Source organism: Plecotus auritus (genome assembly GCF_963455305.1).
Source record: "Plecotus auritus genome assembly, chromosome: 6".
Lineage (NCBI taxonomy): Eukaryota > Metazoa > Chordata > Mammalia > Chiroptera > Vespertilionidae > Plecotus > Plecotus auritus.
Window position 1 is genome coordinate 22,369,044 of NC_137773.1, and position 144,179 is coordinate 22,513,222.

The 144,179-nt window shown below is 48.7% G+C and overlaps 1 protein-coding gene across 1 annotated transcript; it reads right to left on the reverse strand.

Moving 5' to 3' along the window:
- Window positions 1-7,186: 7,186 nt before the first annotated feature.
- Window positions 7,187-107,869, reverse strand: PPARGC1B (PPARG coactivator 1 beta). Its single transcript, XM_080672137.1, has 12 exons — window positions 107,726-107,869; window positions 35,765-35,941; window positions 28,972-29,187; window positions 23,426-23,542; window positions 20,637-21,774; window positions 19,700-19,736; window positions 19,036-19,100; window positions 17,218-18,004; window positions 14,358-14,433; window positions 12,417-12,538; window positions 9,712-9,866; window positions 7,187-8,795 (listed from the first exon to the last, which is right to left on the reverse strand). Exons 1-12 carry the CDS (start codon window positions 107,801-107,803, stop codon window positions 8,695-8,697), a joined length of 3,069 nt encoding a protein of 1,022 aa, XP_080528263.1. The 5' UTR covers window positions 107,804-107,869; the 3' UTR covers window positions 7,187-8,694.
- Between the last annotated feature and the right edge of the window lie 36,310 nt (window positions 107,870-144,179).

The following is a 144,179-nucleotide window of genomic DNA, read 5'->3' on the forward strand; positions in this document are numbered from 1 at the left end:
CATGTTGACAAAGTGCCTCTAATGTCCTAGGTCCTGTGCATGGTCTAAATTCATCCTCACAAACAACCCGATAGGGTGGGAACGATTACCAGCCCCATTTATCACAGGACGAGGAAGAGACTCAGAGAGGTTAAGAAACCTGCCCAAGGACACCCAGCTGACAAGTGGTGAAGTCAGGACTCAAAGCCAAGCAGCCTGACACTCGATCCTGGCTTATCATCATTTTGCCTGCAACATGCTGCTTCTGAGAATCAGCCTGATTTAGGAGCGGATCATCTTGCTTCATATTTGGGGATGCCAGGGGCCTAAGAGGTGCCTTGTCTAAGTTTGCACAATACTGAGGTGGCAGAGCCAGGTCTCAAGCACAGGCTCCCATCCTATTTCTTGCACCACCGACTGCACCTGAGACTTTGTGCTTGGTTGCCTCCCTGGCTCTGCACAGTCATCAGGCCATGATAGGCACCTCTCACTCGCCCATTCATGAGTTCCTGACTAGTGGGGCTGGGCACCCTGCCATGAATGGAGAAGCACCCCGTTCTCCTGGAGGTGAGCATCTAGTAATGGGGTGACAGATAACGAGTAATTAATCTCCTCTAAGGACACAACCTCTCTAAGGACTCTCATTCCTGCCAGAGACCCGGCCGCTAGGTGTAGGCACCCTGCTCATTTTTAAAGGGAAAAATTACAACGCGTTCCCTTCCCACCAAAAAAATTCAGACAAATCCCCCAACAATGACAAACTATTTCTGTAGGCAAAAAACCCCCCACATCAATCTGAGAATCGTTTGCACATAAGATGGAATGGCTTACTGTACCTGTTATTTGTATGTGATCTTCTTCACCAGCGTTTCAACCCTCTGGGGGCACATGGGTATCATGCTCTCAGATTGCACTTAAAAATACTAATGTTAAAAAACAAAACATTAACGTAGCTTTAGGGCAAAATAAAGACTAGACACAAGAGTGCTTTGAGACTGAGGACATATACACACACCCAAGGCTCAGTCTTGGAAAATGGCACTTCGGCGCTCCGGCCGGGGGTAAGTGAGCAAAGGGAAACGTTTCTAGCTCCCCTAAAACTACGGCGCACAATTCAAACCTGTTCTCCGCCGCCTCTGACCAAAAGCCGCGTTAGAGCCGTCAGTTGGTGAGTGTTTCTGCCTGAAACCACAATGTCGAAATATCGCATCCAGCACACTCATTTAGGGTGCCTGTGTGAAAAAGTCGCCACACCCAAACAAGGGAGTCCTTGTGCAGAAAGTGGTCGAGCTTTCTAAAAGTCACGGCCAAAGCCGGTCCTGGGACATCTGGTACGCGAGGCGAGTCTGAGTCACTCATTATGATCCATGAAAAGCGCTGTGAAGGAAAGAGAAGTGAGCTCGGAAAATTCCGGACGGGGTGCAGGACACACCTTGACCAGGGTCCTTGCTGAGAAGGTGACACCAAGACCAGAATCCTTTCCCCAGCCCCTCAATGAGTACGCAGGACCAACAAAGAAAGACACACCTGGGCAGGGCGGTGGGTGGTATTTCCTTTTTAATCTCCATAGTGTATTTGTTAAGTTTATTTATAAGCAGATCACTTCACTATTTACAGTACATGAGCATAGAGATTCTACAGTTTCTGTGATGTAAACAATAACTCCACAGTGGGAGTCAGAAAAGAAGCCAGTTCTGAAGTATTTACAGACGTTAAAATAGAACTTTATACTCACAGAATAATAATACATAGAGCAATCTGGTTAAATTATCTATGAAACTATAGAATCTGACAATGTACAAAGACAGGGAAACATTTTCTCATTTAGAAGGTAAGACGGATGAATCACACCAGAAATAAAATAGGGATGGTGACGACCACGAAAATTCAAAGCAAAGAAGGTTTCTTCCTTGCCTCTTACGGACAAAGTATTTATATAAATAAGGACACAACCCAACAAAATGGAAAAAAATATATAAAAATCCTCTACCAATTAAAAAAAATAGCAAAACTAAAAACTCGAGATTCCCAATCATTAGCAGTGTCCTTTAAAAAATTAAAATTTAGCTTTCTATTATAAATAACAAAGCGATGTGTCCCTCTGTGTAGGTGAAATTCTTGCACCTTTCTCAAGAAATGCATCAATGTAATTCCACACATACATGTACACACAGACAGGCATGCGGGTGCACGCACACACAGACACACACACACGCACACACACACACACAGCCTTGCTCTCACGCACCCCAGGCCGTAGTTACCTTGTTGAGCTTCCGAATAAATAATGCCCCCTACGAAGTACCCCTGGGGATACCCAAACCTCACAAGGTTAGCCATTCCCTGGTTTGACCCTGTCACAGAGCCGGGGAAAGCCCTGGCTTTCTATTGCTCAGAATTCTCTAGGGCAGGCTGCATAGTCACACCAAGAGAAAAGGATTTGAGTCCAAGATTTGGAAATGCTTGGAACATGGGGACCACCTTGCCCAGTAGATTAAGGCTAGCTACAAATACTGTCTCTTTAGAAACCTGGGGTTGGGGAGAGAGATCTGATGTTGGTTTCCACATTAGCAGCTGCCCCTGGAAGAAGCAGATGCTCAAAGCCAATGCTAAGACCGTGGCACAAGGAGGTGAAGGGGGTGGGTGTGAAGTTCCGGAGCAGATTGCACTGAGCCGGACTTCTGGATGGTCACTGTCCCCAGAAACCACCTGGAGAGCAAAGTGGTCCACCTCCCTGTCCCACGGACCAGCCTGACCACACGCCCCTGGAGATTTCCAACCCGTTTCCCTCGGAATCAGAGCATCCCTCAAGAAACGAAGTTGGGAATAATTTATGACTTTATTCCTAACACAAAAACACTTGACAAGATTTTTAAATACAAAATACAGAAACAAAAACGAACTAACAACAAAAGTATATAAACTGTTTGGCTATTCGGTGGACCCTATCAAAGGCCATGGCAGCCCCACACAGAATCCTGACACCCAGTCTCGTTGCTTGTCCCGAGGGGACAGTGAGGGCCACCCAGCAGAGGCTCACTTAAGGTCAGCAGCTGGGCGGCCACTATTGCAGTTACAGTAAACCCCTCCCGGGCACCTGGACACGGGGCCCACTCCTCTGCCCACAGGAGAGTTAGTGTGCTGCTCAGTCGGTGTGCATCTAGGTGGTTGCTGAATTCTCCTGAGCAGCGTTCACTGGGCTCTAAATATTATAGGCAGTTCACTCATGACATTACATTTCATTCCCAAATTGGGTGTTGGACAGCAAAGTGGCAGAAAGGATTTATTTGCCTTCCATCTGGGTAGCTGGTGGATACAGTCTTTGGCCACTAGATGGCGACTAGACGTTGATAAGGCAAAGTGCTGAAGTGGAAGCGAACCAATCCTTTCAAAAATCACCCAGAGCAAGGCCAGCGAAGTGGAAAAGGTTTTATTAGGCTTCCCTGAAGGATCCTTTGACAAGAAAAACACAGCACAGAGGGGCTTCTGGCTACATAAACACCTTTTTGAGGCGCTGCTGCCCAGCCCGGGGACTGACCACCTACAAAACTCTTTTTCCAAGCTCTCGATTCAGGCAGTTGGGTCTCTGAGCTGCTTCCAGATGTGCAAAGTGTTCTGATGAGACAGAATATCTGATAATCTGTCCCTCCAAACCACGAAGCTCCAGTCACCGCCGCAATACCATTAAAGAAACGAAAACAAAGGCTGCCTGAAACATACGCAGCGCGATTGAGGCCTCCTGTTGCCCCGTATGTTTTACAATCATTTGAAAAAAAAAGAAAAAAACACGTGTGAAAAGTGCCTAAGTTAAGCTGTTTTGAAAAAAAAAAAAGTGTATTGCTAGTATTGTCTGAGAGCAAGAGAGAAACAGCCACGTGGTCAGGACATTCAGGGTAAGAGCGGCTTGGTGGGGATGATGACAAGGCGAATGTGAGACTGCACATCGCCACCTGGCCACGCTGGGGTGGAACGTCCCACCCTCCCCACCAGAAACTATGGCTTAGATCTGTCCTGGGGAGCTGGCCTCCGGGGATACGGTAGCTCTGCCAGGACCATGTGTGTTTGAAACTGCTGCTGGTTAGTTCCCTTGCAGAGAACTTCACCCTGAACGTGAACTGGGCACAGCCAGAGAAGGGAATCAGAGCCTATTGGACGAACTTAAGTGTTCGTCCAATATTCTCCTATGTTGGATGAGGAAACAGAGGCCCAGGGTCACAGCAGGGAAGAAACATTGACTTTATCAGTCTGAGATGGCTTATAGTTAAATGACTGGGTCTGCAAATCCATTTCAATCAGCTGGGCTGTTGTAATTTAAAGGACAAAAAGGTACCGAGATCTAAACTCACCGTTCCCCGTTTCTAGGGCCTCCAACAAAGAGGCCAGCGAAGGGCCAGCCCTAGGATTGGCTCTCCTGCTGCTGACGGCTCAGAAGGTATCTCCGCTCTCTCCTCCCTCACACCAGCCCCCTTCCCAAGGCCCTGCCCACTCCCGAGGAGAGCACCTCACCCAGCCAGAGGCGACCCATATTTGCCAGTGTGGACACCTGCAGCCAGGCTGACGTGCTGCGGTTTTCTCAAAGTGCTTTTATTGGTTCAATGCAAAGTCAGCCTCTGCCTACTTCCTGGGCATCGTGCAGCAGGCTCCCATGGGCTCTCCTCCCCTCCCTTGTTTCGGGCCAAGGGCATCTCTGTGCCAGTGGGTTTCCCAGCTCCCAAGCCCTCCCTCCATTTACCCTGTGCCTCCAGCATTGGCAAAGAGCCCTGGAGCCCATCTGTGTGTGCAAATGCCTCGGGGACTTGGGACCAACTTGAACATATTGCACGCAAGTACTAAGCGGTTTCCTTTTGCCCCAATGGGAAAGGATGAGGGGGTCCCTCTTCTTTGGCCTATGAAACCATTAGGTTCACTTTATTTGCTACTGTACATCCAATTTCCTGCCTTGATCATGTCTGAAGGTGACTGCTAAGTCGCAAGTGCTAAGAAAATTACCGCAGTTTTGACATGAAGTGAGTCAGTCAGATCGACAAATCCTCTGGGGTGGCTTCTGCTTCACAGTGGGAATGACCCATCTCTTGAGCTGCAGGCTCAGCTGTGAATTCAACTGAACTTGAGCCCAGGGGTGGGGTTCTGACCTGTCCAGGCATAAGAATCTTGCTGCTAATGTCCTCCCTGCTCCCTCCACTCCCCACCAGCACAGCGGCCTGGGCATGAGTATTGCACGTGCCTAGAAGAAATCGCTGTCAGAACATCTAGGCGCATAGGCTGTGGGCGATGAAAGCTTCTTATTGCATCATCTCTTCCCACATCAGGACTTGGGTGTTGCGTCTTTGAGCTCAGAGCATTCCTCCCTCCTCCTCCCACCCCCAAAGCCCTGCCTCTCTCCCGAGCGCCTTCCACAGGCAACGCTGCCAGATCTCACGGTAGATGCAGACACCCAAATGGTGCTTTTTGACTCCAAGCAGTTTTCTGATTAGGGGGACAAGGTGTGAAGGGGCCAGGGGGTGGGGGCCTTAGCTACACTCCATCCACTCATATTCTTTACCTCTTTGATGCATTTTCCTTCGGTAACCAGAGCCCCCGAGAGCGAGGATTCTGATTCAGCCTTGTACCGACTGAGGAAGGAGATGGAAGAATTCCACTTAGCGGTTGGATCGGATATTTTTGGAAAACATCAGCACAGCACAGAGATGGACAGTACAGCCTGCCCTGCATGGGCGGCGACCGACAAGGTCTACAGGAAGCTTTATGGCAATCACATGTAAACATCATCGAGAGCAAACACTAGGACAGCGCGACAACAAGATGGTTGCCAATGGCAGCTGCTCCCTCTGGGCGACTCCTTAAGTTGGTGGGAAAGAGCCCAAGGTTGACTAGTTTTTCTGAAGAGACCTTGGGGTCTCCTTGGTGATACGCAGCACCGAATGGGTCTTCTGGAGAGCGGAGGTCTGCAGGGCCAGTCAGCTTTAGAACCTGTGGCCTTTTATGGAGAGGACGGTGAGCAGAAACTGCTGGATGTCCTTGGCAGGCTTCCTCTCCCCTTGGCAGGCGGCCCCCCAGCCCTGACCTCAGGCACATCGCGCCCCCTGCCATGCTCAGATCTCTGCTCTGCTCAAGGGCCAAGTTTAAGTAACTTCAAGAGCCCTGTGTTCATCTGAAGTGAGCATCAGCTGGCCTGGCAGAGGGGAGAGGCCTGTCTTTCACTAAATCTGCATTTCTTTACCCTAAAGTACCACCTGCCCACGCTAGAACCTCTGGCCTACTGCAATCGCAGAAGAAGCCCATCAGAAGGGCTTAGAGATGGCCTAGTCCAACTCTGAATCTAGATTTCTTTCCTACTGGCTACCACAGGGTGAAATTTCAAGGCCCTCCTTGGTGCAAAAGAGGACTCGGGAGGCAGCAGACGGCTTTAAATTCCATTCCCTAGCCATTTATTTTGTGCCTACTGTGTGCTAGGCAGTGAATAGCTATAAAAGGAATTTAGAATGTTCAGGTCTGTGCTGCGGGAAGTCCCTTTATTTGGTCCATCCTCATAAGCCCTGCCTCCCCCAAACAGGTTCACGCCTGCTTGTTCCAGTCTCCACCCCCACCCCAAATTATGTGTCACAGTAATATTGGGAGTCCTGTGCCAAGTAATGACTTTAGGGAAATTTTCTCTCATAGGTCAGGACATGATTGACAGGAATGGGCCAGCATGAAACCCAGCCACCATAACTTTTAAGACGATTAGACCAAGGTGTCAAATAGGTTAAACTCTGATCAATTAGTAATGTCTGCCCAGAGCACTGTGATGAAGATTCTAATAGCACAATCAGGTTCAAAGAACTTCAGTGCTGTGGTCAATTAGTTATGTCTGCCACTGGCCCAGGATGTGGCTGCAGTGGCACACATCTTGAGCTAGATACTGCAGAAGCTAAGACTGTAGAGCTGGCAGGGACCTTGGAGATCACCTTGCCTTTCTCCCCCAGTCTGTTTCACAGAAAAGGAAATTGGGGCCCAGAGAGATCAAGTGACTTGTCACACAGGAGCTCAAATTCCCTCTTCCTTCTAAAGCCTGCCTCCTCCAGCCTTCCCTGTGGGCCTGGAGTACGCTCACCACCCAGGACAAGCTCCTCGGCTCAGTTCACCTACTGAGGTATTTGAAAACCTTAAAAAAACAACCACCAACTATCAATTCTGAAAGGACGAGGCCTGTCGTTAGCAATAGATTAACTTAGCTTGTTTAGTTTAATGACTCAATTTCAAACTTTGTTAAAGCAGCAGGACCTGTTTTCGTTTCTTTTTCAATGTAAAAATTTACCAAGGAACACTGGTGTCTGAAAGGGATCCAGCGGGAGCTGCTCTTTCTGAAGCAGAAGCCACATGCTCATCCCCTGCCCAGCCATGCTCTCCCTCACGAATGGCCCCCAAGGCACCTGCGGAACTTCCAACCCCGACATGGCTTTGACATCACTCGAGAACACAAAATTTAAAGTAAAGCCCAATTAGCACGTTTTCTAAGTTGAAAAGGAGCTTGGAGATTGTTTTATCCGTCCCCAACCCTCTTCCTGCTTCCCTGTCCCATGCCACCCAAACAACTTTACAGCTGAGGCCAAGGAAAGACCAGCCGGAGGGAGTAAGATGGGGTGGCGACTGGTCCAGGAAGGATGACTGCTCCCAGACTACCTGTCCATGACGCTCCAGGTGTGTCACGGAAGCTCGGATGGCATGTCCACGGGAACAGGCAAACCGCAGGACCCATGGATCAAAATGCACGCCACAGCTTGGACTCAACCAACGAGCCTGTAGGTTTCTAGTTTGTTGCCCAATGTAGCTGACCTCACCTCTAGCAGCCCTGGAACGTTGCATTTTTACCCCAGCTATGGTGGCAGCATGGGACCAGGAATCAGGAGGCCTGGGCTGGTCCCTGCTCTGCCTGTGGGACCTCGCAGGTCATTTCACCTCTTGGGGAACTGCCTTCCTCCTGCGGATCTGAGGACTCATGGCCAGGCAGAAACTCTAAGTGTGAGCTGGGCACCAGATGAGGGCTCTGATTGTAATCGGACCCAAACCCGCTCCATGAGAGACAGGGTAGGGCTTGCAGGTCAGGCCCTGAAACCTCTCTTTGGGACTACAGGCCGCACTTCCCCAGCCCCCCCGCACCCGTGGGGCATCCTCGCAAAGGGAGCAGAGCAGCTCAGTGGCAAACACCTCACGACAGTGCATAGTTAAAAAATCAAGGAAGCGATACAATAACCCCAGGCACAGTACATCTGAGCCATAAATACATTGTTTTAAGGATATACTTTTTCTTCAATTAAAAATGAGTTTATAATCCTGATTCTATTCACAAGTAACAATTTCATCATCACACGCTACAGACAAGAAATGCTATGGTGAATACGGCTGCACGTCTACGAGGGGAAGTCAGTCGGGGAGGGAGGGGAGGTGGGTGACTGACCCAGCACTTGGAGACGCACCCGGGACAACCCGTCGGAAGCGAGGACACTAATGTGGCAGTGGAACGTCAACACCATGGAAACTCACAGACAGAAGCAGCTTTGTTCAATGTAAACATTGATTTTTTTTTTTAAAAGGACAGCAGTTTCAAGTCTCTCTCTCTCTCTCTCATGCGCTCGCTCTCTCTCCTTCTCATATACTTATTTTCTTTGAAAGCGTAAACATATTGAAGGGCCTTGTCTGAGGTATTGAGGTATTCCTCGAAGGTTAAGGCTGTGATCAATGCAGGCTCTGCTGGGCCTCTTTCAGTAAGCTGTCAAAATCCATGGCTTCGTACTTGCTTTTCACTGACGCACGAAGGGCCTCTTCGGAATTGGAATCTGGGCAGGGGGTGGAGGAGTCGGTGAGTGGGGAAGGCGGTGAGCAACTCAGGAAGGACGTGCGATTGGAAAATCTGCCACCACGGAGTGCACGGGGCCCAAGGCCTCGGAGAGCCCTGGACAGCGGGCACCAGCTCTGCCACTCCGCTGTCACACGTCTGCTGTGTCGCCAGCGTCTCAGGGCCTTGGCTGCCACTGGTAGGATGGGGGGGGCTGGCCTAGAGCACCCCAGGGTTCTTTTATTCTATAATTCTACTTCCCTCAAGAGCTTCCTGCCCATTAGCAAGCCGTTGTGCATGTCGGCTAAGGCAGCCTACAGAACTAGGATGCCCTCCCTGTCTGGCGATGAACCCGGGTCCCAGAAATGGGCATGCGCCAGGTGGAGCGCTGCCCAGTCCGGAACCCTCCCAGCCCCCTGACACTCAGCCCTGTGCTAAGGAGGCTGCAGCGGACTCTCCCTGCAAATAATTCTCTCCTAGACTGTACTTCTTTGTCTTTCTTCACTAACTTGTCCCCACGTGGGGAGGGCATGGCCACAGTATTGTTAATGGACAAGGCTGCTGCCTGTGGGGGCCACCACGGAAAGCCCCTCCAGGGCGGCAAGGCAGTCAGTGGTGCTGTGAGGTCATGGTGCTGCCACGTGGCTGTGGGCACAAGATTGGACCTTCCAAGAGGCCCCGGGAGACCTCAGTCTCTTTTTGGTGCCAGTCCTAGGATAGGACAAGACGGACCAGAGACCAGAGGAAAGCAAGGCGGCAGCCACGAGGGAAGTGGCTGCAGAGCTGTCCGAATTGGCCCGGGGAGCCGGGGTTGGGAGCTGTGTCCAGATGGGCCCTCCTTGGGTCTGGGTTTCATGAAGGGAGGTCTCGCCCTTTGTGCTCTGGGTCTCAGGGAGCACGGGGGCCTGCGGACTTACCGTAGTCAGTGTACCTGGGCCAGCAGAAGTCCCGGAGCCCGCCGCAGCTCAGCCGGAACGAGGGCTCATTGTGCTTCCGCAGGGCGGCGCCGTTCCTCAGAGAGAGGGCGGCGTGCTCTGAACACCGGTAGGTGATGAAGCCGTACTTCTCGCCTCTGCGCGACAGGACAGGACAAGGGACTGTGTCACTGGGCCAGCTTGGTTGACCCTGTCAGACCACCCATGACTGGATGAGGGGTAGAAAGCCAGTGACCCAGCACCCATGTCGCATGACCCCCCAAACAGAGACGAGGGCAATGGCTAAGCTGACCTCTGCGATGTAACAACAGCCAGAGCAGGTGCTTTACGGAATGTCTGCCAGTGCTGGCCGCCACACGTCACCCACACCCTCTCAGCGGGGGCTGCTGCCAGCTCAGCTCAGGGAGGAGGGAACAGGTCAGTGGGCTCAGGGGGTCCTCACTCAGGCCTCCCGCCATGAAGGCTGCTGCTCTTCACACTCCCCTTTCCCCCATGACTCCCGTTTGCTGGGGTTTGCCATGCCTACACCCCCATCCCACCACTTCCTTGGCTGCTAACTTGGCCTCACCCTCCCTAATATTGCTGGTACGCATCTCATCCTTCATGGGAGACATCTGTGACAGTTGCCAAGGCTCGGGGAGCCCAAAGTCAGTCCTACCCCACACCCAGCTCTTCGGTTCCATGAACCAGAAAAAGAATCCCGACTGATAAATCCGCTGCTGTGCAGACTCAGGGCAGAGACAATGTGGAGGTTCCCCTCGCCATGCGACAGGCTTACCAACAGAAGGTGCCTAATAAACACTCCACTGAGTCCCGTGTCCTCACACTTGTCTGAGCCAGGCCAACGTCGAACCCCTTCTGCCTCTTTAAATATGTCTGAGACTCGTGTGTGCCTTAAAAATATTAACAAATTGACCCTCCTCTTTAAAAATTAATTTGCTTTTTGCTTTGGCATGTGATCTACATAGGGTATCCTAAAGACTGCACCGAACTTTAAACAGTTCCATGTGTATGATGGCTCTTTTAAAAAATCGTGGTAAAAACACATCACATAAAATGTACCATCTCTACTATTGTTTTAAAATATTTTTCTTAATTTTTAGAGAGGGAGGGAGAGAGAGAAACACTGATGTGAGAGGGGAAACATTGATCAGCTGCCTCCTGCATGGTCCCAGCAGGGGTGGAGCCTGCAATCCGGGAGTGTGCCCTGAGCAGGAATCAAACTGGCAACCTTTCGGTGCATGAGATGATGCCCAACCCACCGAGCCTCGCCAGCCAGGGCCATCTTTACTATTTTTAAGTGTCTAGTTCAGTCGTGTTAAGTATATTCACATGGTTGTGCAACAGATCCCCAGAACTTCTTCATCTTGCAAAACTGAAGCTCTATACCCATTGAACAACTCTCCCTCACCCCCTCTCTCCAGCCCCTGGCAACCACTATTCTACTTTCTGTTTCTATGACTTTAACTGGTCTAAGGACCTCCGACAAGCGGGATCATACAGTATGTCTTTGTGACTGGATTTATTTCACTTAGCAGAATGTCCTCAAGATCCATTCATGCTTATAGCATATAACAGGATTTCCTTTCTTTTTAAGATTGAATAATATTCCATCATATGCATATACTATTATTTTCTTCATCCATTCACCTGTGGATGGACACCTGGGTGCTTTCCACCTGTTGGCTATGGTGAATCATGGTGCTATGAACATGGTTGTACAAATATCTCTGTGAGATCTTGCTTTCAATTCTTTTGAGTATATACCCAGAAGTGGGATTGCTGGATCCTATGGTAATTCTATGTCTAGTTTTTTAGGCAATTTCATACTGTTTTCCACAGTGGCTGCACCATTTTATATTCCCACCAAGAGTGCAGAAAGGTTCCCTGTCCTCCACATCCTTGCCAACACCTGTTATTTTCTGTGGCCATCCGAATGGATGTGAGGTATACAATGATTTTTATGTAGACACTATTTTCTCATTGAAGCTTTAAAAATTATTATCAAATTAGGATTTAAAAACTTTAATAACGTAGCTTGCAAGTATAATAGGAGATACTTTAGAATTATTTCAAAACTGAACACGTTTTTGACATCTAAGTTGTACCTTTATATATAACCTAGTTTTGCAGACCCCTGACAGAAGCAACACTGCTTCCCCAGGTGAGTGAGGAAAAACCAGGCTGCCCAGGAGAACGGACGGTCTGTGCATGGCTGCTGCAGAGAAATGGGGAGGGGTGAGCCGCGTGGAGCTTGCAGAGCAGCGAGGTCCCAACGCATCGATGCCGTTCCCCGCCCCCCCACGGGCTGTTGGCTGCCCTGTCTCAGTTCTAGGGCGGAGAACCTGAAGCAGACACGTGGGCTGTAGATCTGGCTCTGCCATGAACCAGCTGCTCAGGGACCTTGTCTGCGCTCCCCAATAAAAGGTCAGCCATAGAAAGAATGGGGTATATGTCACAGGCACAGTGTTGGGAAGTTTAGAGAATGCATGGAAGCAAACCCTCAGCATGTGTCCCCTGCTGTTACTGGGCTACACGATCCTTACTGGTCCTTCTCCCGGTCCAGGCTGTGGATTTCCTCAAATTTGTTCCACAAACCTTCCAGGGCATCTTCTGTGTGGCCAGCCTGGATGGGGACCTCTGCCCCTCCGCACCCCCCTCCTCTGCCAGAGCTTGATTCCACCCACCTCTTGCTTCTCGTCAGCACCTGGCACTCCACAATCTCACCAAACACTTCGAAGCGCCTCTTCAGCTCGTGGGAGCTCATGTCGCTGGAGAGATTTCGAACATACACCACTCGGCCTTCGCCCTGCTCGAGAAGGGGGACACAGAGGGACCCCGTCATTGTCTGGCTTCCCGGGGCCCCCCGGTGGCAGGCTCCCCGGGATTCCTGGTGCCCAGGCCATGACGCCTGGATGAGCGAGTGGCACCAGCGGGGGCTGGAGTCAGAGAGGGCACTGATGGTCGCTCTCCCAGAGGACTGTCCTGCTGGAGAAGGGGGCTTCGGGGGTAGGAAAGTGACCCCCAAGGGAAGCAATTGCTTCCCTGAAGAACATGAGCAGAGACTGAGCAGAGAAAACAGAGGGGCTCATCACTGTTAATATAACTTCGTACTCAGGAGCTTCCATATTTGTTTTGAGTCTGAGACTTTTTTGGGAAGTGGGGGAGGTGTGGGGGCAGGGAGGCAAGGTGGTAGCGGGCAGCCCTTGGAAGCCAGGTCGTCCGGGGAGTCAGGTGGGCTGGGAGGAAAGTGGTGGGATAGGAGACACAGGGCTTCTGGAGCCAACATTATCCTTGGTTCTGCCAGGCCCTGTAGACACCCTGACGGAGGCCACCTTCAGGTGAGCTCGGGACCATGCCCAGGGGCCCCTAGAACAGCCCAGCAGAGGGCAGGGGTGGGGAAGCCCAGCCTCTCCTCTTCGACCTGTGGCTGCGCCCAGCTAAAGCCACTGCCAATGGACGAGTCGCTTTGACCTGCTTTGACTCCAGCCATGTCCCTGGGGACCTGGGAGCCGGTGCCTCCAGGGGCAACAGAAACAGGTTCTGGCTGGGACAGGCTTTCTCCAGGAGCAGGTCAAGGCCAGCGACTCTGGAGCCCTCCCAGGCTCTGCCGTCAACACTCATGGGACCTGTGCACCCCACACCAGGACATAATGGGTCTCAGTTAAGCTCAGTGAGTAAGCCCCTCTTTCCTGCCGCTGCCCCGTGTTCTAAGTCTTTGCTTGGTTGGTACCTTTCATCCCTCAGGGCTCAGCTCCTAGAAGAGGCCCCGCCTCCAGACCACCATATAAATACATCCTCCCCAACAGTCAAAACAGTCAGACAGTCTCATTGTGACGTGATCACCCTCACGGCGCTTCTCCCAACCTGTAATTACAGTGCTTATTTCTTGTTTATGAGCCTGTTCTCACTCTCTCTTCTGCCCTCATCTGTCTTGCTCATTGTGGTCGTCCAGGGCCTAGGACTGTGCCACACATGTTACAACTCCTGCATGGTCACACCTGGATTCTAAGACGACGCTCCACACACAGCCTGTGGTGTTAAGAACCTGCTTGCAGACAGCTCTGTACCTCTGTGGCAGGGATACCCTGTGTGTGCCCCTGCCTCCTCCCCAAAGCACCCGTCATGGGGAAAGCAATCGAGCGAGAGTCCGTTTGTCTTTCTGTGCTTGTCTTACTACCCCTTCCCTCCTTTCCAGTGACATGGAGGGGCTGGCTCACCCTCAAGCCCCACCCCCAGCATCCCAATTAATGTTGTGGGGCGGGTGCTTTGCAGTAGGCTCACCAGGCGGGCTGGATCTGTGCAATTTCTCTGGGGGAGGGTTAGAGAGGTGAGTGGGGAACAAGGGACAGGTTCTCTTGGTCCCTTAGACCTGATCAAGCTGGGGGACCCTTAGGAAGCATAAGGCCCAACTCTCTTGCGTACACATGAGTAAACTGAGGCTCAGGGAAGCAGGGGTACCTGCCCAAGGTCACACAGAAGGTGGAGGCGGGATTAGCGTGTGGCCTGGCTCTGTTCCCCCAACCACACCTGCCCTGAAAGAGCTTCAGGCCTACAAAGTCCCGGTCCTTCCTGACACCCCTGCTGGTTCCCATTTGCTCTGGGCTCCGGGGCCCCAGGTCACTTACAATAGCCTTTTCCCGCCGCTTCCTGGCATGCCGGACGCTTGGCGTTCCGTCTGAACACGGCCCTCTGCTCTCACATCTGTCAGTGAACAAGCAAAGCAGAGGCACTCACTCTCTGAAGGGACCATGTGGGGTGGGCAGCAGGACTATGAGGACCCGCCTGGGCAAGGACAGCCAGTGCCTCATGTGGGGCTGAACACTGACTCAGGCCTCCTGCCACCTTCTGGGTCCAGATCGCTGGGAACCACCACCTTGCTGCCAGGCCCTTATGGATAAAAAGGCCCTTTCACTTCATCCTGGTATTTGACCGGAGGAAGAAACCAGTGCAGTCTTATGTTTCCCCATTTTCTAGGTGAAAACCCTGAGGCTCAGGTGCAGGATGGGATTTGCCGAAACTAGAACGTGCAGAAGCCAGAGGAAGAGGGAGGTCTGCTGAATCAGACCCACTGCTCTCTGGTGGTTGGTGCCGGGGTTGCCATCACAGCCCCATCTAGTGGTCACTCAGGCTATTCAACCCAGAGGCACAGCCCGAGGAAGCCCCTGGGTGCCGCCTGCTCGCCTGGCCTTCCTGCCTGTCTGCACGCTGCCCTCTCCTCTGGAGGGAGCATGGCACGTGAGGAGTGGCTGGGTCTGGCTCTGCCACTTGCTGTCTGCACCCTTGGGAATGTGATACAGCACAGAGGATAAGAGCAGGGCTCTGGAGTCAGACAGCCTGTGCTGGAAGCCTGGCTCTACCGCCTCCCTGCTGGGTGACATTGGGCCAGGTACGTAAGCCCTCTCAGCTTCAGTTCATCCGCAAAACAGGGAGATGGATGGTATCCACCTCCGCAGCCTTTTGTGAGGGTCAAATCAGAAATGCACGTAAATGCCGTGCCCAGGATCTACGTGCATAATAACTGCTTGCCCTGTATTTCTGCTGAACCTCTTTGAGCCTCAGCTTCCTTGTCTATAAAACGAGGATAGGAAGCAGCTGCACTCCCCAAAGGCATCAAATAGGGTAAGAGAAGGGGACGTGATCTGCGAACTTTAAAGTGCTCTACAATAATAGTATCATCATCCATTTGCAATGGAATTGGCAGTGTCCCCTGAAGAGCTGAGGGTGACTGGAAGATGCTGCGGGGTTTGGGGTTTGTATTGTTAAGCCAGCTCAAAACGCTTCCTGTCGAGCAATGTTTGATGGCGGAAGAACAGGGAAAGAACTGTGGGTCTGGAGAAGGCTGACGACTAGTTTACCAGGCTTACCAGGTGCTGAGCTCTGCCAGGCAGCCAAGCAGGAAGTCAGTCAACTTTCTCCAGTGAGCAGAAAAGCCAGGCTGGACTTGGCCAAAAGCGAGCGGAGAAGAGAAGTCATGGGGGTTTCTAGAAAGGCTCCCAACTCTTTGCCAGCAAGGCCTGAATGCGGGCCCTGCCTAAATACCCCAGAACCTGTCAGCAGGGAGGACCCTGGGCAGCTCCAGCTCCAGTGTTGGGGGATGGGTTTGACCGGAATAGAACCTCAGTAGCTTTGGAATAAGGAACAAATGTGGCAGAGAAACTGCCTAATGTAAACATGGAGTCATTTAGCTCACAGCAGCCCCAGGGGGAAGGAGAACGAAGCGGGAAAGAGAGCGGAGAGAGGTCTGAGGGAGCCGGTCCTGACTGATCATCCTGGCTTATTCTAGAGAAGGGCTTTTAGAGAAGTCGCTGGGGAGCTCATTTTGAGTAACATAGTCCAGGGCTTCTAAACATTAGTGCCTGGGGAGTCCCATAAAAATTGAATGACCAGTTATATGTATAAGCACATTTTTTAATGGGGGAGGAGCCTTTGCATTAATCAGATTTTCAAACAGTGAAGAGCTGCTGGTGTAGATATGTAAATAGGAAGCTGAAATTTTCTAAGAAAAGGTATCTTTCTATTCCTGAATTCTGGTTCTCAGAGTCATACTCTGGGGACTCTGGGCATCCTCACCAGGGAACTTGTTAGAAATGCAAATTATCTACCCCCAGACCTACAGAATCAAGAACTCAGGGGGTGGGGCCCAGCCATCTGCTGTGAACAAGCCCTCCAGGTGACTCAGCGGCACCGCTTGAGACCCAATAGCACCATCTAGTGGTCACTCAAGTGCATCTCAGACAGAGGGTTTGGGGCCTGCACCAACCCACCTCAAGGTCCCCCTCCCCCAGGAAGATCCTGCTGGGATCAGGGAGAGAAGCAACCTGCCTGCACCAAAATATGCCAGACCTCCATTCTTTCTGCCCAGCAATCCACTGACTTTTGGACCGGCTCCCTCTGTGGGCCGGTTCAGTGAGCAAAGACGGGATGAGCAAACAGGCTCATGACGCACCATCGCATCATGCCTGAGCAAAGGTAAAAGGGGGGTTGACTGGAAAGTCACAGAGCAACTCAGCAGCACCGGAAAAGGGGATGAAACCTCATCACTGCTTTAAACCCAGGCATGTTTCAGAACACAGAGTAGAATTATGCTAATTTTCCTTTGACATGTAAGTGTCACGTAGGTATGAAACTGTGTGGGTATGTATATGTTTCCATAAAAACCTACCCATTTTACAAGTATATAAGCAGAAAACAGATGAATAAGAAGTAAGTTCATTTAGACATAAGGCTCCAAATGGTAGAAAGTAGAGGTTCTTCCCCTCCTGAAGCCAGGAGATTGGGGCCACTCCTGACTGGCACTCAGCAGGCTCTGCTTGCCTCCAGGACTAGCCCACAGCTCCCCTGAGGAGACCACCCTTAGACCTCTAATCAGGTCATGGACCACACAGGGAAACGCAGACCCAGTTTCAAGGCTCCTCCCTCCCCTGGTGCCCTGGGAACTGGGGTCTTCAGCTGCCCATCGTCCCTCCTGAGGTCACCCACCCATACCTGAAGGTCCTGCGGATGGCTGGTGACCGGGAGCGGCAGGATGAGGAGCCAGAGCTGGAGCGGCTGCGGGAACAGAGCTGCCGACTGGCCTTGCTCGGTGGGCTCTGGTAGGGGCAGTAGTCAGAGCGAGGGGGGCTGACCCCTGAGTCTTCATCATTGTCCTCCTCCTCCTCCTCCAGGAGGAAGCTGCTCTCGCCACTGCTGCTGCTGCTGTCCTCAAAAACTGTGTCGTATTCGGGGCTCTTGCACAGGGCCAGGTCCTCGTCCTCCAGGGCGGTCTCCAGGAGCCCAAAGTGCTTGGTGAGGCTGGCGCGGATCTCATGGTCTCTCAGCAGCAGACCGTCCTTGGGGGGTGCGCCTGCGTCACAGCTTCTGTGTTCCTCCCAGCCAGAGGCCTGCGCCTCAGCCTGCAGGGCACCTTGCTGGGGCCAATCCTCCAGGTGGACCCCAGATGGCTCCCAGGACCTCAGCACCTTCCTCTGCAGGGCACCCTCGGGCTTGAGCACCTGGCAGTAGTCATGGTCTCCAAAGGAACAGGAGAAGGGGCGCTTCTGGCCGGCATGGGAGGCGGGCTGGGCTGTGGCGTGCCGCAGGTGCAACAGGAGCTCACTCCGCTCGGGGTGCGGCTTTGGCAGCTTGTGGGCCACCCCTGTGGCAGCCCTGAGCTGGAGGCCCTCCGGGGTGGGGCGGCTGGGAGCGATGTCTTGGCCTGGGCTGTGCTTGATGTCCGGCTTGAAGGGGTCCTCCTCTGTGGGCTTGTATGGAGGGGTGGTGGGTGGGGTGAGTCCTATCCATGCAAGAGGAGAGACATGTGAGGTGGAGACAGATCACTTCTCCAAGAGACACTGAAACCCTAGTTTGGGATGGCAGAGTGGGACCCCACTTCCCAAACGCTATGGGATGGCAGGCATCATTAATTGGTTACTGCACTTCTGGCTGAGCCTGGGCATGGCCTGGGACTCTGCAAAGTCCACCATCCATTTTTCGGAGCTGATGTGATGAAACCCATTTGCCATCCCTTCTGTAGCCTGACAATGGCAGCCGAAGCCCCTTGACCATCTAGGATAACTTCCTGCTCCCCATCCAGTCATTCAACAGGACCTCCCAGATGCCTCCCACCTGGATTTGAGGATACTTGGTAAAACACCACAAGAGGATACTTGGTAAAACACCACAGATCGCTTCCTCTCGGGCTCCCGAAGTCTACAGGACCACACCAAACCCCTCAGCCTGGCATTCCTCTCAGCCTCTTGTGGTTGCTCTTTCTTGACCCCCTAGTTCTGCCATGTCACAACGCCAGGGGACCGGCCTCCTCCGGGGCCTCTGTACTTTCCCTCCTCTTGCCTTTGCTCGTGCTGATTCTGCTGCCAGAGATACCCTTCCCCTTCTTTGTCTCCCCAACTCCCACTCATCCTGCAAGGACAGCTCAAATGCCCCCTGCAAATCTGCCCAGGCCCCACTTCCGCCCCTCTGCACCGCCCCTCTGTGCACCCAGAGCTCTGCACATACTTTGGAATTAGTGGGAACGAAACAGTACTCATCATGGTGTGAGTCTGTCTCCCACATAGGACTGCAGACTCCTTTGGGGGAAGACTGTGGTTCTGCCTTTGCTGACCCCGACATCAGCTCACAGGCCAGTTGGCCCCTGAGTCTGCTCCTTATAACACCCTCAGTATGCATCTCAAGATCTGGCACAGCCTGGGCCACAGTGGCAGGGAGAGCTCAAGGGGGCACCCCTCACCGCCCGAGGGGCTGCTCAGTGTGGGGGACTCGTTGCTAGGCATTGTGCCAGCTCCCCCAAGGGCAGCCCCGGCTCACCTGCCGTGCCACAGAGTTCCACTGTCAAGGTCTGCTCAAAACTCTTCTTGCCAAAAGGAGGGTCACTGGTGGGCGGGGAGGACAGAAAGGAAAGAGGCCAGTCAGCAGCAGGCCTCACCTCCCCGAGCATGGGAGAGGGCAAGGGGACACTGATAGACCCTGGCTCTGCTGCCCATGGAAGTGAGGCCTGGGGAGAATTTGCTGGGGACCCCTCCCCCGACCCTCCTGGCTTTTAGAGGAAATTCAAAGCTGCAAGAGAGATCTACTGGAGAGTGGAGAGAGGGCAAGGATCATCAGCCTCCTTATTTTATAGATTGAGCACCTGAGGCCCAGAGAGGGAGACAGACTTGCCCAAAGCCACACAGCATTTCCAGCTTTCCCCCATCGAGAAAAGAACTCCTTCCCTGGTCCTGGGGAGGACAGCTTACAAAATGGTGGAGGCCTTGATTTCCCACCCTTCCCTGCAGAGACTAGTGCCTAATAGCAAACCCCCTTCTAAGGGAGCCCAGCTCCGAGGGCCCGGGGGCAATGAGGGCACGGGCATGGGGGCAGGGCCAGGCTCAGGGCTGATGGACCACCCAGCCCCGCCCCCCGCCCCCCCAACGTACACCCCCAAAAGGACAAAGTCTCACGGAATAATAAACCGATAATTTCCCAAACCTACCTTTGTGACAAGGTCAGCATGAGGCACCTGGAAGAGTCTGAAATGCAGACAAAAGAAAAAAAAAATTAAGATCCTTCAACATGGCACCATTAGCAAAGGCTTCCCTCAGGAGGAGACCCCAATTGGTACCAAGCACGCGACCCAAAAGCCTCTGCCATTTTTAGGGGACAACCCAAAGCCTCCTTCATCCCAGGGTCTCAGCAACATTAGCTCCTGGCAGATTTACTCCATTTCCCAGAAAGAGCAGGTGAGTGCAAAGGGCGACCCCTCCTGGCCACACAGTGTATCACAGGGGGAAGAGCTGGGAGCCCAAGGCCAGCAGCTAGGAGCTCTGGCACTCATGGATGGGGGACTAACTAGCTGAAGGCATCACTAGATATCTCTGTGCCTCCATTTCTGTGTCTTAAAACGGGGATTATAACAGAGTAATTATAACCTTGCGAGGGGTCAATGGGGATCATCTGTGTTAGACCAGTGCCTGGCACAGTAAGCGCACAGTACACAGAAGAACAGATAACTCTTAATATTATCACCGCTACTGTTACCATTTAAAATTCACCTTCATTGTGGAGCTGAATTTATAGACACACCTTCTGTCACATCATCACCCACGAAGTCTTCTTTAGAGCACTTATCACAATATGTAATGATCTTCCTTTTGTGCTTACTTTTTGGTCACCTGTCTCCCCCACTGAAACACAAGCCCCATCAAGGCAGGCATCTCACTCCTTGTTCCTTAAGTGGCGTCTGGCCCATGCATGGTGTATGGGTAATTCCTGAAGATCTGCCCAGCTAGCCCATTGTACAGAAAGGAAAGTTGAGATCCAGAGAGGAGAAGGGACTTGACCAATGCAGGGCTCCCGGCTCCCGGCTCCCAGCACAGGGGGGTTCACCACATCCCACCCCTTTCCCTCTCCTGCAGACGGACTCCGACTACCTCTGGAAGGGAGCCGCGGGCAGCTGGGGTCCTCATCCGTGTCCCCACACCCACTCTCACAGGGGCTCTCCAGAGCCGGGATCTGGGGTCCCCGGGGTTGCTGCTGGTCTTGGCCACTGTCCTCGTCCGTGGGGCTGCCCTGCTCCCCCTCCGTGTCATAGGCCTCAGGAGCCAGGCTCAGCGAGGGCAGAGATCCTTCTCCTTGGGGCTCCGAGGGGCCCAGCGACTCATCGGTGAACGTCAGCCAGGGGCCAAGCTCCGGGTTCAGTCTCCTGGAACGACGCACGGGGCACACCGAGCTCTCCAGCTTCCTCCCCAGCTTGGTCCACGGCAAGCCTCTGCCCGGCCTTTTCCAGCCCCACTCTTCCTCCTCCTCCTCTTCTTTTTCTTCTTCTTCCTCCTCCTCCTCCTCCTCATCTTTCTCCTCCTGCTGCAGCCTAGCCAACCGGCTGACATGGCCTTTCACCTCCAGCCGCAGTGGGCGCAGGCTGCGACTGGGCCGGGTGCTCTTGGGTGAAGCTGCGACCCTCACCTCCTCCACGGGACATGGGCGGCCAGGGGAGGCCTGACCGTCTTTGGGCCTGTGCTGGGGCCTGAGGGAGGCGTAGACAGGTGTGGCCAGGCGGTAGGGTTTGCTGACATCACAGAGGACATCTTGAGCCAGAAGTTCCCTCAGGATGGAAAACTCAGCCCACGTGGCTTTGGAAGGGTGCGGGGACCGGGCCCAGGGTCTGACCTGCTTGGAGGGGTTGGTGCAGGGCTGAGGGGCTGGCTCTGAGGCCGGCGTGGGCAGCTTCCTCTGGGGGAGGCAGTAGGTGTGCATGTAGCGAATAAGCTGCAGCACGGCCTGCATGTCCTCCGGGGAAACCTGGGCGCCAGGGCCTGCCCTGCCCCGCGCCGGGGAGTCCCAGGGAGAGGCTGGAGCTGGCTGGGGGCTCAGGCAGTCCTTGCCCGGCTCCTCATCCTCCTTGGCGGAGAGCCGGGGAGGCAGGGGGGCTGGTGGCTGCAGGCCCCTCTCTGGGGAGTGGCCTTTCGCCTGGAGGCAGGATGGCACCGAGGTGAGGTGCTTATGCAGTTCTGAACAACTCCGGCTCTGAGGCTGCGTCGTGGGGGCCTTCTTCTCTTGGGTGCTGTCCACCTAGGAAGGAAAACAGACCAGAGTGAGGAGGGAGGCCCACCCTGCTCCTCCCCTCAGCCCCACCCCTGCAGCCACTGGCCGGGCTCAGGAAGGATCATCCAACACTGCCAGGTTTCACTCATTGTATTCCCAGCACAGAGCCCGGCACCTGGCTGTGCTCAGGCGATGAGGGACGAAGGAGCGACCGGCCTCCTAGCCTGGATTTCACCCCTTCCAGACCCACAGCAGAGCCTGCCCTGCCGTCCCACAGCCCTGCTCGCTGCCTCAGTAACAGCGCCAGGAAGACATTGTTGGTTGCCCGGGGCAGGCGTGGGAACAGGGATTAACTATAAATGGGGGCACGGGATCTTTCTGGGATGGAGGAAATGTTCTAAAACTGGTTGTGGTGATGACTATGGGACCCTGCAAATTTACTAAAAATCATTGAGTTGTGTTTTCAAAACAGGTGCCTTTTATATGTAAGTGGCACCTCCATAAAGCTGTTAAAAAAATACAAAAGAGCCCAGCCGGCGAGGCTCAGTGATTGAGCATCGACCTATGAACCAAGAGGTCACGGTTCAATTCCCAGTCAGGGCACATGCCCAGGTTGCAGGCTCGATCCCCAGTGTGGGGTGTGCAGGAACATCTCATCATTGATGTTTCTCTCTCTCTCTCTCTCTCTCTCTCTCTCTCTCTTTCTAATCAATAAAAATATATATTAAAAAACAGAAGAAGAAAAACTCAATAGCTTCCCAGTGCCCATCAGATAAAGGGAAGACCCCTTGGCCAGGTACTGGGGGGCCCTCTGAAATGTGGCCCCAGAGACTCTGACTAGCCTCCCTGTCCCCACGTGTCTATCCAGGGCTTTCCTCCAGGGCACCTGTGTCTTTGCTGGGGCCAGATGGCTGTCAGGTGTGTCTCACATCTCCAGGGCACTTCCTAGCCTCCCTCAGGAGAAAGAGCTTGCTCATTAAGGAGCTGAGCGGCTGCCCGCTCCACAGAACAGAACATAAGGGGCAGACCTCTGTTTTGGAACTCAGCCAGGGAGAGGGCTGGGGACAGGTTCCTACACAGAGCCAGGGTCCGAGAGAGGCCACCCCACTCTGCCGTGAGGTGGGACTGCAGGCCAGTCCCTGCAGCAGTGTCCCTTGGCAAGAGGGGGAGGGCTCCGTGCAGGCCGTGAGTAACAGGGGCGCTGGGAAATCGCCCCCGAAACCTCTCCTTGGAAGTCTTAGAAGACGGAGCCCAAGGGGGGAAAAGGTCTGGCTTAGCTCCTGGGTGTTCATAATACAGCTGCCAACTCCCCACTGGCTCCCCCCAAAGAAACCCAGCTCCTTACTGTGGCCTCCAAACCACGCGATCTGTTTCACGCTGTCACCACATAGAAAAAGCCCCCGAGGACAGGCCACGTCTCCCTTGTCCCTACTCTAGCCCAGTGTCTGACACTGCTGGAACATGGGTGTGTGTGAGAATGTGCGGGGATCTTTCTGGAACCCCAACCTGGCCTGGGTCTCATGAAGTGCCCAGCACACCAGGTACAAGGACTGCATGAGGAGCAAGGGGGGAAGCTGGAAGTCGACTGAACTTGAAACCCCTAACAAGAGCTGAAGGTTGCACCCCCAGCCCCAGCCACCTGGGGGCCAGATAGGTTTTAGGGCACGTGCAGAAATACCTTGACACAAGACCGCTGACTTTTGGACCTGAGGCTGGTCCGGCGCCAGGCGGCCCCTTCCTTCTGGGAATCGGAGCCGGACGCTGGGTAGGATGTGGCAAGCAGGAGCTTCTGCAGCTGTGGGAGAAGCAGAGAGAAGAGAAGCTGGCTGAGCCACAGCTAGAGGCCATGGAGGATGGAAAGGCCCAAGCCCCAGCTAGCCCCTTGGACTGATCACGCCCTGACCCGGTCATCACAGGACCTGGAAGAACATAGGACAGGCAATCAATGACCTAGACCAGTGGTCGGCAAACTCATTAGTCAACAGAGCCAAATATCAACAGTACGATTGAAATTTCTTTTGAGAGCCGAAAACCGACTTCTGCGCATGGACCACGAAGTTTCAATTGCACTGTACGTGCACGCCCGCACATGGTATTTTGTGAAAGAGCCACACTCAAGGGGCCAAAGAGCCGCATGTGGCTCGCAAGCCACGGTTTGCCGACCACTGACCTAGACTATGTTCCCAATATACAGAGTGGGGCAAAAGTAGGTTTAAAGTTGTTTGTATGGAAAGTAACACAATAATGAATACATAATAATAATAATAATACAAGAATAAACTCTGTGTTTCGTGTACTCACAACTGGAAACCTGCTTTTGCCCCACTCTGCACATCGTACTTTAACAGAATGGGCAGACATGACCCAAGATCTGGTTGGGTTTCTCAAAGTCACAGATAGTCTTCTTAGGTAATTAATTTTGAAAAGGATTTACATTTTATTGGGATGCTTGTGTGTGTTTGGGGCTGTTAGACAATCAGCTCTCTGTACTTAATACTATACTCATAGCGCCCCTGGCCACCCAATGTTTCTACACAAGAAGAAGCATGTGACACTTGAGCTTGTCTGGCTTTTCTAGTTTTTCTGTAAAAACTGCTGAGACACTTACACGTCTGCATCCAGAGGGCAGCACACAACGTATCACAGCCGAGATAGCAGGAAGCTGAGTGCAACTGGAGTCCCACCAGGGATCCGATCTCGGCCCCGGCTGTGAGCAAGCCAGGAAGTATGGCAGGTTTTTGCTAAAGCACCGAGCACTTCCTTGGGGGTCATATCCCCCAGGTTGTCCCAACAAGGAGTGCCAAAGGCCCAGGAAGCAGAGAAAAGGCCATTCCACACTCCTGTAGGAGCTGGAGCATCCCCATCTGGACCCCAAACCAACACACACACATCTGTAATTCTCTGACATGGACAGGAAACGTTCTGTGGACTGAAGGGAAGGGACCTGGTTCTGGCCCATCTCAGCCCAACTCAGCATGAGACCTTGGGCAAGTCCTTTCCCTCGCTGGGCCTTGGTTTCTCCATTGGAGTAACGGGCAGGTAGATTAAATAACTATACCTGAACCTTTCTTTTTTTATACTCCGGAGTCCCTCTAAGAATATGCTGGAAGCTGCTGTCCTCAGAAAAACACACAGGTTTGTAGAGGCCCATGGGTCTTTGTCAAGCCAATGGTGGGCTCTCTGGCATCCACGACTCCAGGTTAAGAACTGAGTGTGTGGACATCTCAGGGTCTTTCTAACCCTGACAGTATACTAGGAGTCTGTTTCCCACGTGCCTAGCACAGTGCCCGAAACACTGCTCAAAAACTTGTGGAATGAAGGCAGTCAAGGCACAGGAGAGAACAGTCTGTGACCAGCAGGGGTTGCTCTCTGCCTCGCAGAGGTTTGGTCCTGCTCCAGAGCCCCACACAGAAATGGTACTGAGAATTCCTCTTGTTACGACTAGTAATGGTCGTGCCAGGATCATTACTTAGAGAGCATTTATTGAGCAATTTCTGTGTGCCAGACCCTGTTCTAACTGGTTTACATGTATTACCTACTGCCTTTGAGATAGGCACTGTTTTTGACCTCACCTTATAAACCAGGAAGCTGAGTCAGAGAGGTTAAGGACACACTGGTGTTAAACAGTGGGGCAGGGATTCAAACCCAGGAGGTCTGATTCTAATCTTGCAGGAAGCAGGGCCCTCTCGCAGGAGCCACAATGTGGGACTGAACATACTCATATGTCCAGCACATCCAAGGTGCTTACTAAATGGTTCACACTCCTTTGGGGAACTTAAAAGAAGCAGGAAAGAAGGAAAGGCGTCCTGGGTTCTTGTGTTCGCTGGCACACTGACTTGCTGTACCACAGAAGGGGCCCTCCCCACTCTGGGTCTGCGTTCCCCCTGGTCAAAGGCCTTTCCAGCTCAAAACTCCCCATGACCCAAGACCTCCCCAATTCCAACAGGCTGATTTTCTGGGTCTCACCAGCCTCCAGGAGCCATAGCACCAAGGTAAGGAGCCAAACACAGGTGAGTGTAGCTGGACTTCACACCCCAGAACATCTTGACATTTGTATCCTCAGCCTGAATCAAGGGCAAATGCTATGAGCAACTCGAGGTCCAGACCCCTTTGAGAATCTCATAAAAGCTGAGACCTTCTCCCCAGAAAGCTGTGACCCCATGTGCACATTCCCACATTCCGCATATACTCACACAGAGAGCATTTAACTTTTGCTGACGGAAGTATAAACCAGTCCAACCTGTTTGGAGGGCAATCTGGAAGTATCTGTCTAAACTGGGGGGAAAAAAACCACATATCTGTAGACCCGAGAATTCCATTTCTAGGAAATTTATCCACTCTTATGTGGCAAAGGCCACTGAGCCAGGGCAGTGACTACAGCACTGTAGCAATAAAGGAGTTGGAACAACATAAATATCCATCAACAAGGGGACTGGAGAGAAACTAAGATGGCAGCATAGGTAAACACCTAAACTGCTGCCTTGCACAACAATTTCAAAACTACAACTAAAAGACAAAACGGACATCATCCAGAACCACAGGAAGGCTGGCTGAGTTGAAATTCTACAACTAGAAGGAAAGAGAAAAGCACACTGAGACTCAGAGGAGCTGCAGGAGGCAGAGGTACTGAGACGCACGTGCAGAGAGGACTGGCAACTGAGTGCGCGGCTGGCTTTCTCAAGCAGGAGGGAGACAAAAGCTCCCGACTGTGCTGAACTCCACTCAGGTGAGACTCTGGGGACCCAGACTCATACGGGGTGAAACTGGACTGTCAGGAAAGAGAAAAGCACACTGAGACTCAGAGAAACTGAGGAAGGCAGAGGTACCGAGGCGCGCGCATGGAGAGGGTGGGCAACTGAGTGCGCAGCTGGCTTTCTCAAGCAGGAGGGAGACAAAAGCTCCTGACTGCACTGAACTCCAGTTCTGGGCGAGACTCTGGGGACCCAGACTCATTTGGGAAGAAACTGGACTGTCTAGCAGCGGGCGGAACTTGAGGGCGGCTTTCTCTCAGAGGTGCTTGCAGTGATTACCACGGGACACTGAGACACAGGGGCATATTAGGGCAGGGCTGACGGGAAACCAATGCTGTCTGCTCCGCCCTGAGACTCTGCCCCATCCAAGCTGAGCACAGAGGCTTTTTGCAAGTGTTGTCTCATAAGGGTGTCTCCAGCACAGAAGTTCTCCCAGCATAGACACAGCTGATCCTCACAGCCAATTGGCCTGGAGGTCAATTCCTCCCAGTGATACCAACAACAATCAAGGCTTAACTACAACAAGAATGTGAACACAGCCCACAAAGGGGTGCACCAAGAGTGTCCACCTCAGCTAACTGGGGAGGCTGAGCCACTGGGCCCTATAGGACACCTAGCACACAAAGCCACTCTATCAACTCAGGGAAGCAGCCAAAATGCAGAGACAATGAAACAGATCACAAATGAAAGAAATGGAGGAAAGCAAATGACTGGATATAGAGTTCAAAACCACGGTTATAAAGTTTTTCAGGAATTTTCTAGAAAAGGCTGATAAATTTAGCGAGATCCTCAAGGATATGAAAAAGGACCAACTAGAAATTAAGCATACACTGACTGAAATAAAAATTATTATACAGAGATCTAACAGCAGACTAGAGGATCGCAAGAATCAAGTCAAAGATTTGAAATACAAAGAAGCAAAAAACACTCAACCGGAAAAGCAAAAAGAAAAAAGAATCCAAAAATATGAAGATAGTGTAAGGAGCCTCTGGGAAAACTTCAAGCGTACCAACATCACAATTATGGGGGTGCCAGAAGAAGAGAGAGAGCAAGATACTGAAAACCTACTTGAAGAAATAATGACTGAAAACTTCCTCCACCTGGTGAAAGAAATAGATTTACAAGTCCAGTAAGCGCAGAGAACCCCAAACAAAAGGAATCCAAAGAGGACCACACCAAGACACATCATAATTAAAATGCCAAGAGCAAAAGACAAAGAGAGAATATTAAAAGCAGCAAGAGAAAAACAGTTAGTTACCTACAAGGGAGCACCCATACAACTGTCAACTGATTTCTCAACAGAAACTATGTAGGCCAGACGGGAGTGGCAAGACATATTCAAAGTGATGAATAGCAAGAACCTACAACCAAGATTACTCTACCCAGCAAAGCTATCATTCAGAATTGAAGGGCAGATAAAGAGCTTCACAGATAAGAAAAAGCTAAAGGAGTTCATCACCACCAAACCAGTATTATATGAAATGCTGAAAGGTATTCTTTAAGAAGAGGAAGAAGAAGAAAAAGGTAAAGATAAAAATTATGAACAACAAATACATATCTATCAACAAGTGAATCTAAAAATCAAGTGAATAAAAAAAATCTGATGAACAGAATAAACTAGTGAATATAATAGAATCAGGGGCATAGAAAGGGAGTGGACTGACAATTCTCAGAGGGAAAGGGGAGTGGGGGTGCGGGAAGAGACTGGACAAAAATCGTACACCTACAGATGAGGACAGTGTGGGGGGCGGGTAAGAGCAGAGGGTGGGGTGGGAACCGGGTGGAGGGGAGCTATGGGGGAAAAAAGAGGAACAATTGTAATAATCTGAACAATAAAGATTTATTAAATTAAAAACAAAAACAAAAAACAAGGGGACTGGTTACATAAGCCATGGTATGTCCTTCAAAGGAACACTATGCAGCCAAGAAAAAGGATGGAACAGAGCTACCTGTACTCATTTGAAAGCACTGCAAAGACACACAGTTACACTGTGAAAAGCAAGGTGCAGAGCAGAATATAATGTAGGAAGTAGTAAAGTGGAAGAGGAGTGTCATATAACAGATCAGTAACCACAGTACACTCTGGGGAAGGAAAAAGCCATCGTGAGATAAGTAAGAAGTTTTGCTTCTCACTGTCACATCTGCTTGATTTTCACTGTGTGTGTATGTATAATACTTAAGAAAATGCTTGCATGTAATTTCAAGGTTTTGCAACACAATCAAGGTCAATCCATGAAATCTCCAAGGGCCTACAGATGTGTGTGAAGACTCTGTGGCCAGCCCAGCTGTACGGGTGGTAAAGGTGAGGCCCAGGGAGGCCTCCCATCCAGGCTGTCTTCTGTGAACCCCATTGCCCCTGATGCACAGAGACCTCTATAGGGGCTGCAGCCAGTTTCCCAAAACCCACCAGCCCTACAACCAAACACCACATCCCAGGCCACCACCATCTTTTTGATTGGAAATAGGTTCTCACCAGTGAGAGCTCATCCACCTCAGGGGCCCTGGCCTGGGGGCTCTCCAGGGAGGGGCTGGGGGGCGCAGATGAGGGGGCAGGCGAAACTGAAGTGCAGGATGGTGTGTCTCCACCGTCCAGGGCCGAGAAGGCAGCCAGGCCCACGTCATCTTCAGGGATGTCATCCAGGGTCTTGGTGAGCGCTGCCAGGAGGGCCTCATTCTCACTGTCAATTATCTGAAGTAGGGAGCAGGGGTGGAGCAGAGAGGGAACACGGTTAGTCATACCTCGGCTCAGCGGTTTTCACGGCAGAAGCCTGCTGTGCACATGCAGCTGCACCATCATCACCCTCCTGCCAGACCCTCTAGGATGCTTCCCCATCAGATTCTCACAGAATGCTGCTGTACCAGATGCCCAGGAAATGTGTTATCAACTCCAAGAATCTCAGACGTTTAGGAGCAGGCAGCAGGAGAGAGGAAAATGGTCTTGCCCTGGGAGTCCCAGTCTGGGCTGTGCTCCACCAAGACCTGTCCCCTCTACCAAGGACAGCAGCTCTGGACCACAGCCTCCCGCATTCAACCCTTGGGACATAGCCCCGAGGCCGGTCTACGCCCCTGGTAGCAGCACCCCATTGCGGGTCCCAGCGGCTCTTACCCTTGGGCCCAGGCAGGCAGTGGAAAGGCTAGAAGCTTCAGGGTTCAACCACGACAAGGACAACCACAGCTACCATCTCCCTGCAGGTTCCCAGGGCCTGCTTGCCTCACTCACTCACAGAGAGGTAGGTAGTGGGGTGGTTAGGAGTTGGGGCTCTGGAGCCGAGGTTGAATCCCAGAGCCCATACTTTTCAACTATGTGTCCTTAGGCAAGTTCCTTAGTTTTTTCATCTGTCAAATGGTAATATCCACTTCATAAGGTTATTGTTGAGGACTAAATAAGTTAACATATAAGTACTTATTACTACTACTACTACTTACTACTTACGACTATAATTCAAATGATAATGGTGGTGATGATGATGACATGGTGGTGATGATGATGGTGATGATGACACAGATAGTGCTGATGATAATAAAGATGATGATGGTGGTAGTGGTGGTGGTGGTAGCTACCATTCTTCCCCCATCTCTTTCCTCCCTCCCTTCCCCTAACACATACGGAATGAATGGCTACTCTGTGCCTGGCGTTGTCTGGGCACTGGTGACACAACATGCCAAGACCAGTACAGCCCCTCATGGAGCTTACACTCCAGTGGAGAAAAGAGTTAAACAAGAAAACAAACAAGATCATTTCAGGGAACGCGAAAGGCTGGGAAGAAGATAAAAGGAAGCTGTGATGCAGAATAAGAACATGGTGAAGATTTACAGGTTATTTTGGGGGTCAGAGAAGGCTGCGCTGAGCAGCTGAAACTTACACTAGGAGCCCTGAAAGATGAGAAGGCACCAGCTAGGCAAAAGGGGGAGGAACGAAGGTTTGAGGCAGAGGGAGAAGCAAGTACAAAAGGCCTGGGACAAAGAATTTGGCTTTGTAAATACTGCCTCACAACAACCTGTTATGGCGGGGTGCCATTCCAATCTCTGTCTCACAGCTGGGGAAACTGAGGCTCGTAGAGTTTGAGTGAGGTGTCCAGGGTCACACAGCAAATCCAGGACAGAGGCAGGGCACTGAGCACTCCACGCACAGATGAACCAGACCCTTCGTTCTCTGATGTCTAAGATCCACAGCAAGGAGGGTCGGTGAGCGCACCCCCAGCCCACCAGCCCACGCCGAGGGGCCTGGACTGCGGACCTCACCCTGCTTCTCGGTGAGGCAGCGAGGACCTCATTTAGTAATCCCTGGTTGCTGGGCCTGTTCTGGCAGCACATGCTGTCACATGATGCCTCCCCCAGCACTCTTTCCCATCCCAGGTCAGGCTGTTTATCCTTTCTTCAGGAAGTTCATCTGAAATACGCATCTCGTGACAGCCTTTTGGCCCCACTAAATCTGTTCCAGGCCTTGTAGCCGTAGCAGCAGCTGAGTGATTCGAAGGGGGGCATGGGGAGAAGAGAACAAACGCGTTTGTCATTTTTGGAATACAGCTAAGAATAAAAGAAAGGTCAAAAGAAGGTTTTGCTTGGGCCTGACCCAAGCTCTGGGGATGGGGAGGACCAAGGGTAGATCTGGACCCATGGACTCTGGCTCAAGAATGCAATGGAGCTCATTTGACTCCCCTCCCCCCACCCCCAACCCAAAGTCCAGAGCCCCCGTGTTCTCAGAGCAATCTTGTCTAGCCTGATGGGGAGTTAAAGTCTTGGAACCTGGGGCTCAATGACCACTCTTGGGGCTGACTGCTCGGGGCTCTGATCTAAGCCTCACTGCTTTGCTGTAAAATGGGAAGCCATGATCCCTGGCCAGCCTCCCTCCAGTTCTACTAGGAAGGCAAGTCTGGAGGTCATGATGAAAGCGCTTCCATGCCCAGACAGTGCCTGAAGCATGGGAGGCACCCATTTTTTGAGTGGAAGAATGAATGACCCACACGATGCATTCTGGCCACGAGGAGAGACTGAGATTCAGGTTTCAAAGAATAGAGTCGCAGGGGTGGGCAAACTTTTTGACTCGAGGGCCACAATGGGTTCTTAAACTGGACCGGAGGGCTGGAACAAAAGCATGGATGGAGTGTTTGTGTGAACTAATATAAATTCAAAGTAAAGGAGCAGAGGGGCGAGCAAGAGAACCCTCCGCTCTTTCGGCTCCGCGGGCTGGATAGAACAGCCGAACGGGCCGGATCCGGCCCGTGGGCCATAGTTTGCCCACGGCTGGAGGAATGTTACTCAGAAATGATGTCATCAAGCACTGGATGGAATGAGAATTCCCTTTCACAGAGGTGGCCGATGGCCCAGAGATACTATGAATTACCACGAATATCAGCTGATCCCTCTCGGATTGCACAGAGACCAGGGATGTCAACCACGTGACCTAAGTGCTACCATCCCCTTACTGCTAAGCAGATGTGGTTGTTCCTTCCTCTCCAGCATCTCTCTTTGCACAGCCCTCCAGGCAACAATGGCCAGTGCCGCACAGGTGGCGCTCACAGGGAAACTTACTTGCTGTTCTTTTTAGGGTGGGGGAATGAAGGTCCAGGAAAGACACTTGTCAAGGTCACACAAGACAGCAAGTCAGAGGAGGGGGTCAAGGACTTGCTGTGTGCCAGGCGCTGTGCTCAGATGGACACAAAAAGGCAGAGACCTCAAGAAACCCCCAACAGGTTGGCATCAACAAAATAACTAACAAAAGGCCTCCACAATCTCCTCAGCCCTCCCTGGGAAGAAAGGCTATTCCTGCCCACAGCATCATCCCATCAGCACTGTAGGATAATACAGTACAGGGGGCTGTGCCACCCCGCTCCCCTTCCTGGCCCATTAGCTCGACTCCCCCAGCTCTGCTTGGAAACGGAGTGTAAATTAATGGAGAGTTAATCAGCGGAGGAAGGGATATTAATAGACTCAGCCCCACCCCCAACCTTCCTGAGCTGAGTTTAAGCTAGAGGAAAGACGTCTGTACGAAATCTGGGGGAAATGCTTCATTTTGGGCCTAGAGTGCTTGAAGGAATGTCACAGAACAGAATTTAGGCATCAGGGTCGGAAGGACACTCTGAAATCCTCTATTGTCCTGCCAGGGGAAAAGGGGGGAGGGCCTTAACTGGAGCCTGGGAAACCCAGGAAATTCGTTTCCCCCTTTTTTACTGGGAGTTGGTCCATAGATTTCATCCGAATCTAAAGGACCCTGCAACTCTCCCCCAACAGATTAAGAACAACTGATTGAATCCATGTTCCCTCTTCATTGCTCACGTGGGGAAACTGAGGCCCAACCGAAGGAAGCTAGCTACTTGTCCAGGGCCACACGGCACAGCGTGACAGAACAACCAAACGCCCGCTTCCTCCAAAAATGCTTACAAAGTGCCTGTGTGGCCCCAACCCTAGGCCTCGGGGCAGACAGAGACATGGTAGGCACGGTCCCTGCCCCCGAGGCGTTGTCAAACCTGTCCCAGTAGCTTGTTCTTCACTCTCCCAGTCTGTTTCCATAGCAATGGTGTCATTTGACTGTTAGTTCACACCTGTGACACAAGGCTCTGAGTCCCACTGGTACGGAAGCTGCCCCAGCTGGTGGCAGAAGGGGGAAGAACCTATGGCCCCCGAGTCCCAGCTCAAGGTTGTGGACGGGCTCACACCTGGCCCTTGGCAGGAAAGAAACATTACAATCGGTGCCTTCATACGACTGAGTCCTGACAATGGGTGAGGGCCCACGCAGACGAATAAAATGCTGTTTGTCCTCCAAGGAGCTTGAAGTCTAAAGGACACATATAAACACACATGTGTGCACACATATGCACATACACACACACAAGATGGGAACCCACAAGAGGAAGTAACTGACCAACTTCCTTGGAAGGAGCCAACATGAGAGCTGGGCACAGAAGGATGTAGTCATTTGGTAAATATGTATTAAGCCTGAGAAAGTGCCAGGTTCTGTGCAGAGCGCTGGGACTGTAACAATGCACAATGCCATCAGGTCCCATGCTCATGGAGCTACGAGGGGGCAGGGCGGGAATCAGGCTCCGATCACATAATCACAGGCACAGAGGTGCATCAGTGTATAATGGGTGGATCTGGCCTAGTCTTGGGAGCAGGTGGGGAGCACAGGCCAACAAGGGGAGAGGGGCTGGGTGGGCAGAGTTTTGCATAGTCCTAAGCATCTGTGAGGATTCTGCCTTCCTTGCCAGCTGGGAGCCCGGCAGGCCACACCAAGCTGACTTGTGTCTGAGACCATGTCATGCACATAGTAGGACCTTGGCAGGATCTTGCTAGTGGGACCAGCCAATCTCTGAGTAAGCAGGGGATGGTCTCCTTGCAGCATCTAAATCCCTCTCACTCATCAGTCTCCACACATAAAAGCATTTTCTGGAAGTTGGCACCCTCTGAAGGAGGGAGCAGCATAGCATAGGTCTCATTCCCTTTGTTCACGTAAAGAATGAAGGTAACCAGGTGGAGCCAGACCTGGAGTCCAGCCCTGCTGATCCTCATGGGGTTGGCAGAGAGGCTGTGTAGCAGTGAGGGGTATGGGTTTCTAGGTTAGTCTACACCTTGACCCTTCCTAGCTGTGGGACCTTGGGCAAGTTACTTAACCTCTCTGAGCTTCACTGTCCTCACCTGTAAAATGGGCTATTAATAGTCCTTTACTTATATATCAGAATAGCCTGGGGGGAAAATCAAACTCCTTACGTTAGCCCACAGACCCTGCATGATCTGGCCCTCCTACCTCTCTGACTATCTCCTGGTCTCCCCTTAGCTTCTACCCCCCAGCCCTTCTGCTCCTGCTCCCCACCTCTGCACTTACTGTTTCCTCTGTCCCTGCTCTTTGGTCTCCACGAGGCTACTCCTTCTCACCGTTCAGCTGAAGCATCTCCACCCTGAGGCCTTCCCTGACACCCAATCTTTAGAACCTCTTCTCATCTCAGTTCATTTCCTTTTGTGCCCCCAGTGCAATGACCATAATCTATTTACGTGTCAACTGATCTAGGGTCCCTCTCCCCTCTAGGCTGCTCTGTGCACTGATGAACACAGTGCCTGACACACAGAGTGAGCTCGTAAACGTGTCTAGAGGCAACGATATCATCTTCCGGACCATCCGATGTGACGCTATGGCGCACCTGCATGGCAAGTGGCACATAGGACACTGCTGTTGTTATTACTACAGTGCCAGACAGGCGCAGGGAGCTAGGTCTTCTCTCCCTCCTCGTCATGGGGGAGCATACTTCAAGGAAAGAATAATGAACTTGAATGTACCCATCACCCAGACTCAACAACATGGCCAATCTCCTTTCATCTGTTACCCTCCAGGTCACCAACATACCCACACACGCAAATGCACGCAGAGCTTGCCTTATTCTTTTTTGTGTGGGAGTTCATTTGAGCCAAACTGATGACCTATGCCAGGAAGCAAGATCTCAAATGCTCCTGAGCTTGCTTTATTCTGAAGCAAACCTCAGACATCCTAGTATTCCACGTTAGAGGGCTTCTTAAAGGAAACATCACCCAGTACGTGCCCCCGGGAGCTCGCAGGATGAGAGGCATATGTATACACAGCGGTTCTCAGCACTGCCTCTTTTAAAGACCCTCTAGGCTCCAATTGAAAAATGGAAATAATTGTACTTATGTCTGAGAGTTGTTCAGAGAATTAAGTGAATTAATATACGCAAGCAGGGCAGTCCTGCCACAGAGCAGCTGCTCAGTAAATGTGAGGCATTCCCCTTATGGCATCATCGTGGCTATAAAGCCCTGGCTTGGGAGGCAGGCAGACTGGGTTTGAATCCAGCTCGTTACTGATTAGGTAAATGGCCCTGGCAACATGCCTTCAACCCTCCGAGCCTCAGTTTCCTCATTTGCAAAATGGGGAAATAATCATGCCTGCCTCACAGGATAGAGAAGAGAATTGAGTGAGATGCCACAGGGAAGGGAGGACTTGGAACCTGCCCTGACTCGCAGAAGGACTGGGTTCTGATCGGGACTGGTGTGTGTATGTGTGATTGGGGGGGGGGGGGGGGCGGATAGAGAGAGCAGCTCTTCCCAGCCCTCACTTTCCAGAGGCCTGGCAAGGATGAGAACTGCCGAAGACCAAGTGCAGATCCAGGGCAAAAGACACAATCATAAGAGCTTTGGTAGTCCTAAGAGGAGACCTCTTTGCGTGAGCAAGTGCAGAAGAAGGTGGTGCGAGCGGAGCCAGGCTTTCAGGGGCAGAGAGGGCCACGGCGGGGCAGGGACAGCTGCTCGGGAGGTCATACCTGGAAAAGCTCCTGGTCGTCGTCGGGGCTGTACTGGCTGGGCTCAGTATCGGAGCTCTCGGGGCACCACTGCAGCTCCCCGAAGCAGGTGGCTGAGTCGAAGTCGCTTACATCCAGCTGGGAGAGGTCAAGCTCTGGAAAGTCAGCACAGAGTTGCTCCTCCTCAGACCCCACACCCTAAGGAGACAGGAAGGAGGGAGGCTGGTCAGAGCTGAGCTTGGCTAAACCCAAGCAGGGACCATCCTACTCATGATGCTGCCAGTCCGGACCTTCAGCCGCCCTTGGCCAAGGCCATTTTGCCAATTGATCAAGAAATGTCAAGTTCTGCCCTGCTCTCTTGCATCTTTTGAATGTACAGGAGCTGAGCCAGGCCCTGGCAGTATAATCCTGCCCGCTGTTCTCTCCCCTTCTCCTCTGCACTCCTCTATATCCCTCAAGGCCCTGCCCACGTAGCACTTCTTTTCTCTTGGCCGCAATGTTTTGTTGAAAACTTTATGAGGACCTGTAAATAGAGACCTACTCCTTTCCATGCCTGCCCCCAGCTGAAAGGAGATTTCTGGAAGACAACAATCCCTCCATATTAATAATGAAGCAACAAACATCGCAGTAATAATAATGGCGGATGTTATCGAGTGAGTACTATGTTGTGGACAAACACTCACCCGTGTTCCCAGGGACTTTACAGGAATATCTGTAAAGTCTAAAAGGTGGACGACCACCCATCATTAGACAACTAGTATCACCTGTATCATGGAATCTTAGGGTGCTGTTGAAGAGAATGAGGTAGCTGTATATACTCTTTAAGACATGTTAGACAAGAAACGAAACTGCAAAATACCCATAGGCATTCCACATGTGTAAGGAGAAAACCAGGCTACACGTTTCTCTGGGTACCGTAACACGTACCCCACCCCGACTCCGAAGGCGACTGCTTTCTCACCCCCATCTCCCAAGTTTAACAGTTACCAATAGGAGGGCTCCTGCCAATTTGACACTGAAATGGAATACCGTAGGCCCAGGGGTCTGGCGGACCTGAATCATGACCCCTGGTCAGCCGCTGTGAAACCCTGGGCCAGTCCCTTCACCTCCAAATCTCAGCTGCCTCATCTGTGAAATGGGAAACCCCGGCCTGCCTCATAAGGTTAAGATGAAAGAACGGTATAGCCTGGCTTGGCAAGTGCTCAAGCAATGGTAACTCACAGCAATAGTAACAATTTTTTTTTTTTAAATAATAAAAACAACAGCATTTCATGGCAGGCAGAGGGGGCAGAACTGCATTCGAGAACAAAAAAAGAGCTTATGTGACAGGAGAAATAGGTTTGGCGAGGCCTTTTCCTTAATTGTTCCCACTTACTAGGCCTCATAAATTATGAATAAATGTATATTATTAGCTCAACTTGACACAGGAAAAAGGCTTTTATCTGAATTTAGGTCAAATGTCTTAATTGGCATTTTGCAAGAATCCGGCATGCATGGGTAGCACCAGAGCAAGCTTCTCTCGAGTGGCCGTCCCCTGCTCAGGCCAGGGAGCACGGTGCTCGGGCAGCCTCTGCCTCCAGGGACACCCCCAAACACCTGAGCCCTCCACCTGCCCAGCCTTTCTCCAGCCCACATGCATTCAACAACCACAAATACTGAGCACCGTGTCACTCCAGGCCCTGCCAACACCCTGACCACCACTCAACTGCCTCGGCCGCAGAGACACTCTGGTGGATTCTCAGCCCCCTCTTGGGGACTTCCTTAGATGGACGACTGGTTTGGTTTTAGTTTTTGGCTATTATGAAGTCTACAATATTTGTAAGCCTTTGTGTGGGCATATGATTTTCTTTCTCTTGGGTAAATACCTAGGAGTGGACTTGCTGGGTTCTATGGTAAGTGCGTGGGTGACTTACAAAAGCTACAACTTGTTTTCCAAAGAGGTTGTACCACTGGACATCTATCACGGGTGAGAGAGTTCCAGTTGCTCTACACCCTCACCAGCACTGAGCACTGTCACTCATTTTAATTGTAGCCATGCTAGTGGGTGCACTTAGTAAATGCTACGAGCCAGGCACAGTGACATCGAAGACTCAGTTCATTCCTTCACGAGTGGACATCTTTGTGGGGGAAGAAAACACATAAATATTTCATTATAGATCATGGTAGTGTTGCTGAAACAAACCAGGTGCGCTGATGGAGGCTTAACGGGGCAGGTATCTATCTTACTCTGGGTGGGGAGGGGGGTCAGGAAAGGCTTCCCGGAGGAGCCGATATCTGAGTTGACACTGGAAGGAGGAGCCAGGTGGTAGAAGAGGTGGGAAGAACGTTCCAGGCAGAGGGCCCAGCAAAGGCAGAGGCCCAAGTGGGGACCAAGCCCAGAGCATGAGGCACTGACCAGATGCCTTCAGAGAGGCTGGTGGAGGCGGATCAGGTAGGGATTGTAAGAGATTTGGGGTTTGCTCCAAGTACGATGGGGGCGCTTAGAAGCAGGCAGATGGGTTCAGCTGGTATAGCATCCAAAAGAAGGGCAGGAGGGACACAGGAGGGCCTGTGGAGCAGGCGGAGGGCCCACTGCAGAGACACAAGGGTGCTGGGCAGCTGGAGCGTCCCTGGCCAGCAAAACCCCCAGCAATAACCTCTGTGGGGAGCTATTCCTTTATGCTCAGGTCCCCTTCATCCCAGTAACAGAGCACCTGGCTCTGTAGGACTTGCTTCCTGAGGCTGAGAAATAACTTTATCATCAGAATCCCAGACAGGCCAGGAATCAGCAGCCCTGAGAGGCTGTCCAGGCGAGTTATTGTGGACAATTTGGGCTTCAGAGGCCCCTTCAAGAACCAAACAAAAGCGATGGAGAGTTTTGACGCTCTCCATAAAATACGTGTGTGCGATGCACATGTGTGCAAGGCATTGGTACTTAACTTGTAGGCCTTCAGAGATGCTGCCTAAGAACTCCTGTCTCCTTCCTTCACTCTACAGACATGGAAACTGAGGCCCACGGAGGATAATGGATTCACTCAGAGTCACCCAGTGAGTATCCTTCCCATCAAAACCATGTCACCGCCTTTACAAACACCCATAAAATGCATGACTACTGCCCTTATTGATTACCCATAGCAGCTCGACACACTCCAAGTGTGTCCAGGACATAAAAATTCAGAAACCTCAGCTCTGCGGCCTTGTCAATTAGGGCTGAGGCCACTCTGGCGAAAAACCTTTAAGCACTGCATGAGCAGTGATCTCCCGGCCTTCTCCATATTTGGAGAGGCTTCTGAAGGGGCGCCGGGATGACCCAGTTCTCTCGGAAAGGTCTGACTTGAGGCCTTCTTGCTCTGTACCGGCCGCCTGCTGGGGGCCCCGCAGTGGAACTGGGAGGTCACAGCAAGGACCAGGCCACTGCTATTATTGAGCGCTCACTACCTGCCAAGGGCCATGCTGAGGGCAGTGCAGGCATCTTCCCATCAGATTCTTAAAACAACCCTTCAGGGCAGGTGTCACAGTCCCCACGTGACTAATCAGGAAACTCGGAGATGGAGTCACTTGAAGGAGTTTGCCGGGGCTTGAACAACAGAAATGGATGGCCTCACCGTCCCGAGGCCAGAGGTCGGAGATCACGGTGTTGGCAGGGTTGGCTCCTTCTGAGGCCTGTCTCATTGGCTCGAGGACAGCTGTCTTACCCCTCTATCTCTTCACATGTTTTTCTTCTATGTCTGTCTGTCCCGGTGTCAAATGTCCCCTTTTAATAAGGACACCAGTCATACAGGATTAGGTGCCACCTAGTGACCTCGTTCTAACTCGATTACCTCTGTAGAGACCCTAACTCCAAGTTAGGTCACATTCTGAGGTCCTGAGGTCTTTTTTTGGAGGGCACAATTCAACCCATAGCACCCAGCATCCCAGAAAGGTGAAGTTGAGGTTCAAATCCAACTCTCTTTGCTTCCTACAAAGCCTGCTATCATCCGACATCCTGCTTCTGAACATGAGAAGGAACATTCAAGACCATTTATTCCCATTCAGAGATGGGGAGATAGAGCTTCAGATGAGGGCTGAGAAAGACCCAAGTCACACCGCAGGTTCAGGGCTGAGCAGGACAGGTGTGGGGCTAGATATGCTGTACTGTGCACCGGCCTCAGCTGGATGGCCCCTCAGTCCCTCAGCCCCTCCCCCACATAGGTCTGCTCACACCCCTGCCATGGGACCCATCTGGTTGCTGGGTCTTCCGCACCCATTTTTCCAGCAACACCACACCCTGCTCAGATAAGGACCGTGGCTGCCCCAAGCCAGGGAGATAAATGCCCCTGGCAGTGAATTAATGGTGCTTCATCCAGATTCACGTAAGTGGCTTCATTGGAAGCTTGTGTATCTTGGTGGAAATCGATTCCCTGCTTAAGAAAGAATGCATCTTCCAGAGAAATTGGTGGCTCCACTTTCGTGACTGCAATCAGCAGATGGCCTCGCTGAGTGCCTGGCCCAGAGAGCATTTTCTGAGTTACTGAGTGGAAGGAAGCAGGAGGGGGAAGGGTGGCTACAGTGACAGAGCTTGGCTTCTGGGTCTGTCCCTACTCACGATGCATCCTTCAATGAGTCACCCCCTCAGTTGGGTTCTCACTGCCCCTTCTGGAAAAGAGCACGTCAAACAGACAGACCATATGGACCTCTCTTGCTCAAGCATTTGATACAATTCTGAACGTGTCTAATTTCTGAGATCCACACAGGCTTAGAGGAAATGTTTAGGTAAAACAGCATTTAATGAACAAATAATTTACAGAGGGAAGTCAATGGTGCAGAGAGAAGGACTGTCTTGGAACGGAAAGAGGCCTAGACAAGGACAAAGAACTAGCCCCTGGCTTTGCACTAACACTAGTCCTTTGAGATCAGGACATACCTTTCGCCGCCTCAGTTTCTACTGACAAAATGGGGAGGAAAACAGTCTCCTACCTCACAGGGTCTTTACAAAGATAAAGTAACACGGGTGGGAGCCTCGCATGTGTCAGACACCCCAGCAATGATGGTCAGATACAGCACTTGCAGTTGACATTCAAAGCCATGGTCTCACTGGTACCTTCCCAAGATGCAGGAAGCAGTCAATGGTTGACATCCTCATTTGACTGATGGGAAAACTGGGGCTCTCAGAGGGTCATTGCTTCTTGAATTTGTCTTCTGACCCTTCCCCTTAGTCTTAAACCTACTGGTTCTTTTATCCTGTGTCCCTTCAACCTCCACCAACCCCCGACCCCAGTGTCATCAGTGCTCACAGTATCTGTCGAGTGATCATGACTCTATTTCTTGCTGAGCCTGAGCCTGCCCAACATGGAGCCTTAGCAGCCACTACTCATCGATTAGACCTGGCCTGGTCTGGCCCTGTGGCCCTGTGACTTGCCTTCTAGGAAGGAAGTGAGGTGTATTCATGAAGTCCCCACAAAGCCATTTCATTATACAATCTTCTCCTTCCACCTCTGCTACTTGGCTGGCCCCCCACTTATCGCCCTTCCCAGTGGTGGCAGCCCAAGCCACCCTATCCCTCTACCCAGGAGGTCCATGTATGCACAATCTGGCTAATTTATGTACTTCATCCAAGAACCACAACTGGTTTGATTGGTTCAGAGGTGATGGGAAAGAACACCAGGAATTTGCTGGAGCATTTGGACAAGGGGGCTGGAGAGGCGGGCAGTCATCTTTGTCACCACCCACGAAGAGCCTGACTAAGAACGAAGCCGGCACAGGGAATGCAGAACCACGACGCAGAGAGAGGTGGATTCCCCACATTAAACAAATAACTTAAACACCTGGATCCAGCTGTGCCCGAGCCAGGCTAGTGCCCGTGCTCTGCAGTTTTTGAGTAAATTTCCTTTCTAGATTACATGCCAGTTGGAGTTTCTGTCACCTATCAGTGAAAAAAGTTGTGACTAATTCATCTCTCTGACATTAAAAAAAAAATCTAATCTTTCCAATCTATTAACTTAGTTGAAAACTTCTAAAGAGGCTTTTAGGAGAACAGTAGGAAAAGTAATTGGTCTTAGTTCCCACAGAAATACTTACAGCATCCTCTGAAATAAGACTCGGGAATCCTCAACACAAGGTTCGCTCCAGAAAAATTAAGTAGAAAACAGGGGGGCCCTGAGCCCAGCTTAAAAGAGCAAGAGCCTGAACTTAGAGATGAACCAGACCGTTGAAAGGCTCTCCCACAAAAACACTCACACTGCAGCCTGACATTCAAGACCTTTCCCATGTGGAAGCATCTGGCCCCACACCTGCCGGCACAAGCTCGTGATGCTCAGCCCTTTACAGTGGGCCCCAAGCCCCAGCCATGCAGCTGTAAGGTGACCCAACAGAGGGTCAGCAGATCTGGCAAGAGTGGGTTCTCCAGCCCAGAGGGCAAAACGGGGTGCAGTGTTCAGAACTGAGCTACAAGGCAAGGCCGGACCCAGCCAACCAGAGAGGATGGCTAGTTACCAGTGACCTGGGGAGGGCAGCTCTGCATGGTAGGCAGGGCAACAGGATGGAGAAAGTTGGGGTCCCAGTGCTGTGACATGCCAAACTGGCCCCGGGACATCCACCTCTGATGTGACAGAAGAACTACTTGGAGCTTGCTGAACCTTTTGGTCAATTGGGGGGCGGGGAGGGGAGTGTTCTGTTATTTGCAGCCAATGCTAATCCTAACCAGGCCCCCTCTCAGGCCTTTGGTACAGCGGAAGCTCCCCTGACCAGCCTCCACCGAATCAACCAGCCAGGTTAAGCAACCTCCTCCATCTCCTCCAGTAAAAGCGTCCAAGGTGACCTGGAGCCACAGGAGATGCTCTAGGTCACCCACACGTCTGCTCCCACCACTGGGTTGTTTGTTTACTGGGAATCAGTTGTGTTTCTTCCCAAACCCATTGATTACTGTAATTACAAAAATATAATTAAATGGTTCACACACAGAAAATGCGAGTGCAAAAGAAGCGATTTCAAGGGAAACTACGTTGAAGGCTGTGGAAGGATTCAATAAAGTTGAGATGTTTAAAAAAAAAAAAAAAAAGTGCTGTGCCCAGCTGGTGTGGCTCAGAGGTTGAGCATCGACCTATGAACCAGGAGGTCACGGTTCGAATCCAGGTCAGGGCACATGTCCGAGTTGCGGGCTCAGTTCCCAATGTGGGGAGGTGCAGAAGGCAGCCAGTCAATGATTCTTTCTCACCATTGATGTTTCTATCTCTCTCTCTCCCTCTCCCTTCCTCTCTGAAATCAATGAAAATGTATTTTAAAAAATAAATAAAATATGCCCTAACCGGTTTGGCTCCGTGGATAGAGCGTCGGCCTCTGGACAGAAGAGTCCCAGGTTCGATTTCAGTCAAGGGCATGTACCTTGGTTGCGGGCACATCCCCAGTAGGGGGTGTGCAGGAGGCAGCTGATTGATGTTTCTAACTCTATCCCTCTCTCTTCTTCTCTGTAAAAAATCAATAAAATATATTAAAAAAATAATAAAATAAAATAAAATTTAAAAGTGCTTTAAAAGTATGTGTTGGTGAGATAATAGTAAAAGATTAGGAGAAATTGGCAAGAATCTGGAAGGACTCCGCACTCAGATTTGTTTGACAAGATCCTAAATTCTTGATCCCACTGACTGAATCCCCACTCTGGAACTGGGAGCCCTGGCATTGGGGGTGTAGTCTATGCAGAGATGTCCTGGATTTTCAGTGCCAGCACCAGTCAACGAAAGACTGGCAAAATGAATGGATGTGACATACGGCTTCATTAAAAGATATTAGGTATTACGTTTTATGATTTTGTGTTTTCACTGACACTTCCCTTGGAATTCCCCTCTCTATACCTCCGCCTCCAGCCACAGTTCCCACTCTCACCAGATAAGGTGACTATTGTATAGGTTTCCCACCTCCACAGCACAGGAAATAAATCCCCACAATGGACTGCCAAGCCGCAGAGCCAGGGGGTGGGGCCCTGGAGGAGCCTGCATTCTAGAGACTAATGCCTTATTTTGCAGGTGGAAAGAGCGAACGGGGAGTCACCCAAGATCCGCTTAGCCATCTTCTTCCTGGCAGGGCCAGGACACGAACTGGGGTCTCCAGGGTCCCCATCCAAAGCTCTTTCCAAAATGACAGGCCACTTCCTCAACAGCTGAGGCCTGAACACCAAAATGTTTTCTGTTAGATCTTTCCCCTTTTAAAGGCAAGGGAAAGTAAGACCCGAGAGTCTCCTGGGACCGGTGTTCTCTTACTCAGGCATCTCCTTTCCCACTCCCTGTTGCCTGCAAGCAGCCCTTTAGCCAATGTGTAAAGCCTCTTGTAGTGGTGCCCAGGTGAGGTTACCCAGGGTGGAACAGCTCCTGGGTATCCTGGCAGGTGGCTGTGCAGAACCCAGACTCCTCTCCCAGGGCACTGATGTCTCAGAAGTTGCCATCAGCTATGCCTCCCCTTGCCCCTCCCCCGCCCCACTGCAGTTCCTGGTACTTGTTGGGGGCTGTCTTTTAAGGGGTAATGGCTGCCTCAGGCCTGGGAAGGTCGTGTGAGTTTCATTTTTTTTTTTTTTAAACAACAAAAGCTTGAAATATACTCTGTGACACAAACAAGCCAGAGAGCTAAGGTGTTTTGGGCCAGCGTAATACACACAATTGTATTCACCTGTGATTGCAGTCAATTTTATGCACTTGAATTCAAGAGCCTCTTGAATTCAAAAGAGAGTGGCAGGAGAAGTGCTTGGTAACCTGCAAAGCCTGTGAGGTATCCATTGTTAAGCTCTGCTGAGGCAGGGCTGCCCTTGGCTCATCACTTGCTGGTTATGGGGCATCTCCTGAGACCAGCTCCCTCAGAACTGTTGGAAAACTTGAGTTTCTACCCCGGGGCCTCTGCGCTGGCAGCTCCCTGGGCCTGCGCCGCCTCCTCTGTCTTCCATCTTTGCGCGGCTGGTCCCTCCTTATCTTCCCCGGCCCAGATTAAGTGTCCTTCCCAGATGGGCCTTGCTGACCACCGTATGCTCAAGTGGCTACCCCATCTCCCTGACCCATCCCCCTGCTGTCATTCCCTCAATTAGTGCTTCTAATTCTCTGATATCTACCCCTATTTCCCAGTATTTTAAAAAAATGATGGCAAAGTCTACATGACAGAAAAGTTACCGTTTTAACCATTTTAAGTGTGTGACTCAGTGGTATTAAGTATATTCACATTGTTGTGCCACCGTCGCCACCGCCCCTCTCCAGAACTTTCTTCACTTTTCTTATCTACTTGGGTGTCGTTGCCTTCCCTAGAGAGTAGCTGCATGTGAGCAGGGGCCATGTCTGTCTGGTTCCCTGTTGTTTCCCCAGTGCCTAGCATGATGCCCAGCACATGATAGGTGCTCAATCATCCAAGTGAAATAAACGTGGCGGCACCTGGTAAAGGGCAGTGCACAAAAGCAAGAGAACGCAACACAGACGTTTTGTCTGTAACAGCCCCAAGATGAGGCCAAGTGGCCTGGCAGCCTGTTACCAGACAACGCTTTGAGTTCTGTCCAGCTCCGGGGGAGCAAAACCAACGAGAGCTACTTTCCTGGTTCCAGGCCCCTTTGCGAGGTCAAGAATGAAGATATCCGATCACACAAACCACCTGACATCGACACTCACCATTTCAGCACATCAGCTCTACCGAGAGCAACATTTTATCAGTTGCTGAAGGGCAGGCACAAAAATAGACTGCCAGGATCAAATGCCACCCTCAGCTGCTCTCTTGACACTCAGGGGTGGCTGCAAAGGCCTTAGCATATGAGGACCTGAGGCTGGGGACCCGGAGGGGGCCCCTCTGTCACAGAAGGGCACAAAGATTGGAAGTGGAATCAGAGCCAGGATTAGGAGAGAAAGGCACCTGACTTGGGCACCAAAAAAACTCAGTAATCAAGACAGATCATATTTAATGCAATATTGTAAAAAATCAAAATCAAAATTAATGCCAAAAAAGAACCATGCTGAGCAAAATATCAAAATTCTCAATAAAGATGGGGTCAGTGGCACTGATTTGTCCTGTGGCTTTAGGCGCCTCTATACCCCTGCATGGCACTCTTATTGTTCCTGTCCTTTTTTTTTTTTTTAATTTGGTATTTTGTTCAGCATGGATATTTTGGCACCCATTGTTATTATTTTAAAACGCTGCATTAAAATGGGATTTATCTTGATTACTGATGTTTTGGCATCTCTGTAAATTTTATGCCTGAGCCAAGGCATCTTCTTGACCTTACCCTAATCCTGGCCTGGGTGGAATGAGACAGTGAGAGTTACTGTAGATGCAAGTGACTAAAATGAGATTAGATCACATCCTAGATCAGTGGTCGGCAAACTCATTAGTCAACAGAGCCAAATATCAACAGTACAACGATTGAAATTTCTTTTGAGAGCCAAATTTTTTTAACTGAAACTTCTTCTAACGCCACTTCTTCAAAATAGACTCGCCCAGGCCATGGTATTTTGTGGAAGAGCCACACTCAAGGGGCCAAAGAGCCGCACGTGGCTCGCGAGCCGCAGTTTGCCGACCACTGTCCTAGATCACTCCGTGCCTCAGTTTCTGTATCTCTACAATGGGGTCCATAATTCTCTGGTTGTTGGGGAATGAACTGTCCCAGCCTGGTCCAATGAGGTATTTTGGATGGGAGAGTGTTTGGAAAAACTCTTAACATGCTGTAAGGAACTATCATTACACTTTTATCAAAGGTATAATCAATGATCCAACAGAGTGGTAAGCAGCATTCAGTTTTGCAAAATACTTGCCCTATTTATAAGGAAAAAAATGAAGTTTGATAAAGGAATAGATTTTGCTAAAGAAGAGAGAGATTAAGAGCAGATTCAAGGTTCTCCCTGCACCCAGGACATCCTACCCCCCCACCTCCCATTGCACTCACTCGGGTTCTGATCCCCTTCCTGAAGTGAAGGAAGGCAGAGGATACCACTAGCCCTGGGAAACCTGCCCATCCCACACTGGCTGAAAGGGGCAGCCACCGACGTTCTAATGGAACGGTGGCAATCATCAACAGGCAGGTGCCTTCCTTTAGTGGAGTTTCCTCAAAATCTGAATATGCCCGAGGGCAGGGGAACTGGCACATGGCAGCCATCCTCATGTGTCAGGTGGACGAGAAAAGACTTGCCTTTGGATAATGAAAAATTCCTGGGAATGGAGAGTGATGACTTTGAACAACATTGTGGGTGGACTTACTGCCACTGAATTGCCCACTTTTAAAAATGGTCCAAATGGTAAATTTTATGTTGTGTATGTTTTACCACAATAAAATAAAAATAAATCTAAAAAAAAGTGCCAGAGACCTAAAAAAGAGAAAGAAAGAAAGAAAGAAAGAAAGAAAGAAAGAAAGAAAGAAAGAAAGAAAGAAAGAAATAGTACCCAGCACACTCCGTCAACAGGTGTTCTCTGGGGTCCTATAGTGTCCATGTTCTTGGGTTCCATTTATGTGTCTCTTGCCCTGGCTGGCAGGGGAGGCTGAGGGAGTGGGGCCAGGACTCGGCTGGGAAGCCTTTTTTTTTTTTTTTTTAAACCTGTTAACACTGTTATAAATAACCCAGAAAGAGACAGAAAGGGGGTCCTGGCAGGAGAGTGAAGGTCAGGCAGCCCCTTCATGGCATTTGAGGAAATGTCATGCTCAACAGGCCAGCATGGTGCCAGCTCACATCTTCAGCCCAGAGCTGACTGTAGCCTTGCCATTGTGCCAGGAGCCCATGGGGTGGCCCTGCCACCCAGGAAGGGCAGCTCCAAGGTGGCTGGCTCCTGCGGGATCTGAGCAGAGAAGGGACTGTCACATGGGTGAAGAGGCAGTAGAGAGCTAAGGATTCCCCCAGCCCAGTGGACGGGGACTGAAGTCAGCGCCCCAAGAATCTAAGACCAGGGTTCTGCCACTGATACACCAGTCTCGGCTCGTCAGCCAACACACAACCTGACCTGCAGAGAGATGACTCAGCAATACTCAACCCACAACTGCCCCTGCTGAGGCTGCTGCACAGTGTGGGAGCCAGGAGGGGCCTCACAGCCCATCTGGCCCTGTGGTTCCCACGCTGGGCTCCCAGGGGAACCCCCTGCAGAATCTCCACCCCCACAGCCCACCAGGACGTTGGGCTTTGAAGTGGGAGGGATTATGAGGAAGCTGATGATTAGGTTTTCCATTTTTATGAACTAAAAACCATACAGGGCAACCCATCATACTCTTATTTAGCCTGAGTGAATTGAACATTATGAACTTGGCAAAAAACAAATACATATAAAACCAAATTTCTATTTCTTTCTTACATATTAGAAATATGGTGACATTATATTTTGCACATGAATTCTATATCCTCCCATGCCCATGTACTCATAGCTATTATTCATACACACTATTTCATGGGCAATTTAAGGGCTTTAGCAGGCTAATTTGAATCCTCAGACTAAGAAGCCATTCCCTCAGGAGCAGTATCCACCCACTCAAAGCGCCTGAGTGGCACATGGGAGCCCAGCAAAGTGGATATTTAAAATCCAGCCATTCTGCCCTGGCCAGGGGGCTCAGCTGGCTGGAGCATTGTTCTGCACACCAAAAACGTTTCTGGGCACATACCTAGGTTGCAGGTTTGATCCCCAGTCAGGGCAAATACAGAAGGCAACCAACTCATGTTTCTCTCTCACACTTCCTCTCTCTCTAAAATCAACTTTTAAAAAAGAAAGACAATATATCCTCAGGTGAGAATTAAAAAAATTTTCTTTAATTCACCTATTTTAGCCCTGGCTAAGTGTGACTCAATTGGTTGGGCACTGTCCCTTGCACCAAAAGGTTGCTAGTTCGATTACGGGTCAGGGCACATGTCTGGGTTGTGGGCTCAAGCCCCAGGAAGGGGTGTGCAGGAGGCAGCTGATCAATGTTTTACTCTCACATTAATGTCTCTCTCTAAATAAATTATTATTGTTTTAAATTCACCTGTTTTACAGAAGAAGCTAAGGCTCAGGAAAGTAGCATGACTTTGCTAAGCAAAATGTGAATCCAGACTCAACCCCCAAATTCTTTGCTGCCACAACCTCCAGCCGTCTATTCAGGTTGACCACAGCTGATAATAACACAGTGGCGCAGGGGAAGAGAGCTCTTTCCCTTGCTCTGAGCAGGTTTATCTACTGAACTTTGAAATTGGGCGGGGGGCGGGGGTGTGGGGGGGAGGTGGGGGGGGGGGTCTCAAAGCCCTGCTAGTACTTTGCAAGTCTTTATGAGTTTAGGAAGCCCAGAAAGCCCAGGTAGCAAGTGGCTGGTTTGGACCATGGGAGAAAGAGCCAAGGCAGGGGACACACCCACCATCGGCAGGGAGCTCGAGGTAGAGCTGAGACTAGAGATTGTTGCTCACTCTCCGCATAAAAGCCTTCCCTGACTTCTCACTGACAAAAAACCAAAGTCCTCACTTGCCTGCAAGGCCTGGCGCAGCCTGGGCCTGCCTCCTCTCCCACCATCTTCTGGATTCTCCTGCCCTCCCCGAGCGGCAGACAAAGCGGTCTTCTTCTCCCCTTGGGCCCCACCTGGGACACCTAGGCCACATACCCAGTATTCAGTCTCTGTGACAGAGTCCTTCCCCAACGTACCCCACCGGGTCACTGTAGATTGCATGGCCATGTGTTAGCCACAGCATGAACCCAGGGACTGTCTGTGTCCACTTAGAATGTAAGCTACGCGAAGGCAGGGTCCCGGGCTTGTCCTCTGTTGACTCCCAGCACCTGGAGTAGTGCCTGGCACAGAGTCGGTGCTCACTAAATCTTTGTGGGGTAGGTGGGGGCAGGTGGTGGGTGAGTAGAGCTCCCATTTCCCAGGTCGGTTTGGGCAACTTTGCTTCACATTATTGTGATGCCTGCAAGGTCTCCCTCTCATGCACTCCCCTTTACTGGGGGGGGGGGGGGGGGTGTTAGTGGTGGTGGTGGAATTGGTTTCCTTCCCCATCCATTTATTCCCTTATGGAAATTTCTGCCTTTCCTTTTCCAGTAGTCAGATGATGAGAATCCCAGATCTGTGAGCTCCCAGATAAAGCTGGTGGGAAACAGATTCTCTTGGGCCCCAGCAGGCCCTCCCTGGTCATGTGGTCAGTTAGGGCCAGAGAAGGGAGGCCAAGGAGGCCTGCTTAGCAGACCCCCACTGACTCATGTCCCATGTAGCCACAGGTGAGTCTGCCTTATGTAAAAAAGCATGTTCACTGAGCACATAGAGTAAATTTATGTCAAACAAATAACACGTCTTCATTCCCTTTCATGTACCAGTGATGTGTCCCGTGGGGTGGTATTACCACAGCTTCCCCCCGCCCCTCCCCCGTCTCAGGGCCAGGTCCTCTGTATTATGCACTAGCGATGGAATTACAGGCACTGAACTGAAGAAGGGGAACCATCTGACAATGCTTATCATCAAAGCCTGATGGAAAGCAGGCAGGAAGTGTGGCGCTCTCAAATAGAGAACAGCGAGACCTTTCAGGGAGTGAGGTTCCCGCCACCCCAGCACCTAAGTGCCACCTGAACCTGCTTCTCTGCCCTAATAGGTTTCTCCCACCTACTGAGATTGGGGGTCTTGGGGCTCATAAAAAAACCCTTTATACTGTAAACTAGACATTCTACCATTTGATCCTCAGAACAGGGCAGAGGTAAAGGCATTTTTCCGATGGGGAAGCTGAAGTTCAGAGAGGGGAAGTAACTTGCCTAAAGTCACACAGCAAGTTAAAGAGGGGCAATACTAGAACCCCGAGACCCCTGACTCCTAAATGGAGCAATAATGGAGAGCACTGATTGGGAGTCACAAGCCTGAATTTTCTGCACTATTGGCATGGGGCCTCCATTCCCCACATTCCAACAATGGTCAGCCTTGGAGACCGTGGTCTGTCCGCATGGAGTCTGGGACATACAGTCAGCCTGGGATGTCTAAGCATGGTGGAAAGCCTGTGGAGGTGGCAGGCACTGAGGGATGGAGCGTCATGGTGGTGCGCGTCTGCACCAATGTTGTTGGGGAAGCAGTGGGGGGCGGGGGGTTGCGGGGGGGGGGGGGGATCTGCCAGCTCCTTGTGATGCTACTCAAAGCGTGGTCCCCGAATCAGCAGCATCAGCCTCCCTGGAGCCTGTTAAGTTCCGCAGAATCTCACGCTGAGTCCCTGAACTTCTGAATCAGAATCTGCATTTTAACAAGATCCCCAGGTGACTCACATGCACAGTTTGGGAAGCAAAATATTTTAAATCAGGAGTCAGATCGTAGCATGTGACCTTGGGTCTGACGCCTAAATCCTTGAGCCCCAGTGTCCCCATCTGTATCGTAGAGATGATGTGTACACCTCACGGGACTGCTGTGAGGGTTATGTAAGATCACGCATGCCCACAGCTTAGCCCAGTGCCTGGCAGGTAACAGCTGCCCGAATTGCCAGTTTCTTTCCTTCCTGAAAGACCAGAAGGAAGGAGGCCTCTGCTTCCATCCTACATCCTGCCTGTACATCTGGGAGGTGAGGAAAGACCCCCATGGGGCAGCAACAGATGGGGACAGGGTGGGAGCAGAGGGAAAGGAGAGGAAAGGAAATAAAGAAGCAAAATAAAAACAAGCAGCAGAGACTGTGTGAATCCCCAGGGGGGGCAGGCGACATGTGAAACCCAGAGATGTGGCCACTTCAGCTCATGTCTTAAAACAGGGCTATCAAGCACTGCCAGAAACCAGTGGCTGGGAGGGATGGATGAGCGAGGAAGGGCCATGGGGCTGTATCCCTTCAGGTCACACATGACAATGTCTTTCCAGCCCAGCTCTGAACCAGTTCTCTGTATGGCCAGGGCAGACCCGATGCTGAGGGTCACTACAGCAACAGACAGAAGCCGAGGGCTTGGGCCCTGAGGACATCAATCCAGGGGACTGTCAACCCAGAGGAGCTGGACAGTGAGGGCTGAGTGATTTAACCTCTCTGGGCCTCGGTAAAAGGGGATAAAAATAGCCCCAGCCACTGCCTTCGGGTTCTAATGAGCATTTAATGAGAAGGGCTTTGCATAGTGTCTGGTGCAAAGCAAGTGCTCAAAAGACAACGGCCATTAGGGAGATTACCACATGGGAGTCTTGAAGCAACTGCTGGAACAGCTGCAGCTTCTCTGGGCAGCTGGAGCGTCCTCGACACCTAATCCGGGGGTAAACTCTTCAGGCTCTGATGGACTCAGTGCACCACAATCAACTCGCCCCTTAATGGCAGCCACAGACTCTGCTTCCACTCCAGCCCTGTCCAGGTTGCTGGACACAGAGCAGCCACATCCATCTTCCCAAAATGCAGATAAGCCTGCTTGGGATTTCTCCCAGATAAAGATCAAAACCCTCCCTCAAGCCCGTGATCTCCGTGATCTGACTCCTGCCTACCTGTCCTGTATCATTTCCCAGAATTAACACACCACCCTCTATCCCAACTTTTGGTCCCACTGGCTTCTTTCCACCCTGGCATGTGCCAGAATGTCCCCCCACAGGGCCTTTGCATGTGCTGTTCCCTCTGCCTGGAACATTATCCCCACACGTGGATCCGCTTTGCCTAGTTATCTCCTATCTATTCTTTACACCTTGGGGGAAGCTTGCATTGAGCCCCAAAGACCAGATAAGGAGCCCTACTTCACCTGGTCTCAGCTTTCTGGAGGTCCTGAGCCTTCTAGAGCCTATCACAATTGGTAAACATTTATTTGCATGGGCATTTGATTAATGCTCACCACTGTATTCTCAGCACCTGATGCATAATAAGTGCTTAATAAATACTTGGGGAGTGAATGAATAACCCCATTCTCTGGCCACCACCTCACCCCCACCTCCTAGGAGGTCCCACCTTCCCTCTCACTTGATATCCTAGGCCTTAACTCTCCACACACACATGGGACAGTCCCCCATGCTGCCTGATCCTCAACTTACATCCATGACTGGCAGGCCCAGCACCAAAGATCCAAATGTTTCTAGATCTGATTTTCTTGAAAGCAGCGTTGGGCCATGGCCAGGGGAGATGTGTGCTGCCAGCCTCAGCAGTAAACGCTGATGAAGCTGTCTGGACCAGCTAAGCTGAGATGAGAAAATGCCAAGATTTAAAAGCACCGGAACCCATTTATTTATTGTTGTTCTTGTGCTTCCAGGCTATTTTAAGCTTCAGATCGATCTGTTGGCCTTCCTCTCTCTAAATATCATTCCAGAAACACCGAACATGCACCTGGCCTTACCTGTCAGCCTCAGCTGCCCCCTGCCCCATTAGACACACAACAGCGACACCAGCAAAAACGGGGGCCTGTTTGCATGTGCTACCTGCCTCTGTGAGGGGTAAGTGCTTTCACTGAAAGTCCCCAACAGTCCTAATGGGAGGTATTATTAGCTGCTTTTGAAAGGTGGGGAAATTGAAACTCAGAGAGGTGAAGAAACTTGCCCAGGGTCACACAGCTGTAAAGTGCTAGGATTGGGATTCAACCCCAAATCTTTCTAATTCAAAGATCAGGCTCGGTTCCTAACCACTCGGCAGAACTGCTTCCCTCATTCCCTGCCAAAGCTCCTCTTGCATACTGTGGGTTTTCTCATCTGGTCCATGCCCTTCCAGCTACCTGCAAGGACCACACCACGGTCAAAGCCACCTTCCCCATGTGCATTTCCATGGGAAGATCACCAAGCGGGGGCTGTTAAGAAAAAAGGGGAAGTTAAGGTTATAAGGTCCTGTTTGTACTTAAAAAACACACACACACATGGATGGAAGGACAGATGGATGGTTTAGATGTTCAGAGATTATTGCTAAAAGACTACACAAGAAAATATTAAGAGTTCGGCCATAGGAATAAGGAATTGGTTGGAGACAGTGGGAGGTCAAACAATTATTACTTTCCATTTTATGTGTTTCTTTCCTCTTTGAAGGTTTTATTTTTATTTAGTTATACACATGCTTCTGCCCATCCTGCAAAGCCCAATTCATATACCACCTTCGTGTGGATCCTGCTCCGATTGTCCCAGCTTTTCCTTCTATCAATTCCTACCGTATTCTGCCTGCATCTCTCTGGGCTCACAGGCCACTGAACCTGTGTCCTCAACATGCATATTAACATGGGAGCCCCCAGCCAGGCAGGAGCCCCAGGGCCGGGGTCAGTGTCTCAGGCCTCTGGGGTCTCCCCCGACACTGAACCTGAGCCTCTGATGAGGTGGGGGCATGGACGGCGCTAGTGAATGAATAGCTGTTTTGCTTTCTATCTTGGTCTTTGGCCTTCTGAACACAATGAAGTTGGAGATTCTATAATGGAGCTTGGGGGTGGGGAGGAGAAGAGGAAAGCAGAGAATTGGAGGGTAAATTCAGCTCCTGGAAGCCTGCCCAGCGCTCGTTCCTGGGAAATGACTCAAGCACCACTTATGCCAGCAGACAGTCCATTTGGGCCCTGAGGTCACCAAACCTTGTCATGGTCCTGCTTATTAAATATAGAGGCGCGTGAAATGAAGCTGCCACTCTGGTGCTGGGCTCTGAGGAAGGGACAAAGAGTCAGGGATAAGAGGCTGAGTCTGTCCCCTCTTCCCCGGACCTGACTGCTCACCTAGGAAGCATGGGGCTATGGCTACACCCCAGGTTGGACTTGGCTCTTGGACTTGGTGACCGTCCCATCTCTCCTCCCAGGCAGCAAGGCGGTCCCTGCCCTCCTCAGCACCCAGCCCCTGCCTGAGAACCTCTGAAATTTTGGCAATACTTGGCCCATGATAATCACTATCCTTTGTTGAGCCTCTCTTTTGTGCCACGCATTTTACTGTCATCTCATTCATACTGTGTAACAACCAAGTAAAGACAGGCAGACACACTGGCCAGTCCATTACACAGATGGGGAAACTGAGGGCCAGGGATGGTAAGTAATGTGCTTGAGATCCCGCAGCTAAATTTGTGACATTGGAACTGGACCAAAGCGGCAGCCAGGGAAGAGCTTCAACTAGAATTGCACTGGCTGAAGCTACATGGCTGCAGGCAAGCCACCTGATAGCCCAAAGCCTCAGTTTTCTCATATGCTCAAGGGCTGCCTACAAGGAAGCATGAGAATTAACTGAGCTGAATCACGATTCTCTGTCTCTGGTCACATACCCACTGGGGACACAGGGGTGGGCTGAGAAACACTCAAGGACACAGGATGGGCATGGTACCTCTTCTCAGATTTCCATTTCCCTCCCACAATTCCGCATCATAGAAAATTAAACATTTTCACTAGTAAGGAAAACTATCTTCTATTATTAAAAACACAAGTATATTCTAGGAACTAGAATGCAAAAGCTGTGTTATTTTTTTCAGATAAAATATGAATGGTTTTTGTGCTGTAGGTTCTGCTTAAATTGGTTGTGGATTTCACTGATGGGGCCACTGAGGAGGCAGTGACAGGACTGTTTGAACATCAAATTTGGAATCAGAAAGATCTGCATTAATGTGGGCTCAGTCACTCACCAGCTGTGTGACCCCGGCCATGATACTCAACCTCTTGGAGCCTTAGCATCTTTATCTGTAAAATGGGAATAAGATCATGCTTTAAAGCAGGAATCCTTAACTTTTTGGTCCCACTGGCAATCTGGGAAGCCTAAAATAAAACAGGATTATAAAGGAAACCAATAATATTTAAAAAACATTCATAAACTATTAAAAAGAGTATATTTATGTTACAGTAATAAAACAGGGTTCCTTATTGCTGTAATATCTAGTAGCAAGTGCAAAGATGACCGGTAATTTCAAAGTAGCGATGAACATAAATAGTTCTAGATGTCTGAAATAACTGTAATGCGATATGAAAATATCTGATTTCCATTAGTGACAAAAATCACAGGTACCACTCATACTTTTATGGTTTGTCACCTACATTCACAATGAAAGAAAACACTAAATTTCACTTAGAGGTTAGCGAAAATAAAGATGTAATATTTTTTTCCATCCAAGTTCACAGACCCCCTAAATTCTATCCGCTGGGATTGGTTGATGGACATGAGGTTAAGAAGTTCCGTTGTAAAGCGTGTTACACGTGCCTGGCATGCTCTGTAAAGGTTCTTCAGGGCTAGCTGCTTCAAGCTATGCCAGTGTCTGCCCCCAGACACAATAGGGCCCAAGGTTCCACCTGCATGCCTTTAGGAGTCCTCCAGGGGAGTGGTTTGAGCAGCCTTGAGCCCTTCGGGAGCTCAGGGAGGGATGTGGGTCATGCTGGGCTGTTGGGTGAGTCGGGGAGGCCCTTAAAGCTAATCCAGAAGCTTAGGGCTGGAAGAGGGTTAAGCCCCAGTTAGATATGCACATAGGCTGTCTCAGCTCAAAACAGGCTGTGTCCTGCCTGTGTCCTCAGCTGCTCCTGCAAAAAAAGCCCTTTCAAATCTGCCTCTTTGACACCTCCACTTGGGTGGTCTATATAAGCATCTCAAGCTTATATCCAAATGGAATTCTATTTCCACCCAAGGCAACGTCTCCTTCAGTCCCCGCCCTGTCAAGTAAATAGCACAACCTTCATCAGGCTGCTCAGAAGCAAAACTTAGGATTCCTTTCTCCCTCACCTTCACATTCAATCTATCAGCCAGTCCTGTCCACGTCCTCTCCAAAGTACTCTTTTCTCCATCGCTGCTGTCACCACACTATAGCTCATGCTGTCACCATCTCTTGCTTAGACTCTTACAATGCTGCCTAATGGGTCTCCTACTTCCATACCTGCCCATCTCATCCCAAGCTGGTCTCTCCTAAAGTAGCCAAAACCACCTTTAAAAAATGGCAATCAGACCATGTCACCCCACTGTCTATTCAAAACTCTTCAAAGACTCTCCAGTTGCATGTAGAATAAAATCCAAACATCTGGGGCTTACAAGGCCCTTGCCTATCTTGCCAGCATCATCTCTAGCCACTTTCTGCCTCACTCACGATGCCCCCAGCATCTTGGCATTCTTTACTTCAGAGCCTAAAAGCTGGTCACTGCCCCAGGGCCTTTGCACAAGCCATTTTTGCATGGCTGGCTTCTTCCAACACTTTGACCAAAATGTCACGTCTTCAAAGAGGCCACCCCTGACCACTCACTATAAAGTGGCCATCCCTCCCTACTCTGGTACACTCTCCAGCACATGGCCATGTCTTATTTCTTCACTACCCACATCACTGAAATGATCTTGTCCATCTTTTCATGTTTGTTATCTGTCCACCCCCACTGGCATGGACACTCCTGATACCAGGAACTAGTCTGTCTTGCTTCCTACTCTATGTTGGCACATATTAGACACTCTTCAGATTTTATTGAAGGAGCTTATTTTGCGTGGGAAACGGGCTGGGCTCTTGACATGCACTGTCGTTTAATCTTCACAGCTGCTATTATTTCCATTTTACAGAGAGAGGAAGAAACTGAGGAGGCCCACTGAGGTTCCTCAGCTGGTTGAGGTCCGTCTGAGGCCGAAGCCAGGTTCTTAATCACTGCATTATACTGCTTTAAAAACAACCTTCCAAAAATCATCCCTCCACAGAAGACAAGGGAAGGATGATTCTACAGAAAGAGGCAGAGGAGCAGGGCTGAAGCGATGGTATCCCAGGGCTCACGATGCTGTGGCCTCATCCTATTCAGCAGCCATTCCCTCCGGGACCGCTCTGCCTAGAGGAGCAGCTGGAGGGGATGTGGCACCCACACCTGGGCTCCCTCTGCCTGCAGTGCCCTGGAAAGTCCCCACTCTCCTTTCTCCTCACCTGCCTCTTCCGGGACTCTAATCTGCACATCAGGTTTCCAGAGCTGTGGAGTGTCCTCTTAGGAAATTCCCTAGTCACACTGGGGCCCAGGAGGCCGCAGATGGAATCCTAGAACCGAATGTAGGAAAAGACCTTGACAACCACATAGTCCCACCTCCTCCTTATGCTTTAACCAAACAATAGCTGCAGGTACTTCCTGGGGTAGGTTACCTCTGTATCTCCATTTTACAGATGCAGAAACGTGAGGCTGAGAGGTATGCTAACTTCCCTGGCAGACACCCAGGTAAATAAGTCTTTGAGCTTGGATGTAACCCAGGAAATCTGACTCCCTAAGCTGTGACATTTAACCCTCATGCTAGAATAAAAACAAAACCCTTTTTGCCTTAGCCAGTTAGGCTCAGTGGATAGAGCATCAGCCCACAGAGCGAAGGGTCCTTGGTTCAATTCCACGCAAGGGCATGTACCTTGGTTGCAGGCTCAATCCTGGGCCCTGGTCAGGGAGCATGTGGAGGCAACCAACTGATGTGTCTTACATCAATGTTTCTCTCTCTATCCCTCCCTCTCCCTTCCACTCTCTCAAAAAATCGGTGGGAAAATATCCTCAGGTGAGGATTAACAACTACAACAAAAACCCCTTTTTGATTCAGAGCCTCTTCAAAGGAGGCACAAGTGCCAGAATTAGAGAACAACAGAATGAAAGGGGCCCTTAGAACTGGTTCTAACGCTCCAATTTACCACGGGAGGAAACTGAGGCTCACGCCTGCTTGACGCTGCTTCTGGTGAATGCCCTGAGGCCCTGGACACAAGGCAGGGCGTAGAGGTGGCACGCTGGGGAGTGGGAGGCACTGAACCCCCCCCCACCTCCAACGACCCACTCCAGGACTGTGCACCCCTGGTGCCTGCATTCCAATCTGGTTACGGCAGGAAGGGCAGGTGCTCAGCAGACAATGCTGCATCCACAGCAGGCGGGAGGCAGCTGTCCTGCAGGAGCTGGTCTTCAACAGAACTCCCTGTTTCCATTTTAGCCCTGTTGCTATGGGATGGGCCAGGAGGGGACAGCGGCCTCCTTATGTAGGGCAAAGCAGGAACCCTTGCCCCCCTTCTCCTAATGCAAAGGCAACGGACACAGAAAAGACAAAATAAGCAACTGCCCTTTAGAGGCAAACACGTCTCTGCCATTTTTCTGCTTTCAGAAATGTGTGTGTGTGTGTGTGTGTGCGCGCGCAGGCGTGTGCCATAAAACAGTAAATCAGAACAGAGTGCTCTGGCCTGGGTGTGAGACTGAGAGCTGCCACCTATGCTCCCAAGCCAAGTCCTCTTGCCTCCCCAGACCTCAGTTTCCCCGTATGGATATGCAAGAGTCCAACTAGACACTGTCTGATGTCCTTCTTGGGCTTAACATTTGATAATTCTATGAAATCCAGACAATCCGAAACCTTTCCCACTCAATTAAAGCCCCAACACATGAGTGACAAGCCATTAGCCAGTCTTTCTGCAAGTCCTTCCCCAAGAGACTTCACACCTCCTGGTCTTGCTCTAACTCGGGCTGAATTTTAACCCTTCCTTCATAACTCACATCATCAGGGGCTGGCAAATGTTTTCTGTAAGGAGCTGGGTAGTAAATATTTTAGGCTTTTAAGCCATAAATAGCAAGCTGCTCAGCTCTGTGGCAGCAATGTAAACGCAGCCACAGGCAACACAGAAACAAACAGGTGTGACTGGGTTCCAATAAAACTTTATTTACAAAAACAGGTAGCGGATTGAATTTGGCCCTCGGGGCCTTAGTTGTGAATCCCCAGAACCATTGTCTTAACCACCACCCCCTCAAGGTGGTCCTTTGCCCTGACACAGCACTGCTCCTCCCCTTGGGGCCCTGGGGTCTTCAGAGCTGCTTGTCTCTGCCCTTTAGTCATCACCTCTGGCCTCTGGGTTCTTGGTTTGCACGTCTTCCTGCTGTGGGCCTGCTGTCTTCGAGCTCCACTTCTCTCTGCTTGGGCGCCGTTTCTCATCTGCAGTGGACTGGTCAACCAGATCTCCAAGCTGAGGCTCTGTCTACACTAAGAACCAGTGGCCGCTGAAGGAAAGCCCTTAGGAACAACAGTACCTGGTCTCCACCGCAGTGGTTTTGGCTACCACAGGCTCTTCGCTAGAATCCGAAGGCAGAGGCTGCAGGATGAGATGTGTCTGAAGGCATGAGGAAGCCGGGCTGTGAGCTGTCCTCCCCACAAACATCTGTTGCATGGATGCCAAGTGCAGCAGTGCAAGGGCATTCTTTTCAACAAGGGGCTACTTATGCTATTACTAATGGAGCCCTGGGATTTTCAGAAGACAGAGGATGCTCTGATGAACCAACTTCCTTCAGTCATTCCCCTGGGACTTGTCACTATAACCACTTCTCCCTTCTGACAGGAAAACGCCTCCTATGAGTCAGGGGCTTCTCCTGGCAGGCAGAAACCACTCTCCTGCCCAAGAAGACCCCTCCCTACTGCCTCCACCCAGTTCTCAGGAAGACGATGAGGAAAGAGCAGGCAACAGCAGCTGCCCCCGCAGGCTGTCCTGGGGGAGATCCAGCAGACCAGCAACCCCGAGCGAGGGAGGGCACACGCACCACCAAACCCAGTGGCTTGGGCTCCACCTTGCCTCTGACTGCATGAAACTGAGGATGCCCGGTCCCAGCGCTGTGGTCATTGTCCTTTTATCTGCACATCTCTGAAGGTCTTCAAAGAAAAGGCACATTAACTTTTTCCACGGAGCCCTAGGGGCAGATCCAAGATACCAATGGGTGGAAGTCATATTTTTCCCGTATGAGAAAGAATGCTTCAATGAAGGCGGTGATGTCCTCCGCTTTGCTGTGATTTATAGAGGCCGGCAGAGGGAATTGCAAAGGGTGCACATGCACCCAAAACACACACTGCTTTAATTAATACAACTGTATATCAAGTCTGTGCTCTTCCATTTCTTATCCTTCATCAGTATATTCTTTAAGGCTCACAACAATCCTCAAGGCAGAAATTAATAGTCCCACTTTGCAGATGGGAAAAGTCAGGCTCAGTGATGAGAGGGGAAAAGTAGGGTAGGAAGCCAGGATAAGCTGCAACTTCCCAGCATCAGGGTCTGCACAAAACCATGCTCCCTAAATGACACTAGAATCCGAACCCCATCCCCCACCATCCCGAGTACAATGAATTCACTGGGGAGGTGGTCTGGGTCTTTCTTTTACCCTTCCTGTGTCTGGGGCAAGCTGCTGACGTGAGGAATGATGGGATGGGGACTCCACATCTTAGATGCCCCAAGAGGAAAGACTTCTGCACACACACCCCCCACCCCACCAAGATCAGAAGTCTCCACCGGAGACCAGGAAAAGCCCTGCTGGCTCCAGGACTTTCCATGCTAATTCCCATTTTACAGCTTCCTGCCCTGCCCCTCCCCACCCTTTAAACACCCTGAATGTTCCCACTTTATCTTCCACCACTCAGCCCATTCCGCCTTCCCTGCTAAGGTGACTTGGTTCTCTGCACCACGTCTTCAAAGCCCTGCCCTTCCAAGTATTGCCCAAGGACACCCTCTGCCCTGTTTCCACCCCTCCAAGGCTTTCGCATCATTTCCCAGTGGGAGAATTGGTACCCAAGGCCAGGGGATTATGGCATGTGTCTTGGGGTCAGCTGCAGGGGCGGAGGGGGGCGTCCTGGGACCAGCAGGTACTCATTCATCCCATGTTTATTGAATAAGTGAAACTTTATAGATGTATCCTTTTATATTTGAACAGAAAAACCACCAGGCACTGGGATATGGGCTGGCACTCGTTATCTTAATCTGTAAAAGACTGTAAAAAGGGGGGAAAGGGACTGAGTAGCTCTCCTTGTGTCTTTAACTCATTGGGTCTTCAGGGAAGATTCTGTCCACAGAGGAAAGAAGAGCATTCCTGCAGTGAAAAAAAAAAACAAAACAAAACAAAACAAAAAAACACCAAAAACTCCCTTCTCGCTCCAATATCCTCTAATCACCACCCATTCTGCAGATACTGACTTTTGCTCTAAAAGACTAGCCTCTCCAGGCAATGAAATCACAGAATTGCAGCACCAAAGGAGACCTTGCACTTGGGTGGCGCCCTCGCCCCAATCCGGAGCAGGAACACTCTGCAGGTCCTTGCAGACTTTCTGGGATGGGGAGCTCATGAAGAAGCTGGGGGTCATCTTTAAAAACTCGTAAGAGGGAGCTCCGGGCATCTTGCAGGGTCTTTGGCTGCCCCAAGGGTTGAGGGTAGGTGGCTCCGGGAAGGGAGCCGAGGAGAAACCTCATAGAATCAAAGGACAACCTGTTGTTTTTATTGAGCAATTATATTGGTTTCAGGTACACAACATAATGATTCAATATTTGTACACATTGTGAAATGATTACCTCAGTAAGTCTAGTTAACATCCATCACCACAGTTATACATTTTTTTTCTTGTGATGAGAACTCTTTAGATCTACTCTCTTAGCAACTTTCACATATGCAAAACAGTACTGTTAACTATAGTCGTATGGCACAATTCATACAGTATTTACTTATTTTATAACTGGAAGTTTGTACCTTTTGAAGTTAGAGACTCAGCATTTCCCAAGGTTTGGTGCCTGACCACCTGCTGCAGAATCTCCTGTGGAAGTCCTAAATCCATCTCTGGAGGAGACCGGGAATCTGCTTTTGAAGCAAGCTCCCAAGTGATGAAACAACCATTACTGCCCACTGTCCAGACTCCTGCCCCAGCCCAGGAACCTGTATATGTCACATATTTCTTTTGGATCCCCAGGTTCCATTTCACAGTGGAGTCACTGAGATCCACTCCCAACAGAAGGAATGCACCCGGGGTGATTGACAGGAAAGCAAATCACCAATAAGCTTTGCCATTCATGTCTTTGCTTATTTCATCCGGTCCGAAAACAAGAGCACTTGTACACTCTCAGGATGCCTCATCGTAGCATCAGACTCTCTTCCGATTGTGCTCCTTTTATTACAATTTTTAAGCCTCAAAGGCCCCCAGGAAGCACAGGCTACAGAGCAGCTCACTCTGGATTTGGATGGTTCGGGCTGTTGCCGCTTAGGCAGGGAGTGTGGCTGCCTGTTGAGCTGTCTGTGGACAGAAGGTGGTCACAACAGCATCCATCCAAGGAACCCCCTCAAAGGAAGCACAGTTGAGAGATGGCGCTTCTGGACCCAATAAGTTCCCTTTCTTGGGGTGGGGTTGTCGGGGGATGACTCTGAGACAGCTCTCTTTCACTTATAACCAAAACAATCCTGGCAGTTACATACTCGCATTCTGATGTGGGTGGAAAAACATCCAGCAGGCATGTGGCCCCGCAGCTTCCTCTTATCCATAGCTGCTAACGACACTCATGTTGGGGTAGAATTTAAAAGGTTTAAAAATCATTGAGTATAACCCCGTGGGTTTTTTCTGATGTCTTTTTTCTTTTCTAGGCACCTAATAATATTGATAAGCCGAGGGGGCTCGTGCTCTGCCTCTGAGGCCTGGGAGAGGATTCTGTTTCTGTTGGCCAGAGAAGACCTTTATTCATTCATTCATCTGTTCATTCATTGCTTTATTCATTTTCCTGACATTTACTAGTACTGCTGCTGGATGGTCTTCACTCCAACCCTCTGATTTCTTCTCCACCTTTTCTACCACCTAGACATTCCTCCTGACCATCTCAATTTCTGGTTTCTGCAGTGTCAGTAGCATGCAGGCAGCTAGGGTATGATGTGAGGCCATGCCTGTGACAGGGTGTCTGGGAAAGCATCTGCACAGATACACCTGCCTCTGATTTCTGGCTCCTGTCCCTAGAGTGTCTTCCCACAAAGAATGGGTGTCAGGCTCAGACCTCAGTTTGCCTTTGCTCTGAGCCAAGCCTGACCTAGACCCTTGGGCAGCTAGCCTCGTAAATGTGGGGGAAGGGCAAGTGAAGGATTCTATTCTCTGGCCTCTTTTAGCGTCAACCTGGGTTGGAGTTGCCACCAGCTCCCAACAGTCACAACTGTAAGCCAACAGTAGGCTCCAGAGACACACCTGGACCACCCACGTGGCACCACCAAGCAGAAGGCAAGACCAAATGCAGAGCAGGCCCTTTGTAAATACTTGGCACTAAAACATATGGGGAGGAAATAATTTCTGGATGATAAAGATTTATGAGTCACTTGAACTGCCACGTTCCATCATCAGACTGTAAACTATGAAGCCGGGAGCCCCTGTTTATTGGGTGCTTACTAAGTGTCAGGCCCTGTGCTGTATCATTTGAGACAGTAGAAATGATCATTCCACCTTCTCCTTCACAGAGGAAGAAACCAAGGTTCAGAGAGGCCCAAGATCACCTGGCCAACAAAAGATGAAAGCCAAGATTCAAACCTGGGTCTGTCTGGCTACCAAGTGCATGCCTTTAGCCTCTGCCTTTTTCCTGTCCTACATTTAGAACTAAAAGGGCCCTCGGACAAGGCCAGACTGAGGCCTCAAAGGAAAAGGCCTGCCTGGGACCGGTGTTCCTGCAGCCCTGGGTGAGGCCTCTCTCCAGACCTCCTGAACCCTGACTATCAGTATGGAGAACTCTCTGTCACTGAAAGTATCTATACTAATAGAAGAGTAAGATGCAAATTGACCATACCTTCGCGACATCCACCAGCCAATCGGGAGTGAGTATGCAAATTAACCCAACAAAGATGGTGGGTTAATTTGCATACGTAGGCCCCACCCCAGCCGTTCCAGGCCTCTGAGCAGTGTGGGAAGGTGGAAAGGCGGCTCTGGGCCAGAGCAAAAAGGTGGCTCCAGCAAAGGCAGTGCTGGCAGCCAGTGGAAGGAAGGCCCATTCTTGCCCGAATCTTCGTGCATTGGGCCTCTAGTTATATATAAACATCTTCCTCTTTCACAAACAGCTATTTCAGTGCTGACCTATGCCAAGCAACTACCTAGCACTGGGACTATAGCGGTGATAGAAAGATGGGGTCCCCCACCATTCAGTCAGGTCAGGGAGCCCAGGTGATCAGAACACGAGAAGGAACTGAGAGTTCAGTTGGCTGGAGTGGGGGTGAGGAAACCTGGGAGGGATGAGGGGAAGTATGTGGGGCCAGAGCCTGAAGGACTTCGAGGTCATAGGGCGGCGGGGGGGTACAGTTCACCTTTGCCCTAATATCATGGGGCTCCACTGAGGGGGTTTCTGCAGGACAGTGACATGACAAACCTGGACTCCGGCTGCCATGGGGAGATGGGGACATGTTGGCAGCAGCAGCTCCAATTAGGTGGCTGTCTCATGGGCAGTGTGACAGAGTGGCCTCTGAGGAAAAAGGAAGTAAAATGAAGAGAAGCAGGTAGATTGGATGGATTGTGATCTGTATTCTGGGGTGGGAGTGAAAGACTTGGTGAGGCCAGGCTGTAGGCAGTAAAGAAGGAGGAGGAATTAAAGAGGGCTCTCTGGTTCAGTGCTGCAGCAACCTGGGTGGAAGAGGCAGGGGGAATGGGGCTGGGGTGGGGGTGAAACACAATAAGGAGCTCCACCCTGGACCTGCTGGGTTTGGGGCACCTGAAAATAGGTGAGCAGTGCAGTCAGCCTTGGCAGGCAGTCTCCTGCGCCCCCTGCTCGGGCTGGGCCGAGCACCTGTGTGTGTGCATGTACACGGTGGGGGTGTGAATAAGGCTGTTGCATTGTTCCTATTTATATAATGCTATAGAGCACATTCAGACCCTCTCTAATCCTCTCATCTGGTCCTCAAAGCATCCAGGTCAGTTCTCCCCATTTTACAGAGGAAAAACCTAAAACCCAAGAGATTAGATGAGTTCCCCAAGGTCACAACTCCAGCCCACGTCTGCTGTCTTCCAGGCCCCATGCAGTCACCATGAAGGTCACTGATCCCCTTCCCTACTCTCTTTATGAAAAACTCCGCACAGCTTTAACTGAGTTGCCAGTCAAGCAAAATGGGGCAGGTGTGCTGATTGGTCAAGACAAGTTCCCTAATGCTGTTGGTGGCTGTGAGTCTCAGTGAAAATTAACTAACTGGCTCCTGGGGTGTTCAGTGTGGCAGGAGGGAGAGGCGTGTCCCCAGGGTGAGGAAGGCCTGAGTGGGCCAACGTTCTCTTTGCTCTGTCCTCTTCCAGGACCCAAGAGTTCTGGTGCCCATTCCAAACCTCTGCCCTAAGCACCCTGACCTTCCGTCCACCCTGTGAGCTCAGAACCAGTGGCCTTCACACAAGCCCTTTCTTCTCTTCCTCTTCTCTGCCCCCTCCCCACCTCTGTCCCAGCAGGCACTTGGCGGCACCCCAGAGGCCTGCTGGGAGTCAGGAGGGAATGTTGAGCATCTGGCCAGAGCCCAGGCCAGCCCTGTGGGTTCATGTTAGGGCACCTGCTAATGTGCAGGACCCTGGGGCCAGCCATCCTATGATTGGCTGGAAAGATCTGGCATCTGGCCATCCTAGCACCCAGGGCTCCATGACCCCAAATCCCAGCTATAAATAGATGAGAACCTGTCAGCCCCCTTGCCCATACCCAGCCTCCCCATACTCTTGGCCAAGAATGAAAGGGCGCCTTGAAAGGGTGCAGAGCCCAGACAACTAGCTCAGCTGCTCTGGATCCAAACCTTCTGCCGACCTAAGGGAAAATGCTCCATCCTCCAGAAATTCAGGGATCTGTCAAAGCCCAGGTCCACTCAGCCCACATCTTGCTTCTTTACCCAATAACTATCCTGGTATAGCTACTGCTTCCAGCCTCCAGATTTCTGAGTCATTTGAATCACACTTTAATATGCTGCCACCAACAAGGTATTCATTAGGGACCCACTGGCCACTCTTAGGGGAGTGTGTGTGTGTGTGTGTGTGTGTGTGTGTGTGTGTGTATTGGGGATGCTGGTCATTGCAGAAAAAATTTTAGAGCGTCTTTACAGCTTTGAGGATATTAGACCAACTATTGCCCCTTACCTTACACAAAGGGACTAAGCTTTATTCAAGGTTACACAGTAAATGACTTGCAGAGCAGGAACCCAACTCGCAGGTCAGCACTCACGCAGCCTCAAGCTGATCACGAGCCCTACTCCCAGCACCACTGGGGTTTTTGCTTATGCCGTGCCAATGGCCCGGAGTGCCCTTCTTGCTTCTCTCTCCTTCTCTTAATCTCACCCCTTCTTGGGTTTAGCCCAATACCACCTCCACCAAGAAGCCATCACAGCTGTCCTGACCCCCTCTCCCCACCAACACATACACTCCCCTTAATACTGCATTTACTGAGTCATTTGCTTGGCACTGACCAAAAATGTCATTAATAATTATTTTCCTTTATTTAGGAGTGGTGAATAGAGTCTATTTCTTAGGCCAAATCCTAACAATTAATAATAGCTGAGTAGGGATTGTGAGGCTATATCCAAAATCAGCGGGAATGAGTGCAGTAATTGATTAGTGATGTCTGCCCTGGCCATAGAATATGCCAACCCTCATGCCAGTTTTGCTATCCCTGCTTTAGTACTCACTCTTCACTCTGTTGCCCCTAAAGACTAAATTCCTTAAGGCAGAAGTCCAGCTGTATAGATCAGTCAGCTTCAGCTGTCAGAATAGGGATTCTCCACTCCCTGACCACCACCCAGTGTCAGCAAGGGGGCAAGCAGACGATGCAGCGGGGAGGGGGGAATGATAATTATCCCTGCTCACATCTGGATGCATCATGCAAAGAACTCTATAGCCACCACCTCAACTAATCTGGAAAAGGAGCCTGAGAGGCAGGCAGATATCCCCTTTCCTTTTCACATGAGGAAACTGAGGCACACAGAGGTTAAGTGACTGCCCCACGTCATGCTACAGGAGTTGGCAAGTTCAGACCTCCCCCCAGGTCACAGAATGGCAGCCATCCAGAATTGGCAGGAATCATCCAGTCCAGTGCCCCAAAGGACATAGGACAGCCAACCTGTCAGGTGACCGCCCACCGGCCCTCTCCTACCTCTCATGACAGGAAACTCCCTAACATCCAATGCAGGCCAGCCCATTCCATCTGAGGGCAGTTCTGACTGTTTGGCAAGCTCCTTCTTAGCCTGAGCTGGAACCTCTCCTCATGACCTCCATTGGCCAGTACCATCCCTCACCCATGTCAAATATTTGCAGGTAGCTCTCATGCCCTCCCAGAACCTTGTTTCCTCTAAGTAACACACTTCTACAGCAGCTGCCATTGGGGAGAGCAGCTGCTTTAGTCATCTTGCTCTCCAATGCTTTCTCTGAGAGCACATCTGTTTGCCTACTTTGGTGACCGAATCATCTCCTCCCTCATTCTAGATCTGAGACTTCTATGAATACAGCCAAATGCTTGAAACCATCAATAATTTTTTGAGTTCACCATGCTTCACACTGTACATCTCTTTCCCAAAATACGCCTTCTCCACAAAACTAGAAGAAACTAGAATAACACTGTCAGAGCAAGAAGGGCCTTAGAGACCCCTAGTTCAAACTCCTCAGATGAGTGAGAAGGGCCCTGTCTCAGGTTCGATGCTGAGATGATGAAGAGCCAGACTAGAACCTACACATCCTCCTCCCAGTCTTGGCTTCTGCCCACCAAACACTAGGTAATGTTTGACTTGAAATCCTGCACCCAATTCAAGGTCAGGCGAGCTGACCTGGGTCATACAGAGGACTGCTGACAGATCAGGATGAGAATCTGAACTCTGCAGGCCTGGGGCCAGGCCTTGGGCTCCCACTGGTCTCCACACAGGGCTCATCCTGTGTTAGCACTCATGCTTTGCGCTTTGCCCTCCTGGGTGGGCTGAGGATGCCCCAGCCTCACGTGGCTCTGTTCCTCCTTTCCTGTGTGCCTTCAAACAGGAGGTCTCAAAAGTCATTCCTGGAACAAGTCTTCCCTGAAGGCCCTGCCCCTCATTCTTTCCTCTTTCTGCATCTCCTCATTGTCCCAGAGCTTGTCACCATTTTGTCTCTGTGTCTCTAGAGAGCATCATCGATGCAGCGGTCTATCCGTCTTTTCATGGAGTTGTATCTTCAGAGTCCAGAATAATTAGATGTTCAATAAAAACCCAAAGTCATGAATGTTCCATGGTTACTGAGGAGGTCCAATGATACTTTTGGGAAAGGGGATACCAAAACTTGACCTTGAGGACGGAAGACATGTCCCCTCCCCCAGACTCAGGAGTGCCTGTTGTTTTCCAGTTACTGAGCACTTATGATGCACTGGGCACTTGCACTCATCACACAGATTCCTAACCACCCTCATCGCCATCTAAATAATGGGGAGACTCAAGCTCACAGAGGATTAGTGACGTACACCCAAGATGTGGCAGAGACAAAAAAAATTCAAAATTCAGGCCCCCACTGTATGACATTTGAATTGTCATATAGATTTTGGAATCGGCTTGAAAATTACTATCAACTTAAAAAATGCCTGCTAAAATTTTTATTGGAATAGCTTTGAATCTATATATATTAGTTCAGAAAAAATTAACCTCTTAAAAATATTTAGTCTTCCTACCCATGTATGTGGTATATCCCATTTCTTTGAGTGTCCTTCCTTATCTCTCATTAATGTTTTGTAGTTTTCAGTGTATAAGCTTTGCACATCTTTTGTTAAATTTATCACTAATTATTTTATATTTTAATATTATAACTTATTGTTTTTAATTTTATTTTTTATTGATAGTATACAATTGTTTTTATTGCCTATAATTAATTTTTATGTATTCAACATATATTCTGAAAACTTGATAAACTCATCCATTAGTGTTTGTACCTGTTTTGATTATTTAGTATTTCCTACAAATACACTATGCCATCTTCGATAATGACAATTTTATTTATTTTTTCCCAATTTATATGGAAATTTTTATTGCAGTGGCTAGGACTTTTAGTACAATGCTGAAAAAAAGGCATTGAGAGCAGGTGTTCTTAACTTCCGCCACCCCCCCAAACATAGGGGGAAAGCATTAGAACTTCACTATTAAGTATGTTGTTAACTGTTAAGTTTCTTAATAGAAGCTCCTTTTCAGGTTGAACAAGTTCCTTCTATTTCTAGGTTACTGGGAGTTTTTAATCATGAATAGACAATGAATTCTGTCAATTTTTTTTATTTTTTAGTCTACTAAAATGGTAAGTTCCACTGATTGACTTTCAAATGCTAAAGGAACCTTATATTTCTGTGATTAATCTCACTTAATTATGCATAATGTATTAACCTCTTTCTATAAATAAAATTTGCTAAAATTTTGTTAAGAAAAAAATAAAAACATAAAAAAATTCAGACCTCTTCCATGAGCTGCACTCAGATTTGGAGCCTGGCCCTTATCTGGACTTTACCTAGTAGTTAATGGAAATCAAGGAAAGACCCTACCGAGGAGGGGCTGAAGTGAACCCTTAAATTTGTGATATTCAAAAAATAGACTGATTGGGGGTAACTGCTTTCTAGGACACCTACTCCATAGAAGACTGATCTGTGAATAAACTCCCTGTCAGACACTAGGCACAGGTCATCTCTCTCCTGTGAGATGTTTCTAGAACCTCTGGATACGATTTATATATATAAAAGGCTAAGTGTCTGCCTGACCGGTAGCTATGATGCACACTGACCACTAGGGGGCAGATGCTCAATGCAGGAGCTGCCATAAAGTGCACTGGCCATTTAAAAATAAACGGCACCACTGACCTGGTGCCAACAAACCAGCACTTGGCTTCCCTCAAGTGGGACACAGGCCCCGCCACCACCCCGGAGCGACACCCCACCAAATCGCAGCCAACACTGCCAAGACCACATGGTGCAAAATGCAGCCCACAGCCCAGCCCAGCCCAGAAATGGTGGCTGTGTGTGCTAGGTAATGACATCATGTAGCAACGCCTGGCTTCCTCTCTGTAGCAACTAGCCTCCTTGGAATTTCTTCAGCCCAGGAACACGACTTGCTTTATAGCTGGGTGCAAACACTTTACAGTTTAACCAAATGTTTGTCTAGTTTTTCTCGTGCCGCATCTCATTTGATCCTCACAGAAGACTTGGAGTAGGTAGATAGGAGACTCGGTAGAATCCTATTTTCATTAGCAAGACGTCAATAGCGATATTAAAATATTTCTTCTAGTTAATTTCCTTTCAATGTGCACAAATCTGTGCACCAGGACACTAGTCTTTCCATAAAATCCTGGAAACTGAGGGATGGTTCTAAACTGACAGAATCAGTCACACTCCCCTTTTTTTATTATTTAAATTTTTATTGTTTAAAGTATTACATAAGTCTCCTTTTTCCCCCAATGACCTATCCCCAGCCGCCCCTACCCCCCAGCACATGCCCTCACTTCCCTCCTCCCCTCATCTGTGTCCATTGGTTATGCTTATTTGCATGCATACAAGTCCTTTGGTTGATCTCTAGCCCCCTCACCCCCCCCCTTTCCCTCATAGGTTGGACAGTCTGTTCAATGCTTCTATGACTCTGGTTCCATTTTTGTTCATCAGTTTGTGTTGTTCATTATATTCCACAAATGAGTGAGATCGTGTGATATTTATCTTTCTCTGACTGGCTTATTTTGCTTAGCATAATGCTCTCCAGTTCCATCCATGGTAAGAGTCCCTTCTTTTTTACCGCAGCATAGTATTCCATTGTGTAGATGTACCACAGTTTTCTAATCCATTCATCTGCTGATGGGCACTTAGGCTGTTTCCAAATCTTAGCTATTGTAGTTTGTGCTGCTATGAACATAGGGGTGCATATATCCTTTCTGATTGGTGTTTCTGATTTGTTCCTAGAAGTGGTATTACTGAGACAAATGGGAGTTCCATTTTTAATTTTTTGAGGAAAACTTCATACTGTTTTCCACAGTGGCTGCACCAGTCTGCATTCCCACCAGCAGTGCACGAGGGTTCCTTTTTCTCCGCATCCTTGCCAGCACTTGTCGTTGGTTGATTTGTTGATGATAGCCATTCTGAAGGGTGTGAGGAGGTACCTCGTTGTTGTTTTGATTTGCATCTCTCGGATGATTAGTGACTTTGACCATGTTTTCATATGTCTCTTGGCCTTCTGTATGTCTTCTTTCGAAAGTGTCTATTTAGGTCCTTTGCCCATTTTTTGATTGGATTGTTTATCTTCCTTTTGTTAAGTTGTAGGAGTTCACTCCCTTTTTTAAAACAAGGAAACAGAGGGCATGAGTGCCAGGTCTTGCCTAAGATCCTAAGCCACCTCTGGACAGTTATAGATACAAAATGTCTGGAGGAAGAGGGTGTTGGTGGGGAACCTGGGTGAGAAGGGCAGGAAGAGTTGTGACTTGTAGGAGGGGGGAGCTTCACTCTGAGGTCCCACGAGGCTGAGCCAGGGCCAAGGGAGGGAGCTGAGACTGCAGCTCATGTATCCTAAGGAAGCACCTGTGACAGTCAGTCTGCCCAAAGATGGCCACAGGCAGCCCTGGGAGGCACTGAGGGCACTGGGCCTGGGCGTGCACAAACACAAGCTGCTTGGTGGGATGGGAGGGGCTGCAAGCACTAGATGGTGGGCAGTCTCCATGAGAAGGCCTTGAAAGTCCCCTTGACCAGAGAGCCCTGCTCTGAGCCTCTCCTCACTCACTGCTTCTGGGGTCCCTCTTGCTGCCAGAGGTCTAGGAAGCCTCACAGAGCCCTCCCCCTCCTGCCTGCCAAGGTCTAGGCTGAGGGTAAGAGACTAAAGTTTTCCTGCCAGGAGTGTGGGCCTCCCTACCACCTTAGTTCGGGGGCATGTGCTGAGACCCAGCTGATGCTGGTCCATAGATGTAAGCATCTGGATGCCGTGTGTGTGTTTGTGTGTGTGTGTGTGTGTGTGTGTGTGTGTGTGTGTGTGTTAAGAGAGTTTTAAATCCCTATATCCAAGTGTCCTCCTCATGGGAAGCGGGAGCTCTGGGAGGAGGATGGGGCGGTGCAGCCCTCATGGGGAGAGAGGACCAAAGAAGGCAAGAAGTTAGGACAGAGGGGGCGGGGGAGGCCACGAGCAGTCTCCTGAGGAGACCCAGGCTGTAAAAGGAGTGAAGAGGCCTCTGTGATCCATGAGGGACGAAACAGACACTTAACTCTTCCCTGCCAGCATGGGACAGTAACAGAATTTCCCAACACATTCCGGGCACAGAGCCAGCGAACCCCCTCCCTCTCCCGGCTGTCAGTATCACTCCAGCCAGGCCTTACACAGAGCAGGGCTGGCAATGGCCCAGGGTGGGAGGCTTTGGGAAGAAGGTGGAAGAGTATGGGGATGAGGGAAACGAGCTCTAAAGACAGTGAGAACGGATCCTGACTATGCCAACCTGGGCAACCTTGGCATGTGCTTGGGGACTTCTCTCAGAAGTTTCTCCATCTGTAAAGTGAGCAGACTGTGTGTGTGTGTGTGTGTGTGTGTGTGTGTGTGCGCGTGTGCGTGTGTATGCGTGTGTGTGTGTTTCAGATGATTGAGAAAGTTACTCTAAAGCCCTGGCGCATATGAAGAGCTCCATAAAAAGTAGATAAAACAAACCACAGAACTTCCTGGGCAATAATGACAACAACAAAAATGGATGCCGACTGAGTTCTAGCCCTGGCCTCGCTGCTTAATTAAGACAAGTCCCATCACCTTTCTCAGGCCCTGCATCTGCAAAATGGAGATAATAACCTCCCTCTTGTGAGCCCAGTGCAACAGACCAGGAAGTGGTTGTATCTGTTGTCGAAGAGCTGGGCAGAGGGTGAGGTTAGCACTCAGGGCAGGAGCTAGGCAGGAACGTGAGGGTGTGTGCATGTGTGTGTGTCTATGCACATGCAGAATACAAACAGCCCAGAGAGCCTCACCCTGTCTGCTGCCAAAGGGAAAAGGTTACTAGGCTATTCCCATCCTCAGCTGAGAACCACACACAGCCCTGGTTCAAACCTGCCTGAAGCCTCAGAGCTGGGGGCAGAGCAGGGATAGAAACTCGGGTCTAACTGCTCAGGTCTCTGTTACTCTACAGCGCTGGCCTCTGGATGGGTCAGTCCCAGGGCTCCTGGATGAATTCACTGCAGCCTAGCTGTAGCTGGCACCAATACCCACCTCACACATGATTTCAAGATCCCCTGGTCTACAAGTGCCAGCCATGGATGGTACCACTGCCCTTGGGGTGGGGGGAGAGAGGGGACATTTGGGAGTCCAGGTTGGTGCAATGATTTGATTTGGGAGCCTGGAATGCTGTATGTCCTATATACATGGGCAGTCCCATACAACAAAAAGCTGTCCAGCTTGAAAAGCTTTTGGCATTTCTTTTGGGAAACACTGAACACAGGTGAACTTTTCATGGTGCAGATGGGGAAACTAAGGCTCATAGAGGGAAAGGAACGTGCCCATGGTCACACAATAAGGTAGCAATGGAAATGAGGCTCTTCCTACTCCCATTCTGTGCTCTACTCTGCTGTTTTTTCTACAACACCTGTAAGGGTTAGAATGCAGTGCAGAAGGGGTCCAAAAGAAATATATATGTATGAGGAAGCTAATAATGATGGAGGAAAAGGGGTGGGGTTATGATTGGTCAGGGAAAAGAGGAGGTGATGGGAAGAGGGCTGGGCTGTCAGTGCTCTCTTGATGCTATCCACTAGGAGGCAATGTTGGCCTCAGGCAGCTTGGTTGTGTTGGAGAATGTTAGGAGGCAGGGAGGGGAAGATGGGAGGACCCATCAGTAGATTTATTTCTACCTCACTTGATTTACTTTCCTTACAAACTATCCAGTGCACCTAATGCCCCAACTCCCTTCAGTGCTGCCTGTGGAGAGAGGTACGAGGACATGAGTGAACTGGAGAGACCCAGAGCCCTGAGCACTTCCCAGCTCCCATGCTAGGACAGAGGAAGAGGTGTAGATATCACTAGCTGAAGCCTTCAGCGCAAGATATGCCCAACTGCAGACTCAGCATCCCTTTCTAGATCTCTTAGAAAATGCTTATCTCAAGTGTCAGCTCCGATTGAAGCACTGTTTTGCAAAGGAATCGGAGGCCCGTCCAGATCCAGGGGGAAACATGCGGTGACTGATTAGTTCTGTCTGCCATGAGTGCTGAAAGGGAAGTTTCAGCTCATGTACCATCTCAGGCTTGACTTTCTCCCTTACAAGAATCCTCCGCAGGCCTCTATTGCATCCCTCAAGCAACCTGGGTAGTGGGAAGAGCAAGAATGATTGGGTCCCGCCTGGCCAATGTGGCTCAGGGTTGAGTGCTGACCCATGCACCAAGAAGTCACTGGTTCAATTCCTGGTCAGGGCACATGATTGAGCCCCTTTGAAAGGAAGGAAATGGAAGGCCTACAGGTCCAGGGAAACTGTCCAAGGCTACACAATGAGTCAGTGATGATTACAGGGACAAGAACCTAGGACTCCATCTCTCTTGCTATTACTACTCCGTCCCTTGCTCCCTGGGGACCCACAGAAGTGCCTCCTCAGCAGCCTCATGGACCTGTAGTTATGGCTTCTGTAGCAGGGGTGAGAGTTCAGCCACGTGAGGCTATCAAGAGGCTATTAGAGGCCTCCATGGCAGGGAGCTGCCCTACCTCACCCCTACACACCCCTCAACTGCCCATGAACACACCCCACCAAACGAGGAAAGGGGAGGCCGGTTCAGGTGGAGTTGTGTGACCAGTTCCATCCATCTCTGCCACTCATCCACTCTGGGGCCTGCCCAAGTCCCCACCCCACCCTGAGTCTCAATTCCCTATCTGTTCAACGAAGATGCATAGCCCCAAATGCCAGTATGTGGACCAGCCACCTCAGAGCCACCCATGCATGGGGACTTGTGAGCACACATAGGCCAATCCCAATCCCTGACCGGAGCAAATACCTGGGCCCAGAACCTGGAATCCACACTGTGAACTGGTTGCTCAATGGACTCAGATCTAGAGACAGAACACAATCCCTGGGCAAAAGGCCCTCACAGCTCCCAGACCAACAGCCTCACCTCCATGATTTCCTTGAGTGGGTCCTAGAGAATCTCAGCCACTTTCTGAGTAGGCCAACAGGGCCAGGGCCTAGCTACAGAGGGGAGTGTCCATGACCGATGCAGGGCAGAGGTGAGAGGGAGAGGAGGTGAGGCTCAGACCCTGCCCAGTCAGATCACATGTGGGGCAGGGACCCAGTCGCACTCATCCTTGAACACCTGGCACCTGAAAAGGGCCTGGCTTCTAAGGGATACGGTCTGCGTGCCAAATGAATGAATAATGTCACAGCTGGAACCTCAGAGGTCATCCCATTCCTCCCTCAATGCTCAGATGTGACAACTGTAGTCAGGCAGGTCATCACGGGACCAGACCCCAGAATGATGACAGTAGCAACTAATCTTTATTGAGACCTTATTCAGTGCCAGGCCCACTGCTAAGCACTTTACCTGTATCATCTCATTTAGAGGATTTGTCCAGTGGTGTTAGTGGGGTATTAAGGTCCCCTACTATGACTGTATTGCTGTCAATTTCTCCCTTGATATCCTCCAGAAGTTTTTTTTTATGTATTTGGGTGCTCCTATATTGGGTGCGTATATGTTTACCAGTTATATCTTCTTGTTGGATTGCTTCCTTTAGTATTATGAAGTGGCCTTCCTTATCTCTTGTTATGTCCTTCACTTTGAGATCTAATTTGTCAGATATAAGTATTGCTACCCTAGACTTTTTTTTTCATTTTCATTCACCTGAAATACCTTTTTCCATCCCTTCACCATCAGTCTGTGTGAGTCTTTTTTTCTGAGGTGTGTTTCCTGTAGACAGCAGATATATGGGTCATGATTTCTTATCCACTCAGCTACCCTATGTCTTTTGATTGGGGCATTTAATCCACTTACATTTAAAGTTATTGATAGGTACTTGTTTGTCGCCATTTTTATTTTTTATGCCTGTATTCCTTCTTCGCTTCCTATTTCTTCTTTTTACAGCAGACCCTTTAGCATTTCTTGCATTGCTGGTTTGGTGGTGATAAACTCCCTTAGTCCTTTTTTGTCTGTGAAGCTCCTCATATCATCTCATTTAAATTTTACAACCCAGGAATTTTCCACAGGCCTCACTCTACTGCACCCTCAAGAAACCTGGATAGAGGGCAGAGCAAGAATGATTGAGCCCTGGACAGTGTGTTTCAGTGGTTGAGTATTGGCCCATGTACTATTTTCAGCCCCATTTTGCAGATGTGGTGAAGTCAAGGGTTTTAAGATGGGAGATTATTCTAGATTATCTGAGTGGGTCCCATGTAATCACAAAAATTAAAGCAGGGGCATCACAGTCAAAAAAGGAGATGTGACAATGGAAGCAGAGGTCAGAGCAATGTGCCACAAGCCAAGGAATGTGGGCAGCCTCTCGAAGCTGGAAAAGGCAAGGAAATGGATTGTCTCTTCTTGACCCTCCAGGAAGGAATGTAGCCCTGCCAATATCTTGATTTTAGCCCAGTGAGACCCACTTTGGACTTCTAACTTCCAGAACTATCCTATATAATAAAAGGCTAATATGCAAATTGTCCCCTCGACCAGGAGTTCGACTGGGAGTTCGACAGGGCTGGCCAGCCAACCACCCACGGCCCCTCCCCCTGGCCAGCCCAGATAGGCCCCGATCAGGGCGGGCTGGCCAGACCCCACTCATGCACGAATTTGTGCACAGGGCCTCTAGTCAGATAATAAATATGTGTTGCTTTAAACCACTGAGTTTGAGGTAATTTGCTGCAGTAACCCTGGAAAGCTAATACAACCCTCATTCCATGTTAAAGTGAAAAAAACCAAGGCCAAGAAAGAAGGGAGTGGCCAGTGTCCCTCGACGGGGACAGGGAGGACCCACCTGTTCTGCAGCTCATCATTCAGCCATCTCGATCATCATTTGTAAACGGAAAGCGTAAGAGAGTACAGACAATATAAACAATGCTAGAAAGTTCCAGGGGAGCAGAGTTCAGCTCAGTGAAGGGAACACCTAAGCTGTCAGATGCCCAAAGGGAAGGCGATATGCCCACTGGGAAACAATGTCCTTGGAGGTGACAGCTGAGTAGGAACGGCATTTCCAGGAATGCGAAGAGAAGCATTCTCGCTTTGGGAAGAAAGGCAGACCAAAGGATATCCACAAAAATTCATGATTGGAGAAGATTCTAGATTTCAGAATTCCGCTACACTGAGAACAAGTCTCTAGAGACCCCTGCAGTTTGAGACCCGACTCTGCCCTTCAATAAAGTCTGAGACATCCCAAAGCCATCCCACCACACATCCTCAAAGCTTCCAGGTGGACTCAGAGAAAAAGGCAGGCAGACTCTTCCCCCGGGAACCCTAAATAAACCATCATTTCTGAACAACAACTTTACTATCAAGGAATCTTTACAGACCGCCTCACCCAGAGCAGGGGGAAAGGCTGGAGACACAGGGTTGTCTCTGTGGCTCTTGTAGCTCCCTGCACAAACACCCCGTCAGGCCCAGGAGCCCACCTCCCTGAACTTGACACCCCAGCCCATACCCTTCTCTCCCAGCCAGGCCAGCGTGGGAAATGGACCGAGACGTCCAGTGTCACAGAAAGAGGACTGTTGTTCCCTAGCGCAGGGCAGACTTCCTCCCCTGGCGCAGGGCATCCTTGCCAGGGGCCAGGAAGTTGCTAGGACAGCTCTCCACCCACTCCAAGCAGGGACCTTGTCCTCATCTCCACACCAGCCACGCCAGGCCATCACCACCAGCCAAACTGACTTGGAAAGAAATACGCTGGTTTTGCTTATTCCTCACACCCTGCCACCTCCCCCTGAGAGTGAGCTGGGTCCACATTCAGGTTCTCAAAGTGCAAGCAGGTATCTGCTTCTCTCTCAGAGCCACTCAGAGAACGTCCACCTTCCCCAAAGAGGCCAGCCACCTGCCCTGTGGGGGTCAGGAAGTAGGGGAACTGATCATTGCATCATCTCATACTTGCCTTCCGTGGAATCCAATGAAACCACGATGGGTGCTACTGTGCTCTGTAAAGGACAGGGGCAGAACCCTAGGGTATAAGCCCAGGTTGGGAGTGACACATGGCTTCTGTAGGCTGGCTGCAGACAGAAACCGAGAGCATGTTAAACCCTCTGGGATCCAGGAGCTGGAAGGAGACTTGGTCTGGGTTCGGTTGAGAGGCAGTAAGAAGATGAATACTCCTGGATATTTATAGGAAGGAAACAAAAACACTAACTCAAAATGACAACTGCATTCCTGTGTTCCCTGCAGCATCATTTACAATAATCAAGACATGGAAACAACCCAAGTGTCCACCAGTGGGTGATGGAGAAAGAAGAAGTGATACATACATTCAGTGGAATATTATTCAGCCATAAAAAAGAAGGAAATCTTGCCATCTGTGACAACATGAGATAAGTCAGACAGAAAAAGACCAAAAACATATGATCTCATTTATATGTGGAATCTAAAAAAGACCACAAACTCAAAGATACAGAGACCATATTGGGGGTAGCCAGTGGCAGGGGTGGCAGAGGGGGTGAGTAACGGTGGCCAACAGGTACTTCCAGTTATAAAATCCGATGTAATGTACAGCATGGGGACTAGAGTTAGTGAAACGGTATTATATATTTGAAATTTTTACTTGAAAAAAAAAAAGAAGAAGAAGGTTAGGATCACACACAAGCTTTGGAATCGGACTGCCTCTTCGGCTCGGGTTCTGGAGAGAAGCCCTAGTAGCCCTGGCCCTGCTGGGCCCCTCCTTCTCTGCATTATTCTCGGGAGGAAGCCCACCCAGGGAGGGAAGCAGGAGCACGGTGTTTGGGTCCCCTCCTTCCCCATCCTCAGAACCCAGGGATCAGCCTGGGCCAAATGCGTCAGTCATCGGACCCGAGTGATGTGGAGTGCCACGGTCCCCATGTTAGCTGCCCGAGTTTTACCATATCTTTGTACCCCACCACTCTTTTTTATTTACTATTTATTTGCCTTTAAATCCACTCATGTTTTGCTCCTTAGACTTATCCTTAGCAACAAGTTATGTGTACCAGCTATATTTCTTCAGATGTGCACTTCAATACTTAGCTATTAAAATAAAAATTGCCATCCCAAATCACCAAGCAGACCACCCCTGCCCGGCCATCCCAAATCACCAACCAGACCACCCCTGCCCAGCCATCCCAAATCACCAAGCAGACCACCCCTGCCCCGCCATCCCAAATCACCAAGCAGACCACCCCTGCCCAGCCATCCCAAATCACCAAGCAGACCACCCCTGCCCAGCCATCCCAAATCACCAAGCAGACCACCCCTGCCCGGCCATCCCAAATCACCAAGCAGACCACCTCTGCCCCGCCATCCCAAATCACCAAGCAGACCACCCCTGCCCGGCCATCCCAAATCACCAAGCAGACCACCCCTGCCCCGCCATCCCAAATCACCAAGCAGACCACCCCTGCCCGGCCATCCCAAATCACCAAGCAGACCACCCCTGCCCCGCCATCCCAAATCACCAAGCAGACCACCCCTGCCCGACACACTGGAGACTGAATACACTCCCGCACGTGCACTGACTTTATCCCAGCTACTTGTCCTCGCTGAGCCTCAGCTCCTCTCTGGGGAAATCCTGAAACAGTGGCATCTGAGGTCTTTCCAACCCAATGCCTTGTCTCCCTGGGTCTGTTACCTTCACTGGCCAAGGATCACGTCATCCTTGTACCAGAGCCTGTCTTAATTCAACCATAAATTAATTCACTGGCTCCGTATCTTTAACCAACTCCCACCACCTCTCTCTAGCCTGCATGACTGACCCAGCCTCCTCTGCAGGGCTGGAGGCCATCCTGCTGGGGCGATGTCCCTCCGGGTCCTCGTCCCTGCTCATCTCCCCATTAACCCTGTCCCCGCGCACACTCCACCAGCCCTGCCTCTCTGGTAGAGCCATCCCACCACCACCTCTGCGCCTGATCCACAGCCCCCCTGCCCTCCTACCAGTTATTGTGAGGTGTGGAGTGCATCCATGGGCCTCAGTTTCTCTGCCCAATGAAGACACAAGGACTCCAATAGAAGTTCTTATTTTGGACCTGCGCCTGGCTATCGGTCTATGAAATTACACGCCAACTGTTTTGTGTTTTGAAATTCTTATCTAAAAAGAGTCCATACTGTCTTCAGAGCCCCGAAAGGAAGCTCTGCCCATGAAAAGGGTACAAGCCCCAGGAGCGATGGAGGCTGAGGCCTTCGGGCTGTCTCTGGACTCTAATGTCCTTATCTCAGGGACACATTCCACACCTGGGACCAAGTGCAAGGGGCATCAATAAGAGCAAAACACCCTCTCTTTGCCCTGAACTCCACCCTTGCAATCAACATGCCCTGACTCCAAGAAGAGAAAGAGAAACACAGAGTGTTTGATGCCTTTCATTCAACTTAAGAGCCAAAGCGAGCGATAACTTTAATAGGAGAAAAAAAGAAAAGGTCAAGAGTCATCCCAGGACCTGGGGCCACAATGACACTCTCAATTCCACTGTGGTTCCCCCAGAAATCCAGAGTGGAAACTGCAGGACCAGGGCCAAGGGCCAGAGGGAGGGAGGCTGCAGGGCCAGGGAAGGAGAAAGGGAGCAGGGGGCAGGCAGGTCACCTCCCTGAAGGGGCCTGAGGACTCGAGGGAGAGCCAGCCAGAGCACAGGAGTTACAGATTCAGCTCAACGCCCACACGTCACCAACACCGTCCCCCAAATATAACAGGGGGCCTCCAGAGACAGTGAGCGCCCTGACCTTCCACGTGTGCAAGCAGCAGCTGGAAAAGACAAGCCCTGCCAGGGAGGATGCTGGATGAGATGCCCTCTAAAATCTCTCCCACTCTAGTGAGAGTGTTGGAATCCTCCCTCAGGGCCAAAGAGAAGGCTGGGGCCTGGGAAAGCGGGAGAGACTTCTAGAGCGGCCGTCGCAAACCTTTCAAACCTCACGGACCACCAGTGGTCTATGGGACCACCGGTTGGTTGGTGACCACTGTTCTAGAGAGTCCCCGGTGGGTGAATCTGCAGGGAGGCTGCCGCAGGGACACCTGACCAAGTCACTGCACCTGCTCCTCCACTTGTCACTGCCCTTGCATTTACACCCAGCATCTCACCTGCACCCTGGCAGGAACCCAGAGAGCATGAGGGTCTGGGCCAGAGAATAGGATGGGAGTAGGCTGAGTTAAGGGGGGAACAGCAAGATAGAGGCAGACATCCTAGTTGTGAGAGCAAAAAACGAGTGCTCATGGTGGCAAGCACTGTGCAAAGTTCTTTAAGCACGCTTTATCCCGGTTCACCCCCAAGGCACCACGATGAGGCTGATGCTACTGGCATCCACAGGGTAAGGTGTGCTCCCCTTGTTTAGGAGGAGGAGACTGAGGACAGCAGGGACCCGCAGCCTGTCAAGGTAATAAGCCACAGAGGAAGGATTAGACCCCACGCCGCCTCTGCAGAGCCAACGAAACCAAAACAGCATTGTGAAGTGTGAGGAGCCGGATGCTGGGCTAGTGCCAGTCACTGATTCACCCAGGTGCCCGTGCTGCTTTATTAACTAGAGCAGCAGGAAATATGCCCCGATTCCAGAAGCTTTCCTGCTCCCCCCAGCCTTCTCCCCAGCTCAGGGCATGAGCCTTTTCTTTCACATTTACTTTAAGATGGACAGGCTCTCCTTGAGTGCTCAGCTAGGTGTGCACCTGGGACCAGGTCAACTGGGATCTGCTACCCCTCGGGGCAAATTCCAAAAATGACTCCGCTCCTCCCCTTCTTAAGAGGCAGCCAGGCCCAGCAGGCCTCCGTCCCTTTGCATTTGTGTGGCAGGTGCATGAGATTGTTAGTAGGACAGTGTCTGTCATATTTGCATAGCATTTGGGCTCCACTTATATTGTACTCCACAAGGTACAAGCAATGCCAATGCCAAGCGGATCCCAGACTTCCGCACACCTGCTGTCACCGCCGTGAGGGACAATGACATAAAGGAGGCGTGATGATAACCACATGGCTGCTGTAGACACATTAGGTCCCTTTATTCTCCTTTCATTCTTATACCCTTTAAAACAGGGTAGGAGGCTCAGAAAAGCCAAGCCACTTGCCCAAGGTCACACACAGCATGTTAAATGGCAGAATCCTCAGACCCAGCACTTAAGTGGGTCCGAGTGCAAAGCCCTGCCCTTAGCTACTATTTAATGCCAAGGCCTTGCCTCTGGCTTCAGGGGCACTGCAGCTAGTGTCCAGCCCAACACCAAGTCCCACCCAAGAATTCAATCTTTTCCGGCCTGGGCCCATCAGCCTCGACTTTCTGACAGTTGGCTGATTGTTGGTCAATGTGGTCTGCTGGCCCAAGGCCATGTCCAGGTGCTGAGCACGGGGACTGGCTTGGCATATGCCTACGCAAAGAACCAGTGGACATCCCGGCCATGGCCTTGACCTTTGCAGCATCTCCAGTGTTGTGTGTATGTGCCGGTGTGGCAAGGACCCTACTTTGTCTGTCCCCCCCACCACCTGCCCCCAGCTCCTTGCATGAATAGATGCTCCATCCCATGGGGTGAAGGAATTGCAGGGAAGGAAGACACTTTTCTCTACCCTCAAAGTTCTCTTCATTGATCTAATAATCACATAGACATGAGACCAATTAGCAACAGAAAATAAGCAAATGTAATTACATACATATGTATGGAACCCCGCATACATGAGAGTCAGAGACAGGTTATCTCTGGTAATCTCTTATGATGAGCAAGGTCCCTAATCCAAGTTCTACTAGGTAGTTCAGGGTGGGCAGAAGTTTCTCTTGAACCTCAAAACAATCCACATACCACAGAGACACATCTTGGGGTGGCTCATTCTGAACCCCCACAGAATCTAACATGGAAGATGTGGTAGGAAAGCCCTGAGTTTGAATTCCAGTTCTGCCACTAACACACTGCCTGATGGGTCGGCAGCTTAGTCTCTGAGCTTCAATATCCAGAGCAGGTGTGGGTGGCCCCCAGCTTGGGGGGGCTCTTGGTGGCCAGGCCCTTCACCAGCTCCCAAGGAGTGCCCCACGCTGCTGCTGGAAGCCAGCCTGGTGAGGGATGTGAGTCATTCTTAACCAAATGCACTTCCTCTGGTGGGTGAGGAGGAGGGGGGAGCAGCAGGAGTGCCACTTTGCCCTGAACCGCCCTTCAGGTGCTGCTTAAATTCCATTCTGGTCAGCAGCTGCTTAAGGCAGGTGACTTAATGGTGGCAGCACCTCTTCCCTCAGCTCCAGGGTAGCAGCTACTGTTATGGCTGCTGGATAACCCTCCCACATCTACTCCAAGGGGCAGCTAGTCATTTCCCATTTTTACAAAAAAATGAAGACAAAGAAAGAGTCAATTACTTGCCTGAAGGTATGAGTAAAATCTAAGTGACTCACTGGAGGAGAGACCAAACCACACAAAAAACAACACAGAATCTCAATCAACATCCTCAAGGAACATCACCTGCTGTCATCAAAACAGCAAGTTAAAAAATGGAAGGCCATGGACAAGACCTTCCATAAACCTTAATAACGATGAATGAGACTTTAATGAAGATCTAGCATCCAGTATAATGCTAAGTGGAAAAGTCACAAAGACAACCTGACTTTTTTATAAAGGAAAAATGTATATGGCAAGAAAGACAAAAGAAATATTCAAGGATGGTAGCTTCTAAATAGTGAAATTATGGGTGGTTTTTATTTCCTTTTGGAGGTTTTATTTCTTAAAAAAAAAACACAATTTTATTATTTTTTAATATATTTTTATTGATTTCAGAGAGGAAGGGAAAGAGAGATAGAAACATCAATGATGAGAGAGATCGAGCCTGCAACCCGGGCATGTGCCATTGACTGGAATCGAACCCCAGACCTTCAGTCCACAGGCTGACGCACTATCCACTGAGCCAAACCAGCTAGGGCTAATTCTTTTACAATAAAAAAAATTTAAACATTTAAAAAACAAAGCAGAAGTTACTCATATAAATCAGAGTGATTGTGAATGTATAAAATTAATGGCCAATTCTTCAATTAATTATATCTGTAAGTAAAATGTGGAAATTTTATCATTAGTAAATATTTGTTAACGTTTTTTAAAGCAGGCTATTGCCCCACAGTAGAGACACAGGATGTCATGGAGCCTGGGAGGAAGGTCAAGTACAATGGGCAGAACTAGTGATCACCCAGGAGATCCCATATGGATTCGGATCCCCCAGCCTCAAAAGACCCGGTACTTGTCTTCTGAGGTATGTCTCATAACCGTACTGACATGTGCCATTTCAGTGACAAGTATAATCAAAATGACGGTAATATATGCAATGCACAGGCCCACCTCTCCTATCGTAGCAGTCACTAAGCTCTAAGACAGTAGCATGGTCTGTCCTGTTGTGACTGTGCCCCTAGCACCTATCACAGAGCCTGACACAGACTATGGCTCCATAAGTACTTGTTGAATAAATGAATGTCAAAAGGATGTAAATGAATAAGGTGAGAGGCAGGTTACCCAGCCAGAATCCATCCCACAGTGGGATGTGAGTTGGCAGAGTGACCTTTAGCCTTACACCATGTTCCCTCACATGTCCATCATGGTAACCAACACCAGCTGGCACAGACCACAGACAGTGCTATGTGTGGGTTGGGGAGCAAGAGTCATGGTATAAAGGGGGTGTTAGGGGAGAAAAGGTCCCCATCACCCAGGCTCTTACTAGGAGAGAGTAATCCAGGTGAGAAAATGCCCCAAGCTGCCTACCTGGGCAGTGGTGTCAATGAGAGTCCAACGCCTGCACATTAATCCGTGTCACTCCAGCTCTGTGACCAGCAGCTCCCTCTGGCAGGGCCTCCCTTCCTCCTCTGAGCCTATCCCCCCACCCCCGAGAGGCTAGCCCTGCTGGTTTCTCTGCATCCTGACCCTGCCCCAGCCCAGCTATTCCAATTCTAAGAATCTCTTTCTTATTAAGCCACCCAATTAGCCCCCACTGACCTCAACTCTCTGCAGCTATCTGAGCAGCCAGGCGTTAAATCGCAGATCCAAGAGTGGAAATTGACTTTGTGTCCACCGTGGCTGTGGATGCTGACACCATTAGATGGAGAACCAGTGAGGAAGTCCTCATTCGTTAAGACAGCCTGCTGGAGCTACTCGGAACTCGGGCAGGCCTCGACTCTACAACTCACAAAGATCTTGAAGATTTTACTCATTTCAAAGATATACTATAGCTCAAGCGATGACCTAAAATGCATTTATTCACTCACCTCACCCAGGCTCACTTGGCGATCCCCTCAGGTGGGGCCTGCTCTGATTTATAACTAGCACATCACCTGCTCTGAAAAGATGCTCAAACACCCCAGGTCCCCACACAGCCTCCCCTTGGATCTGGTTTGCTAAGTCGTGGGTATATTTCGTGAGAATGATAAGCTCAGCCACTCAAGGCCATCGTCCTTGCTGTCTTCAGTGCCTTGAACCCCTTTCCCCCAAAAGGTTCCTTCCTTTCTGGTTTCTCAGGCCTCAGAGTGAATATCACATCAGAGGGCTTTCCAGACCACCCCTCGTCGCATGTCCTTGTCTTACTGAGTCCCTTCTCAGGACTTATCCTAGCTGAGGTCATCTGGCCTATTGCCTGCCTCCCTGTGCTAGCTCGCCACCGGCAGCACTGGGTCTAGCTCACTTGTTGTGTCCCCAGGTCCAAGCTCGGTGGTGGCACACAGGAAATGTGCATTAAATATGGGCTGGATGAGAGGGACACACCCATTGGCCGAACAATCGGTTGGATGTCAGATAAGACACTGGACCAGGGGTCCTCAAACTACGGCCCACGGGCCACATGCGGCCCGCCAAGGACATTTATCCTGCCCGCCAGGTGCCGCTGCCTGTCCTGCTTAGCAGCCGACTCATTCCGGGCCCGCAGTGCGCATAGGAATTTGTTCATAGTTTTTTGTTTTTTTTAAAACTATAGTCCGGCCCTCCAACGGTCTGAGGGACAGTGAACTGGCCCCCTGTTTAAAAAGTTTGAGGACCCCTGCACTGGACCATAGGGCTGGGGGGCCCAGTCAAGGAAGCTGTGATCTCAGGTGAATGGGTGAGGCCCATGGGAGGTCAAGAGAGGCAGGTTGAGTCAAATTCCCCAAGGTTTCTGGAAGTGACCTGCTGACTCTATAGGGACAGGAAAAACCCCCGAATCCCCTCAGCATGTGTGTCCTGGAGTTTCTAGGCAGGGCCAAGCAGAATCTCCATCAGAACCTAACACTGGCCAGAAGACTACACTGCCATTATGACCAACAACAACGAGAAACATAAAGCAACAATAAATTAGGATGTACCTTCCCCAAGGCCAGAGCCCCTGCTTCTTATCTGCTAAATCCCCAACATCTGCACCAGGGCCGGCACATAATAGGCACTTCTGTAAATATCTTTTTAATAACTTATTCTTTTATTAAGTGACTTCTGTGTGGTAAGTATTTTTTATACAAAGTCCATTGGTTCTTCCAATCAGCCCTGTACAGCCAGGACCCCTATCCTTACCTCAGAAAGGTGAAGTCAGATGCCCAACCATCAAGGGAGGGCAGGGCAAGGCCTTGAACCCAGGGTGTCAGACCCCACAGAGCCGGAGTGACAGGGATTAATGTGTGCCTGGCTCCCTGACTACAGACAGCATGCCTCCTGCAAAGCCAAACAGTAATAATGACACCATCAACCAAGCCCTACCATGTGCCAAATGGAGAACCACTGTGGTCACAGTAATCCTCTCAACAGCCCTCTGCATTCCACAGAGAAAGCAACTGTGGCCCAGCAAGTGACATCTCCTGGTGTGAAGTCTGCAGCCAACAGCAAGTATTGTTCAGTTCTGAAGTACCAGCTTCTTGGGGCTGTGCCATATAGCAGTCCCATAGCAGGGAAAGGTTGTTGTGGAAGTTGGGACCATTTACTATAAAAATCAGGCTGCTCTCAAAAATACTGCACGTCACCCGTGTTCCGACCATAGGAAGATCCTACCACAGCAAGACAAGGTCCCCATTCCCGGTCAGGCCCGCCTCTGGCACAGGACTCCAGCAGGTCCATTCTCTCTGGCCTCCCTTTGCCCACCTGTTTAACCACATGCCTGGGCTCGAAAGTTTTAGGAATCTAAAATCTTATCACTCAGTTGAAATTAAGTAGATATTAATGTGATGTGATGTTTTCACAGCTTTCTACAGTTTATAAAACACTTTTCCATTGATTATCTCATCTATCCAACAACCTTGCAGTAGAACTAACAGCCTCACCTTTCTAGGAGACGGTGAGTGACTCAAGAGAGTGTAGGTGAGTTGGTCAAGGTCCCACAGTGGGTAGGTGGCAGGACGAGGATCTAGATTCCTACCCTAATCCCAGTGGGTTTTCTCCTCCATGCCTGGCTGCCAGACGGGGAGGATGAAGCCTGAGAAGGTCCCAGGGTATTGTGAGGGAATATTGGGGAAAACAAGTCAGTAAGTAAAGAATTAACAGCAAAATACGTAATTAATTGGAGAGGAAACAAAAACTCCAAAGAGACACCAGATTGACAAAGATCAAAAAAGTTTAATACCATTCTGTGTTGGTGAAGGTGGGAGGAAACAAGAATTTCTTATTCATTTCTTTGGGAATGTAAAACTGATGTAATTTCATGATGGGAAATGTGGGGCAATATTCATCATAATTTTAAATGCACCCACCGGTTAACTGGGCAATTCCCCTCTGTGGTATTTACCCTATACATCCGCTCACACGCAGACAAAACGACACTCAAAGATATTCATGCAGACTACTAGTAACACTAAGTTAGGAATAACCTAAATCCCCGACAGAGGACTAGTTAAAAGAACGACAGTCGAGCCAAAAAATGAAGTGGATCTCTCATCCTAAGATATGTGATTAGAAAAAAAGCAATTGGCACAGCAATGTTTTTAGTTTACTACCATTTGTGCAAAAAAATGGAGGCAGGACGTCAGACCACATGTATATACACACACACTGGTGTCTGCATGGTTTACCTCTGGAAGAACATGTTAGAAATTGATAGCAGGGTTGCTCTGGGGATAGGAACACAAGAATGGGAGAGGGGACTTCTATCTGTAACTTTGACAAGGGCTTCCATTTGTACTTTTACAGTGTTTTTCAAGAAGGATCATGTATTACATGTTCAAAATAAATACAAGAGCAAGTGTATTGTCTCTTGCCCCCTGAACAACACTGTATGTCGAAACCAGTAAGAAAATTAACTTGTTAGGTAGCTGGCTCTTCCTGGGGTGTGCTCTGCATGACCCTGCCCCCCAAATCTCTTCCCCTTGGGTTGGCTCCAATGGCAGCCTGAATCACAAGGTGGATCAGTTAACACTTCAAACAGCCTGGATGAGTAATAGATTCTAAATCAGGAAGCCTGGGTTTGAATGCCTTCTCTACCGGCAAGAGTGTTTATCTTGGTCTGTACATATTAACAAATGTATATACAGACGGTTGCGGTACACACGCAGTGTGTGGAATAGATGCCAAATCTCGGGGGTGATTAAATTCTGGGGCAAAATGGTGACTGGTCATGGGAAATGCTTAGAGGTGATCAGATAGTGTTCAAGCCAGATACACAGCAGTAGTCGCTGTGGTGGTCACAGGCTGGCAAAGTCCTAGCATGGCCTTCCCTCTGTTTATGACTACAACTTGCAGATCGCTCTGAAATCCGTGATTTGTGCATCCTCACAGCAATGCAGGGATGGTTCGCATTTCATGAAGAGGAAGAAAGGCTGGAGAAGGTCACAGGGTGAGCAACAGTTAAACCATGACTGCAGCCTAGGCTCGCTCCCTCTCAAGGTCACAGGCAGAAATAAGCCCACAAATGACCTCTGGGAAACAGGAGAAGTGTGTCCAAGGAGGGAAACATGGCTGGAGATGGGACCTATGTTACTGTAAAAAAAAAAAAAAAAAAGGGCACTGCTTTTGACTGATTAATTCTCAGTGCTGGGTTATTGTTTTTTTGTGTGTGTTTTTTTCCAAATTATATTCTCTCGAATTGCAGTAAATTAACACTTGCCACTTCTGTAATAAGAAAATACAACATATATAAAAGTTTAAAAAAGCAGATAATCAGATATTCAATTGAAAGGTGGTCTCACTTTCTCTAAGTTAGTTCTTAACACTGGAATTTTTTTAAATTATTACTTAACTTTTTTATTTAGAAAGATTTTTAATATTAATTTAAAAATATAAATTTGTTGAACAACCAGCAAAATATAAAATGAAAAAGGAATTTAAGACAATCAGTTATTTCTCCAAAACACTTTGGGGTTAATAGTGAACTATGAAGCAATTAAACAAATGTCTGAGTTATAGCAATAGACTATTTTTGTTTTAAATTCCATAATTTTTAGCTTCCCTTAAACCCTGACAAAACTGCTTTTAAATTAACTTGCTCTGTAAGACTCAGAGCAGAGCTTCCCCTGGATGTAGGCAGATCCTGTCTTCCAGGTTGAAGCAGGGCCAGGCCGCCTGCGGGCACCCACCATGTGCACATGGCCCTGCCCGTCAGTCCCGCCCGTCACCTAATCCATCGGCTGCTAAACGCGGCAGCTGGTGAGGGCCGGAGGGAGTTAGGTAGCTCTGGTGTTGAATTGCCTACTGGCCACATGGTATGGTAAGTATGGCCGCTGTTTTTCCACTTGATGTGAGCTTTCTTTAAATAATTGCAGGCCTCGAGGTTGAGCCAGCAGCGGCTCTGCTGGGTCCAGAGCCCAAGAACCGCCATCCTGAGCCTCAAAGAGCACCCAAGGCCAGGACTGCAGACCCCAGGGTATCTGCGAATTCACCGACACCTTGCCTCCCCTATTAACATAGGTTTTAGCTGAAACAGGGAGCTAAAAGGCAGCTTTCCAGATTAAAAAAAAAAAAAAATGGTCCAAGATGGATAAAACAGTACTGTGGGGAAAAGGAAGAAATGAATTTTAGATAGAATCTATCAGTAGAGGATTTTGAATAATTGGCTCCTTGGGAAAAAAAAAAATCTGGCCTGCAGTTCCTGATTTTCACCCAATCTTTCCACCCCCATGAGTGACTTATCCAAATGTTCCGTGATTCACTGGGGAGGTTGGAAATCGGGGATTCTCTCGCCTGGAGTTCCTCCTCCGTTCCACCTTCTCCTCCTTCCAAACCCACTCATTTAAGGCACATGATCCCATGACAAATTTCTTCCAACTTGCAGTTCAAAGAGAAGTCAGTACCTATCACCAGGACAGGGGATGCAACGGGGGAGTCCAGAACCTGCAACTGGCTTTGCACACTGGATGTAGGGAAACCATGTTGCCCGTTCCAGATGTGACAGTTCCCTCGCTCCTCCGGTCTCCAGTAACCAACTTCCTCCCTCTCTATCCACGACCTGGCGATTCTGCCCCAAGCAGAATTTACAAAAGTAAGAGACAGCCCCCAGAGAGTGAAATAATGAATCACAGCAGGGCAGAGATGGCAGGGATGGGAGAGATGGCAGAGATGGCAGGGATGGGAGAGATGGCAGGGATGGCAGGGATGGGAGAGATGGCAGGGATGGCAGGGATGGGAGAGATGGCAGAGATGGCAGGGATGGGAGAGATGGCAGAGATGGCAGGGATGGGAGAGATGGCAGGGATGGGAGAGATGGCAGGGATGGCAGGGATGGGAGAGATGGCAGAGATGGGAGAGATGGCAGAGATGGCAGGGATGGGAGAGATGGCAGAGATGGGAGAGATGGCAGAGATGGCAGGGATGGGAGAGATGGGAGAGATGGCAGGGATGGGAGAGATGGCAGGGATGGCAGGGATGGGAGAGATGGCAGAGATGGCAGAGATGGGAGATATGGCAGAGATGGGAGAGATGGGAGAGATGGCAGGGATGAGAGAGATGGCAGGGATGGCAGGGATGGGAGAGATGGCAGAGATGGGAGAGATAGGAGAGATGGCAGGGATGGGAGAGATGGCAGGGATGGGAGAGATGGCAGAGATGGGAGAGATGGCAGAGATGGGAGAGATGGGAGAGATGGGGAAACTTAAGTCCAGAGAGGGGGCCAGACTTGTCTAAGGTCACACAGCAAAGAGGGACAGGCAGGACCTGAACCCAGACTCCCAGGTACAATACTTTCACCATCTCCAGTGCAGCTACAAAATTCTCTCAACAAGATTTTTCTCTTCCCAACTCTAATGTCAAGGGGAATCTATGGAAGTCACACTCCTCTGGGGGAGTTGGAACTATTGCAAAACCACACAATAGAAGGATGTTGCAACTCCAAAAAGACTGGGATCATTGCTCTAAGGAGATAATCCTGGGAACTTGGTTTAGACAAGGCACAGACAGGAATGGCTGAGGGGCCCCGGTCAGAAACCATCCCTCCTCCAACAGGTGGACTTGGTGGATCACAAGTCCACATTCCCGTCAAGTCCCTGCAACAGTGACCTTATTGGGCAAGACACTCCATGTCCCTGGGCCACAGTTTCTTCATCTGTAAAATGAAAATGAAAACCCTCGGGAGGAAGTGAACCATGGATGTGAAAATGCTCTGTGAATTTCACAGTCACGCGCTAACGGGATAACAGGAGTAACAATAATTATAATTATGGTAATAATTATCACGATTGCATTTATTGAGGGCTTACTCTGTAGAGCTACTAACCTTCTTGCGTACCTGGTGGTTGTGTGGACCTGCCCCTACCAACCACCAGGTATGCGAGACTGCAGCTTTATTGGGCAAAGGACTTCAGTCAGGACTGCAGGTGGGAAGCTGTGCCCCAGCCTTGCACCTCCACTCCACGCCTAGGGCCTGGGTTCGAGCTGCCCAGATAGCAGGGTGATATCACTCATTCCATTCTGCCTGTGAGGCCTGGGGAAAACCTAGTCACTGTCAAAGTCACCCTCCCCAAGATTTCCCCACTCCCCCAGAGCAGCCTCCAGCTAGATTCTTGGGCTGGAAATCCTGGTGCTCCTGCTGGTGACTCTTCCGAGCACTTAGTATATCTGTTTGTTCTTCATCCTCACGGGAGTCTCCTCCAGCTCATGTCTCCCCCCAGTCATCGCTGCTCATTCACCAGCCACAGGACGTGCTGGGCCTTATGACAGGCTGGTCTCTGCCTAGGATGCCCTTCCCCATCGTGTCAGCAGCTCCTGCTCATCCCTCATACTCTTTCTGCTACCCGAGCTGTCTGGACACCCCCTCTGCACAGGCCACCCTAAAAAAGGCCACCGCAGATCTGTTCTTCCCAGGACAGGGAATGGGCCTTGTTCAAATCTGCAATCCTAGCTTCCCTCCCAGAGGGAGTGATTGCTGCATGGATGGAAAAAGAGGCATCAAATGAGAATCCAAGGTCTGTAACTCATGGGGTCTTCCAGTTTCCTCCAACAAACTGCCATCAAACCATTATTATTGTTAATAACACCCAGACACTGCACTAGGCTCTTCAGACAATGTATCTTCTTGTCATTTCAACCACCCAGTGAAATACATATTATTATCCCATTTCACAGGTGAGAAAACGGAGGCCCAGGCAAATTAAAGGACATGCCATAATTCATTCAGCTGCTAAATGGCAGACCCTGCCTGACTCAGAGCTCTGGTCTTCATCACTGTTCTAGTCTGCCTCCCACTGACCCTCAAAATCCGGACCTGGGCTGCGTCTATCACCTGGAACTGGCTGACACTGCTCCTCCTCGGGTGGTCCCCCAACTGGATCACTAAAAATTTGCAGTGAGGTCATCTGAGCAAAGGAGGTCTTTTCTTGTCATTCTGGGGTGGATTCTAAATCCCCCTCCTCCCTCTCATGCTTTTCACCACATCCTCCACCCACCTTGCTCTTCCCACGACTTGATTCACTAATCTGGGCCTACTTCCGCTCTGGGGAGAGGGCCTCTCCCTCTTTAGATTCACCTGCTACATTGCCCAGCCTCCAGACCACCCCCACCTACAGACCACCCCCACCTGCACCCCCAGAGGTGGAAGACTGCCATATTCCCGTGGAGCACTGGTCCACAAAGTGCAAGCCAGGCAGCCACGCCCTCAGCCACGAGGACAAAGAGCAAGTGCTGGAGAAGGCTGGAAGGGTACCCGTGACTGCACCCACAGGACAGGGAGGAGCGGCTGCCCAACCCTAAGGAGAAAGTGGTGTGAGGTCAACAGGGCACTGGGGCATGGCTCCTTTAGGGCAAGGCCCTAGTCACACCAGCCTGCAGGGCCCCTAGGGGCTTCTGCATGGCTTGGTCAGCAAAGGAGCTAAATCCCCAGGCCCACCATTCACCCTCTGAGCCTCAGGACCCTCATCTGAAGAATGGGGCTAATAGTATTTATCTCCTGGGGTTGTTGGAAGTGAGCTCATCACAGTGGCCAGTACAGAGTAAGAGTTCAACCAGAACTGAATGAACTCATTCATTCATGAAACATCCAGCAAACACCAACTATGTACCAGGCCCTAGTCCTGGGGATACTGGGGAGCCAGACAGGCAAGTCCAGTCGTCATGGGGCTTCCATTCCCACAGGGGCAATGGGTAATCAGTGAGGAACAAATTCATAAACAAGAAAAGTGTCTGGGAGAGGTACATGCCTTAAAGAAGACAAACAGGTAATGGATAGAAAGTGGATGGAGCGGGGTGGGTAGGGGGTGAGGAGAGGCCTCTCTGAGGAGGTGATGTCTTAGCAATGTGGAGGTGAAGGAGCAGCAGGCCACGGTGCAGCCCCACATTCCCGGAAGAGGGAACAGCAGGTACACTAGCTCTTGAACTACTTCTATTATCACTTAAGCCACACCCTGCCCATTGAGCAAAAGCGGAACATAGCTGGTCGAACAGCAAATTGGGCATCAGGATAAGTCGGTTCTAATCCCCTTGCCTTGCTTTCCCTAAACCGCCCTACAGCTTGGGACATGGAGCACCCTCTGATCTTTAAGGGTCCCGATAAGTAAAATGATCTTTGATCTGAGCGTCCATAGATGGCTTGCATTCCCCCAGGTTCCCTCCTTTCCCCCTCTTCCAACCCACTCACCTCTGAGGTCATTGTGACCCCCTCCCCAACACCACCACCACCTCCTGAGTTGTCCCACAAGCAGATACATGGCTGAGGATCAAAGAGATCAAGATACAGGGATAAAGACAAATATTTGAAAAGTGATTCACTTCAGGATCTGATCAAATCCTTCCCTGGCCCTCCATGTCTCCTTCTATAGAATGGGAATATTCCTCTCCTCTTGCCTACAACGCAAGATTGATGTGAAGACCAAATGGATATGCCAGCTAAGGAAGGTACCCTGCTTTACATAGGCCTTATACAGATCAGTATGGCATGGTCATCTGTATCCTAAGGGCTAACCTATAATCTGCACAAAGGCAGGAAGGACAGTGGGAGGAGGGGACCAACAAAGTTAATGCCAGACACTCTACAAATAGTACCTGCTTGTTTAGGACCAAAGCAGGGGCCGCCATGAGAGGGAGCTTCCTGAAAACAAAGAAGCTTAGGGCCTGCTCTCAAAGATTCTCAGTCAGTAAGTCTGGGGTGGCCCCGATGTAGAACTATTATTATTTTTTGTAACTACATCGTTGATTCTGATATGCAGTCATGGTTGACAACCACTGATTAGTTCTACCAACGGAAGGAAGGTAGGACCTATTATGATTCCCATTTGGTAGCTGACTAGAGCACAGAGCAGCTGTCTCACTCCGTGGATCACACAGCGATTAGGTCATAAAGCTAATATTTGAACCAGATAGTCTGTGCTCATTAATCACTAAGCAACATGGTTTCTTGAAGCCAGTCAGCGTTTTTAAAAATTGATTTGAGAGAGAGAAACACTGATTTGTTGTTCCACTTACTTATGCACTCATTGGTTGATTCTTGTACATGCCCTGACTGGGGATCGAATCTGAAACCTTGGCATACAGGGATGGTGCTCTAACCAACTGAGCTACCCAATCAGCATTTGCCACATACTTTTTCTACCACCTCGTGCAGCCTTGGAAATACAAAAGACAACATCTCCCATTAGGAGACAGCAATCACTTTCGAAGAAACTTTTTATAGCTACACCAACTCCTTAATCATCCGGCATTCTCAAGGAATAATGTGTTCTTGCAATAGCTAAGTTTATAGCTAACCATGAAACTTTTCCTGTTTTTAATAGACCTCCTATTTCAGATGATAATACCCAAATGTATGTCACTCTTCCTTGCTTCCTTGCACAGAGAACACGGAACAGAATACACCTTTCCTTGGGGTGACGCGCTGTCGAGGACCCACTCGCTCTGTACTTGCACACAGTAAGGTACTCAAGAGCAAGAAGCCTCCTTGCCCCTTCACTTAAAGGATCCAAATGGCCTTTGGTGCCACAGTTCACGTGTTTCTGACTCTAGTGGAACCACACCCCTGACCCATGCCCGCAGAGACACACACTAACAGAACTAACCTGCTGATTCTAATGTCACAGAGGCCAGGACAAGACTGCCAGGCTTGTAAGAATTAAGCCTAAACTAAGAGCTAATTGGTCCTAAGCAGAAAGGGTGAGGGGTGATCAGATGTGAGAGGCCCTGAGTCTTAAAGGGAAAGATTGGTATGGCATGGAGTTCATCCTCTTGGGCTGGAGAGTGGGTCACTGGCCTCAAGTGCTCCCTCACCCCTTTACTTCCCTGGATCCCCCCCTTTCTTCCTCTAGAGTGGAGGCCAGCCTGCCCAGTCCACTGGGCAATGGGCATGAGCCCAGTGTAAGGTGCTGGTTTCAATCTCTTTGGAAGGTGTAGGGACGTTTGACCAAATGCCTCCCTGCAGATATTGAGACTCCGGAAGCTCTGAGCTCCTCCCCAGTTGGGTCTGAGCAACGCTCTACAACAGACTGGATTCATAACAGTGGTTTAACATTCCACAAAAACCTGCCCGCTGGAAGTATGTTCTGATAGAAGGTTCTGGACACTCCAAAAAGTGTTTGCCTTTTATTCCTTTGCGGGCAAGACTAATCTTGGAGACAAGGCAGTGGAGTCCTGTGGGGACTGGTACAACCCCCCTAAACTCCCTTCACCCATACATCCCAACTCAGCTCCAAGCACAGAGACCGGGCCTCTGGAGCCAAGCAAATGGTTGGTGAATTTTCTGAAAGATGAAACAGCATGTGTTTAGTCATTCAATATTCAACAAATATTTATTGGGGGGCCTACAGTGTGCCAGGAACTGTGAAGGCATTGGAGTTTGATGGTGAACCAACTTGATGAGGTTCCTTTCCTTAGGCAACTCCAGTCCTGGCTGGGTAGAGAAGAGTAAAGAATCTATATACATAAAAGCCTCAGCAACTGGACCACTGGACCGATTGCTATGATGCGCACTAAGCACCAGGGGGCAGACACTCAACACAGGAGCTTCCCCCTGGCGGTCAGTTCACTCCCACAACCAACCTCCTGTGGCTGGCCAATCTCCCGTGGTCCCTCCCTTGGATGGCCAGCCAACCTCCTATGGTCCCTCCCCCTGGCCAGCTGGCCCCTGACCTGGCCAACCTCCCACGGTCCCTCCCCCTGAGCCAGCCAGCCCCGATCTGGGTGAGAAGGCCCCGATGGCCCTGATGGCCCCGATTGCCATCCAGGCCAAGGAACCTCACCCATGTATGAATTCGTGCACCGGGCCTCTAGTAACTACATAAACAAAGGTTATCACAGTCTGGGGTCAGAGTTTTGCATTTAACAACGTTCCAGGAAGGCCAGGGATGGGGACAAACCTGGCACACAGTGGACCCTGAATAAATGGTTATTCCCTCCCCATACAGATCTCCTCAAAGCAAATCCTCTTTGGCAGCCTTATCTCAGCTAGAGGGATGCCACTCTGAGCCAGACCCTTGCACTCCACCTTCCTCCCACATCCCACTCACTTCCACCAAGCTCCCCACCAAAGCCAAGAGCAGATGCCTCCTCCCTGCTACCCAGCACCCCCATTCCAGTCCTTTCTATGTGCCCAGCCAGATTAGGGACACTGCAGTGGTTTAGGCCATGTGCTCTGAAGCCAGATAGACCAAATCCCAGCCTTTTTACTTACTATCTGCCTGGGTGATTTAGGGCAAGTCCCTGGACTTTTCATAGCTTCAGTTTTCTTGTTTGTCAAAGTACCAACCTCACCAGATAGTTGAAGATTAAACAAGAACTGGAACACCTAACCCCAGTACATGGCACATTCCAAGTGGTCACTTAAGGTGAGCTATGTTCTATGATTACTGTTATTAATAACAATACTAATGGGAACCTTTGTTGACTCCTCACTGCCTGCCAAGTCCAAACTCCTCACCAGGATATTCAAAGCTCTCCCTTGAGCTCATTTCCCCTCTGTTTTGTTTTTGGTAGGTTGGAGGACAGGGTGATAGATACAGAGTGCAGGCAGAGCATACAAACTATGGATCACAAAGCAAAAAGGAGGCCACTTCTCAGAGGGGGAATTTGGGGAGGTGTCCTTGAAGGGGATGAGGACAGAAGTCTCATGGTAGAGACCCTCATGGTTGCCTAGTCTAGGGAAGGAACTGCAGAGCAGCAACAGCATCACAAAGTCTGGAGTTCGCCTCAGTCTACTCAACTATAAAATGGGGATAACAGTGGGGACTACTTCATGGGGTTCCTCTGAGATTAAATGTGATTGTACATGTGACTAATTCACTCAGGGCCTGGAAGAGTAATTGCTTGAAAGGGTTAGCAGTTGTTAGCTGTTCTTATCACCATAATTGTTAAAAGATGAGGTTGAAGAGGACACCAGGCTGGGAACACCTAACCTCAGGGTCTGTGTTAAGAATATTATTTTGTTCTGCTCTTGCAGCACTGGGTCACACAGTATTTGATGAGTAGTTGGATGGATATGCATTTGAGGCCTTGAATGCCATACCCAGGAGTCTGTTTTGCAGGTTGTGCAGGGTGGGTCTGCAGATGTTTTGTCCTTGGGTTGCTGTGGCCTGGGATTGTGGCCAGTCATCCTCGGTGCTAAGGAACCAGGGCAGGGCCTTCCCCAGTGTCCTGGGTACCACACTTCCCTGAGAGGAGCCTAAGACCAGAAATAAAGGCTCAAGCAGCCACGTTGCCAAGGCTGTTTGCCATGGCAACATCAGGGCCCGGTTTCTACCGTCTCCTCGCTCTCCCTCTGCTACATGACTATGTTCTGCCAGGCAAGCACAAGGAAAAAACACAGCCGCAGAGCTGCTGGGGAGCATCCATCTCAGCCAAGCAGGGCTCGCCCGGCTGAGTTCCCAGACAGTGGGTCCCAGACAGTTGAGTCCCTGCCACACACAGCCAGCCCTGGCCACGCAGACAGCAGATGGGGGTCTTGTCCTGCCGGGGCTGGGTGATCTGAAGGCATCCCTGGTCTGCTCCCAGTCTGTTTTCCTCACTTCAAGGTAGGGGCACTGAGCAAGATGGCCTCTAAAGCTCTCTGAACTCCCTGAAAGCTCAAATTTACATTAATGTATTTACCTCACTGTCATGGTCATCATCACAGTGGCTACCATTTATGGAGCGCTTACTATAGGCCCAGCAATGCTGCAGGCATTATTTATCCTCTGCAGTTATCCTAAGTACCTACTATTATGATGTCCAATTTTTAGGAGGCAACTGCAGTCAGAGAAGACACGTGCTCAAGGTCACACAGCTAATAAGTGAAGACCCCTGATTTAAACCCTTGGCAGTTAAACTCCAAAACCAGAGCTCTTAACCACTATCTGACATTTCTTCTCCTCACTTGAAGTGGCATCTAACTGAATTTGGTTTCCTCAAAGCCAGTATTATAACACTTGCTAAGGCTGGATGGATTCCTCTTCAGTTCCCCCCCAGAAGTTTAGGGGGAAGAACATAACACTCAGAAAGAGGAACCCAGGGCCCCAGACAGGATCAAGGGCCCAGAGTTTGGGTCTGCATGACATTTTACTGTTTTTAATACTAACAATGGCTCCTATTGACTGAGTATTTGTAAACACTTGACAGGCATCAATTAGTCGTCACTAAAACCCTTTGAAGTATGTGCTACTCCATTACCTAGATGAAAACACTGAGGCACAAAGAAATCTTGTGCCAAGGCCATGGAGTTCAACCCAGGGATGCAAAACCCTTAGCTACCAAAAGGAATAATTAGGGCAAAAGTTTGTTTTCTTACCTAAAAGATTGAGCAGTAATTACAGCCTTTGAGGATAACTGATCAATGCCTTTGCCCTCCCATTTGTAAAAGTCACTCTGGTCTCCTACTCTAAGACCTGACAGGAACTCAGTTTCTGCCCTAAGGAAAGGGCAGGGCGGGAGCCCATGAATCCCGCTGCCACCAGGAGCCTGGCAATCCTATGCCTAGCCCAGCAGTGTGACCTCAGGCCAGGCCCTCCTCTCAGCTCTGTGAACCCAGGCTGCTGACCCTGCAGCCCCGTCTCTGCTATTGGGTGGTCCTGAGCATCTACTGAGAAAACCCAAGGGCAAATGCAAGGGGAGAGGTGAGGCCTTTGGGGTAAGAGCAGAAAGAAAATGATGCAGCCTGTCAAGGGCTAGTGGGTGGGCTGCACCCCAGGGTCCCATAGCCACCACAAAGCCCAGCTACCCTGCACAACAGAGTCTCTCCAAGACTACCCACCCAACCTCTCTCTCTCTCTCTCTCTCTCTCTCTCTCTCTCTCTCTCTCACACACACACACACACACACACACATACACACACACACACACACACACACACACACACACACACACACACACACGTCCTGATACTGAAAAAGAACTGGCCATGGAGGCAGGGACCTGGGCCTCCTCCAGCTGGGTGTCTTCTCCTGTGCCTCCGTGCCCTTTCTTTGGGTAGATCTGATGCTCTCTAAGGGCCCTCCCAAGCCTGGGAGGAGAGGGAGCTGCTTAGGGGCCAAGGTTCAAATCCCAGGTTAGATGCTCATTACTGCAAGACTCTGAGTGACTCACCCTCTGTGCCTCCATTTCATCACTCACTAAACAGGGAAAATAGAAACAAGCTCACAGTTATTGGGAAAAACCATGCAATAGTACTCAAAAGTCTTCTTGCAGATGCACACTGCATAAGTCACTGATGACAGATGTGGTGTGAGGGTGGGTGGACAAGCCATGGGTCCAAAACGCCTAAAGCCGAGTGATGAGGCCATGGGGATGTCCTACACCAGTGGTCGGCAAACTCATTAGTCAACAGAGCCAAATATCAACAGTACAATGATTGAAATTTCTTTTGAGAGCCAAATTTTTTAAACTTAAACTTCTTCTAACGCCACTTCTTCAAAATAGACTCGCCCAGGCCGTGGTATTTTGTGTAAGAGCCACACTCAAGGGGCCAAAGAGCTGCATGTGGCTCGCGAGCCGCAGTTTGCTGACCACGGGCCTACACCATTTCTGCCACTGGCTCCTTCTGTATACGTTTGACAATGTCCATAGTAAAATGTTTAAAATACCAAGTTCTTTTCAGAGAACCTGACACCTTGTCATATGAAACTTTCTTCTGCTCAAAACCTCATCTCTTTAATGGATAACCACAATGCTAGTCTAGGTTAAAAATATGATTTCTTGCCCTCCTAGAGCTGTCCACCTGGTTGTAAGGATAAAGGAATGCAGGTATCCCAGGACAGTAAGTGGCACCCTCCACGGCGGAGGTACAGGCAAAAAACCAGGTAGCTTAAAAGTTAAAAGGCTTTCCAGAGAGGACAGGTGTGAGCAGAGACTTAAAGAGCAGGTAGATTATGAATGCATTATAATGGTGAGAGTGGGGGTCTGGGGAGGATATTCCAGGTCATTCCACAATCATTGATTAGTCTGCCCCTTCTCAGGAACACATGGACTGAAGATACAAAACGAGAAGCAGTGTCTACCCTGAAGAGGCGCATGGCCTAGCATATCTGTTCACTCAGGGAGGATGTTGAATAACTGCTGTGTTCAGGCACTTGTCTATTCACTGTGGGGAAAACACACTGAATGAAAGAAACAACAGTCCTGCCCTTGTGGAGCTTCACAATCTGGAGTGATTTCCTGAATAACACTTAATGTGGCCTGGATTAAATGAGATGCATCTATTATTTGGGGATTATTGTTAGGTGCTTTACATCCATTTTGTCATCTGATGTCCATTGACTCCTTGCAACAACCTTATAAGGGAAGTCATATTTATCTTTACCTTTACAGATGAGGAAAGAGATGCTCAGAGAGGTTATGGGGCCCACCAAAGGCCTCCCAGCCAAAAATTTGTAGAACCAGGACTCAAACCCAGATAGGCTGACTTCAAAGCGAGTGCATGCTGCCACACACGGGATGCAGCTATGCCCGGAAGTGAGCGAGAAGGTGTCACCAAAACAACGGGTTGGGAGCTGGGGCTTGCAGGATGACGGAAATGGTGGGAATGGAGACAGAGCACACAGAAAAGGAGATTGAGCCGAGGCTTCCAGGAAGAAAATTCATAATCCTGTGTGGACCGGGATCCCAAAGGGAAAGCACACAACTGAGGATAAAGGTGGGGGCCTAACTCTCCAACTTCAAGTACCTGAAGGCCCTTGAACATCAGGTTTACTTTAAAAACTTTAATTTAGTTTAACTTAAAAGCACTGGGGAGCCATGGGTGATGTGTGAGCAAGGGAGTGACTTCAGACATGCACTCTAAGAGAATTGATCTACCATCAGGGCCAAGGACAAGGAGAAGAGGGTAAAGTCTAGTGTGGCCAAGATCTGTTTGGTAGTAATTGCAGGAATCTAGTTATGAATGGGCAAGGACCTAGACCAGAAGAGGGGGAGAAGAACAGGAAGTTCAATCCATCAACTGTGATCTTACATCAACTGAGTGTCCACAGCATGAATGTGAGGTGTTTGACTATCTTGGAGGAGGAGGGATAGTAAACAACTCTGCTCATTATCTTCGAAATGACTTTATTTGGGCTTTCTTCACCCTCACATAACAAGAATTATGCTTCCCATTTTTTACATCAAAAAAAAAAAGATTGAATGGGCCAGCTGGGGTGGCTGGGATGGCTCAGTGGATTGAGCGTGGACTCAGGCACCAAGATGGTTCAGTTCCCGGGTTGTGGGCTCAATCCCCAGTGGGAGGCATGCAGGAGGTAGGCGATCAATGTTCCTCTCACATCGATGTTTCCATCTCTCTCTCCTCTCCCTTTCTCTCTCTAAAACCAACAAAAACATTAAAAAAAAAAAAAAGACTGAACGGATGGGTGTTAGCTCTCTACTGGATGCTGCCCTTCTAAAGTGCTTCAAAGAGAGAATGCCAAGTTTTCTGAGTAGCAGACAGATGGTCATTTTATATACATTACCTAATGCCCGACCCTGAGAGTTAGGGCCTATCAGCCCCATTTCACAAATTGAGAAACTAAGGCCTGGAGAAGCAAAGAGATTTCTGAGTTCTGTCTTCTCTCTATACACTGTGCCTCCATTTGCTCAAGGTGCTGGAAATACAATGAAGACAGAAATAGAAAGCTGTCCCTATCTTCACAGAGCTTGGAATCAAGCAGTCTGGAAACCTCACCCATTGATCCTGCTTCTTCTACTTACTCTACAGGTAGTGTAGGTAAAGGGTCATCAGCTGGTCAGTGAGTTCTGAGACTACAATCCTCATCCATTTAATGGGGATATAGCACCTACTCTTTGTAGAATATTTATGAGAATGAAGCATAATGATGCACATTGAAAGTTCCACAGAGTGCGTGGCATCTAGAGGATGCTCAATAAATGTCGTTGCGGATGATGATAGTGATGAAGTGTTACCTGCAATGCTCTTGCTATGGCCTAACTTCTAAGCCCAGGCCCCCATCTGCAAGGCTGCTTCTGACCCACAGCAGTATCCTATTACTCCAGAGAGAAGGAAATGGGTGACTCACATCCAGGTAATGGGGGGAGCTTCTGGCTGGCTTGCACCAGCTGGGAGAAGATGGCCCCAAGGGGAAGGGGAAATATGAGCCCCCCGGGGCCCAGTTGCTGGGCTATTGCCTTTCCTGGGTTCATAGGCATCCTGATCATCAGCACCAGTGAGAGAGCCCCAGTGAAAGTAGCCTCTGCGCTTCTCATAAAGCCAGCAAACATGTCCCCTTCTGGGCTCAGGTGAAGAAGTTACTCCCCCTGATCTCACACAGGTGAAGGGTGGACAGAGGCACCCAGCAAAGGCTGCAACTTCAACTTGGTCCTACAGATGGCTAGGCTAGAACTTGCGAGGTCTGGAAAAGAAACTATTCCAGACCTCACAAGTGAACACTAGGACTTCAACCCATTTTTTCAATGCTCCATGTGGTTGGGGGGCCCCTTCTGGGAGCTCCCATCCAGGTTTAGAACAATGAGGGGAGAGGATACCAACTGAAAAATGGGCCAGGTTTTTACAAACACAGCATTTTACAGAACAGAACCATAAATGATCCATAATCATATGGGGGAAAGGTTGAGCATCACAAGTAATCAAAAAAATACACATTAAAACAGTAAGGGTGACAGAGAATTTATTGATGAACAGACTGGTTAAAATGAAAATACCAAGAGTTATCTGGGAATGGTGAACCAGGCAATCCCACACAATGCTGGTAAGCGTGTAAATCAGCACAATCTTTCTAGAAAGCAATCCAGAAATGTGTTTACCAAACGCCTGCATAGTTCCTTTGACAGAGTAATTTCACTTCTAGGAATTTAAATGAAGGAAAGAAGACATATGCAAAGACATTCATTTCAGCATGGCTTACAATAGCAAAAACATAAAAATAGCTTAAATGACTAACAATAAAGGACTGATTAAATACATTTCGGTTCAACCCTCAAAGAAATACTATATAACCATTAAGATATTACGATATTAAGTAGGATATTTATTATTGAGGAAAGGTAGTCACAGTATATTGTTTGGAAGTGGGGGGAGCAAGTTATGACAGTGTGATTCCAAGTTACAATTAGTATATAAAAGAATGACTCCATTTTTCTACAAAGATATCATCAATAGGAATCAAGAGGAAAGAAAAAAGTCTGGAAGTATACATTAAAAATAACAGTGGTTATCTTTGGGTAAGATTACATGTTTTCAATTTCTTTCTCTATGTTTGACCGTATTTTCTACGAATTCTACAATTAAATATTTTCAAATGATAAGAGGTTGGACCATATGATTTATAAAGTTCCTGCCAACTCTGACATTTCGGACATATATGATTGATGTCCCAAGCGACTTCAAACAACCCATATTTAGTGTGGGCTTACGGTGTGGCCTTTGGAGCCTAAGTCCTTGCCCACAGCTGCAGCCCTCTGCATTCCTCTCTCTTCATACTCGCTGCCCAGCTGTCTCCCCAGCCAGCCTGGGAGCTTCCCCTGAAATTCATGTGCCTCGCCAAGAGCTGAGCAAAGGAACTCAGCACAGTGACAGGTGCCATGGGGGCACAAAGAGATGAAAGGCACAACTCTAGCTCTAGAATCTTACTGGGACACAGGACTCACAAACAAAGAGCCTGGTGGTATAACACAAACTATGAAAACCAGAGGAAAGAGAAAGAAAGCAGGGCAAGCCAGGCTGGGAAGGCCTGCGAGAAGAGGCCATGCAGGGTGGGTGGATGAGGGCATTGCAGGCAAGGGGCACAGCCTGAGCAAAGGTGAAGCCAACCCAAAGTCCTTTGGAATACATGTTCCAAACCTTTCCAAGAAACTTTCACAATCCTTGGCCTGCTGGATTTCTGAACTTTGGCCCGAATGAGTAAAAGCTGTCTCCTAAACAGAACTCTTCCCTCTGTCTAACCCTGGATTAGCCACCAAAGACAACTTAAGTCTTTTGGATAAAGACAACATGTATATTCCCTTTTTATTCACTTACCCCACCCCTTCCAATGGGAGAAGAGGACGGAGAGGAAGGGTCTGGGGAGGAAAGAGAAGTGCAGAAACCAGACATCTCACATGCAAAGAGTGCTCACCCCCACCACCAGGCAGCCTTCGCTTCTCTTACCGACACCAGCAGCCCCATTTGACAGATGGAGAAAAGGAGGCTCCCAGGGTTAAAGGGGCTTGCTCCAGGGTCACCCAGCCAGAGAGTGGGGAAGGCGACTCCACTCAGGCCTTCTGACTCCAAGTCCAGTGCTATTTCGAGGTAACACACAGGACCTGGAGTCAGGAGCCCTGGGTGGCTCTGTCACCCACTGGCTGCATGGTCCTGCACAAGTTGCTCACTCCTCACAGCCTCTATCCCCAACTGTAAAATGAGGAGGCTGGCGGTGGCACGCCCAAGTTCTCTTATGCTGAGCTCCATAAGCCTTCTAGGGACGGCTGCAAAGCTCTCCCTATCAATTACATTTCCCAAGTTGGGCCGGCAAGGATCGCCAGAAGAGCCTCAGCCTGTCACGTGGTTAAATTAAAAAAGCAAACGTCCCAGATTAACTTTCACTGCACTTCTTCTGCTGACACCTGATTACCCAATTTTCTGGTTTCCTTGGGTGAAATATCCCTACTGGATAGGCCCGCTGGGCGGCTAACAGGGCAAATAATTAATTATTGGTGAACCAAAGAACCCTGAAGATGGAGTTAAAACCTGGAGTCGGGTCCAAAACGGTCAGTTTTTGCTCTGGGCCCCTGAACAAGTCTCCGGCTATTTCAGGCTTTCTTCACCCGCGTCTTAGTCGAGAGGCTTGGAAACACTCCCAGACAAGTGCGACGGCGGAGGGCAGAACTTTCCCAGGGGCAACTCTGTCCCGCCCGCACCTAGTCCCTTTGGTCCCCCGTGGTCCGCGGGGTTGGGAGACCAGGGGAGCCGTGGTGGTGCTGGGACTGGGATCTGCAGTCCGCGAAGACCTGGGCTCTGCGCTCCGGGCGTGTGACGGCGCCGGTGACCGCCACGGAAGCTCCACTGCGGTTTCGTCAGAGGTAAAGGTACGCGCCCGGCGCGTGCACACAAACACACACACCTGCGCGCAGCCCACTCGGCACACACTCCCCCTCGCCCTGGGAAGCGCGACCACCCGTCACCAGCCCCTTCGGCCCCACCAGAGCCCACCCAAGCGCACCCGCCACCAACCACGAGGCCCCGCGGCTCCCTGACGCATGGACGTCTTCAAGGGACGAGGGCTGGCCTTCTCCGGCGCGTGGCGGGCTTCCTCGCGGCGACACCCAGCCACGCCGCGCCATCCTAGCCGCCAGCCGGGAGTCGCCTCCCGGAGTCCTCCCGGAGCTGAACCTCTCGGCCGCTGCGTCCCCTCCAAGTCGCGTCTCTCGGCTAGGAGTCAGCTTGCAAGCCTCTCCCCGCCCACCCGGTCCCATGACAGCTGCTGCCGCCCAAAGACAGGCAGATTACAACAAGAAGCAAAGTTTCCCTCTCGGCCCTCCTACCCCCGCCCCCCTCCGCCTTCCCCCCTCCCCTTCAATGTTATGCAAAACGAGCCGGCACTGGCGCTCCGGCCCCAGGTACCAAACCAGCCTTCGGGAACCGCGCCCGGTTCCGCCGGGCGGCCCCTCTCCTCGCCCAGGCGTGCGCCCGCATCCGGGGTCTCATTCTCGGTTCTGCCGCATCCCCATTCTCCCGGCTTCCTGCAGCCTGGTGCCCAGAGAAAAAGCCCTAACTAGGGGGCCAAACTTTGTGCTTTCAACAGGCATGGGGTTGAGTAAACCACGGGAAGGGGTGGGGGTCGAGCACGCCGTGTTCAGACATTTTCAGTGGCTGCTTGAATCAGCAGCCCCCCATCCCCTGCCCTCCGCCTCGGTCTCTAAGTCGCCAGTTTCCTCGGCGCCCAGTCCCTCTCCCCCTGGCACACCAGAGCACCCTCTCCTGTCACGCGCGTGTCGCCGGTGGGGCTCCCAGGCGCTGCCAGCGCCAGGGACTGCCGCCTCGTCTTCCCTTCCCCCAGCATCGCCGAGCGCGCACCGGGGCCGCGCGCCGCAGGGGGACCCCGGCGCCCCCAGACAGTCATTCCGCCCCCATCCTGCCGTCCCCCGCCCCCACTCCCACCCAGGGCGCTCCGCCGAGTAGCGCAACCAGGAAGGTGCTATACCCGCCCGCATGTCCACGTGCCCCTTAGACCCCTATGCCTTTAGCGGGCAACTGGCTGGAAACTCCGCGCTGCGGGCGCCGATGAGGAGCACTGGGCCGATGGGGAGTCGAGGGGGAACTGGAGACTGGAAGAGCAGGTGACTCCGAGGACGGGGGTAGGCGCCCGTGCCGGGGCCACAAGTCCACGTGAAAGTACGGCAGCAAGTGCCGGGAGCCTGAGGGCGCGCCTCCAGCACCCAGAGCTAGCCCGAGGGTCCCCCACACCTTGGCGCGGCTCCACCTCCCCAAGGAAACGCGGTACACCCCCCTCCTCCAGCTCTGCTGGCAGGAGGGGGGGTGGCGGATTCCAAGAGACCAAGGCTAGACCCTCCACAGCAGCCTTGCGCCCACCACGCTCCGGCTAGCGCGGGTTGCCCGCCAGCCCCCTGCCCCCTTAACTGAGCGTATCGCAGGGTGCATGGAAGGGGGCTCTGCAGCCTGGAACCCCCTATCCCCTCGATGCGCCCACCGCTGTCTCCCAGCCTCCGCGGCTGCGGCAGCAACCCCCGCAGCTCAGCACCCCTGGCCCCGGGCCCGCGGCCCCAGCGGGCCGTACCTGCGTGTCGGCGAGATAGTTGAGGAAGAAGGAGGAGAGCTCTTCGTCCAGCAGCGCGCCGCAGTCGTTCCCCGCCATCTTCCAGCCGCGGCTGCAGCGTGCGGCGGAGTCAGCGCCGAGCCGGCCGGGGGGAGGGAGCGAGCCGGCGACGGAGGGGGGCGGGAGGAGGGAGCGAGGGAGGCGGAGGGCGGAGCTCAGGCCGCGGCTGCCGCAGGGCCCGCTGGCTGCGGGGGCGGGGCCGCGCGGAGCCTGAGCCAGCCGGGGGTCGCGCCCCCACTTTCTTGCTCCAGGTCTGGAACCGGGATCCCAGCTGGCAGACCCCGGCCCGGAGAACAGCTCCTGAAACCGGGTGACGGTGCCCCAGCCTGCAGCCCGATTTCTGCGCAGCAATGCGGGCAGCCCCCAGGTTTTGCCAGAGCGAATCACGTTGCCTTAGCGCTGGGCGGATCCGTCTAAACAACCTGCTTCTGCACTGATGGGGAAACTGAGGCCCGGGAAAGCCGAGGGCCACGTTTGAAGCCGCAGTCCGCTTCAGTAGATGAAAGACATAGCCTAGATCAGACTGCCCCAGAGTTTCTCTAAAGCCGGAGAAGGAGGGATACCATAGTTCAAAGGTGGAGAAATCAGGGAAGCCTCCTCAGAAGGGGTGGCATTTTTACCTTTAACTTGAAGATGTGTTGATTCATATTCTGTTAAGTTTGGCGATCTCTCTCAAGTCTTCCTTCAATCCCCTAAACCCCTTCCAAAACAACAATAAAAGAAAAACAATAACCTCTCTTACCATGGCCCACAATATCTTGAAGTGTCCAGGCTTCTGCTGACTTCCCCAGGGCCACCCGCCTTCTCTAAGTTCTTCGGATGAACCATCTCATAATGGGCCTCTACACACCCAGTACTATCCCCTGCCCAGTGACCATTCACCTAGTAACCACCTCTTCAGGGCATCCTCCCCTCCACTGCCCCTCAGGCTGTCAACCCAACCCCTCTTTCCCCACCCCCACCATGATGGGCTTTCTTAGCTCCGCAGACCTTCATTTAAAACACTTGGTCCCATTTGCCATTTTACATTTGTTTCAGTAAAAATTTGATCTACATATCTCTCCTTATTAGACTCCAAGACCCAGGGAAGCAGGGCTTGAATCTGCTTTCCACTTGCCATGTCTCCAGTGCCTGGCACATAGTGGGCAGTTTATAAATAATGTGTTAGCTAAAAACCGGGATGGTTTTGATTCCCACTACCCACTACCAGCACCACACATTGTATAGATAAGAAACCTGCTCAGAGTCAAAAGTGCACATAGATTGAGTGCCTGAGCCAGAACCTGAACTCAGGCTTCCTGGCTCCAGCCTTGAACTCTCATCATCATGACCTGCTGTTTGCCAGGCAGGAGATGAGGGCATGGCCAGATTAAATTCAGGAAGGCGGGAAGATTTATACCTGGTTTATTGGGCATGCCTGCCTCCCACCTACACTCCCAGGCTGCCCCACCCTGCCCTAGCGTGGACTCCCTCCCAGCCAGAGGAAGAATCGGGGAGAGTCCCAGTACACCTGTTCAGACTTGAACACCAGGGCAAGAAAGAGCCTCCTTCTCCCATCTGAACTTCCCAGAACCGCAGGGTGTGATTTCACTCTTTGGGCTTCAGGCCAACGCACTTTTAAGGAACAATGAATCCAACAGAGAGTTCACATCCAGCCTGGGAGTCAGGAGTCCTAGGTGCTGGACCAGCCTGCCACGTTTTGTTCCAATCTTGGGCAACTCAGAAAGTCCAGCACACGGGCCCTCTAGTCAGACCACTGAGTGTTGAATCCCAACAAGTCATTTCGTCTCAGGCTTCAGTTTCCTCATCTACACAAATGGGGATCGTAGAGTTACTTACTTCATGGGGCTGTTATGATGACTGAGCAGATAATATATATAAAATGCTTGGCATGATGCCTGACCTCACGGGAAATACACAAACCTCTCTGGCCCTCTGTTTCCTCATCTGTAACAGTGGCAATACAATATGTATCACTTGAAAGCACTGGTCAGTGTTCCTTGCCTTTCTTCCAGCGCTTACGGGCTGCTGGCTACCTCGGACTCCAGTAGATCTAGATTTGAATCCTGGTGCTCACCAGCCGTGTGCCCTTGTCACTTACTTAACCTCTCTGGGTCTCTGTTTCTTCCACCTGGGGTCTTAGGAGATTTGCACGAAGCAATGCGTGTAAAACAAATTGCTTGACTCTGAGCCTGGCAGAGAGGAAATTCTCATCCCCACGGTCACCGTTACCGATGTCATCACCATGAGCATTAAGGACTCGAACTCTCCGAAAGCCCATGGACACCGGTCAGAGCCCTGCAGGACCGTTTCCAGAGATGTTTCTACGAGATCCAGCCTCAGGTTGTGTCCCTTAGAGCCCAGAGGCCAGACTTGGAGGGTTCCCAAGGCCAGCCATCTCCGGCCATGACCTTGCAGAGCTGCCAGATCGGATAGGGCCTCCCAGGGAAGACCTCAACAGTGCTCACCCAAAGGTGTTTGTCTTTAAAACTGGGGTTGATAGAAAAGCCAGAAATTGCCCAGCTTCAGGAACTTTCGCCCCAATCACTGTGTCCTGAGAATGGACTTCTGACTGGCAGGAAACTCAAGTGAGAAGGCACCTCACCTGAGATATCTAGCTTCCTTTTCAAAAGCCTCTTATCCCAGGAATTCCTTCATCAAGGCCACCCACAGCGCCAGCCTCATCACCCCCTCTAGTCTATGGAGGAATTGGAAATTCTTCATTGAGATGAAAAGCTCTCAAGAAATCTAAGGCGCTAGACCATCGTCTGCAATTTGCTTACCCTCTCTGGGGCCATTTCCTTACCTGGAAAATGAAAAGGCTGGGCTAAACGACCTTCTACTGAACCTTCCAGCCTGAATAGGAAGGCAGTTTATAGGTAGCAGCCAAAACTGTGCAGTTTTTTCTGTCCTGGGCATGTGCCAGCCACCTGAATTCGTATCATTTTGACAATCTTGAGAAATCAACATTGCGATGTCCATTCTGTGACTGAGGAAACTAAAGCTTAAAAGGAGTTAAAGAGATTAGCCCAAGACCCAGCAGTTAGAGACACGCTGAGATCTGAACCCAGGTCTGTGCTTGGTCCAAGGCACAGTCCCTTGAAAGGGACTGAGAAAAGCCTCATGCTAGGTAACCACTCCCAGGAACGGTGGCACATTTCTCATTTTATGACTTTCAAGTGAAGGACAATAATAATGCCAAGCCTGGATTTCATGTGGCTCAACTTCTATCTCCTCAGCCTTTTTATTGGCCTCGCCTCTCCCGAGATTAGTGCAAGTTCGCCCTGCACATACTCCGGGTGAAGCCCAGACTCCTCCAGGCTCCTCGGAAATGGCTACAGCAAGATGAACCTATTTGACTTGAATATTACAGTCACTACCAACAAATGCTCAAAAGTAAAAACATCAGCATTTTCTCCCTTCTGGTAATAGGAGAATGCTTTCATCAGACACACACTACAGCCGTGGCTCTCCAACTCTGGAGGGCATGACAGTCACCTGGACCCTGTCACTAGAGATTATTATTTAGTAGTAGTAGGTCTGAGGCGGGCCTAGGAATCTGCATTTAATATGCTCCCCTAGATGACCTGTGGCAGGAAACTACCCATCATTCAGCAGATGGTTAAGGAGCCCCTACTATGTGCCAGCCACTGTGATAGGTGCCCTGGGTAAATTGGTGAACACAACAGCTGCCATCCCTGCCCACATTCTATTCAACACTAGTGCTTAGTAAATTTTTGTTGAATGAGTGAGGGAGGTAGGACGTGAGTCTGGATAATCACTGAGGTTTCCTGCCAGCCACCCCCAACTCTGTAATTCCATGACCCAGGCCAGGGAGCCAAACACACACCGATTTCCCAGCTTCTGTCCAGGAGGCAGGGACTCCAGCCAAGATGAATCTAAAAGACACCTGTATTGTATTGTTAATTCTGAAAGCCATCTGTATCTTCCATTGAATGATAAGACTTAAGGACTGTGGCTGAAACCGGTTTGGCTCAGTGGATAGAGCATCGGCCTGCGGACTAAAGGGTCCCGGGTTCGATTCCAGTCAAGGGCATGTACCTTGGTTGCGGGCACATCCCCAGTAGAAGGTGTGCAGGAGGCAGCTGATCAATGTTTCTCTCTCATCGATGTTTCTAGCTCTCTATCCCTCTCCCTTCCTCTCTGTAAAAAATCAATTAAAATATGTTTAAAAAAGAAAAAAAAGACTTAAGGACTGTGGAGGGGCAGTGCAGAGCATGTTAGCCACTGACTTTACTGTCCAGGTTCAAGAATGTGGAATAATGAAGTGGGAGGCATAGAAACGTGTGGTTTTTTTCCTCATCTGCCCACAGAGCAAAAATATCCTAGACAGGGCCCTTCTTAAACCCATTTGATAGATGGAGAAAAAAAGGCCCAGATTTGCGAGTTTTTTAAATAGACGCATAAATACTATCAGTTTATTTTATTTATGTGTGTATTAGGGAGGGGGGGGGCGGTATGCACCAGAACAGCAACACTTAAAGAGACAAGTCAACTGACATGAAAGGGCAGCATCTAAATTTAGTAGCCCTATCAAATAAGGCAAACAGATGGCAAGAGTACTGGACTACCTGTTGTTTACACTGTCACTTACTGGCTTTGGGACCTTATTAAAATCAGCCCTTGGTGAGGATCATCCTATCTGTACTCCCTGACCTAGAGTTTTGTGTGGATCAAGTTCACTTACAAAGAACTTTGAACTTTGTATTCATTATCCTAAGTCATCCATAATGCTCCTTTGGGGAATTTATACTAAGAGTCTGATTCAAATGATGGGAAAACTATAGCAGGATGTATACTTTGATAAATACATGTATATATTCTTTGATTCAATAAATAAAATCAAAGTATATATATTTTAGAATCTGCTACATGCGGGCGCTGCTGCAGACCCACAAGAGATACAATCTTTGCTCGTGTGTAACTCACAGCTCTGATCTCCACAATGTGCAGGAGAGAGGCCAGTCAGCATGCCGTTTGCTGAGGGGGAATAAGTTCTTCCATGGAGGAAGTTGTGGGGCTGGAGAGGATGAGGGACCAGTTAGGAGCTGAGAGAGGAGCCAGGGGAGAGGTGGAGTCCGGACCCAAGACAATGAAAGGAGGAGAGATGTGGAGAAGAGGATGTGTCAGAGCCATTGTTTGGAGTGGGAAGCAATAGGCTTGGGTCACAGGTAAAAAGTGGTGTTTCTGTCTTCAGTGGATGATGGGTCTTAGAGGAGAGGCAATTTGTGTGTGTGGTTGGGGGGAGAAGTCACTGTACAGGGGTTTTCAGATGACTGTGGGCCATCCAAGTGGAGGCATACAAGCAGAACAAACTGATGCCAAGCAAAAAAAATGGGAAATAACCACCGAAACCGGTTTGGCTCAGTGGATAGAGCGTCAGCCTGCGGACTGAGGGGTCCCGGGTTCGATTCCGGTCAAGGGCATGTACCTTGGTTGCGGGCACATCCCCTTAAGGGGTGTGCAGGAGGCAGCTGATCGATGTTTCTCTCTCATCGATGTTTCTGACTCTCTATCCCTCTCCCTTCCTCTCTGTAAAATATCAATAAAATATATTTTTTTAAAAAATGGGAAATAACCTCAACATCTAGGAAGACAGACAGCTGGGCTGTGCACCAAGTTACACACAGTAGACAAAAGCTCACATGTGCACAAAGAGCTATGTTCACTGCAGTGCTTTTAATTGTGGTAAAAAAAAAAATAGAAGGTACTAGAAAAATGAACTGTGGTGAGATCACACACTGGAATATTAGACAATAGTGAAAATCAATAAAATCTACATGAATCCACACAGATAAATCACAAAAACAATACGTGAGATAAGCAAGCAGCTTAAGGACACACACAGGATTATGCCACTTATGCAATATTTTTAAATACACAAAATAACACTCCATAATGCCGGTCAATACATGGATATGAAGTAAAAGCATAAAGATGGGACCGCAGAGACCCAGACCAGGATTAGGAAAGGCAGAGGAGAGGGGGAGCCAGAGCTGGCAGCAGGGGGTGCGACCTGTGCAGGCACCCTGGGCCCTGCACTTAGAAGGACCGTGCTGGGTGGAATGCTCTGCTGTCACCGTCTTAAAATTCATAATGATTTTTGAAAACATCCCTGCATTCTCATTTTGCTCTGGGCCTTGCAATCTATGTAGCTTGTCCTGGGAGGATTGGAGTACATTGTACAGAAGAGAGTTCCAATGATGCCTGTAATGCTTCATTTCCTTAGCAAATCTCAAAAATATTTTAAATAGTAATATTTGCTGAATCCGTGCAGTGTATTGTTCCTTATGCTCTTCTGTATGTTTGAAGTAGTTTATAATATAAGAACAGTGACAATGCACTTATGTGTGATGAAATACCCTGCAGAAGGTAGAATGCTATACGGAAAACGTCCAGAAAAACATGTACAACATGAAGTGAAACGGGATTATAAAACATTTGTAAATGATTATAGCTCTATGCATAGATGCACATGTAAAGTATGTATTTTAGGGTGACAGAACTGTGAACAAATGAAAGATGATTAGGATGGCGGAAATAATTTCTTTTAATATTTTCACTTGTGTTGTTACAATTTTGTTTTTATTGTAAATACAGTAAAATGTAGCCGGCTTTCTGCTTTTTATATTAAAAGCCAGCTTCTCTGATAAACTGTTTCAGGTGCTAAATGTGTTATTTAAGTAACAGTCACACACTGTAGTGTATTGTTCCTTATGCTCTTCTGTATGTTTGAAGTGTATTGTGACCCCTCCACAAATATTTTGTTGACTCAAGATCTCAACATAAAGGAAGAGCTATGAGGGTGGACCTGTAGGGAGTCTCCCTTCAAATAAGCTCTAACTGGGACTCAGGTTGGAGTCTGGCACTGAATTCGCATTTGGATAATTCTCTTCTCCACTCCGAGACTCAGATTCCCAGTCTGCACAACGATGGGCTTACCCTGGATCAGCCATCCCAGACATGCCTCAGATGGGTGTCTTCCCCTGGCCTCTGCCTTGACGGTGAGGTGCTCTGATTCCCTCTCCCGTTTGCAGGAGAAATCATCTGGGCCACGTGGAGTTTGGCAGCAGAGGTGGTTGGAGTCAGGATACTGAGAGGAGAATCCAGGTCAGTAGGCCACCCCAGGACCGCTTTATATGGGGTGGAATCTCCTTGGCTCCTGGAGCAGCCGGAACTGCAGAGTTCTAGGGAAAAGGCATGGCCTCACAGGCATGGCAAGGTATAGAGGGCACAGCATGGCATTACGGGAACAGCATGGTATCATGGGCACAGCACCATGGGCACAGCACAGCATCATGAGCTCAGCAGCACAGCATCATGGGCACAGCATCACGGGCACAGCATCAGGGGCACAGCATCATGGGCATAGCAGAGCATTATGGGCACAGCCCTGCTCTTTAGCTTTCCTGAGAATACTGACAGATACCACAGGGGATTAAAAAAAAAACCACAAAACACAGCTTCTATCAGAGTTGCTATATTATTTTTCCATTTTAAATTACAAAAGTGGCCCATATTTATTTTATTCTTGTATAAAAAGTGTAAATTAATTACACAAGAAACGGCTAAACTTCTTTGACCAGCCCACCCAATACCACTCCCTCCTCAGAGGTGCCCACTGATCGTGTTTCACGAGTGGCCCTTCAGACCTTTTCTTTGATTTACATACTTATTATGTATAAAAAAGCTCAAAGTTTTGCGTGGGAGATTTTGTTTTTAATGAAAATGGGACCTTATTGTAATTACTGTTTTGTGATTTTCTTCTTAAAGTGTTTGCAGGTCTTTCTATATCAGTACGTATAGATCTGCCTGATTCCTTTACACTGCTGTGTGGTACTCCCCAGCGCGTGTGTGCCCCGGCCCTGATTTGTACCTGTTATCTGTCCTAATTCTAGATTTGTGTTCTCCAGGTGGTTATATGGTCCTGGTGATGTCACTGATGAATATGCAAAACTGAGGATTGAAAAGGATGACAGTGGACACTTGCCTTTATTCATTCAACCAATGGAATGCTTTCTTTGAGTATATCCTTCATCTTTTAATACAGAATCAAGCCAGATCTGCATGTAAGAGCTTAGCAAATAATATTAATCATGTGGCTACACTATTTGAAATTCATTCATCATTCTTTCATCAGCAAACTAATTTGTGTCAGGCATTCTACTAAACTTTGCAGGATATTAGTTACAACTGTTCTTGTTGCAATGACAGAAAACCCTACTGAAACTGGCTTTAACAGATAATGTATTGGCTTCCATAATTAACACATTAAAAGGAGGAATGTTGCCAAGAAGATGTGGATGATCACTTCTCGGTTCTAGCTTTTCTATGTGTCTGCTTCATTCTGCATCTTGGTGATGGCAAGGTGGTGTGCTCCAACACTAAGCCCCATCCCCTTAGCAAGTCCAGCAGAAGGGATTGTCCCAGTTGTCCAGCAAAAGTCCAGAATTCATTCTGATTGCATCAGTTTAGCTCAAATGCCCATCCTTAAGCCAATCCCTGCTTTGATTGGCCAGCACTGGGTTACATGACTACTTCTGCATCCAGGAATCAAGCAGTTTTATATAAACCCCTCCAAACCAAGGTTTCTTAACAATAGACCATTAATTTGAGTGGGAAAATTTTATCTCTTTTTGCTAACTTTTAACTGAAATTTAGCATTTCCTTCTATTATAAATGTAGCAAATAAGTCATAGTAAATTAGTAAAAGTACCTATAACTTTATCACCAATAGAAATCACAGATATTTCATTTTACATCACAGTTGTCATAGATATCTCAAAATACAATTTATGTTCATCACTATTTTTAAATGATGGTAGTTATTAGACCAACCAGATCTTGTTATTTAATGTGTTAATAAAGAAATATATTACTATTTTATAAACTTGTTCTTCTAATCATTTGATAACTATTTCAATATAATTGACTTCTTTTAAATCACATGTTGTTGATATTATGTATTTAAAAAACATTCATCTGAGGAGAGGTCACTAGGCTTCTATAGACTGTCCAGGGGTCCATGACACACAGAAAAAGGTGTCAATATAATATGGGGAAATCAGGCGCCTTTGCCAGAGGGAGAGGTGTTGAGTAGGCAGAAATGACAGATGTCCACTCCACAGGGGTACAGAGAAGTGTCAGATAGAGCCTGTTAGAGAGAGAGAGAGTTAGAGAGCCAGTTAGAGAGAAATGGATGTGAGAGACACATTGATTAGTTGCCTTCAGCACAGACCATGATAGCGGCGGGCGGTGGGCAGGGGGGCAGTGAACCCACAACCCAGGTATGTGCCCTGGACCAGGAATCAAACCCAAGAACCTTTGATGGGCAGGCCGACATTCTAACCACTGCACAACACTGGCCAGGGAGGTGGGTATATATTTTTTATATAAGGTGCCAAGAAGAAAATAGTGAACTTGTCCTCATTCTGTAAGATTCTTGAGACAGGGACTGTGTCTGTCTGGTTCATGGCCATCTAAGCGTCTGGGCCACTCAAGGAGATGCTCAATGCATGTGTGATAAATCAATGACACCATGCCTGCATCTCTGTGATGTCAGAGTTCATGGTGGAAGTTTTCCTGAACCCCCTGTCCTACCTACCCACTCCCTCTCCCTAATCACCCCTAGCTGGAAAGAGTGGGCTTCCCTGTCTTCCTAGCTTACCTTACCTCTATTGATACACTAATACCTTCAGTGAGAAAAATTTATTTTATTTTATTTTTTTAATATATTTTTACGGATTTCAGAGAGGAAGGAAGAGGGAGAGAGAGAGAGAAACATCAATGATGAGACTTATTGATTGGCTGCCTCCTGCACGACCCCACTGGGGATTGAGCCCACAACCCGGGCATGTGCCCTTGACCAGAATGGAACCTGGGACCCTTCAGTCTGCAGGCCGATGCTCTATCCACTGAGCCAAACCGGGTAGGGCAGTGAGAAAATTTTATAAGATCAAGACCAGGGACTGGGTCTTTTTCTTCTTGTTGTCCTTCTTTTTCTTCTCCTCCTCCTCCTCCTCTTCTTCCTCCTTCTCCTCCTCCTCCTCCTCCTCCTCCTCCTCTTTCTTCTTCTCCTTCTCCTTCTCCTTCTCCTTCTCCTTCTCCTTCTCCTTCTCCTTCTCCTTCTCCTTCTCCTTCTCCTTCTCCTTCTCCCTCTCCCTCTCTCTCTCCTTCTCCTCCTCCTCCTCCTCCTCCTCCTCCTCCTCCTTCTCCTTCTTCTCCTCCTTCTCCTTCTTCTCCTCCTTCTCCCTCTCCCTCTCCCTCTCCCTCTCCCTCTCCTTCTCCTTCTCCTCTTCCTCCCTGCCCCTCCTCCTCCTTATTTTTCAAATTGGCCCATATAGCCCAGCTGGTGTGCTCAGTGGTTGAGCATCAACCCATGAACCAAGAGGTCACAGTTCCATTCCTGGTCAGGGCACATGCCAGGGTCGCAGGCTTGATTCCCAAAGGGGGGCATGCAGGAGGCAGCTTATCAATGATTCTCTCTCATCACTGATGTTTCAATCTCGTCCTCTCTGAAATCAATAAAAAAATGTATATTTTTAAAAAATTGGCCCATACAAGAAGAATATTGATATTGGGCTTAATTAAAGAAAATGCCTCTGGTGAAGTGGTAGGAAAATGAAAGGAACAAAGACAAAGATAGAAGTTGGACTTTTTAAAAAGTCAGTTCAAATTTTACCTCTGTGCCCGGAGGCAACTGGTCCTATCTAAGCCTGTTTTCTCTTCTGTCAGTGGATTTGAGCTCACTCGTGTTACCCTTGAAACAGTCTGAGCCTTTTGTCACTGGTGTGTGCCTTTTAGGCCATGCGAGACCACATGGGTCCAGGTTGAGGGGAGAGGGCCACATGGTTGAGGTGCTTTGAGGATCTGGATTTGGCTCCATAAGCTTTCCTGGGTTTGCTCAGCTGGGCCCAATGCTGGACAGCTTGACAGTCTGGTGCCACCACACCCAAATCTTAGGTATCAGCGAACCGAGAGATGGGGAAGGATCAGCACCTATTCTGGAGTGAGGACATCAATGAAAATAAAACTCCTCGATTCTTTCTGCTTCTAATTTTTCTACCCAAGTTCTGCCCAAATGAAAAAGAGCTGAACTCTTCTGCAACCTGTCCTCCCCCATTTACTAGTGTTTGTCTGGTTTTAAATCAATCTTTCTGTCTTTGTTTTGACAAACCTCTAAATAATCAGGACATAGGTGGTGCCTCTAGTCAGGGACTGGGTCTTAATGTTAGATAAATCAGACCTCACCGTGAATGACAAAAAGTAAGTGATCAGAAAATATTTGTTAAATTGAAATAAAGCCATTAGAACGTGGAGATTTCTAACAGCAGAAAATATTGTTTTAAAAATTATATCTATTTCTTTTCTTTTTTTTTTTTTTTTTTACAAATAGCAAGTAAGCACATGGAAAGATGCTCTACATCATTAGTCATTAGGGAAACAAATGTCAATCACAGTGCAATACCACCACCCATTTTAATCATTTTAAAGTGTACGATTCAGTGGCATTTAGTATATTCACAGTGTTGTACAATCATCACCACTAACTAGTTCCCGATGGTGACTAAAAATTTAAAAACATATCAAGTGTTTGCGACAATGTGGAGCAACTGCAACTCTCAGGCAATATTGACAGGAATACAAAATGATACACATGTAAAATGATGCCACTTTGAAAAATAGGTTGGCAGTTTTTTAGAAAAGTTAAACTTTTACCTTCTATATGACTCGGAAATCCCATTCTAGGTATTTATAAAATAGAAATGTTTAAAAAGTAGGTGTACATAAGTGCATATGCAAATTATCATAGGAGCTTTGTTAGCAATATAACAAAAACTGGAAAGAACCTAAATGGTGGGTTGAATAAACAAACTGAGCAAGTGAACGAGTGGTGCTAAAAGCCATTCAATGGAATACGGTTCAGCAATCAAAAAGGAACAGGTTTCACGCAATAACATAGACAAATCTCAAGTGCATTATGCTAAGTGACACATACCAGACTCAAAGGACTAAATAGTATAAACTCCTTTTAAATGGAATTCTAGAAAAGACAAAATTATCATGACAGGAAGTAGAGGCCAGGGGTGGGAAGAGCAGATTGACTACAAAGGAGGACAAGCAAACTCTGACACAATGGAAATGTTCTGAACTGTATTGTGGTGGTGGTCACATAACTGTATTCATTTGCCAAATTCACTGAATTTTCCACTTAAATTGGTACATTTTATCACATGTAAATTATGCTTCAATAAAGATGAGCTTAAAAATTCGTATCTATTGTTTGTTTTAAATACGGATTGTTCTTTGAAGTCGTGAGTATCCTATCCCTGGAGAATTCCAAAGACAGGCCAAATGAATATCCGTCAGGCATGTTGTAGAGGGGATTCCTGAGTTGGTTGGAAGCCCAGAATAGCTGGCCGTTAGAGTACTCAGGGTTATGGAATTTAGGCTTAAGGTCAATATTGCCTAATGTGTAGTAGCAAAAACAATGGTCTAGGATTCGAGAGCTATTGATTCTCTCATTCATTCATTCATCATTCACCAAACACATACCATATGCCTAACACTGCTCAACAGTGTTGAGCTTGAGCTAGTTTGAGTTGGGTTTCTGTGCAATCATACCTAAAAGAATCCTAACAAATATAAGCCCATTGCTAGGTATTAAAATGGGTAGTACTGACTATAAGTGCCAAAGGAGATCAATGAGGGCCTGGAGGAGTGAAGGAGACCACCCACTTACCTCCATCTCCATTGCCACAGTCTCGGTCCAGGCTGCCATTGCTTTTCACCTGGATGATTCCAGCAGCTCCCTCAGTGGTTTCCCTGAGCCCACTCAACTTCTCACATAGGAAATTCATTCCATACATAGCAGAGGCTTTCAGCGGCCACCTGAAATCTACAATCTGACCCATTGCCCTCCCGCCTAAAACTTCTTCCATGGTGTCTCGTTGCCCCTGGTTAAAGTCCAGATTCCTCAATGTGGTTTATAGGACCCTTTGTGACCCAGCCCTGGGCCAAAGGAAGATCCACTGGGAGGTGCTGTGGCATCCCTGTGACAGGTGTGGGAAGAAGGACAGGAAAGGATGGCATGGAGAGATGTTTAGGAAGCAAACACCACCTGGGTTCTGCCCCTGGCTGTACTGCACTGGTCTGTGCCACCTGAGCCTCAGTTTCTCCAATCGTGGCTGATGACACAGGTGATCTCAAAGGGCCCTTTCAGCGCCTGAGCTGTAAGTGTATGCTCTAGGTATGCTTCCTGGCTGCCCCTCCGCCTCTGTCTCTCTGGGTGTCCCCCTCACTAAACAGACATGTTTATAGAAAGATTTTTATCTGCAGATATGAGTCACAGATTACAACTGGCTCAATCTGCAGGAGGCTTCACAGCCCATCCTGCTGACATGATTCTCTGCCCAGAGGAGCTCGAGGGTCATGTTACTGACCTGAAGTGCAAAAGGAAACCTGGTGAGTGTCCTTTGAAATGGGAGAAGAAGGAATGCACTTCTAACCACTGGCACTCTCCTGAACATAGTTCCTGGAATCTAGCAAAAGGGAGTGAACGGGAGAGAGAATGCTCCGATTTTTTCAGGTATTTCAGATGGTGTGTGTCCAAAGCACTCAGAACACAACTGGGGAGGTATTTCCTTCCAGTCAAATGGAAAGGTCACCGAACTGGCCATGAATCAATGGGCCACTCCGCCTTGGCTTGACCTTGACAATGTCACTTCAGCTGCAGCTCAGTTTCTTTACCAGCCAGTCAAACGCAGTAAAGATGGCTCAAGCTCATTGAATACTTCACATTATTTTTAATTTCATAGGCATTACATGTTCATTAAAGAAAATGCAAAGCATAAATAATCATAAAGGAAAAATATTCCTTAACCTCACCATTTCAACAAGAACAGATGTTTTTCTACTTTAACCAAAATGGGGTTGCAATTGCACATTCGGTCCTGCACCCAATTATTTTCCTTAACAATATATTGTGGACATCTTTCCACATCATTAAATTTTCTTCCACATTATGATACTCTGATGTGACTGAATACCCATGGGTATTCTCTGATTGAGGCCAGTCTCTGTATTTCATTTCACCCTTCAAAAAACATCCAATCCCCAAAGCACTGCCAGGCACCGTATATTTTACTGAAGACTTTGTGAGCCGTGGAGGAGAGACTTACATTGCACGTCATCCAGTAAACACCCTCAAACATCCCACTTGATAGCTCTGTTCTCTCTAGAATCTGACTTTCCTGCTCCCCCCACCCACAGCCTCTCAAAACCACTGCTAGCTCTTCTAGTCCATTTGTACATGCCTTGCAGCAAAACAATAGTCAGTGGCATTCCTCCAGGATGTCCCTGGGAAATTAATTTACAGCATTTATTTATTCATTCTTTTAATAAAACCAAACACCTATTATATGACAGGTATTGTTTTGGGTGCTGAGAGATTCATCATTCAACAAGAGAAAAATAATTTGGTTCTCACGGGACCTGTATTCTTCACTGTTTACAACCCTATTGAAGGAAGTCTCATAATATGTTTCAACAATCGTCTCTTTTTGGACATCTATGTCATTTCCCGCTCTCCACCTCCCCACGGCAAACAACACAGAGGTGAACATCTTTCTGGTTTAGGTTTGCATTGCACTATTTTTAAAAACCTTTCCCTTGACAGGTCTTACTCTTGTAAAGACAATCAAAAGAGATTTTACTGAAATGAAAGGCAAAGGCCGAGAAAAAACATTTCCTCAATGTTACATATTTGGCTACTGGGTGGCAAATAAGAAGAAGAAGAAGAAGAAAGGAAAAATGCCGTTTCAAGAGGAAAACTGAATTCACTGGAGCTCGAGCCATATGAGCTTTGAGTCCTTTCCCCTTGAGCAGCAGCACTCACCATGAGCCACCCACTCCATCCTCACATGTCATTTAACCTTCTGTAAGAGTCACCCCCATTCCGCAGATGGGCACCTGAGAGCGAGTGACAGTCAGGGCTTGGAACCAGGTGGGTCTGATACCAAAGCCCGCACTCAGAAGTACTCCTCTACCCTGCCCCCCTACTCTGTGTCTGATTCGAATCCTAGCAAACTTGTCTTAAAAATTGCATAGGAATTTACTAGTGCTTCTGGCAAAAACCTTTCCTAGGCAGACCAGTAGCTATTAGTCTAAGTGGGGTTTTTTTTAGCATCATAATATCTTAATAATAAAGATCACTCTCTGGGACATTGTTACATTTTACAGATAATCTCACATGCTACTACCTCATGGGCCCCTCACAGCAAATGCTCATCCTTCAAGGCCTCACCAGAATCTGTTTCTCCAGAGAACAATCTCCAAAAGCCTCCAACCAACACGTTTCCCTCCTGAGCCTCATGGGCCACCGTACTTTTGTTCTTTCAGGCTGGATTATTATTGTCTACTAGAGGCCCAGTGCACAAAATTTTGTGCACTGGGGGGAGGGGTCCCTCAACCCGGCCTACTCCCTTTTGCAGTTGGGGAGTCCTTGGGGGATGTCCCACTGAGGGCTTAGACATCTTAGTGCTGCCGTGGAGGAAGGAGAGGCTCCTGCCACCACCGCTGCGCTTGCAGCCATCAGCCCGGCTTGTGGCTAAGCAGAGCTCCCCTGCACTGACCACCAGGGGACAGCTCCTGCATTGAGCACCTGCCCCCTAGTGGTCAGTGCGCATCATAGCAACCGGTCATTCCTGGTTGTTCTGCCGTTAGGGTCAATTTGCATATTACCATTTATTATATAGGATGCCTGAGAATGGTGACAGTCTTTTTTACCCCTGACATCAGGCACAAGGCCTGACTCACAGCACCCACTCCACAAAAGTTTGGAGGCACTGTTGCTTACACTAGGTTCCTGGCAGGAAAATGAGGATTAGAAATCAGGGTTTGGGGAGGGGAGAGGATGGGAAGAGGTTAGTGGGTGAAAAAGAAGGACCTAGGTAATACTTTCAACAATAAAGATTTTTTAAAAAATATATTTCAAATTAAAAAAAAAATCAGGGTTCTAACTCCACTTCTTCACCATAAGATTTTTTTCCCTATCCCACTTGCTTTGAGCTCAGCTTTTTCAGGTAGCGTGAACTCTGACTAATGTAAAAAAAAAAAAATTAACAAAATATTAGCAAACAGAATCTAGCAATACATGATAAGAATTAGACACCATGACCAAGTGGGATTTAGCCCCAGGAAGGAAATGTTGAACTAACATCTGAAAATCAAGTAATGCATATGCCATTTATCAATAAACTAACGGACAAAAACCACACGATCATCTTGTTTGATGCAGGAAAATGCAGTTGACAAAATTCAAAACGGTTTCATGATAAAAAACATTCTGCAAATTAGGAATAGAAGAGAAAGTCCTTAACTCAATAATGTGCAGCTACAAAAAAACCCACAGTGACATCATACTTACTAATGAAATACCAAACAGTTTCTCCCACATCAGGAACAACGCAAGTCTGTCCTCTCTCACCATTTCTATTCAACATTGTACGTGAGGTCTTGCCGGGGCAATTAGGCAAGAAAATGAAATAAAAGGCACCAGATTGGATAGAAAGAAGTGAAACTATCTCTGTTTAATTTACCTTTTCTACTCGTATTTCTTCGGCATGGTGGGCAGGAATTAATTCATTTCAGCCATGCTTACCAATTACCTTCAGTGACAGGAAGGCCTGTACTGCACTCTGGGGACACAGAGATAACCCAGATTTGGGAACTGTCCTTCAGGAGTGTCTAGGCTGTTTGGGAAGATGAGGTCAACAAAGCCTATAAAACGAGGTGGAAAGTGACCAGAGCCACATGTGGGCACAGATAAGGAGGGTCCACGGGATCTCAGAGGAAAGGGAGTCATTTCTCTCTGGGGCTGGACCCAGGGATGGTCCTGGAGATGGATTTCACCAAATTAACACAGTAGCAAGAGCAAGGTTGCCTGGTTCAGGCGCCAGGAACAGCCCAGCATGCCTACAGTGGGTGGTAAGTGAGGGGAGAGGCGGGATACGGGTCCGGGCAGGAGAAATGGAGTCCAGCATGCCACACTCAAAGAGCTGAGGCTTCAGTCTGAAGTGTGGGAAGCTTTTGAATGCTTTTGAGCACAGAAAGATCTGAGCAGATATCGTTGGGGTATGTAGCCCCTATGTTTCCTTCATTCACTTGGCGGATGATAAAAATCTTCCGGAGAACTTGATAAAATACAGATTTCCAGACCCAGCTGCAGAGAATTTTGAGTCTGACTTTCTGGGAAGTGTTGGTGGGTGGCTGGGTGACAGAGGGAGTGACACGAATGGTTGGATCCATTCCTCATGCTAAGTCCTCTGCTGAGCCTCACCTCATGCTAAGTCCCCTGCTGTTGTGTGTCAAAACCTACCTCCTCCAGGTGTATCGGGGTGGGGTGGTAGACACAATGTGGGGGTCGTTCCCGTGGTGTCATGTGTGAAAGGGCCAACTGGGAACTATCTCCCACCCCCATGACCCCAATGCCAGTGAACCCGCCCGAAACACAGGGGACCGTGATCACCTCCCCCAGCTCAGCCTCGTGGGTGCTGGAGAGAGGCAGGCTGGCCAACTGGCAAGAACTTTGGCCTAATGTTATCACTGTTCCTAAGAATTTCAAAGGTCTTTTATGACCATGAGGACAAAAGTCAGCTCCAGCCATTAGCCACTGATTAGTCGTCACCACACCTTGGGCAAGATCCTTGCCCCTTTTACAGAGCGTGAGGTCTCAGGGTTATTCTAACAGGCCCCTCGAGGATGCCAAGACATCTTATCAGACTCCCAGCCAGAGAAAGCCAGCTTCTAAATGAAATAAATGTGTGTGTGTGTGTGTGTGTGTGTGAGTGTGAGTGTGTGAGGGGAGGGAGGGCCCAATGTCCTCTCCAGCAGAGAACAGATTTACACTTAAAACTGGGATTCTCAACAACACAGTGGTCATCACATGAGGCAAAGGAGGTGTTAACTAACCTTAAACATAACTAACCTTGTAAACACTTCACAGTATATACATATATCAAATCGTCCCATTGTACACCTTAAACTGACACAATGTTCTATGTCAATTATCCTATACTAGAGGCCCAGTGCACCAAATTCGTGCACAGGAGTGTGTGTCCCTCAGCCCAGCCTGCACCCTCTCCAATCTGGGACCCCTCAAGGGATGTCCAACTGCCTGTTTAGGCCCGATCCAGGTAGGATCAAGCCTAAATGGGCAGTAGGACATCCCTCTCACAATCCAGGACTGCTGCTCCCAACTGCTTGCCTGCTTGCCTTCCTGATTGCCCCTAACCGCTTCTGCCTGCCAGCCTGATCACCCCCTAACCACTCCCCTGCCAGCCTGATTGCCCCTAACTGCCCTCCCCTGAAGGCCTGGTCACCCCTAACTGCCCTCCCCTCCAGGCTTGGTTGCCCCCAACTTCCCTCCCTTGCAGGCCTGGTCCCTCCCAACTGCCCTCCCCTGCTAGGCATCTTGGCACGGCCATCTTGTGTCCACATGGGGGCAACCATCTTTGACCACATGGGGGCAGCCATCTTGTGTGTTGGAGTGATGGTCAATTTGCATATTACTATTTTATTAGGATAGAGCAGTGGTCAGCAAACCATTAGTCAACAGAGCAGAAAACCATGGCTCGTGAGCCACATGTGCACAGGTGGGGGCCAGCTGGTTTGCCCTGAAGGGTGTCCCGGATCAGGGTGGGGGTTCCCTTGGGGCATGGGGCAGCCTGGGCGAGAGGCCTGTGGTGGTTTGCAGGCCGGCCATGCCCACCGGTGACCCAAGCAGAGGCCCTGGTACCTGGAGTTTATTTATCTTCTATAATTAAAACTTTGTAGCCTTGAGTGGAACCAAGCCTCCTGCTCACTCCAGGGCCGCAACCATTTTTGTTGGGATTTATTTATCTTCTATAATTGAAACTTTGTAGCCTTGAGTGTAGGCCTGGGCCTACCAGGGTGTGCGGAAAGCTTGGCTTCCTCCATCGCCGGGGAAACCCAAGCCTCCCTCCTGCTCTCTCTGTGGCCGCAGCCATCTTGGTTGGGTTAATTTGCATACTCACTCCTGATTGGATTGTGGGCGTGGCTTGTGGGTGTAGCGGAGTGATGGTTAATTTGCATATTACTCTTTTATTAGATAGGATAATAAAAGGCTAATATGCAAATTGACCACATGGCAGAATGACTGGTCATTATGACTTGCACTGACCACCAGGGGGCAGATGCTCAACGCAGGATCTGCCCCCTGGTGGTCAGTGTGCTCCCTCAGGGCTCACAGCTGGCGAGTGCAGCAGCAGTGGCAGGAGCCTCTCCTGCCTCCACAGCAGCGCTGGGGGTGTCCGACTGACGGCTTAGGCCCACTCCCCGGGGCCTAAGCCATCAGTCGGACATCCCTCAAGGGCTCCCAGACTGCGAGAGGGTGCAGGCCAGGCTGAGGGATCCCCCTCCCCCCCGAGTGCACAAATTTTGTGCACCGGGCCTCTAGTATTTCAATAAAACAGAAAATAAATAAACAAACAAGTCAATAGTAAATCAAATCAGGAGTCCTCCTCTCTGGCAGGAGTGGCAATAGCAACCTGTATCAACAACTTTAAAAAGCTCTAGATCTTTGATCCAGCAATTCCATTTCCAGGAATCTCTCCTAAGGAATTAATCTTTAATGTGGACAAGGCTCTGGACACAGGCGTGTTCATTGTAGCATTATTCACACTGGCTGAAAAACGAAGTCACCCATGGCTATGCCAGCAATAGATGAAATGCTAACACTGATGGCATTGGGCTGTTGACAGGGCGTTTGTCCTGCATTATCTCACTGAATCATTGCAGGAGCCCCATAAGGTAAATCCTGGTATAAACTCCATTTTGTAGGTAAGGAAACGGGGGGCACAGAGAGGTTAAGCAACATTCCCAAGATTGCATAGCACAGCAGAGCCAGGATTTACAGCAACATAAACAAATGCTTCTGTTGAAATGATTTTTATTAAAAAGAATCAAAATTGATATATGGAATGATCACACTATAAAACAACAACAATAAAAATGACTCCGAGATTTATTTTTAAGGGCTTCAAAGAAATACTCCATAATATTACAGCAGTTCTCTTTAGGTACTGGGTGTGTGACTCCGGGGCCCGGAGGTTCTGCTTTTTTCTGCTTTGCACATTCTACATATTTGTAATTCAGGAGGGGAAAAAACAACATTTTGTTCGTTTTTAAATTGGAATTTAGAATTGAAAATGCAAAAGCCTGGTTCTGAACTGGATGAAGCTTAGGCGACAGAGGAGCTGTCCAGGGGCAGCCGGACCTTCCCAGCACCCAGAGGACCGCGGAGGTTTCTGATGGGCCCACTTTGGTCTGACCCAGCATCACCTCGGAAATGTGCGGGGACAGCAGAGCAGAGAAGCCGAGACAGGGAAAGGCTCGGAAAACATCCCAGGAGAAAACTTCCAAACCCTTGGTCTCAGACCATGGGGACAACCTGGGAGATTTTCCAACCACATGTCTGAGGACAGGGAGGCGGAAGGATCTTTGTTTCCCTCTTCTGTCTGCGGGGTGGGGACTGGCAGGCAAATATCAAGGTCCCCCCATGGTGGCCACACGGGGGGCGAGGGGGGGGGGCAGGGCAGGTGTCTCTGGGCTAGCCCACTTCTCCTGTGTCCCCCAATATCTGTGTGCCCCTTCTTTTTATTGTAATCCTCATCCGAGGATATGTTTTTTTGTTCTTTTTTCAGAGTGAGGAAGGGAAAAAAAAGAGAGAATGAGAGGGGGAGAGAGAGAGAGAGAGAGAGAGAGAGAGAGAGAGAGAGAGAGAGAGAGAGAGAGAGAGAGAGAGAGAGAGAGAGAGAGAGAGAGAGAACATCTATCGGTTGCCTCCCGCACGTGCCCAGAACAGGGATCAAACCCACAACCTAGGTATGTGTCCCAAGAACAGAACCCGCAACCTTTTTTGGTGTCCGGGACGACCAACTGAGCCACCCAGCCAGGGCTGTGTGCACCCTTCTTTAAAACGGACAGCCAATGTTTGCTCAACCTAACACAAAGCATGAATAAAAAAATTCTCTTGAAAACTTTGTTTTTGTTTGCTGTTACACTATTAGAGTAAAACATGGTGCTTGTTGAACACACACACCTTGAAAACAGCCCCACGGCCCTCCTAGGGCGGAATCCGGAAGCACTGTGCCCTCTGCGTGTCCCCGCTCCTCCAGCCAGTCCTGAGGGCTGGGGACTGGTGAGCAGCTTGGCAGGCAGCGCAGGCCGTCTGAGGGCAGCGGGAGCGTCTGGGCCAAGGAGGCTGCAGAGAGCAGGCCGGAGAGAAGGGTCCAGGGCTGCTGGGAGGTCAAGGTCAGGCCAGTTCTGCTTCACCAGCTGCCTAACACTGCAGCTTTATGTTCAACAACACGGTTACTTGCAGAGCTTTTCCAACAGAATAAATGTCATTAGAGAAAATGAAGGGGGGAAAGAAGAAGAAAAAGAAAAAGAAAAGTTTAAGAAAAGACCAGTTCTCTGATACTTTTATTTTATTTAAAATACATTTTATTATTAACTATATTTTTCCTTTGAGAATAAGCCATGAGGAATGTTCTGTGTTTACTTTAAACATTTGTGTTGTTTGAATGTTAAAAGGAATACCTGCCTTATTTATGTTAAGTACTGTCTGTTGTTAATTTGGTAAATACAGAATAGGGTAGAAACAAACAAGAAGTGTTTTATTTTGACTTAAAAATATGTTGTCCTATGTTTTGAACCTTTGTTTTTATGACATAAAAGCAGAAAACAAGTATAGGTCTTTAAAAACACATGCTACCAAATTCAAAAAGTACAGAGAGGGGTGGCTGCCGAGACGAGTCAGCCTCCTTCCCTTCTTGAGGTTTTTAAATTCATTTTGCAGAGAGTATCTTTGCATTTGCAAATGTATGTACATACGTTCTTTAGTAATTGTGTGTGTGTGTGTGTATGTGTGTGTGTGTGTATGTGGCACTAACTGTGGCACTATGTTCTGAACTTTGCTTTTTACACAATATATCTTCAAGATCTTCCCAAAAGACCTGTAAAGAGCTCTGTTGGCTGGTAGCTTCACCCCTATGGACTAAAGGGTCCTAACTGATGTCTAAACAGAAACTCTAGCCACTCATCTCCAAGTAGGTGAGAGAGACAAAGAGCGGGGTGGTTCAAGGGCCCTCCCTTTTCCTTCCTTCCTTCTTTTCTCCTTCTTGCTTCCCCAAATGAAAACAGCTCATTGTGGCTTTATCACGCTGATTATTAATGCAAAATATACTTATTGTAAAATGACCAGATATACAAAAAGAAAAAAAAAGAGTGAAAGTCACTCCTACCGTTACCCAGAAAATCCTAAACATGTTAGCATCGGTGCTTTCAGTTACTTTTCTGGAATGTGCAGTTTTTTTCACTATTTTAACCATTTTAAAGTGTACGATTCAGTGGCGTTTAGTATATTCACAGTGTTGTACAATCATCACCACTAACTAGTTCCCCAAAATTTTTATCACCCCAAAAGGAAACCCTGTACCCATTAAGGTACTTGCTGTTCTCCTTTCCCCCACCCCTGGTAACCGTGATTTGCTTTGTGTCTCTATGGATTTGCCTATTGTATTTTATATAAGTGAAAGCATATAATATGTGGCCTTTTATGTCTGGCTTCTCTCACTTAGCGTATTTTCAAGGTTCATTTATGGCATGTATTAGTACTTTAGTCTTTTTCTATGGCCAAATAATATTCCATTGTGTGGATATGCCATAATTTGTTTGTCCATTCATCACTTGAGGGATATTTGGGTTGTTTCTACCTTCCAGCTATTGTGAAAAGTGTTGCTATAAATATGTCTGGATAAGTTGTTGATTAAACAGTTATTTTCAATTCCCTTGGGTATATATTTAGAAGTGGAATTGCTGGGTCAAATGGCCATTCTATATTAACTTATTTAGGAAACACCAAACAGTTTTCTACAGTGGCTGCACCATTTTACATTCCTACCAATGACAAAAGTTCTAATTTCTCTACATCCTTGCAAATACTTTTTATTGTCCACTTTTTGTTTTTGTTTTTATTATAGCCATCCTAGTGCATATAAAATGCTATCTTGTTGTGGTTTTTATTTATATTTCCCTAATGACTAACAACAAATGATACTAAGCATCTTTTCCTGTGCTTGTTGACTATTTGTATATGTTATTTTAAAAAATCTTTTTTAAAAATATTTTTATTGATTTTAGAGAGGAAGGGAGAGGGAAAAAGAGATAGAAACATCAATGATGAGAGAGAATCATTTATTGGCTGCTTCCTGCACAATTGGGGATCAAGCCCATAGCCTGGGCACATGCCCTGAATGGGAGTTGAACTGTGACCCCCTGGTTCATAGGTCGGCACTCAACCACTGAGCCACTATGGCCGGGCTGTATATATTCTTTGAAGAAATATATATTCAAGACAGTTGCCCATTTAAAAAATTGGTTAGTTTATCACTTTATTGTTTAGTTGTTTACATATTCAAATAAATAACATCAGATATATAATTTGCAAATATTTTCTTCCATTCTGTGGGTTTCTTTTCCCCTTCTTGGTAGTGTCCTTTGATACATAAAAATTTTTTACTTTATGGGTGAAGGAAGTCAAAAGGTACAAACTTCCTGCTGTAAAATAAATAAGTCATGGGGATGTAAAGTACACCATAGCAACTTTAGTTAACAATACTGTATTACATACCTGAAAGTTGCTAAGAGGGTAGATCTTAAAAGTTCTTATCACAAGAAAAAAAATGTTGTAACTACATGTGGTGATGGATGTTAACTATACTTATTGTGTTGCTTTTTTTTACAATATATACAAATATAGAGTCATTATATTGCAAACCTGAAATGAATATAATGTTATATGTCAATTGTATCTCAACTTTTAAGAAATTTTAATTTTTTTAAGTCCAATTTATCTCTCTTTTCTTCTGTTGCTTTACTCAAGATTATGAAGACTTACCTTCTATGTTTTCATCTAAGAGTTTTTATAGTTGGAGCTCTTACAGTTAGGTCTTTATCCATTTTGAGTTAATTTTTGTTTATGGTATAAGGCAGTGGTCGGCAAACTCATTAGTCAACAGAACGGCAAACCGCGGCTCGCGAGCCACATGTGGCTCACGAGCTGCAGTTTGCCGACCACTGTATAAGGTGATGATCCAACTTCATTTTTCGCATGTTGATATCCAGTTGTCCCAGCATCATATGTGGATGAGACTATCCCCTCCTCCCACTCACTAAATGGTCTTAGGATCTTTGTGGAAAAACAATTTACCAAAGATGTATAGGTTTATTTCTGGTTTCTCAGTTCTATTCCATTGATCTATACATAAGATTATCCTTATGCCAGTACCACACTATTTTGATTATTGTAGCTTTGTATTAAGTTTTTAAGTCAGGAAGTGTGCGTCTTCACACCTTGTTTTTCTCTTTAAAAATTATTTTGGTTATTTGAGATTCCTTGCAATTCCATGTGAATTTCAGAATCAGGTTGTCTGCTTCTGAAAAATGGAATTTGTGGGATTTGGGGATTTTTTTTTAGGGATTGCGTTGAATTTATACATTGCTTTGGGGAGTGTTGTCATCTTAACAGTTTTATGTCTTCAACCATGAACACGGATATCTGTTTATTTAGGTCCTCTTTCATTTCTTTCAGCAGTATTTTGTAGTTTCAGTACTCAAGTCTTTCATCTTTGTAATTAAATTTATTTTTAACTATTTTATTCTTTTTGGGTTACTATTGCACACAATATTTTAAGTATGGCAGAATACACATAACAAAATTTACCATCTTCACCAATTTTAAGTGTACAGTTCAGTGGTATTAAATGCATTCATAAAGTTGTGCTCTCCTCAATATTGTCCAATTCCAGAATTCTTTTCATCTTATAAAGCTGGAACTCAATACCCATTAAACAATAACTCCTCATTCTTCCCTCCTCCCAGCATTTGCAGCCACCATTCTTCTTTCTGTCTTTATAATTTTTACTACTCTAAGTGACTCATATAAGTGGAATCAGACAATATTTGTCTTTTTGTGACTAGCTCATTTCATTGAGCACAATGTCCTCAAGGTTCATCCATGTTACAGCATGTGTCAGAATTTTCTTCCTTTTTAAGGCTGAATAAATATTCCACTGTGTGTATATACATTAATCTGTTCATCTGTCAATGGACACTTGGATTGCCTCCACATATTGTCTTTGTAAATAGTGCTGCTATAAACATGGGTATACAAATATCTCTTCAAGACCTTGTTTTCAATTCTTTTGAGTATATATCTAGAAGTATACTGGATTATATGGTAATTCTATTTTTAATTTTTTAAGGAACGGCCTAACTCTTTTCCATAGTGTCTATACCATTTCACACTCCCACTAATGGTACACAGGAGTTTACATTTTTCTGCCCACAACTTTTAAAACCAAACATTTTAACTTAACATATGGGCATCTTTCCAATTCAGTGGGATAGAGAGCTACCTAATCATTTCATAGCACTTTATGAATATACTACCATTTGTTTCAGCAATCCCTTAATATTGGCTATCTTGGTTATTTCAAGTTTTTAACTATGATAAATAAGGAGGCAATGAGCTTCATTATACTGCACATCTTTGTGCACATATCCAATTATTTCCTTTGGGTAAACCCAGAAGCGGACTTACTAGGTCAAAGGAGAGACATACATTTAAAGCTTTGGTGAATGTTGCCAAATTGTCCTCCAGAAATGTCAGACCAACACCCACTCTGAACAGCAGGACGAGGTGCCACTTCCTCACACAGGGTCCAAAGACTTTTCTCCATTGTCACTACCAGCGGCCCTGACACACTCCTTCACTGGACAGAAACCGAACGAGATCATAACAGTCCCACTTCAACAGAGAGCTCCTACTCAGATCTGGAAGGGCCCTTAGCAAACCTTGATTGCAATTTCTATTGTAAAGACAATTTGTCTGGATTTTTTTTTCATCTGTTACTTGTCTGTAAGCTGCACATGGCAGGGACTGTGTCTGGTTTGTTCAGCCATGTCTTGTCAAGTGCCTGGCAAAGGGAAGATCTCAGAAAAAAGATCTTAGTTATCATCAGGATGGGGTCCAAGACAGCTCACCACAAGCAGAAACTCCGTGAGACTAGGTACAGCCTGCTGTGCCTCTTGTGCTAGCACAGTGTCTGGCATATAGGGCTGCTCAGTGTTTGTTGGGTGATTAAATAAAAATGCCTGGTCCTCGAGGGTCAATGGTAGTGGCAGATCTGAAGACTCCTAGTTCAGTGCGCTTTCTGCCTGCTACCCCCTCTTACTCACTTTTAGTGTTTGCCTGGATTTCTGCCTTTATGGTCCCTTGGTTTCTGCGTGTCAGCGAAACAGTCACATTTCTGCTGCCAAACAGACGAGCATGGGGCATCATCTGTCAGCAGCCCTGACGTCCCATCTAACATTCTTGAACGATTTTCCAGTGTGAAGAGCAGGAAGGGGATTTCCCCGTGCGTGCCCAGCTCCGGCCCATCTGTGCCCCCTGCGCCTGGATGCTCTTCTGTGGGCTGGAGTCAGCATGAGAGCTATTTTTGACTAAGTGGCTACCTAACCTTACATAACCCTCAGCGATTCAGGCCAAGGTCATTTGGCTTAGTGCATGAAAGACACTTCAGAGATAATGGTCTCCCTTCCCCAGAGCCCCTCCTGAGACCCGGAGCTGAGAGGGTAGTGCCCCGATGGTGGCTGCGGGTCTCCACTGCAAAGCCCAGATCAACTTTTGTAACAACCCCTGAGAGAATTCTCCAAATATCTGCTTCCCCAATACCCTTAGCACTTGGGTGGAATTACAAATCCAGGAAGCAGGGTGTTGGGATCCTACTTCTCTAACATGTGTCCAGTCTTGCTTCTCCCCGAACATGGAGGTGTGTGAGCTAAAGAGAGGGCCTGGGGATGGGGAAGATCTTTATCTCTCACAGGGGAGAAGTGATAAATTCACATTTTAATCTCAATTTTGTCTTATTGGAGAAGCAATAGAATGGCATTCAAGGTCCTTTCCAACCTCACCAGTACGCCCTTAGCCAAAAGCCTGACATACAACAGCTGCTCACTAAATGCTTCGGGAATGGAATTCACCACCTGCTCCCTCAGACCTGCCACACCCAACTACCTGCCAACTCCAGTCCTGCTGACTCCGAACCCCTGCACATGCTGTTTCCTTCACCTGATAAGCCCTTCATTTCAGGCTTTACCTTCCGGGCGCAGTTCAAAGCCCAAGACCACCTTTTAAGATCTCCCTAAACAGAATATGTTACTCTTTGATCTACATTTTCCTAGCATGCTGCTCACACTTCCGTTTTGAGATTCTTATAACTGATTATGAACTCATTTATTTTTTTTTCTGCCAGACCGGGAGCTCCTTGAGGGCAGGGTCTGGCCCTTAGTTGTCACTGTGTCTCCAGCATGGATTGCTGCCTGGCAGTATGGGGCTCCTTGTAAACTTCTATTTGTTGGATGGATGAATGACTGGAGACACAAAGGAGCCCTGCAGTTCACAGATCTAACAATGGCTAGCTGAAGGCAAGAGACGCGAGCAACATTCCAAACACTCAGGAAGTCAATATAGTTTTTCTTGCCTAAAAATTTTTTTAATCTCACAAATAATTGTTCAGTGTAGAATACACGACACAGCTACAAGAAAATCACCTTTAACATTTTATAATATCTTTTCACACTTCTTTCTCCTATTGTACCCTCCCTTCTGCTCCCCATTTTTACAGAAATGGGACCTCACTGTGCTTATCGTTTTGTTTCCCTTAACAATAGGTAGAGGATAACTGAGATTATCGGCCCAGTTCCCTTTCCTGGGAAATAATGTTCTTCTTTATTTAATTAAGGAGCTCCCATATTAGTCAAGGAGACCCCTCCACCGGTCTTAGTTGATTGGTCCAGAGGCAGGTCTTGACCCCAGCTGGGCCAATCACAGTGCCTAGCTGCCCTGCTCACAGTTGATTGGTTCTGATTTGGGTATTTGACCTAAAGTGGCCAATATATTCCTGGCTTGGGACTTTTGGGTTAAGGGTTAGAGACAGCTTCAGGTAGTCTCTTTCCTATGTCCCAAATCGTGTTTCCCACTATGAGTCTGCCGTGAGAAAGTGAATATGCAGGGGGAGGCAAACACGGCAGGTGGAGAGGGAGCCTTGGAGCTGCCCGAGTCGAGATTCCAGCTGTGTTTAAGGTCTGGCCACACCCGTGGTCCTTCCCAAAATTTGGTTGTCCAACTCCCCTTTGGATTCCATGGACCAACAAGTCCTCCTTGTGTTTTTTCCTTTCTGAGATGGATTTCTCTCACTTGCCACTGAACAGCTCCTAATACACACACACACACACACACACACACACACACAACATAATTCCATGTCAGTAATATACATGCACAGCTTCATTTTTAATGGTCTGGACTTCCACTTTTAACCAATCGCCTGTTGTTGGCTATCTAGATTATGTCCATTTTTTCATTGTGATGAGCAGTGCCATAGTAGACATCCTCATAAATTCATCTTTGCTCCCATGCGTTAGTTTATCAGAATGAATTCCTTGAGGTAGAATTGCTGCAGCAAAAGGCAGTCATATTTTTAAGGCTCTGTGACACAGATTTTGGTGCTCTGTGACTATCGCCTCTTTCAGGATCTCTGGCCACACTGTTGACACTGTCATTGGACAACCTCATGAGATTACAGTATTTCAGTATGTTTGACCCTAATTAGTCCTTTGCAAGGGATCAGGGCAGGTTTTGGCTCCAATCTGCCTGTAAACTGTGTCCAAGTGTTGTGTTAAAAAAGTAGGTGTGGGGTCAGTCATGGTCATGAGCATTTTCAGGGATTTTGAAACACAAGGACAAGTCCCTGAGTGCACAGTGGATGCTGGGTCTCCGAGCTTCAAGGTCATCAGCTGGGTCCCAAGGGTTTATTCCAGAAGGCAAAGAGAGAACATGGCTGTGAGGACATGTTTGGCACCTGATGCTAGGGAGCAGGGCACAGTCCTCAGTCGGGGAGGTCATGGGACAAATCAGTCAATCCTCCCTGTGCTGAGAGCACTGTGTCAGGTTACAGGGGACAAGAAGGCAGACTGAGTCCCCACTGCCCTGGAACTAAGTCTGGTGGCCAAGACAGATCTGAATGTGTCCTACTATAAAGAGAAGTGAGGGTCACATCGGGCAGTGCTGGCAGCCTCAGGTAAGCAGGTCAGCAGCTCATCCTGTTCAGGGAGTGGGCACGCCTTCCTGAAAGAAATGGATTAGGCTGAGATGAGAAGAATGTGTAGTGGTAAGCCCAGTGAAGAGTGAACAAGTACCCAGGCAGAGGAAACAGACATGAAAAGTCCTGGAAACAGGGACGCACATGGGGCATTCCGTAGACAAAAAGAAAGTCCTGCATGGCTGAAACATGAGGAACCCAGTAAACAGAGTGAAAGGTGAGGCTGCAGAGTTGGTAAGACCTCTTCCCAACCAGGCCTAGTGGCTGATGCTAGGAACTCTTTCCTGAGGGTATGGAGAGCTCTGGAGGGTCCAGCAGGGGAGAGGTGTGATCATGGTCTTCAGGGAGAAGCAGAAACGGATAGAATCAAAAGGTCACAGGGCCCATGTTTCTGGCACTTGTGGCCGTTCCAGGCGCCCACGGATTAAGGGCTAGAGACAGCTGAAGGTAGACTTCTCTTCCATTCCGCTTAGGTCTCAGACCTCTTAGTTCAGCCCCGCTGCAGTGAGAACCTAATCCAGGGCCTCCACCAGCCTTATCATCATGGCTGATGCCTCCTGCGGGTCAGCCCAGGCTCCCACCCCAGGGCCTGCTCTTTTAATAGAGAAATATAGCATGTTTGTGTAACAGCATACACCAGAATATATCTCTACTTTCTGCAGAAAGAAACAGCATTCCCCCACATCACCCCCCCTTCCCTCCCATGTAACAGTCTTTGTCATGAAATTAAATGGAAGGAGATAATGGAACTGAAAGTGCTTTGTAAAAGGAAAAAGGGCTAGAATGGTAGCTTTTGATTTTTCTCTCTCTGAAGCAGCAGACGTCTTTTTATCAAATGAATCTTATACTGTACATTTGTATATCCATCTGCTCCCATGATGTTGCCTTTGGAAACATCTCAAATTTTACATGCCCAAAACCAAGGCCTTGGGTTCTGCCATCGATCTTTAAATCAGTGCCTCCCCCACTTTCTCCATCTTTATTCTGACACCTCCTCCCACCTAGGTGCTCATGCCAGAAACTAGAGAGGCAGCTTGGATTTCACCACCCCTCTCCCTGCTTATAGCCACCTACTCTTCCCACCACCACCAGTCCCATGGACTCTTCTCTCAAATCCATTCTCATCTCTCCATCGCCGCCACCACCACCCTCTGGGCCACCCATCACTCACTTGGATTCTGCAATAGCCCTACCTTGTCTCACCCAGACTGTGCTGGCCCCCTTTTCAGTTAGTTCACTGCTCACACGCTGGCCAGAATGCAACAGACAACAATCATGCACACATCATAAGTGCTAAGCTTGATGAGTTCGCCTAAACTGAACACACCTGTGTGACCAACACCCAGATCAAGAAGCAGAACATCATCATCATCTCAGAAGCCTCCTAGGTACCCTTTCCCCCATTTCTTCCCCAGGACAACTACTACCCTGACTTCTAACCATAGATTAGTTTCTCCTGTTTCTGAACTTTATGTACATGAATTAATGCAATGTTTAGTATTTTATATCTGCCTTAATTCACCCATCATTCCGTTTGTGAGATCCATCCACATTGCTATATGTAATTATAGTTTGTTCATTTTCATTGCTGTGTAGTGTCCCATTGTCTGACTATAGCATTATCTATTTAGTTGAGTAATGAGAGTCATTTGAGTGGTTTATAATTTGGGGCTATTACAAAGATTGCAGTTGTCAATATTTTTATCTTTGGTGCACATAAGTTCTATCCAGGAGTAGAATTGTTTCATCACAGAATATGAATATGTCCACAGAGTGCTATTTTTGAAGTACCATCAGAAGCAGCATTCCCTTAAACCCTCCATGGCTTCCCCCTGCCTTTAAAACTAAGTCCAAACTTAATCTCAGACTCCATGGCTCTTGTATTCTCTGGGATCCCTTGACCTCTTGCTCCCCACCTCAAACATTGCACAAGCCATAATGATCTTCTATTCCATTCTTGAAGCCTGCCCACTTGATGTGCCGCAGTTTCCAACAGACTAACTCTTACTCATTCTTTATGTCTCAGGTCAAAGAGAATATTCTCAGAAGGGCTTCTCCTAACCCCCCAATCTAAAAGAGCAATCATCATTATTGTCTCCATTGCACAGCTCATAATTGCACTTAACTACAATTTGAAATTGTCTGGTTGTAAATGACTGCCTCCCCCAGTGGACTGTAAGCAATAAGAGACTGACACTGTCATGTTCACTGGGCAGGAACATAGTAAGTAAGTGTTCAATAAATGTCCATGTGGCATAGAGAGTGGGTAAGAGAAGAACCAAGGCCTTCAAGTCACACAGGGACAAGGGTGCAAATCTTGTGTGCCTTTAGGCAAGTTACCTAAATTCTCTGGGCCTCAGTTTCCTTCTCCATAAAACAGGGATGATTACGCTGGCCTCTGAGACAGGTTTCAGGGACAGGGAGGGAATATATGTATGTGCATTGCCTACAGTGTTGGGTACATGGTAAGTGCCAATTAAACAGTTGCTTTCCACGCACCAGCTACTGAATCCTCATCATAATCCCAGGGGCAGGCACTGTTCTAAGTTCCCATCTCATAGATGAAGAAATTAAGAAACTAAGGTCCAGGAAGGTTAAATCTTTTGCCCAATAATTCTGGCTCCAGATCCTAGGCCCTCATCCATTACAATAGCACATGAAAGATCAATAAGGACAGAGGAAGGAGCTGTGGTGAGTTCCTAACAGCCAACAGCCCCATTCACCCCCACCCCCCTTGACATCCATTCATCCCCCATGAAACCCAAAGGTTAGGAGCACAATATGAAAATTATGGGGTTACACAAACATGTGTGGTTATTAATAGTGATGAAGGAAAAACAGAGAGATGATTACATAAAAATCTTAAACTTCTCCTTTATTAACTTTTGGTCGAGAATATGTTTGTATATTTTCAGAAAACAACTCCAAGACCATGTGGATTCCTGCAACAGAGAGGAATTGACAGGTCTGCTCCAACCACGAAGACAAGAGGAGAAACAGTCCAGAGATGGGAGACGCTGACGACGCCTTGCCACGCTAGCAGTCAGAAGCTGTGCAACGCAGCAGCTTGCCTAGGACCAAACCAGAGAGGGTCGGACCTGCATTGCCACCATGTGCCCACCATCCAGATATCATTGCTGACATGTACACATAAGGAACTGTTTGACATTGAAACGGGGACTCAGAACTGTTGGACATTGAAATGGGGACTCAAACATTTTTTGTTATTATATGTTTATTTCTAGTCTGTAGAGGCAAGATTTTTTAAAGGAAAGAAAAGGGGGAAAAAAATAGATACAGAAGCAAAGAAGCATTGAACAGACTGTCAAACTACAGCGGGAAGGCAGAGGTGGTTTTGGGGGGCGGGGGCTGTAAGAGATCAACTGAAGGACTTGTACACATGCATATAAGCATAACCAATGGATAAAAGACACTGGGGGGGGGGGCAGGTAAAGGCATGTACTGGGGGGAAGGGGAGGCTGGGGGGAGGTCAATGGGGGATAAAAAAGAGACATATGTACTACTATTTGTAATACTTCAAACAATTAAAAAAATAATAATAAATAAATAAATAAATAAATAAATAAATAAATAAATAAAAAATCTTAAACTTCTATATAGCAGAAGACATCACGAATGGGGTCAAATGATAAATGAGAATATAGGAGAAGATATTTAAACTTCATATAACAGAGGAGAAACCAATATGGTGGCATAGGTAAACACCTAAACTGCTGCCTCACACAACAATTTCAAAACTACAACTAAAAGACAAACAGACATCATCCAGAACCACAGGAAGGCTGGTTGAGTGGAAATTCTACAACTAGAAGGAAAGAGAAAAGCAAACTGAGACTCAGAGGAGCTGCAGGAGGCAGAGGTACTGAGACATGCGCACGGAGGGACTGGCAACTGAGTACATGGCTGGCTTTCTCAAGCGGGAGGGAGACAAAAGCTCCCGACTGCGCTGAACTCCAGTTCTGGGCGAGACTCTGGGGATCCAGACTCATTCTGGGAGAAACTGGACTGTCTGGCAGCGGGCGGAACTCGAGGGCGGCTTTCTCTCAGAGGTGCTTGCAGCAATTACCATGGGACACTGAGACACAGGGGCCTATTAGGGCAGGGCTGACAGGAAACCAATGCTGTCTGCTCCACCCTGAGACTCTGCCCCATCCAAGCTGAGCACAGAGGCTTTGGCAAGTCTTGTCTCATAAGGGTGTCTCCAGCACAGAAGTTCTCCCAGTGTAGACACAGCTAATCCTCACAACCAATTGGCCTGGAGGTTAATTCCTCCCAGTGATACCAACAACAGTCAAGGCTTAACTACAACAAGAATGTGCACACAGCCCACAAAGGGGTGCACCAAGAGTGTCCACCTCAGCTAACTGGGGAGGCTGAGCCACTGGACCCTATAGGACACCTAGCACACAAAGCTACTCTATCAACTCAGGGAAGCAGCCAAAATGCAGAGACAAAGAAACAGATTACAAATGAAAGAAATGGAGGAAAGCAAATGACTGGATATAGAGTTCAAAACCACGGTTATAAGGTTTTTCAGGAATTTTCTAGAAAAGGCTGATAAATTTAGTGAGATCCTCAAGGATATGAAAAAGGACCAACTAGAAATTAAGCATACACTGACTGAAATAAAAATTATTATACAGAGATCTAACAGCAGACTAGAGGAACGCAAGAATCAAGTCAAAGATTTGAAATACAAAGAAGCAAAAAACACTCAACCGGAAAAGCAAAAAGAAAAAAGAATCCAAAAATATGAAGATAGTGTAAGGAGCCTCTGGGAAAACTTCAAGCATACCAACATCAGAATTATGGGGGTGCCAGAAGAAGAGAGAGAGCAAGATACTGAAAACCTACTTGAAGAAATAATGACCGAAAACTTCCCCCACCTGGTGAAAGAAATAGACTTACAAGTCCAGGAAGCCCACAGAACCCCAAATAAAAGGAATCCAAAGAGGACTACACCAAGACACATTATAATTAAAATGCCAAGAGCAAAAGACAAAGAGAGAATATTAATAGCAGCAAGAGAAAAACAGTTAGTTACCTACAAGGGAGCACCCATACGACTGTCAGCTGATTTCTCAACAGAAACTATGCAGGCCAGACAGGAGTGGCAAGACATATTCAAAGTGATGAACAGCAAGAACCTACAACCAAGATTACTCTACCCAGCAAAGCTATCATTCAGAATTGAAGGTCAGATAAAGAGCTTCACGGATAAGAAAAAGCTAAAGGAGTTCATCACCACCAAACCAGTATTATATGAAATGCTGAAAGGTATCTTTAAGAAGAGGAAGAAAAAGAAAAAGGTAAAGAAAAAAATTATGAACAACAAATACATATCTATCAACAAGTGAATCTAAAAATCAAGTGAATTAAAAAAATCTGATGAACAGAATAAACTGGTGAATATAACAGAATCAGGGGCATAGAAAGGGAGTGGACTGACAATTCTCGGGGGGAAAGGGGAGTGGGGTTGCGGGAAGAGACTGGACAAAAATCATACACCTATGGATGAGGACAGTGGCGGGGGTGGGGGGCAGTAAGGGCAGAGGGTGGGGTGGGAACCAGGTGGAGGGGAGCTATGGTGGAAAAAAGAGGAGCAATTGTAATAATCTGAGCAATAAATATTTATTAAATTAAAAAAAAAACTTCATATAACAAAGGTTTACTATCCCTGGTCTGAACATGCTCCTACAAATAAACTGGAAAAATACATATGACCCAATGGAAAACTGGGCAAAGGATGTGAGCAGCCTACAAGAGGAGATGAAAATGGGAAACAAACATGGGTGAGTAGGGAATGAAAATTAAATAATGAGCCCCCATATGTCTCCTAATATTGGGAAAAAAATGAAAAATATTGGTAATATTCATGGCTGATGTAGGCATAGAAAAACAACACTAACATATCCATTGTTGAAATTTTTTTTTTAAAGGAAGTCTTTTAGGATAATTTTCCCAAAATACTATGGCAAAAAAAGAAATGTGTGACAACTTCCAGACATGAAAACAATAATAGTGATACAGCTAGATAGACAGATAGACAGACAAGAATAGTCATTGCAACATTTTTGTAGTAATACGAACCTAGAAATACCCTGATTGCATCAATACAGTGGCTTATTACAGAGCTATTAAAATAAATGAGGTAGATGCTTGTGTGCCAACATAATATTATCTCTAAAACATATAAAGTGAAAAGAGGATGTTAAAGAACAATGCCTATGATTTGATTCCATGTTCATAGAAAACAAAATAAACATATGCAAATCACCCAGAATCCCTGTTTAAGCAAAGAAAATTGTAGGGAAATCAAATTTCTAATTACAGTGTCGAAAGAGTTGAACTGGAGGGTGTTAGTTTTGCTTCAGATACATCTTAAAGTTCGAATTGTTGCCATGAGCAGTACTTTATTAAAAATTTAATTTAAAAGCCTTGCTCATTAATAATGACTTTGTAAGTGTTGTCTGCCCGTCTATTCTTGTAAACCCTTTTCTGCTTTAGCACTTACCTCGCTCCAGTTCCTACAAACAAGCTGCTGATTGGAGAGAAGGTGCTCATTGTCTTATGAATAACTTCCTCTGGTTAACCTCTTGGCTTGCTCTGCTGCCCAGCTTTCCAGGGGAAAGACACCTGCTAGTATTATTATTCTAAAAATACATGTACGTTCATATCTTAATTTTAAAATACTTTGCTGCTAAAAAAAAAAATGCTAACCACCATCTGAGACTTTAGCAAGTGATAATGTTTTTGCTGGTGGAGCGTCTGATCTTGGTTATAGGTGGCTGCTGACTGCTCAGGTGATGGTTGCTGGCATTTGTGGTGACTGGCAACTTCTTAAAATAAAACAGCAATTAAGTTGCTGCAAGATAAATAAATATAAGTTCTGAATATGCAACACATGCACATGGTAGAAAATTTAGAATAAATAAAGGAGTATGTAGTGAGCCCTGGCTGGTGTGTGTTCAGTGGTTAGAGCATCGGCCCTGCACACAGAAAGGTTGCAGGTTCTTTCCTGACACATGGGCACCTGTGGGAGGCAACCAATTGATGTGTCTCTCTCACATCAATCTTTCTCTCTCCCTCACCCACCACCTCCCTCCCTCCCACTTTACCGAAAAGCA

What these genes read in the sequence shown, in the direction of transcription:
- PPARGC1B (XM_080672137.1), bottom strand. Translation starts at nt 107,803, where the DNA reads ATGGCGGGGAACGACTGCGGCGCGCTGCTGGACGAAGAGCTCTCCTCC. An exon ending in ATGCTGACCTTGTCACAAAG is followed by an intron (nt 19,101 to 19,699) that starts GTAGGTTTGGGA and finishes CCCGCCCACCAG; the next exon opens with TGACCCTCCTTTTGGCAAGA. An exon ending in GTGCTGACGAGAAGCAAGAG is followed by an intron (nt 9,867 to 12,416) that starts GTGGGTGGAATC and finishes CCTGTCGCGCAG; the next exon opens with AGGCGAGAAGTACGGCTTCA.